General features: G+C 49.9%; 7 protein-coding genes across 15 annotated transcripts; 2 read left to right on the top strand and 5 right to left on the bottom strand.

The window, feature by feature from the left end:
• The first annotated feature begins 16,145 nt into the window (after nucleotides 1-16,145).
• On the top strand, nucleotides 16,146-25,557 carry PICK1 (protein interacting with PRKCA 1). 3 transcript variants are annotated; one of them, XM_039725467.1, is made up of 13 exons: nucleotides 16,146-16,200; nucleotides 16,877-16,968; nucleotides 17,520-17,631; nucleotides 18,063-18,191; nucleotides 18,311-18,377; nucleotides 19,637-19,726; nucleotides 20,147-20,200; nucleotides 20,299-20,361; nucleotides 20,727-20,860; nucleotides 21,624-21,716; nucleotides 22,566-22,616; nucleotides 23,866-24,010; nucleotides 24,270-25,557. In XM_039725467.1, the coding sequence occupies exons 2-13, from the start codon at nucleotides 16,928-16,930 to the stop codon at nucleotides 24,512-24,514; spliced, it is 1,224 nt and encodes a 407-aa protein (XP_039581401.1). In that variant the 5' UTR covers nucleotides 16,146-16,200; nucleotides 16,877-16,927; the 3' UTR covers nucleotides 24,515-25,557. The 3 variants fall into 3 exon arrangements, with proteins under 3 accessions (XP_039581401.1, XP_039581403.1, XP_039581402.1); XM_039725469.1 differs by lacking the exon at nucleotides 16,146-16,200 and adding an exon at nucleotides 16,277-16,493; XM_039725468.1 differs by lacking the exon at nucleotides 16,146-16,200 and having other exon boundaries at nucleotides 16,277-16,968.
• A 1,672-nt stretch (nucleotides 25,558-27,229) lies between these two features.
• On the bottom strand, nucleotides 27,230-35,346 carry SLC16A8 (solute carrier family 16 member 8). The gene is made up of 5 exons (XM_039725459.1): nucleotides 35,287-35,346; nucleotides 32,694-32,993; nucleotides 32,074-32,217; nucleotides 30,623-31,486; nucleotides 27,230-28,510 (listed from the first exon to the last, which is right to left on the bottom strand). Exons 2-5 carry the CDS (start codon nucleotides 32,920-32,922, stop codon nucleotides 28,119-28,121), a joined length of 1,629 nt encoding a protein of 542 aa, XP_039581393.1. The 5' UTR covers nucleotides 32,923-32,993; nucleotides 35,287-35,346; the 3' UTR covers nucleotides 27,230-28,118.
• Nucleotides 35,347-37,528: 2,182 nt separating this feature from the next.
• On the bottom strand, nucleotides 37,529-49,221 carry BAIAP2L2 (BAR/IMD domain containing adaptor protein 2 like 2). Its single transcript, XM_039725425.1, has 14 exons — nucleotides 49,037-49,221; nucleotides 47,956-48,031; nucleotides 47,589-47,675; nucleotides 46,364-46,425; nucleotides 46,004-46,075; nucleotides 45,276-45,392; nucleotides 44,746-44,892; nucleotides 44,139-44,291; nucleotides 43,564-43,705; nucleotides 42,555-42,780; nucleotides 41,575-41,646; nucleotides 40,980-41,160; nucleotides 39,116-39,156; nucleotides 37,529-38,291 (listed from the first exon to the last, which is right to left on the bottom strand). The coding sequence occupies exons 1-14, from the start codon at nucleotides 49,073-49,075 to the stop codon at nucleotides 38,216-38,218; spliced, it is 1,491 nt and encodes a 496-aa protein (XP_039581359.1). The 5' UTR covers nucleotides 49,076-49,221; the 3' UTR covers nucleotides 37,529-38,215.
• A 1,712-nt stretch (nucleotides 49,222-50,933) lies between these two features.
• Nucleotides 50,934-65,971, bottom strand: PLA2G6 (phospholipase A2 group VI). 2 transcript variants are annotated; one of them, XM_039725410.1, is made up of 16 exons: nucleotides 65,628-65,971; nucleotides 64,917-65,132; nucleotides 63,484-63,664; nucleotides 62,314-62,501; nucleotides 61,074-61,170; nucleotides 59,972-60,154; nucleotides 59,679-59,787; nucleotides 58,974-59,126; nucleotides 57,382-57,472; nucleotides 56,481-56,644; nucleotides 55,843-55,993; nucleotides 55,536-55,672; nucleotides 54,782-54,936; nucleotides 53,867-54,034; nucleotides 52,691-52,764; nucleotides 50,934-51,944 (listed from the first exon to the last, which is right to left on the bottom strand). In XM_039725410.1, the coding sequence occupies exons 1-16, from the start codon at nucleotides 65,834-65,836 to the stop codon at nucleotides 51,803-51,805; spliced, it is 2,418 nt and encodes an 805-aa protein (XP_039581344.1). In that variant the 5' UTR covers nucleotides 65,837-65,971; the 3' UTR covers nucleotides 50,934-51,802. The 2 variants fall into 2 exon arrangements, with proteins under 2 accessions (XP_039581344.1, XP_039581345.1); XM_039725411.1 differs by lacking the exon at nucleotides 58,974-59,126 and having other exon boundaries at nucleotides 65,628-65,970.
• A 463-nt stretch (nucleotides 65,972-66,434) lies between these two features.
• Nucleotides 66,435-69,796, top strand: MAFF (MAF bZIP transcription factor F). Of its 2 annotated transcripts, none has more exons than XM_039725415.1 (3): nucleotides 66,435-66,538; nucleotides 67,651-67,704; nucleotides 67,791-69,796. In XM_039725415.1, exons 2-3 carry the CDS (start codon nucleotides 67,669-67,671, stop codon nucleotides 68,202-68,204), a joined length of 450 nt encoding a protein of 149 aa, XP_039581349.1. In that variant the 5' UTR covers nucleotides 66,435-66,538; nucleotides 67,651-67,668; the 3' UTR covers nucleotides 68,205-69,796. The 2 variants fall into 2 exon arrangements, with proteins under 2 accessions (XP_039581349.1, XP_039581350.1); XM_039725416.1 differs by having other exon boundaries at nucleotides 66,438-66,538; nucleotides 67,648-67,704.
• Nucleotides 69,797-70,741: 945 nt separating this feature from the next.
• Nucleotides 70,742-98,818, bottom strand: TMEM184B (transmembrane protein 184B). 3 transcript variants are annotated; one of them, XM_039725412.1, is made up of 10 exons: nucleotides 94,601-98,813; nucleotides 88,132-88,392; nucleotides 85,704-85,869; nucleotides 82,409-82,499; nucleotides 81,793-81,868; nucleotides 78,578-78,669; nucleotides 78,121-78,290; nucleotides 75,996-76,190; nucleotides 75,091-75,114; nucleotides 70,742-74,052 (listed from the first exon to the last, which is right to left on the bottom strand). In XM_039725412.1, exons 1-10 carry the CDS (start codon nucleotides 94,628-94,630, stop codon nucleotides 73,811-73,813), a joined length of 1,347 nt encoding a protein of 448 aa, XP_039581346.1. In that variant the 5' UTR covers nucleotides 94,631-98,813; the 3' UTR covers nucleotides 70,742-73,810. The 3 variants fall into 3 exon arrangements, with proteins under 3 accessions (XP_039581346.1, XP_039581347.1, XP_039581348.1); XM_039725413.1 differs by lacking the exon at nucleotides 75,091-75,114 and having other exon boundaries at nucleotides 94,601-98,818; XM_039725414.1 differs by lacking the exon at nucleotides 94,601-98,813 and having other exon boundaries at nucleotides 88,132-89,265.
• A 3,985-nt stretch (nucleotides 98,819-102,803) lies between these two features.
• On the bottom strand, nucleotides 102,804-126,660 carry CSNK1E (casein kinase 1 epsilon). 3 transcript variants are annotated; one of them, XM_039725420.1, is made up of 11 exons: nucleotides 126,404-126,660; nucleotides 122,019-122,106; nucleotides 115,611-115,721; nucleotides 115,296-115,444; nucleotides 114,369-114,597; nucleotides 107,987-108,157; nucleotides 106,331-106,479; nucleotides 105,629-105,821; nucleotides 105,385-105,524; nucleotides 104,927-104,992; nucleotides 102,804-104,232 (listed from the first exon to the last, which is right to left on the bottom strand). In XM_039725420.1, exons 2-10 carry the CDS (start codon nucleotides 122,092-122,094, stop codon nucleotides 104,960-104,962), a joined length of 1,251 nt encoding a protein of 416 aa, XP_039581354.1. In that variant the 5' UTR covers nucleotides 122,095-122,106; nucleotides 126,404-126,660; the 3' UTR covers nucleotides 102,804-104,232; nucleotides 104,927-104,959. The 3 variants fall into 3 exon arrangements, with proteins under 3 accessions (XP_039581354.1, XP_039581355.1, XP_039581353.1); XM_039725421.1 differs by having other exon boundaries at nucleotides 102,804-104,209; XM_039725419.1 differs by lacking the exon at nucleotides 102,804-104,232 and adding an exon at nucleotides 104,332-104,393.
• Nucleotides 126,661-133,334: the final 6,674 nt, after the last annotated feature.

Below are 133,334 nucleotides of genomic sequence, written 5' to 3'. Positions count from 1 at the left end.
ACGGAGTTGACATTGTTCCCACCATCACTAAAGTGCAACAAATCCCTCTATTGTGTTCCTGGTTTATCTGGTTCCTCTTGTTTATTAGCAGAGGTTGTTTGGCGCTGGCTCCAGCCCTGGGCGGGTGGAAAGAGTGTTGGCACGCACCAGAGAAGGGGAGGGAGGGAGTGGGGGGGATCGGGACTGGAGGACGAGAGCAGTTCATCAATGGCTGTATTGTCCCATCTTTTTTGTTGCTCCTGTAATGATATGTTCGAAAAAAGGGGATTAAAAAAAAAAAAAAGGCGGGGGTGGGGGGAGACGAGAGAGGGAGAGAAAGACAAACTGCACAGAAGGACTCGATAAGAATGGCCGGTCTGGGCCCACAGCGGATGCTGTTGCAGCTGGGGAGGATGGGTCGGGACAGAGCCGCGACGGGGCTGCTCTGTGCCTTTATGCTGCTTATTCAGGTCGGGAGTCGTGAGCCCCAGTGGCTCAGGCTGGACCCACCCGTGCCAACTCTATTCATGGCCAGCCGGGCCCACGTGCGCATGGCAGGGAGGCCGGGGCAGCGGGACTGAGGAGCTGGGGCTGGCGAGGAAGGGGGAGGAAGGCTAATCCTCACGTCCCTCGAGACTGAACCTGTCTTTGTACAGAAGAGGCAGTTGTGGGGCATAGCATCTGCTGAAAACACTGTCAGTGTCCTTCGTCCTGGTTGTTGTCCCCCAACATACCCACCTATTATAAGAAGTAGTAGGGCCACTTTCCAAATTAGCAGGGATTTTCTTGCACCCAAACTTTGCTTATGCTTGCATTTTATCCCTGGAGGTGCCTATGGGCACATGCCCATGAAGAGCTCCACGGGTTTTCATGGAGATCAGTGGGACAGTGCTCCCAGAGATTGATAAAAAATGGTAACACTTTGGTTGCCACTTTGCCAGCAGAGTAAACCTGCCACAGGCACAGGGGCTTTGCTTGCCATTGCTCTGCCTGTTGCTACCAGTGCAGCTGAAGGGATGCAAACATCCCTAAGAGGAGCACATCCCTCGGTAAAGAGCCTCATCGAGATCAAACTGAAATTTATCAATAGAAGAGTGAAATCCTGTCCGGGATGCATAAGGGGATTTTTTTTGTTCATTTCAGGCCACTACTGGCTGGTTTTATCCCAACCACACTGTCTGTTTCTGCTCCAGTGACTCCACCACTTCAGAGGTGGGTCAGGTAGGGCCATGTTGATCTGAACATGCATAAGAGCTCTGTGGTGATTTTTAATTTTTATTTCAAAAGGCATAACTCAGAGATTGAAACATTATTCTGAACATTAAATAGCAAGTTTTATTTCATTGTTTTAGGGTCTTGTGACTGACCTCTCATCTTTCAGCCTGGGTCAAGTTTTAAATGCAAAATGCTGGCTTGAAACAAAATGTCAGAAATTCACTTTGAAAATGTCCATTCACAGCATTTTGGCATTTAGAAAAGAATAATTCAGGAAGACTGTCTTGAAATGAAATGTTTTGATATTTTAAAAATCCATCTCCCACACTCACTTTCCACTCAAAAGGGCTTGTTGAATTATGTCTGAATTTGCAACTTCATTCCCTTGAAGTCCCATTTCTTAGCAAATTATTTACCAATAAATGCTTCCCTGGTACCAGTCATTCCCACCCAATGATGCCACATCCTTGCCGTAGCTGGGAGGTCTCAGGGTCTCCACAAAGTGGTGGAGCGTGCTTGGATTCCTGGTTTCCCTGAGTCCCACCTTGGCACAGTGATCTCAGAACTCACAGAAGGCCTGCCATCAGTCCATGAAGCCCAGCACTGGCTCCACTGTTGCTTTGTGGCCTTAAAAATGCAGGTTAAGTTAATGGAACGTGGTCACAGAAGTTTGTGTGGTGGCAGCTCAGGGTGCTTCTGGAGGGACATACGAGGAGTGGCAGGGGTGTGAAGGTCTGAGACGAGAGAACAGAGGACAGATCCCCCTCATCACAGGGATATGTGTCAGTGCATGCAGAAGAACCTCTTTCACCTGAGTGGAAAATGAAGTGTGTCAAAGCCAAGAAGGATTGCTGACTTGATTAAAATTAACATTTTTCATCCTCCCTTCTATGTAAACATAAAATGAGAGAGTGAATTGGCCATAAAGAAATGTGCAAAGTAGTGATGACAGAATTATACTAGTTGCCAGCAGCTTCCCAACCCTTCATTTAAAGAGTGGTTCAGCTCCCCAGCCCCTCCTCTGCTCATCACACCTCTTCAAGAAAAGTTTGATGAGCTTCTCCACTACAGGAAATTCTCACACTGGATTCCCTCAGTCAGATCCTGCTCTGTATCCAGCAGTTACTTCCATACCCAGTGTTAACTAAAGCATCTTCATAAAACCTCTGAAAAGAAAAAATGAATAGGCAAAATTCAAAGCAGAATAGGCAATTGTCCAAGCAACTGGACCAGAGGGAACAGCAGAAACTGATGCACAGGAAGTTCCACCTGAATGTGAGGAAGAATTTCTTTACTGTGCAGGTCACCATGCACTGGAACTGGCTGCCAAGGGAGCCTGTGGAGTTTCCTCACATGCCAGAACTGTCTGGACACAATCCTGTGCCATGTGCTCTGGGATGAGCTTGCATGAGCAGGGAGGTTGTGCAGATGACCCAACCTAACCCATTCTGTGATTCTGTGAATAATTCTCAGCACAGCTGATACTACCTCTTGTTCAGATAAATCATCCAGGTCCACTTGTCCTTCCTGTCTTCCAGTCCAGTGAGAGGGGACTTTGCAGGACTTCTGGATTACAAACTCGAAGAGTTACAGGGTTTTCCTTGAAAACATTTGGTCACATGATGAGTGTTACAGCAACCTGGAAATAGTTTTCCTGGACCAACTTGAACTGGTGGCAACATCAATCCTATACCTGAGCTGGACAGTCATGGGAATGTATTGAAACCAAATCCCACGTGACATTCTCATATCTCTCTTTTCTCATGGACAGTCTAAGCTTGGCTTAACCTCAGGCTACGTCCCAGTCTCACCAGCCCTCACAGCAGGTGCCACTGGTGACTTTGAAGAAGTTAGTGACTGCCCAAAATAGGACATGACACATGGCAGAAAGGACAGAGCACTGGGACCTGGATTTATGCAGGCAAGTGCACCCCTGAGTGTCCTCAAAGGCAAAGCCTGCCTAAGCTGCTTCCTCTGCAGGCAGGATCACTCTGCAGATATCCCCAGGAGCATTCAGTCAGCAGTGGTGAGGACAAGGCAGGTTACCTCAAGGCTGTACCTGCGAAATGCTGCAGTTTGCACCACCTCTCTTTCCACATCAGCAGGTAATGGAAAATAAAATAAATGCATGCACGTGAAAACAATGTCTTATCCCAGACCATGTGGAAGACACTCCCTGGACTCTGAGGTCTCAGCTGTGCTCAGGGTAGGCCTGACTAGTTTCAGTGGCATCCCTTGGGACAGGGACAAGACTGTGGCACTCACCATGAACTTCACAGTCCAAGCCATTGTCAAGAATCTTATCACTGGGTTTTGCTTCCCAAACTCCAGGGAAATTCAAGGAATCACTTTTCCGCCAGCAATGGTCTGTGAGTTTTTAAATGAGTATCAGCTTTAAGCTGGAAATTCTTAAGAAGCCCAGATCAATTTCCTAATCAAGAGGTATATTTGGGAAGTTTTAAACCTGAGTGCCACCTCTTGGGAAGAGTACAGGCTGTGCTCCTCAAGACAGTGGAACCCTGTGCACTGTGCTCAGGGGCAGGAGAGCAGTCACAGCCCCGGCACGCGTGGCACGGTGACTAGAGGAGCATGGCACTGCTGGCGGAGCAGCCCGGCCCAGATGGCCCAGCTGAACCTGCGGGCTGGCAGGACTCCCCGGCACCGCTCCCACGCTGTCCCCAGCACAGCTGCCTGCTCCCCTCTTCTCCCTGCCCCCCAGGAGACATCGTGGTCCCCTGACCACCAACGTGGCCCCTCTCTCAAGAGTCCCCTGGCTCACTGGTCAGCTCTGTTTGAATGGTGGCATGAGAATTTCTCCCTCGTTCGCACAATCATCTTGCCTTGCCCCCCTCCCTCCCCTGCCCCCAGCCATCAATATCCTCCTTCCCTGCCTCCCTCCTCCTTCCCCGCCGCCTCCCCCTTCTCTCCCTGGAACTTCCCTGCAGCTGCAGAGCTGGCCAGACAATCGGGTGTTTTAGAGAAATACATTTTTGGGCTAATTTGCCATGCATAAGTGTTTCTCTTACCCTTTAAAGGCAGGGAACAAAGAGCACATTCTCTGGGAGCTCTGCCCTGTTGTGAGCAGCCCTGCAGCTGTACAGCACTGTGCTACCCTCCTCTCTCCTGCTCCACTCCCTGCTAGCTGTGTAAGGAGATGGGGCTCTGCTTCTCCCCGGGACCACAACATCTCCTGCCCATCACTACACGGTTCTTTCTGCCTTTTTTTTGTTTTTGTTTTGTTTTGTTATGTTTTTTAAAGCAGAGTCAGAACAAGTGCAGAGGGAAAGGATTTGGCAGCACTGTGAGCTAGACTAACTTGCCAGATTCTGCAGGTAGAATCTTTCATGTTGAGACATAATTTATTTGGAAGCAGTCTTAATTTTCCTTTATTTGGGGTTTAATTCTATACTGAAATATTTTATTCCCTTGATAGGTAACACTGTGACAATGTCTTACACATGCTATATTAGACTGGATGAAATTTTGGTCTATCAAGGAAACCTAGTCAAAATATAAATCCTGTGAGAGGTTTTCAGGTCCTGTTTTCTCACTTCAAACACTAGTTGCCAACCCTGCCCATCCCTGGGTCTGTTTATGGTCAGGTTAAGTGGACTTTGAGCAATGTGATCTAGTGAGTGGCACCCCTGCCTATGGCAGGGGAGGTCAAACTAAATGATCTTTAATGTCTCTTCCTGACCACACCATTCTATGATTCCATGATTCTATGATTCCTGCCTAGGGAATTTCTCATACAGGATGATTTTCCTTTTTAGGGCTAGTAATTAGGAGATTTGGCCTGGTGGATCAAACTGGGAAGAAGATGCAGATGTTCTGCTATGGATCCCTCATAGGTTGTGGAGAAGGAGATAGCCTGGAGCAGCTGGACACCGAGGAACTAAAGATTTTTGTCAGCTTTTTGGGAATCCCATTTTAGCACTTGCTGAATAATCTTTTTCCTATCCATAGAAAGCTGGTCCAGCAAACAGCTTGCCAATTGGTAATAAGGTTCTGGTATAAGATAAACAGGGCTTTTAAATCAGGCATAGTGAAATTACTCACACCAGTTCAGCAGCACTGCATCAAGGCAAATTCTTTCCATCAAGCCCACTCCCATCTGCTGTAAATATTAACTCAGTCCAAACCAGTCCCATTTTCAGATCCAAATTCAACAAAACCTAGAGAAGAGAAGAGAAGAGAAGAGAAGAGAAGAGAGGCTAAGAGTGCAGCCAGCAGAGGTGCACAGGGAGGAACATATAATGCAAGAAAAGGTACAGGTCTTGCCAACTGTGGACTCAGATCCTGAACTTCTAAGCTAGGAAAAATCATCTTAGAGGAAATGATATCTAGAGGAACATGGTAGAAGAAGGTGTAATCAACAACACCCAAGTGCCAGGGCAATGGGACAGGCTGAGCCTCACCTGGCACAGCCCAATAAATCCCTCAGTTCCTTCCTGTCCCTGAGTTATTTGCACTCAGCAAGGTTGGTTGGCATATGCACCTAAGACCTCAGTTACAATAGCAGGTCCTGAGTGGAGCCAAGGCTCAAAGACCTGCATTAATTGACAATGTAGTAGCATTTTTTGTTCACAGAACACCACCTACTCTTAGCTCAGCTGATGTCTCAATGTTCTGAAACTTCTGCTTTGCTGTGCCATTGTGAATGAGTTAGTTGGATGAGGCAGCAGTGGAGAACTTCAAGGTTTTTTTGTTTAAAAACTCCAGAACTCTCTCTTCTGACCTTACAAGTAACTCCAGTAAGTGCCCACCAAGTATTAAAACCGTCCTGCCAAGAAAAAGACAGTTTCTGCCAGACTCTCCTGCAATAGTGAAAATCCCATTGAGCAATGGCTGTAATCATATTTAACATCCCCTCTGGGTAAATGTCCTTCAATCCCTTTAGGAGACTGAGTTTTCAAGCTCCCCTGGTGGGCTTGCAGGGGACATCACACAGCACAGGCGGTCTGAGTAGCACACGTAGGCTGAACGCCAGCACCAAGCGCCAACACGTGTACCCCAAAGCCCTGGGTGAGGTTAGTGGGAGCAACATCTAACTCCAGCTTTTGATGTTAGCATCTCAGCAAGACAGAGAGAGACAGAGAGAAGGAAAGGGAGCAAGAAGGTTAGGGAGTGGGGGAGGGCTGGGAGCCTGCAGACTTTGGTGCCACATGATCTTCCTGGTTTCCAAACTGCTGCTCCAACAGACGTGCACGAGCCCCATGTGATGGCTTATTTACGAAAGCACAGTTGTAATGCTGCTTGCATCTCATACCCGCCTGGCAGCCCACCTGACCACGGGCTCCAGGGGCACTGCATCCTCCCCTCCGCACCATCAGGCCAGGGGGATGGGTGGCCCATGATGGGAGGACACTGCTGCTGAGCTGGTGAGACGATGAAGCAGAGAGGAGAAATGTCTTTCCACTGCTCTTTGCAGCCCTTTGCCTGGCACTGTGTCAGGAGGATCCAGAGGCAGGTTGCTGTCCCTCCTGCACTTTTATGAGGGGAGGAAGCTTTCTCTGAGATCTATCTCACTTCTTTAGGGCACCCAGAAGGAAGCTCACAGTTAAACTCATACAGCATATGCTGATATTCCATGTTTATCTTCAAATAGGTCCAGATTCTCTTTCCTTGAGTGGACCTTTTTCTGGTACCATCAGCCTAGAGTCTTCTTTTGCCCAAAGATCCATTCAATTAAAGAGGAAAATTCCTTATAAATAATGTGGAGGAGGCTAAGGGAGAGAATGATGACAATGAATAAAAAATGGTTGTTTCTTTGGAAATTGATGATTTGGCATACTTTCAGTTTTACAGAGAACCCCTACCTCCAGTAAAATTGTTCTTCTCAGTCAAAGAGAGGACCAAAACATGAGCAAGAGATACACAATGTGTGAGGAGAGGGTTTTTGAAGGCCAGCAATAGAACCTGAATTCACAGAGGCTGTGATGGGACAAGATTATGCTGTAGTAAGCCGTATATTTTAGGGGTGGTGTTTTCCTTACTCCATAGCATCCCTAGGAAAAACATTGATCAAAAAGTCATCATCTCATATGCTGCAAAAACCCCTCTGGTGATCTGCTCCCAAACCAAAGGTCCAGTGAAGAAAGGATATCTGGCATTTTAAAACTTCAGTATGGCCAAACCACCCAACACCATCCCTAGCTCCTCTTCCCAGACAACCAATCGTGTTTTTAAGTTGCCCAAGAGTCAAGACTGCTGCCTCTCCACACAGATCATATCTCCCGCGGCCATGCCTCTTTCCTTCACACTCAGTAAATCACCTCCATGAAGGGTTAATTCAACCAGGGCCTTTTACTCCAAGTTGTTTTCCAAGTAGCTGAGAGAATAGGTCTCTTGTTACAAACATGGCTTCTGGGCATTTGGTGATGCTTTCCCTTTTCTCTCTCTCTGTACCACAAAAGAATCTTTTGTTCTCGTCTCTCTGTCTCATTTACTCTCCCCCACCCTGCTCTCGCCTCTTCCCTCCATTGGCTGCCAAGTGACTAAGGAATGGCAAAAAATGACCATAGCTTGGTCATGGCAAATATTTCTTCACCTATTATCTGATAGAGACCTTGAGCATCTATGTGAAGGCCCCTCTGCTTCCACTGGGCTTCTCTTAGAGATGGGGAAGAATGAGTCAGACACAACGGGGCAGGATATAATTTGAATCAGCCCAACATGCTAATGGAAATATCTTGCAAATTGACTCATGGTGCCTGTTTCAGGAAAATCAAATGATAGGGACCCAGAACTGACAGAAGTCAAGTGGCAGCTGCAATGGGTCTAAATTTTTATGGGAACTTGGCATTTATTAAAAAACACATGGGAGGACAAAAAAAAGTCTCTTTCTTGCCTCCACGTTTACTGATTCAGTTGGTTGTAAGCTGGAGCTGACACTCTCTGTTGGATGGGTTGTAGTGTCACATAGTTTCCCTGCACGCTTGCTGTAAATCTTCTTGTGCATGATCTCTCACCACAGAAAAGTTGTGGCAAATCCCCATGAACATCACGTCTTCCCACACCCCATTGAAATGATACTTCAGGCATTCCCACAGGCATCCTTCCAGCTATAGTCTCCTTGCACATACTGCTTCACTGAGTCACCTTACACGTACACAGAGCTGTAAAAGATCACATGATACCAAAGTCACTGCAACTTCTACAGTGACCTTTCTTCAACAGAAACAATTCCTTAACCAAATTCCCACCTCCCTTCCTTTCATAGCATTTGGGTATATACTTCACTGATACTGTGTTCTGCAACAAAGTAAAATTCTTCATTCTCACCTGATGCAAATCTTTCTGCCTTTCTGCTCACCTTCTTCTCTACTGACCCTCTTCACTCCTGTGACCACCCTTTGTCTCCTGAGTCGATCTCAGCCCTTGTCATGTGTTTGATGAACACGGCATATGCTGCCTGCATCCATCTGCCAAGCTTTCTGCACTCTTCTCCCATTTATTGCCTTCGCTACTTTGGAAACAATCATTAAATTCCAGCCTTAGCCACATCCCGCACACACACATACAAAGCTGTGGATGCAAGGCGTTGTGCAGAGGATTTTTACTCCTGTAGAGAAGGGGAATGGACTACAGATAAAAGGGCCATTATATTCCCATATTAGAAGGACTTCTTGTCTGGTGGATTTTAACCAAGCTGGTTAAAACATCATGAAAACGATGCACTGACCAACTCTTTATATTCGTACAGCTCTGCCCACAATAAGGATTTTTGCTTAGTCAACCATACTGTTTAAAATCAGCATGCAGGGCAGCTTTCACTGGAAAGCCTCAAACTCTCTCAATATGTAACAACAAAGGAATACATAATAATCCTTTTTCCTGCCTCCTGGCTCGATAGCATCTAAAAGAATCCCAGCAAAGACACAGAGATCCTTCCTGCAACCTCAGCTGTGCTCCGCCGCTCCCACAGTAGCTCTGTCGTACAGGGTGCTCACTTGCTGATCATCTCCATCACTAAAGACAACCAAAGCACCCCAAGATGAAGAATTTTGCCCTTGTCAAAAAAAACCCAAAAAAACCCAAGTCCCTGCAAGATCCAGAAACTTGTTAATTCAAATGTTGTGCATCTAACGCTGCAAATTTAAACCTCCCCACCAAGCAGTGCTCCTGCTGCAACGGAGCAATGTGTTGCTGGATACTCTTGGAATTGGTCACTAAACAATGGTGAAACTTTAAGGAAAAGGCTTTGCTTCTCCCTGCTTCAACTCTCCTTCACATGGTGGGATGCCACACTCCTGATGTGAAGACTCTAATCAAAGGCATTACAGTGTCTAGAGAGCCCCATCAGGGTCATCTTTGCACCTTGTGGAGACCAAGAGGTCAGCTGTTGGAGCCCCTTGGGAAAAAAGAATCTACCACCATGTCTTTCAGAAATGAGAAGCCCAAGGATGGATTATGGATTCTTACTTAGATAATTTTGGATGAATCAAGAAGAGAGGAGGGATAGCTGGATGTCTAAATAAAGCCAGTGAGATCACATGTTCCGCCTTTTTATCTGCTTTTCTCTTTCTGCTTTTGGACAACAAAGCTTCCTTTGATACAGAAGAAGAGGGGGTAGGGACAGTGGGGAGAGGGGGTGCCAGAGTCACCCCAATGGCCCCCGGTCACTTATCCACGCTCCTTAATGTGATGTTCCCACTGAGAGCGACAGAAAAAAACAGTGATCTCATGATTCCAGAAACGATCAACGCAAACAACCCTGGGAGATCAGGGGTGAAGGGGACAGGAAAAAGGGATAAAGGATGAGTGAGGAAAAGCAAGAATGGGAGAGGAAAGGGTAGGAATGACAGGGAGAATGAACATGGGAAGCAGGACCTTGGGGGACCACTGTGTATGGAGGTAGAAACTGAAGGTTAGACTCCAAAAGAAGGTGTGTGGTAGGGATTGTAGAGAAGAAAGAGGAGTCTTGAGGCCAAAGGTAACAGGACTGGTGGAAGAAGATAGTGTGTGAGGTGTGACACTGTATGGCAGGACTTGAGGGCAGGGGCAGGGATATGAGTTGACTTGAGTTGTCTAAATGTGGGAAAAGGGGGGCTGGGCTCAGAGACAGCATGGTGGGATGAGGAACAAGGGCTTGATATGAGGATGAGAAGGAAAGGAGGCAGAATTGCCTATGGGATTAGGAGCAGAAGAGCTAAGACTTGCTGAAACTTGCTGCTTCTGCATATTGCTACACAGAACCAGGTCACCAAATCTGTCAGGAGAATAAAACTGGTCTCTCTCAGTCCAGACCCAACAGATGCCAGACAGGTTTATTACCTGAGGCATTCAGCCACGTCCAAAGGAGGCAGCCTGGTTTGTACTTTTGTTGGGCTGATCTCACTGAAGGAAAACTTCACTCCAGCACAGAGGAGCACTATCTGTGTATTACACCTCACCTACCAGCAGCCATTTCATTCAGCCTTCTTCCTTTCCTTTCCTCATGTGCTTTCATTAGTCTTTCCCTTCTCCCCTCCCTCCATCCTTCCTTGCCACCTTGCCACAGGGAGACAAGAGATCACCACAGCTGGCAGGAGACATCCCTTCTTCTCCATCTCCCCAGGGGACCTGCCACCTCAGCAGCAACTTGTCCCTAGCCAGCAAAGCAGCCACGGCACAGCAGGAGACTGTTTAGCCCACAGGACTCCTGATGGATCTGGACAAATAGTGGGATGAAAGACCGAGGAAACAACTAAAAGAAAAAGTGTCTTTCACAACGAGCTGCCATCTCCATGTCTCACAGATCTCCCCAGCACTGGCCTGTCCCAGGAGCTCATCACATTTCCCCCCTCCTCTGTCTGCTCTGTGGCAGCTAATCAGTGACCCACTGACAGTCTCTGTCCATCACTCGTCTCTGCACGCAATGGGGTAATTAAACCCTGACCCTGGGCTCCTTTTATCCATTTCCTCTGCACAGTCACTCCCCGAAATGGCAGAGGGGAGGGCCTGCTGTGGAGGCTCCTGCCCCAGTCTCCAGCTCTAATGAAGATGTGAAGCACAGAGGAAGGACTCGTTGGGAAAAGAAAGATGCTGAGGGGGCAGCCAAAGAGGTATTGAGTGGTACAAGGCTTGCTTCATGATTGTGCTGAGCTCTGCTGACCCACCTCCACCAGGCAAGGCTTTTTAAACTTTCAATTCTTTATCATCATGCCCACAGGTTGTCCAGCATCCTTCTCCTGTCCAAGCACACCTACAGAAAACCTACCACTCCTCTGCATGTCTTCAGGGCAGTGCCAAATGTGGTGTCCAGCTCAGATCTACCAGAAAAAAAACCCAACAAACTTTCCACAAGTCTCAATAAATCCAGCCCTAGGCTTGCACACCCACAAGACCAATGCAAACTTTCTGCCCTCCCTGGTGTGAACCCATTGCCTCCACTTGGACTAAGCCAAATGCCTCAGGCCTGACACAGGACTTTCCTCATTAAGTACCTGTAGAAGGGCAGAGGGAGGTCTCAGTGATGGGGTGAATCCCATGGAGCACAGTGGATGGACACAGGAGCTGGCTGGGACAAGGTGATGTTGCTCTTGTTTGCACAGAAGGCAACGGAGGATACACCCAGTGATAGACAGGAGTCACAAAATGCCAGGAAGTCCTTTTTTTTAACTTTATTTCTCTTTCTGCTTTCTGGCACTCTGCAAAATTTATGACACAGATTGATAAACAGCCAGAAATGATCCCAAGCAATCCAGACTCTGCTTCCTCCTCCTTACCCTGAGTGGGGAAGCTGCCTCCCTCCCACGCATGAGCAAGAAGGGCTGGGGCCACCCGGGGAAGGGCATGACGGGTAAAGCAGTGCCCCCAAACAATTAAGCACTGTCCCAGGCACTGCACACCCTTGTCCTGGGAACAAAAGAGTCACACACAAGAGACCTGACTGTGAAGCCTCCATCCGCTTTCATCACTGACCCCCAGGGCAGTCAGGGCACAAGGTCAGCCCACTTAAACTCCCAACTCGGCCAGAAATAGAGCTGGGAAGTGGGCAAGGGTGGCCAACTGCAGGGGTCCCCAAGCATTTGAGGGGTTCTTTGACTGAGCCATTTCATTTCATCAAAGACACATTTTTTTTCGGGAAGGAAAATGGAGAGCAGTGGGTGTGAAAGGAGTAAGGGGGAGGCAGGGTGTTCACCATGAGTTATGACCACTCTCAACAACAGTCTTTTACATTGCAGAGGTGAGGAGAGGATGGGGTAATTGGGCATGTTAGACCCATGCATAATGAGGGCAAGTCTCTGCCTGTTTCCCACCCCTCACTCTACTACTGCTCATGAGATGTGGTCCCCATATGCCCTGTTGCTATCCCGCTGTGGAGCTCAACATCCCATGGGCTCATCCCAAGGACCACAAGCCTTGATAGCACCCTGCCAGACCAGTAGTCCCCCTGGACTGTGCAAAAGAGTGTAGTCATGCCATGGATTGGAAAGGCTAAAAGTTGCCTTACAAATAAAAAATGATCAGCCAAGCCATAGCTCACACTTTCCACCTGCAGGGTCTCAGAAAACCCATTAGACTTTAGGTTGCCTTTAGGGTTTTTCAGGTTGCAAGTACGGATTTTGGGAGTAATGCTTTCACAGAGGTAACATCTGCACCAGATGCCCCTGAGACCTATCTCCTTGTCTGGGAGAAGAAATCTGTGGGGACAAAGTCCAGGGGCACTGAAACATGTTTGGTGCACGTGGAAATACAACACATCTACTACAGAGCATTGCCTATTTCCCCCAACTTCCCTCTGGATAAACCTTGGAGAATCCTAAATGCAGGAAATTTCAGAGGAAGGACAGTGAAAACACCCAGTGAAAGCAGTCCCCTATTCCACCCCAACAGGGCCGTGTCCCACTGCCCCATGCAGAGGCTGCTGCAGGTGTTGGCAGCACCCAGCAGGAGTGGGGTAGGGATAGGGCAGGCAGGCTGTGCAGTGATGGGCAGGGAATACACTGCCCACACTTACTCACTGAAAGTTCCCCCAAAAACAGACAACATGGCAATGAAGGAGGATGTTAGTGCAGAGTTAGTCGTGTTGACACTGAAAACAGTAGCAGAAAAGCAGCCAGAAACATGAGATTCAGCACAGCCCCAGTACACAGAAATACATCTGAGTGCCAAGAAGCTAACCAGTCATGCAACGTGTGATCTGCTAGCAGACTCCTTATTACACGTGATGAAAGACAGGTAGAAGGGAGTTTCGACTCTTAGAGTCAAACTTTTCATGGATTGTGTACTTGGGGACAGAAAAATCCCTGTATGTGCAAACTAAGCCCTCTTGATTAAAGCCATATTGGTAGACCGTAAGCAATGTGCCCAATTTTCAAGAGAAAGCTGCATTTCAAAATTTTCATAAAATTAATCAGACCTATTCCTGAAAAGAAACCGCTTCCTGGGATTTTTTTAAATTCTGGCTAACCTTACAGTTTGGATTTTAGGTAACCATTTTCATCAGCAATTCATTACTTCTCCCCTTGGGAGGAGGCGATCAGGCAATGGTTTTCTACTACTACTGAAACAGACATGGCTTTAGGGCACATGCAGATTCATTCTCCATCTCACCCAGAGAGAATCCAATCAATCTTGGGCACTTTGGGGCAGCTGTGCACAAAGGGCAGGGTCAGCCAGCACACGTGTACAAAGGCGATGCTTCGGGGATGTACTGAAGGACATGCACAACGTGCACACTTCACTGGAGCAGCACAAAACAAGGCTCATCACACCTACAGGTTTTGGCCTTGTCAGTGTCAGCAGGTCTAGTTTTCCACCTCAGGCGAGTGCTGATTACTGTCTTCCTTTTGAATGGCAGGAGCTGCCAGCAAAGGAAACATTCACTGCTTGTTCAGCTCCTTGCAGCTCTAGTAGCAGAAGTGGGCAGCAGGAGAAATGAGGTCCTGCAACTTCTTTTAGCCAGTCTGCTACCCAGCCAGCGCCCAGGGGGCTCTGAGCAATCCCTTTGGGCGCAAGGAAATTATTCACGTTATACAGGTGTTCTCCTGTGTGTGTGGAAAACCTCTGCTGTAGAATAGGAGAAATATGCCACCTTCACAAGCCCTGAATTCGGGCCGGCTCCTGCAGCAGCAGTTCCGGGCACTGACCACACGGCGACACTCCGACACTGGAAACGGAGCCCGGCGGGGGAGACCCTGCAAAGCCCCGGGGACAGAGCGGGGACAGCGCAGGGACAGTGCGGGGACAGAGCCGGACACACCCGCACCGCCGCACGGAGCAGTCCCGCCGGCAAAGCCCCGGGGACAGAGCGGGACACACGGCCCGGCCCTGCAAAGCCCCGGGGACAGAGCGGGACACACGGCCCGGCCCTGCAAAGCCCCGGGGACAGAGCGGGACACACGGCCCGGCCCTGCAAAGCCCCGGGGACAGAGCGGGACACACGGACGCCGCCGCACGGAGCAGTCCCGCCGGGCGAGGGGCGGACAGCGGGCTCGAGTTCTGCCTGTGTGACATTTGTTTAGCCAGCTCTCTGTTTTAGCAGCCAGCTTTGGGGAGGGTTCTGCGGGGTGAACCCTTTGCTTGTGCTGCAGGGTCTCTCTCAGGACATGACAGAATCTGCCCAGCTAAATTGTCACTGTCTCTAGGGATGGATATTGCACCACTTCTCTGGGCTGAAGAAACAGTGCTTACCCACCCTGAGTGTGATTTTATTCCTCGTGTTGCACTGTAATTCCATCCTGCAACTCGCAACCCCTTCCTCTTGTCTTTAGCTGTGCAAAAAACCCTCAGAAGAGTTTGGGTCCATCTTCTCAGTATCACCTGCAGCCACAGCCAAGTGCTGGTGCACTGCCAAGCCCAGCAAGATCTTCGTGCAGAGACCAGGGTGTGGCTCATCAATTCTGGAGCTTCACTGATGTAAAACTCCAGTCAGCGGCCAGGGTCGGGATGTCAGTCTTTTCTTCACAGAGCTCCCACCTGAAGGACTGCATTTCTCATTCAGCTTCCCCTCATAAATAAATCACATCTTAGACCCGGGACTATAAAATGATTATTAACAACACACTCTTTCCCCTGGTAGCCCAGCCAGTGTTTTGAAGTATGCAGGCAGGAGGCTCACGGGGCCGCATACTGCAAACACTGCCCACCCTGTCAGCCAGCAGGAGAGGTCATGGCCATGGCCAGCCCTGGTTCCTAGTCACGGAGGAGTTTCCAGCTCAAAGAGTACAATGCTGGGGTTGTGGGCCTTTTTCGATCTGTGTCAGAAAGTGGGGTTTGGAAGCCTGGTAGTTCTTCAGAAGCCAGGAGCAGCTGGAAAAGATGACACACAAAGCAACAAGGCGACCACATTTCTCTAGGAAATCAAAGTCTTCTCCCAGTGATGGTGCTGTCATGATGGAGGCAGGAAAACCTTTTGAACAGCCAGCCACTGCCCCTACACACATTGCAGAGCAAAAGAATGTGTAGAAGCCTGGCGATCCTGCCGCACACACGGCAGTGCAGTGGCTTTGCACACAGCTGTGCTGAGCGGTGTCCACATCTGCTGGCATCCGATGGTTCCTCACGTCACTGCTGACTGTAATTGTGCCAAGCAATTTCACAGAATCACCAAATCAGTGAGGTTGGGGAAGCGCTCTGAGACCATGGAGTGCCACCTGAGGCCGAACTGCCCCGTGTCCGCCAGCCCATGGCGCTGAGTGCCGCTCCCAGCCTTGCCTTAAACACCCCCGGCACAGTGACCCTACCGCCTCCCTGGGCAGCCCGTTCCCGTGGCTGATCCCTTTCTGTGAAACAATTCCTGCTGATGTCCAGCCTGAACCCCCCTGTGCAGCCTGTGACTACGTCCTCTCGTTGCCTGGGACAAGAGGCCGATCCCCAGGTGGCTACAGCCGCCTTTCAGGGGGTTGGAGAGAGCGATCAGGGCATTTCGCGTCCCCCATTGCCCCGGCCTGACCAGGCCCCGCTCGGTCCCCATGGCAACGCGGCGGGCGCGGGGGGCGGGGCTCGGCCGGGCGCTTCCGGGCGGCGCCGGCCGTGACGTGGCCGGCGGGGGCTGACGGCGCCGCGCGGCCGCTTCCGGTGAGCCTGGGGGCCCCTCAGGGACGCCCCCCCGCGGCTGCCCCGGGACGGTCCCTGGGGCCGGGGCTGGGAATGGGAATGGGGCTGGGAATGGGGCTGGGAATGGGAATGGGAATGGGGCTGCCCGGCCGGGCACTGCCTGCAGCCCCTGCTCGCCACTGCCCTCAGTCCCTGCCCGCAGCCCCCCTGCCCTCAGCCCCAGCTGCCCTCCTGTTAAATGGAAAGGGGCTTTGTGCGTGGGGAAACGATGAGGCGCTCGGTGGAAAGCCGGCCTGCCGAGACAGGCGGGGAAGGTCAGAAAGTGACGTGACTTGCTGTGAAGTCAGGAGATAGCGGTGTGATGGATGCCGGGGATAAAGCTGGGTGCCTTTAGCGGCCGTGGGGAGAAGCAGCTTCGGGAAGGGGCCGCGTTTTGTTCGGTGCTTTGGAAGCGCTGCACGTGTGTCAGGCCTGGGTTTGGAACGTGCAGCATCCAAACTCGAGGGCTTCATCCTGTCGCATGCACAGCAGAGAACCAGGGACACTTGACTCGTTTTTGATCTTCTGATACAAGAGCAGAGACCACAATGCGGCATTCCAGAACAAAAAGGAGATTGATAAGGGTGACAGGCTGGTTCTCTGTTTTTTCCTATTGCAATAATGCATTTATTTGGTTTGTTCTGTTCTTTCTTCCCAGGGAGTTTGGAATAAGCAGCTTCAGACAAACAGACTCCACTGAACCAAAACAATGTTTGCAGATTTGGACTATGATATTGAGGAAGATAAGCTGTGAGTATTTCACTTATCTTTTCCTGGTGTTTCTTGCAATAGAAGTAGGCTTTGCAGCTAAGGCCTAATGAGAATTGATAAACTTACCTGTGTGTGACACTGTGTGCTGAACATCAGCCTTCCTGTTCAGTGTGATTTCTTGCTCCATCTGGAAAGCGGGCATAAGGCATCACTGTGCTGGTGAGCAAAGGAGAACATTTGTGTTGCTCTGCAGTGGCTGCCCTGCATTTATCACAGAGCACTTGATTTGCATCACATTTATGCTGTGCAAGTTGTCCTCCCACTCCAGCACTGAGTGCAGGTGAAACACTAAAGCATGATAGTGTTTCCTCAGTGCCTAGCCATGGACGAGGGTGTCTCTAATCCTTGCATGCAATCCCAAGAAAAAAGATAGCACTGAAGGTCTCCCTGCTGGCCCATGCTGCCAGGCTCTGTGGCAGAGGTGAGGGCATGAATTCAGATGTGCAGTGCCCATGATCTGACTCAGGTACCGGAGTTGTTTCATATGCAGGCAGCTCTGCCTACGTTCAGTTATTCCTTTCTCTTTGTAGGGGCATCCCCACTGTACCTGGGACAGTGACCCTGAAGAAGGACTCTCAGAACCTGATTGGGATCAGCATTGGAGGAGGAGCACAGTATTGCCCCTGTCTCTACATCGTCCAGGTGGGCACCTAGGGAGGAAAAATAAGCCATCTTTTTAGAACAGGGTTGGCCTGAGAGATGGGAAGTGTGGAAAGAGAGCCCTATGCTCTTTGTTTTTCTCGAAGTGGGAGATAACATCTCAATTTTCAGTGAAAAGATTTCCTTAGTAGGTGTGGAAAAATTAAATTAAGACTACTAGAATTATCCTTCTCCTTGGAGAGCATGTTAGAATTCACAGGGGAACAGTGTGACACTCCCAACACCAGGAAATCCTGTGCTCAAGGAGGCACATCCTAGGGGCAAGAACTGCCGGAGGGAACAACATGATCAGCCCACCTGTTGGTTTGGAAAGGGGGAAAACTGCAGCTCCACGGTGGACAAAGCAGGAGTGGGTTCAGCAGGAGGAAGGCAGCTGTTTGGCTGTCCCTTCTCCTGCCTGTGCTCTGCCTTAGGTGTTTGACAACACTCCAGCAGCCTTGGACGGCACCGTCGCGGCCGGGGACGAAATCACCGGAGTCAACGGGAAATCCGTCAAAGGGAAGACCAAAGTGGAGGTGGCCAAGATGATACAGATGGTAAAGGTGAGAGGTAGGAGGGGGCCACTGGAGCTTCTGGGTCGTAGCTGGCAGCTTACTGTCCTTGGGTAAAGGGAGCGCTGCTGCCTGCTCCCAGCACAGCTTGGGGTTTGCTCTCTCTGCAGGGAGAAGTGACAATACACTACAACAAGCTCCAGGCTGACCCGAAGCAGGGCAAGTCTCTGGATATTGGTAAGACTGGTTTCTTTCTCCCTAGAGTGTTAAAATGATGCAGAAGGGTGAAAGATTGGTGCCAGCTAAAACCAAATCTGTTTCCTTTCTTGCTCTTAACTCAGTCATAGTCAAATGGATACTGTCAAAGAGAGTTACAGATTAAAAAAAAATTCCTTCCCTGACATTTTGAAATAGGCTTGAAAGTTAAATCAAGATTTAATTGTTGTTGTGGGTGGCTTGTTTTTCTGTGCTGTGTTTAGCATGGATGATGAATCTCAACTGCATAATAATTAATTTATTTTTAATTCATGTAAGTTAGGCTGACCTGTTCTGAGATATACACAGAAATGTGTCAGTTGAAAGGCACTGGTGGTGATTTCTAACCATGGAGAACAGTGATGAAATAACTATCTACACGGAGTTTTGTACAAACACAAATTTTATGGGAGACAGGAGAGCTTTTATTGCTGAAACAAAGTGTCTGGTTTTGAACTAAGCCTACACAGCTGTCTCCTTTATATGGTCTGCCTTTCTCACTTTCAGCAAAATGTATCCATTCTCTTTGCTCTCATTTATTTTCCTGGTGATTATGGTGCTAATAAATTGACAGGAGTTCTGGAAAATCGTGAATAGCGAGATGGATTTCTGGGAAAAGAGGTGTGATGAGAACATGGTATTTTCCAGAACACTATGGCTTCAGCTGAGTTCTTGGGATCTGCAGGCAAGGCTGTAAATAAAGGTGACTGAGTCATCTGGTTCCAAGAAGGGCATAGATGTCTCTAGTAATTTGTGGGGTTTGACCACCAAAGGCAGAAATTCCATCAAGAGGTTACAAAAGGGTTTAACTAGGATTCAAAAGGGAAAAGTAAGGAAAGAGACAACACTGAGCATTAAGTCCTGATTGTCTCTCAGCCTCATTACTTCAGCTGAAGTAATACAGCAGATAGCATAAGCAAAGTTTAGTTCCAAATATCAAGATAAGTGCTTTGCTTATAGCAAAGTGATTGATTGGGACAATCTTCCAAAAGAATCGCTGGAGCACTGTTGATTGAAATGTTTAGGATGTGAGAGCAGAGCAGATGGGCAAGTTAGAAAACGTGGTATGCATGGCTGGACCAGAGTGCCCTTTTCTACAGTATTCTTTCTTCTTGCTGCCTCAACACTGAGTTAAATGCAGTTTATCCAGTGCCTGGAAAACCAGTGAGAAGTGCTGGTGAGCTTTTCATGCACACGGAAGTGACCCTGATGCTGGTTTGTTACTTTGTTTTGGCCTTCAGTCTTGAAGAAGGTGAAGCACCGGCTGGTAGAGAACATGAGCTCGGGGACAGCAGATGCCCTGGGGTTAAGCCGAGCCATCCTTTGCAATGGTAGGTGTTGTCCAGGAGGACATCTTCCTAATGGAATGCTTTCTCTCCCGTATTTGCCTGCTTTTTATTGTTCCTTGCATGGTCCACATTCTTTTCTTCTGCTCTGCCTTGCTGTTGTGATTGTCTCTGCCCTTCCTGAGTGATACAGCCTGTCCTTGTGGCCACTTAAATGTTATCTCAGGTCAGATTAATTTAAAGCAGGGAGCAGCTTAGTGAATGCCAATAGATGATGCCCCACACTATAAAATAAGTTTGCATCGTTTTAAAAGCTTCCCACGTTGTATCACAGGACAAGCATTAAGGGATGAGGGAAACTTGAACCAAATAAATGAAACTGGTATTTTTCCACCTAGTCAGGTCTTCACCATGTCCTGAATGTGACTCTTATAATTCTGTACTCTGATTCTTGTTTCTGTTTAGATGGACTAGTGAAGAGGTTAGAGGAGCTGGAGAGGACTGCAGAGTTATACAAAGGTAAACTGCTATTCCATCAGACAGCAGATTGGAGAGAAGGATGCCTCCATTTTGTTTCAGTGAAGTGACTTAAATGTTTTTTCTGGCTTCCATCACAGGCTTGACAGAGCACACCAAGAGTCTTCTCAGGGCTTTCTTTGAGCTATCTCAGACACACAGAGGTAAAGAATCTTGAACAAAGGGAGCACAGATCTTTGACCTTCAGTTTCAGGAGTTTTTGTCAGATGTGTGATTCCCTCACTCAAAGAAAGCTAGGAGTTGCAGAAATGAGCTGTGAAGGACTGCTCTCCTGTATTACCAGTCATGGTGCTAACACAGGCCCTGTCCTTCACATAAGACATTGTGGAAATGCCCTGCCAAACTCTGGTCTTTAGGGAATATGTAGCTCACCTTTACTATTTTCCACAGGTAGCATCATCCCACAGTTAATTGTAAGGTTGTGGGAGGGACTTCTAATACTGGAGACAAGATTTTTCTCAGGGTTCACCTCTTTATTCATCTGTCTGTATTTATTCTGCTCATGCAGCATTTGGAGATGTTTTCTCTGTCATTGGTGTACGGGAACCACAACCAGCTGCCAGCGAAGCCTTTGTGAAATTTGCTGATGCCCATCGCAACATTGAGAAGTTTGGAATTCACCTTCTGAAAACAATTAAGCCGGTAAAGAATTTAACCATAGGAGTAAAGGGTTTGGAGAAGAGGGCAATCTAGAAATACAGAAGCCTGTCTTTAAAGGTGTGGTCTTAAAAGTTCATTCATTGAAGGAAGAAGGATCCTTGTCTGCTTTCCTTCAGGGAATTGTCTTCATAATGTAAAGAACCTGAGAGGTAACATAATGAATATATCAATCTTGTTCCTTTGACTTCTGCATATGGGTATATTCCTCTCCTTTTGGGGATGAGGGAGTAGTCTCACTGACCAGTGTAGTACCTTATTGGTATCCATAACTGCATTGTGTCACTAAAAGAATTCAGACAAGCAACCCAGGAACAATGTAAGAATTTCAATCAATATATTTGAGTGAGAGTCTCCAGGGGATCTCTGCACTTAGTTTAGCAAAGAGAGAATTTCAGTGTTGATTTGGGCACCACTTTCAGTGCTGTGTTGGATGGACGATGCTGGCTCATGAAACTTTGAATCAGGGAGGGCTGTTTCCAGGACTAGCTGAAAATAACACAAGTCAGAAGCAGATGAATCCAGGCTAGGAGTGAGGCAGGCATTTCTAGCACTGGAACCACTTGCCAGTGACAGTAAAGGAGGCTCTAACCATTCTGAGCCATGACCAAACATTTTCTTTCTAATATGCTGGAGTTCAAAGAAGAGTTTTGAAGCAGCCTCATGACCTGTGCTAGGTAAAAGGTTGCACTTGAATTGTGGTCATGCTTTTTAGTCTTAATTCAGCAAGTGGGTGTTTCCTTTGCAGATGCTCACTGACTTGAATACCTATCTGAATAAAGCCATTCCTGACACGAGGCTGACTATCAAAAAATACCTGGATGTCAAGTTTGAATATTTGGTGAGCTGCTTGGTTTTATTGTTGGTTTGGTTTTTTTTCCTAAGTGCTGGTTGAAATTAAGTTTCATAGAATCATCCTGGAAATCACATCTAACCTATATGATCACATATCCATCCTTCCATAATCCATGAGAAAATGCCCTGTTTTTTCTAGTTCTTTGTTTACTGCCAGATTACTCAGGTCAGACACCTGTTTTTAGCTTAACACTTCTCACTGGTAAGAAAGATCTTACAGTACCCACGTGACTTATTTTCTACATAGTCACAATTATTTCCTAATTTATTTCTAAAGAGTTCCTCTGCAACTTAGGCTCTTGAACTCCTCTAAAAACTCTCCAATCCATATTTTTCAGGTAATTTTGGCCACACTTTCTTGAGTCAAAGTAAACAACTGTCAAGTCATATTTGCTCTACTTTAGACCTTGCCCTTTTTTTTTTGTCCTTCATTCCACTCATCCCTTGTTTTCTACCCAAAAAGGGTAAGGTTGCTCAGTGCACCTGTAATTGAAGGAATCTATTTGCTTTTACCTGTTGAGAGAAGTAGTTGGAGCTGCAGCCCTAAGGCAAGGGAATATGGCAGGATATCTTCCTACATCAATCATTCCTGCAATTAATATTTTTGTTTCCCTTCTTATTTATTCCCATCTCTTTCCCATACTTTTCTTTTATTGTCTTTTCCCAAAGAGTAAATCAACACTGCATTTTTCCCACTGTGCTTTCTTCAGTCTGTTCCCTGAAGAAAGACTTGGAATGGTGCAACCTCATGGGTATGGGTGATAATGAAGTTGTTTCTAATTTTTAATAGTTCCTCCCTGTTTTTCTTTTTTTTTAAATCTTTAATTCTGCAAAGTCTTACTGCCTGAAAGTTAAAGAGATGGATGATGAAGAGTACAGCTGCATTGTGAGTATCATACAATTGCAAAAGCACTCCTGTGTCTGTCAGCACCTAAACTAGTGAATGCATCTTAAGGAATTACATACATTTATTCTTAATGTATTAGGAATAGAGGATCCTTAAATGCTACCTGGGAAGCACTGCAGCTTGTTTGCTCAGTGGTTGCCTTTCTCAGTGTTTAAGTACTATTAGGTTATGTAAGGAGGATTAAGGTGTTATCTTCACAGATTCCATTTGTGTGTAGTGTACAGCTTATCATTAATTCTGGACTTGTTTCTTAGAAATGGAGATTTAGCTTCTCTGTAGCAAAATGCATGTGAAGCTGCATTTATAAGTGAAGGAAATTGATTAAAGGATATCTCTTAACAATAGGGGATTTATAGTTTAGAGTTTTAGGACTTTAATTCTTACCAGCTCTGTTTAAAATAGCTAAAGGTATCCCGTAAATTCCAGTTTCCCTGCATAAAATAACATCTTTTTTTATCCTCAGTATCAACCTCAGAGCAGGCATTTCATTTCTTGGAATGCCTAGTTTCCAAGTGCCAGGAAGGAATGAAACTCCTAACACAATTTTTCATTATATGTTTCCTTCTAAATGGGAAGGAGAGAATCCCATTCTTTCCCAGCAGAGTGACACCTTTGGGTTTTGGCACGTGCAGTGTGTGCTGGGGAGCCATAGTATGTCTCATGGATTTTTCTGTGTGTTGTGTTTACAGGGGCAAGGGAAGGATGCTTCATTGCTGACAGAGCTAACCCCTTCCCAGACTTTTGCAGGACAATGTATAGGTCCCTCCCTGTTGGTTTCCATCATTGTGTCTGGGTGGTTGTAGATCAGAGGGTTCCCTGTGTAGATATGTAATTCATTATGCAATCCATACAGGGAAAACCTTACAGAGGAGGGCAGAATTTTTATGTGCTTGATATAAACTCATTTTTAATGCCTGACTTACTAGTTCAGGTAAGAATCTGTGCCACCTCTCCATGCTGGGCTGAAAGGTGCCTGTCCTTTTGTATTTTCTTAGTAGTGATGCTTTTCTTTACCATGCTTGGTGTGTGTTTGGCCTTCAAAGTGGCCCCACTGCTGCCAGTTTTTGACACGGCTCAGTGTTCCTCCGGGTTCCTGCTTCCTGACAGCAGTTCCCGTGTGCCTGAGAGGTCTGTGATAACCCAAGGTCATTGTGAGTCCACACTGGTAGGCAGACTTGGGTGCAAGCACTGCTGTGGGATCTCTAAAATGGGGCTGTGTTTTTGGCAGGCTCTGGGTGAGCCTCTCTACCGGGTCAGCACGGGGAACTACGAGTACCGCCTCATCCTGCGCTGCCGGCAGGAGGCTCGCACGCGCTTTGCCAAGATGAGGAAGGACGTGCTGGAGAAAATAGAGCTCCTGGACCAGAAACATGGTGAGTGCCACTGCTGAGTTCAGCAGACATGACTTTGGCCTTGTGTTCTTCCTTTGTCTCAGCTCAGAAGACAGCTCCGTTCTTCTTTACTGAAGAACTCCTTTGTGGCTGTGCCCGAGACATCAGCCCTGAGGGGCCAAAAGGGATTAATGTGTAGGAGATGGTATCTAACACTGGTAAGGGAGGCTTGGTCACAGCCTTCACACTGTTTGGGAAGGAAATTTTTACGCTTTTTCCCCCCAACATGTCTCCACTGCAGTGCAGGACATCGTGTTCCAGCTCCAGCGTTTTGTGTCCACGATGTCCAAGTACTACGACGACTGCTACGCCGTGCTCCGCGACGCCGATGTCTTCCCCATCGAGGTGGACCTCGCCCGCACCACTCTCAGCTATGGGCAGAAGGACACCTACACTGATGGGGCGGAAGAAGAAGAAGGAGAAAGCGAGAGAGAGGGTAGCGGGAGGGAGGATGCAAATGGAGAGAAGCTCATTGATGATGCCTGAGTGTGTCAGCATGGCCAGAGGGAGGACTTTGCAGACTTCTGAAAACATGTATTTCACGTGGCCATTCATCCTCTGCGATGTCTCTGTGTGTCCAGCCTGGGATTCCTCCTCTGCTTTGGGTGGGGTAGCTGGTTGGATTGGGACCAGCCTCTGCTTTCCTCTCTTTTCCTTTGCTTGTTTGCCTGGATAATTGTTTTTTGCCCCTGGAGATTTCTGCTGCCCAACCTGGGTACTGAGCTGTGGGGAGGAAAAGCCACTCCTACACTGCCATGTGTCCCTGTGAGCAGGACTCTGCTGAGCACGTGTGCTCCTCTCTGTTATATGGAAGCTGGTTAAGGGTTTGGAGGTGATTACAAATGGTGAGAGCAGCCCCCTTCTATCCTCCCCTTGTGCTGTGGGGAAGTGTTAGCATCACTGCTTGCTGTCTTCAAGCTCCTTCTGAGCTTTCCACTATCCACCTTAGGACTGTGATGGAAATACCCTATCTTTAAAATAGAAAGGAGACACAAGCCCTTGTGGAGAGAGGAAGAGGCTTTGGGATTTTTTTAGTATAAAGAATGACTAGTGTGCTCTCCTCTCTGCACAGCTATTTTGTGCTGCCTCTGGGCCAGCCAGCAGCAGTAGCTATCCTCCCATTCCCTAGCACAAGGGAAGGGGGAAAAGGAAAGCTGAGGTAAGTGAGAGTGCTTATTTCCTCCTTCCTTTTATCTTCTCCTCCCTCCATCTCTGTGGGCCAATCCCAGATGCAGATGGCACTTTTATCTGTTAGTGGGCAGCATAACTGCCAGGAGTGGTGGTGTTCTTGGGCCAGGGTTTTTTACTTCTCTGTCATTACATTCTGGTGGTCGTGGGAGAAGTTATTTAAGTGCATTAATTTATGATCAAGAATTTTTTTTATTTATGTTTCTCTTTGATTGTTTTTGGAGCTTCTTCATCTCTGTGGGTGCCTGGAGAAAAGCCATCCATGGTCAAGCTGCTCTGGAGAATTTAAACAGACTGGTGTAGTGACTATTGTCTGTAATAAAGAAATATGTGACATTTCATTTCATGTCCTTCATGCCTTTCTATGAGAGGTTTGTTTGCTTATCTTCCATTGGTTTTAATCTTAATCTATAACCTTGGGAAGATGGGTGTCACGTGCTGGCCATTTTTGTCTTCTCCTACTGGTGCATAATCTCTACACCAACCTGTGGTGGTCAGTACAGCACAGATTTCCAGAGAGTTACAGATGCTGTAGCAGGGCCAGTCCTCCAGCAATACCAGCTTCTCTGCATTTTGGCTTCCCAGGGGAACTCCAGCCTTGTGTGGTGCCTCAGTCCTGCCAAGGTGGCATCTCTGTCCCTCTCCAGGGCCAGCTTCCCCACGCAGCTCAGCTGTTGCATCACAAGCTTCAGCTGATGCTTAAGTCCCTGATCCTCTTTCAGAGTTGTTTGTTGGCCAAAACACGAAGCAGTTGAAGGGAACTGAAAATGCTTCAGCAGTCTGCCTGAAAGCCATTGAAACCGTAAAGCGTAAAGCAGCATAGCTGGGTTTTTCAGGAAGAGGTCTGGGAATCTTGCAGCACTGTCTGTAAGTGAGATCTCGTACCCTGAGGGCTTTTATTTGCTTTTGTGAAAATAATTTAAGAGCGGGAGGCTTAGTGGGAAATGTTGGCTTGTGACAAGGAAACAGAGGGGACCTTGTTCTAGTGACCGGCCTGGCTGACAAGGGCAGTTGTTTTCATGCTGTGGACCTTGGACCTCTGGGAAGTTGTGAGCTCTTTCTTGTAGGGCATACTAGTGAATAAGGGAAACCCAGCCTGGGGTTACTGGGGAAAGAGCTGCAGAGCAGCTTGGTCGAGCAGAAACAGCGATCTTTCCTTGTTGGGAAGGAAAACAAGCTTTGAGGGCACTGCATGAATGCCTGCAGGGCCCCAGCACCCTTGCTGCTGCTCTCATTCTCCCAGAGCTTTGCATCTGGGGTTTGGTATGGGGTTTAGTCTTGCTTGGGATATTTCTAAGGGAGTTTGAGTAGGAAAATGCCCGAAGTCACCACTATGACTAGCTCAATATCAGATCTAACAGTGGTGTTAGCTACGGTGGGACAGAGTACAGCCTCGTGGGGTTTACCTTCTCCCCTCCAATTTCCAGTTCTTCTGTCTCTTCTTAAACTGATACTCTTCAACAGCTTCATTTCGCTCATCATTTACTGGTGGTTTTTGTTTGGGAGCACCTAGAATGAAACCCTTTCCTACATGTCCCCACTCCCCTGCTGTGTTTAAATGGCTTTATGGATCCTGCCAACTACCCATTAATTTGTAGTCAGTCTGGTCTGGAATGAAACACAACTTTTGGTGGCCCAACAAGCTGCCTTCCCTGTAGCCCTCTGCTTAGTTTTTGATCCCTTGTTATAGTCACAGGTTCCCCCAGGGTCTCTCTGAGGTGAAGCAGTTCGGGAAACCGGAAGAAAGAGCTTTGGCCAGGGGTGTTTATAAAAGATCCTGTCCTAAAGCAGATTACAAGTGGTTTAAGCATGCCAGGGAAGGTTGTCCTCTCTGAATCTAGAAATCCACCACTGCAGCAGGGGGTGAGGGGGTCATGCCTGCTTTACCACGTGCTCCAACACCCTCGTTAGCGGCACCGGGGACTGGGGCTTGTCCTTCTGCCTTACCTTTGATTCCTTTATGTAAGGAGGTTTTCTCTATTTAAGAGGAAAACACAGGCACATCTGGTGCCATTCCTGCTCAGTGGATAATCACTTGGGGCACGGTTATTTACCTGTCTTGACACCCCTGCCCCCACAGGGGCCAAGTTGCTCCCTTCACACGTCAACGGGACTCACTTGAGCCTAGATAAAGCTGGCTTGGTGCTATTCCTGTCAGCAAGGCTCCGTGCTGCGGCTGCACACCTAATGGCATTAGCCTTTCTTAGGTGCCTTCTTCTTGTACCTCAGCAGCAGCCTCTAAGGCAGCGCTTCGCCACCTGGGGAAGCAGCATCAGGTGTCACTGCCCCAGCTTTCCTGCCCACTAAAGAAGTGCCAGGCAGAGGTGGCTGGAGCTGGTGGCCTCCTGGTTCGGCAGTGCCCGAGGGAGGTGTTGCAGAGAGCCTGGTGTCTGCTCCCATGGAGGTTGGCAGCTGTGAGTTACACCACCTCCTAAACGTGCTGCCAGTGAGACTGACACTATCCAGACCGTGGAAGTGGGGTGAAGAAAACACTGACACCAGAACAGAGCGTATCAGATCTGATTACAAAGAGTCTCTAATTGTTTGTGTTCTGTATTGTGACCATGCAGAAGGAAAAGGAGAGTCCTTGGCAGCCTCTTCTGAAGACTTTCTCCAGGGCTGGTTTGAAAGTGAGGAAAGAAGATTATTATTATTTTTCTTTTTGGTGTTTGGGCTGCTCTGAGCCTGCGTTGTACCAGCATGGGTGCAGGATGCAAGCAGACGTATCACTGGGTAGGTTGTGGACATATGTACATAAGGACCAGCTATTCTTGCACCTCTCCCACTTATTTCTTACATCTGCCCTTGTCCCAGCTTTCTGCTCCCTGCATCCCGCCTACCCTCCCATGCTGAGGTGCTTGCAAACAAGGCCAGTTTTATACATCCCTGTTCTCTGCCCTGGCTAAAAGCTGTCCCTCTCCACCCTCTGGTCAGCGTTGCAGCCGTCCCGGGCCAGCACCTCCCCATCCCCGGCGGGACAGCCGCCTCCCTCCCCTCTCTGCTCCTCTGCCACATGGTTGGCCTCCTCGCTGGCCACCACCACGGCGTTGTCGGTGCTGTGGGCCGGCTGGTGGTTGTTGCTGCTGTGCTCCTCGGCTTCCTGCACGTCGGACTCCGCTTCCTCGGTGTCGCTGCCCGCTCCCGCAGAGGGGTTGTTCTCGGGGGGAGGCTCCTTCTTCCCTCGGTTCAGGCAGCAGTAGCTGGCCACACCCAGGAAGAGGGCAGAGAGCACGACCTCTGAGCCCGCCAGGTAGAAGATCACCTCATAGTTCTTGAGAGCATCGACCAGGCGGCCTGGTGGTTGGAGAAGAAATGAGATGGTTGGAGAAGACATGAGATGGTTAAATTCAGCCTATGCACTCCTGCATCGACAGCCCAGTGCAGGTGGGCAACACCTGCATTTGGCTGAGGACCCATTCCTCAAGGGAGCAGCGAGAAGCCTGAATACCTAAAAATCCCCCTGGGAAAGAGCCACACTGTACTTCTGGGGAAAGTACGGTAACAGTGCATGGTTGGTGTTTTCCCTTCTTTGGACAATCTTAAATAATTGTGACACCCTCATGTTAGGGTTCCACTCCATTGGTGGGCCATCTTCTACTTGCCAAGGTGGGAAAAGCCGCTCATGATTTGGGTTGGCCAGTCTCAGAAAATAAAGTTTGGGAGGCATTGCTATATCCTAAGCTATTATGTCAGGAAAACATTCTGAAGGGAAGAACAAATTTCTCTTTGGCAGAAGAATCCCTCTGGTTGGCCCGCACCTGGTGAGTTCTGTGCCAGAGATATTCTTAATCTGTTTTCTGAATCCACTGGGGCTGGCAATGGTGGAAGAGTTCCCAGTCCTTGGTGCTGGGGAGCAGGAACAGCTGCCTTGCTGCAGTCAGGATGCAGCCGTGGAACCGCGCTCTTCATCCCAGTCTTGCGTGCTCCCAAAGGCACATGTGACCCCCAGTCCCTGCTGTGCTGCAGAAACCAGCCCCAGGACACGCTGAGGTGCCTCCCAGAGCAGTCATGGGACGAATTCCTGGGCAGGTGAATGTGGCCCTGTTCAGCCAAGCCGGATGGCGGGCGAGGAGCCTGCGTGCCCCAGCGCGCGTGCGTGTGCGTGTGTGTGTGTGCAGCTTATCCTGTGCCAAACCCCTCGGCCCCACGGAGCGGGAAGCAGCTCAGGAGGATTACACCAAACAAAGCCACTTTGTTCAACCCCCTTCTCCCAGCCGAGCACTGTTCTCCCCGAGCCGTCGGGATTGTCAGAGCGCTCGAGCTTCCTGCACCAGGGGGGTCCTACAGCCCCCAGCGCGACCTGGCTGCCCCCAGCACGGGTCTTCGGTGGCCCTGCACTGCCTGTGTGCCACTGTCTGTGCACACAGCACCAAGGCACAGCTGAACTGAGGCAGGAGGGCTGTGGCATTCCCTTCTTAGCCTCCCACTGGTGAGCCTTGCTCCTTAGGCAAGGTGCTGTTAAATCCCCCTCTCCCCCAGTGATCTCTCTGCAGCTGCCTCCAGACACGTATTTCTTGACCCTCCCTGGCCTGGGACTGCTGACTGCCCCACAGCTTGTAAAGTGAGATATGAATTATTGTTAGCATTTAAGAGGGTCCTCTCTTGGCTGCCAAATTTTACTTGAGAACTGGTTGGAGTTGCTGAGGGCGGGTTTTACTCATAACTGGTGGTTTGTGCTGAAGAAAAGACCATTCACACAGAGGTCTTCAATGATGGGCTTTAGCCTAATGTGTTACAGCTGAAGGAAGGGACTGCAAGAAACAACAGAGTGGTTCCTGCCTGGGGATTTTCCATAGTCATGCCCCTGACTCTTCCTTGCAAATCAGGATACTACACTTTGTTTGGAAATATGCCTTGGGCATGATTTGGCTTTCTCACATGTGATCAGACACTTAACATTAATCTACACCAACCTCCATTCAACAGCCTGTTTTGATGGGCTGCTTGCGGGGCATGGGCCTTACCAGGAGCTGTGACCTAGACTAGACTGGCTGAAAAGCTGTGAGTGTCTTAATCCTCTTAGAAAAATTACCAGCAAATGCCTCAGGGGACTGTGCAAACTGTTTTGACTTGACTGACAGCAAAACACCTGTGCCTTGGAATTGGGATCAGAGCAAATTGAGATCACTATTCACAGTGCCAATCAAAAGGCCATGGACACCAAGGAGAATTTGAGAGACGCTTGCTTTGTCCTAATGAAGACTCTCAAAGGTTTGTCTGCAGCATGTGCCTGACCTTAACATGATTCTATGCAACATTCGTGGTGAAGACAGAGATCAGCTCTCAGCTTCTAGAGCAAATTTAAAGTTGAGAAATGGGGTCTTTCTTCAAGTGCATTGTCCATGCCTGGTACCTGCAATATGGAGCAGTGGCAGCCAAAAGAATGACCTGCAGCAAGACACCTACCTGCCGAGGGTGGGCCGATGAGCACGGCGAAAGCCTCGATGAGGAGGACCAGCCCGATGGCGCTGGAGAACTTCTGGGAGCCAACGATGGCCATCAGCACCTCGAACTGCAGTGCCCCAACCATGCCGTAGGAGATGCCGAAGAAGACGCAGAAGATGACCAGCCCCGTGTAGTTGCTCGCCCTGGCACTGCAGATGTCTGTCAGGCCGTTGAAGAGCATGGAGAAGCTGAACAGATATGCCACGTGAGGGCGGACCCACTTCAGCCCTGCCACCATGCCACAGGCTGGGCGGGCAAAGATGTCTATGAAGCCGATGATGGAGAGCAAGAACGCGGCCTCTGTGTCCGGCACGCCTGTGTCCTTGGCATAGTTGACCAGCAATATGGGGGGCACGAAGAGACCCAGGACCAGGATGAACTTTGAAATGGTATAAATGATAAACCCTCGGTTGGAGAAGATGCTAAAATCCAGAAGCTTCTTTCCTTTCTTAGGCTTCTTCTTGGCTTTCTTGCCTTTCTTGGTTCCATCAGTGGTGCTGATTCCCTCCTCTGACTTCCCTCCTATGGGCAGCATCTCCTTGGCTTCATATTTGTCCTGAGCTTTGCCCATCTTCCTCTTCATGCCCATATCCAGGGGTCTCATGACTGCCCCACAAGTGCAGCAGTTAAGCAGAAGGCCCCCCATGATAAGGAACCCTCCTCGCCAGCCAAACTTCTCCAGCAGCACTTGCCCCAGTGGAGAGAGGGAGGAGAGGAAGACAGGGCTCCCAGCAGCAGCCAGTCCATTGGCGAGAGGCCGACGCTTGTCAAAGTAGGTGCCCAGCATGATCAGTGAGGGCTGGAAGTTCAATGCCATACCCAGACCTATATGGAAGTGAGAGCCACGAGGGAGACACGGAGTGCAAGAGAATGAGATGTGTTTTGCAACAAGCTGAAAATTCCCCTCAGACTATCCTAGTCCTGAAGTCCCATGATGGGCTGAATGTATTCCTCACAAGGCTCTGTGCCTTCATGTAGGTGGATTGCCCCTGCAGAGGATGGGCTAAACCAGCCTGTCCACCCGAAATGGGTTTGATCAGGTAATTGTGCTCATACTTAGGCAGGACCTGAGCCTTACACAGGAATTCTGCCTCTTTCCCCTGCTGCTATGTACTGATGCCACCTACCACAGTCACCACCATCACTGAGCACCCTTAGGTTTCTTCTGTCTCTCAGCCACAGGTCCTGGCTGTTTAGATCCACCAGATGCATCCTGTTTAGATCCAGCAGATGCATCCCTCACAGGTGCAACATTCAGGACTAGATGCCTCCCATAGTGTGTGCAAATAGGCGAGGGAGACCTGATACTGGACATGGCAGGGAAAGGGAAATACGCCACGGGAAAATATGACATAGTCTTGGCTCTTCCCCTGGTAAGCCTGTGTTGCCCCCCCAAATCCCAGGGCTCTCACCTGTCAGCACACCAGCTGTCAGATAAAGCTCAATGATATTGGTGGTAAAAGATGCCAGGATCATCCCAGCAGAAGCTAGCAGCCCGCCAATGAGCATCACAGGCCGGCAGCCAAACTGGTTCACCATGATGCTGCATACTGGTCCTAGGAGGAAGCAGAGGAGACAGAGTAGGTGACCAGGAGGAGACGGGACAACTGGGAAGGGGCAGGCAGGCCAAGCAGGGCTCTCAGGGAACATGAAGCTGTGATGATGGAGCTCATTGCTTGGCTGCTTAATTGCACCTCTGTTGGGTCTGGCCAAGGGAGAGAGGCTGGTGGTGTGGAGGCTTCTGTCCTGCCCTGCCTTTGAACCCTATTCCCTGGCACTTGGTGTGGCAGGAACAGCACTTCAGCAGTGGGAGCAAACCCTGTATCAGTTGTCTGGGATGGAGGTGGGGTGACTCCTGCTGGGGCAGAGGAAACAGGGATATGAGATGCAGCACACTTCCAGAAGAGAAGTGGTAGGACAATTGTATTCTGCATCGTGGTTCATGGCCAGGAGAGTCCATGGGGACATGGCCTGGGCATGGCAGAGTGGGAAAGCTGTGAGGTGAGGAGGGGGAAGTGTGTCCAATCATCACCTGTCCCATAGAGCATGGCCAGCATGATGGAAGAGATCCAGGCTGTGTCACTGTAGCCCACGTGGAAATCTTTCATCAGCTCCTTGAAGTAGACACTGACGGCTTTTGGGAAGGCATAGGAGAAGCCAGTGATGACAAAGCAGCCAAGGAGCACGATCCAGCCCCAGCCACCATCCGGGGGCTTCACAGGAGCCGGGAGTTGCCCTTCTTCTGGGTCAGGTCTCCCCATCTTCTAACCTAGGAATGGAAAGACAGGCCAGGAGGAAGTAGGGCAACAGAGAGAGAGAAAGTCCGCTGGTGCTGCAAGAAGAGAAGAGCAGAGCAGCAAACATTTACTACAAGGTTTCTCTCCATGCCCACCATGGCCCATCAGGGGCCACAGCTACTCTTTGTACCCTGATCCTGCCAGGTGAGGTGAGATTGCTTTGGGGTGTGAGGTCATGCCTCAGCTGGGCAGAGGTGGGAAGCTCCCCCTGAGAGGGGGCAGCCCAGAGCTCCATAAACCCTGGCCAAACACAGCTAAAGGTTGTCACAGCTCCCAGCTGAGCCTGGGGTGCTGCATCTGATGCAGCATCAGGATCTGCAGCACCACCCTTGCTTCATATCCAGCCTTGCCTACAGATGGGGGGAGGCAAAGATCAGCAATGTGAACTCTTTTTGCTTCTTAAAATCTGCCTTTGAGCCTCTCCCATGCTGGTCTGCTCCAGTGGGGAGTCCTCCAGGACCTGCCCTGCCACAGAAACCTCCAGCAGTGAGGCAAGGAGAGCCATTGAGCCTCTGTTCTTTCTTCTGGGAGACCCAGTGCATGGCACTCTCCTTCTCCCTCCCCTCCCTGCCATCAGGGGCCAGATTTCCGAAATAGGTGAAGGGGGAGAGCACAAAAAAACAGTGGTTATTTGCATGCCAGAGAGATTAGGGCTCTGTACGACACGGAGGGGCCGGAACAAAGCCTAAGTGGGGAGAAGGAGGGAATTAAAGGGGATGTCTTGTGAGTTGCTCTCAGGGCTCTTAAGCTGCCCAGGAATTTTGTTCCAGCTGACTGCTATGGGTATGTTTTTCATTTCTCCCTTAGGTACCAGGTTTCTGCCCCTCCCAGCACCCTTGGCCACAGTTTCTTTTCAGCCAGGATTATTTCCACACCTGCATGCAAAGCCATCGCTGGACTTACACTACAGATGCTCCCAAGTAGATTAGACAGGCATTCTCCATGCCTGAGCTGGGCTTTCTTGGGTCTGGTTTGTCTCCTGTCGCTGTCCTGTGGCAGCACACTCCTAACAAGGATTCTCTCTCCTGCCCAGCTCTCTTGGCTGAAGGACTGCAAGATGGCAGCAGCGTCCTCATCTCTTGGCACCAGCAGTTGTGGGAAATGCCAGGGGTCACAAATGGACTAGAGAGTGCTGAGGGGACAGGGACTGTCTTATGGATGTGACAGACATTGCTAGAACCTGAGAGCTTTGGATCTGGGTGCATTTCTCAAGGAAGGCCCTGTTCTTGGTGTCCTCCAGCAAAGGGGCTGAGTTGAGCTGATTCCCATGGCTGCTGTTGCTCTGAGTCTCAGAGGAGTGCAAGTCCTTTGGACAGAAGTGTGGATGGCACAGGCTGGGGCAGACCCCAGGCAGAGGGCCCTTACTTGGCAAGAGTGGCCTTACCCCACAGCCACACTCAGCTGTACCCCTCCTTCCCCTCTCAGGGAGCCTTTGCTCCCAAAAACAGAGTACAGCAGCACTCAGATGTCTGCCACCCATGGGTCCCCGCAGCAAACTTCCCCAAATTTTCAGGATGCCCTGAGCCGCAAAAAAAGGGAGCTGAATCTGGTTCTGAGCATGGACTGGAGCAGCTCTTCTGGATGGCTCTTTCCTAGCAGCTCTTGGGGTGAACCACTGGGGCCAGCACAGGGACGGAGACATGGACTGAAAACAGGGAGCTATAAAAATATTTTTAGGGCAAGGAATCCCTACAGGAAGAAGAGAATAATGATGCACTCTCCAGCTACCCATACCTCCTCCATCTCACCCTCACTGGGGTTTTCTGGATCACTGGCGCCCTGACAGCCAGACTGAATAGCCTCGCTCAGGCTCTGCCATTTTGCCCACTGCTCCTGTCCCAGCTCCAGCTGACTGACAAGCTGGACCCAGCTGTACAAAAGGCGACTGCTGCCAAAGCACAGTGATTTCTCAATCAGAGCTGGTGCTCCACCACTGCACCCTCTGCTGCACTTGGCTACTTCAAGTAAGAGCTGCCACCAAACACAGCCTGAGACTTTTTATCCAAGCCCTTCTCCCAGCCTTGCTTTTCTTGAGCTCATCATGCACTGCAAATTAAATGAATCAATCAAACCATTGCAATCCATCCTTCCCTCAACCCTGCTGCTCCCTGCCAGTATCCTACCAAGAAAATATTTGTCTGTCTGTGAGAGAGATTTGTCTCTGTCTTCAGAGATTTTGTCGTGCCGCCTGTCAGTGATGAGCCCATGGCATCTGATTTTGAAGAGTGCATTAGACAAATACCTGTGAGTACTTGTTTGAGTTTGGAGCTGGAGGGCACCTCTGCAGGAGCCACAGAGCTGTATAGCAAAGCATGAAAGCACTTTTACCTGCCTGCAGCCAGATGTTGGCTGAAAACGATGGGGTGCACCAGAGGAGCTCGCCTGTGGAGATGCCTCCAAGGCCAATATGCCACAGCACAGCTCTGCTGGAGATTTATCCCAGCTGTGAGCCAGTTCAGAGCTGCCTCGTTCCCAACACCATGACACTCATGCTTGTCTGCAGTCACACCCCACACCCTGCTCCTGCCTTTGCATGCTCTACAGCTCACTGTCATTTTGTCCCCAGTTAAGCAGCTTTATTCACGGGTAAAAGCACCGTGTGTGAGCTCACATGCACCTGAAAGCTCAGCAGCATGGGCACCTGCCCTTCCCTGTGCATCACAGGAAGGTGGGCCAGAGCAGGCACTGCTGCAGCACTTGCTGCAGGTGGCTGCAAGAAGAATTGTGCCTACAGCAGGAGGCTCAAGCCAGGCTGGAAGGGTGAAGACCACAGCAGGTTCAGCTGTGGCTGCCAGTCCCTGGACACAGCCAGAGCACAGTGCAGCCAGTGCTGGATAATGCCCAGAAAATCCCCACTGTGCTGGACAAGCTGCACCCAGGAGGATCCACATAAATGCTCATGGAGTCGCTAACTCCATGCAGTACAGATGGGGCAGGGAGTCTCTTTATTGACTGCAAGGCCCACGATTCATGCCACAGCCTCTCCAACCCACAGACACCCCCCTGGGAAAGCATTTGTTAGAGAATTAAATGAATGAGCTGTCCCTAGCGGCTGCTGGGGCGAGGGTGCCAGCATCCCTCCACAGCACTGACCTGTGCAATGCAGCGATGACCTCCCAGCACAAGCTGAGCCTCCAAGGGTTGAGCAGATCCCTCAGCAGCGCTTCCTTCTCCCACTGGCCGGCACTTCCCTGCTCTGGATGAGGGTGCCTGGTTAGATGGTCCTGCTGGATCTTTTCTCCATGGTGGGCACAGGACAATGCCTGCAGGGATCTAGCACCGTCGAGCAGTCTTGTGCTCCGCTCCTTCCTTCAGAGCAGCTACGTCCTCACAAGACAGCTAATCCCCCTCTCTGCTTGCTTCCCTCCAGTTCCAGCGATGCCCAGCAAAGCTGTCTGTGGCAGATCTGGGGGGACACCCTGTGAGGGGCACTCCCTTGCCTCCTGTGGGTGCAAGCAGTGTCCCACGGCACCCCCAGTGTGGATGTGGGTCAGGAGCTGCTTAAGGTTTCAGGTCGGCAGAGACCAGCGGGTGCTGAGCGGGCAGAAAGCACTTCTCCACTTTTAAGAGGCTTTTCCAGCCAATGGGGACGAGGTGGCTGCCTGCCACAGCCCGAATCCCCCGGTAATCCTGCTGCCCAGGGGCTCCTTGCGTTTTCCCCAGCAGAGCAGGGCAGGGCAGGCTGGCAGGGATAGGTTCAGTCGGAGGGACAAGGACAGGAAGAAGCAGGGTGAGGGTGAGGGGTGTTGGGTGCTGGGAAGGGAGGCAGTGGAGGAGGAGACCATGTGCCCATGCTTCAGTAAAGGGAAAAAATAGGTAAAGCAGCTACTTTTGAAGCATCCTCAGCTGCCAGCCACGATGGAGAAAGCGGTGGTGTGGTTTTGCAGGGCATGTGCCCAGCAGAGAAGTGAAACAAGGTGGAGCAGCCAAGGAATCGCTGCCAGTCCTGGCTCAAACTGCCAGGTCCTGCCCACCCTGGGCAGCTCAGTAACCCCCCCTCAAAACCAACCTCCCCCGTGGGTGACTCACAGGAGGAGTCTGGCAGGCGCTGGGGACCAGCCAGCCTCTGGCCACACATGGAGGGACCCCTTCACTTCCAGGGAGGGGCTGGGGCTGAGCCCAGGTGGGGTTTTGGGGAGGAAAAGGCCTGGGCTGTAAAGCCATGAAGCCCCTCAGCAGCTGGGGGCAGCGGGGGCTTGGCCACACTCACAGCCAGGGTTTAATGGCTATTAATAAGGCTAATCAGCTAAGCCCTGGCCATCGCTAGCGCTCCATCCCTCGCTCACGCTGCCGCTCCCGTGAGGCTCCCCCAGCACACGCCGGGTATTCCCAGATTGGTGAGGCCCCCACAGGCCCTAGGGAGTGTTTTCCCCCTGCACTGAGCAGCCCTGGGTGCCCAGGGGACATGTTCCAGCAGTGGGTCAGGAGAAGGGGGCCACAGGACAGACAGGGGAACTCAGGGGGACAGCCAACAATGGGCAGTGCAGCCTGTCCTCCTCCCCTGCATCTTGTGACTGAGCTGATGTCCCAGCCACTGAAATGGACACAGAAGATGCATTCTCCATTTTATTTTAAAAAACCCCCATCTATTTTCCACAGGACAATACATGAAGGAACAGGGCAGTGGTGCTGGACACTGTCACCTGCCCCTGCCTTGCCCTAGCACTGCCTAGCAAGGCAAGGGGCTGCACCTGGGGTGAGAAGAGGCAGATGCTGCTACAAATGGACACAGTTGTCAAAGAGGCCAAGACCAGACCCTGGCAGCTGGACCACATCACTGGAAGCCTTCTTGTAGCCTTTTCTTCTGGGGTTCGTTCTTCTGGTGGCAAAGGAACGGTTTGGTGACAGTCCTTCTCTGCCCACAGCAGGGATGGCAAAGCTGCACCTTCAGCATCCCAACAGCACCACCCTGGATACAGATGATCTTAGCCAGCCCTACCTGCAGCTCCAGCACCATCCCCTCTCCCAGGGCACCAGCACCAGTAACTCCAGACTGCTCCCTCCCAGTCAAGTACAGTAACACCCCAAGGGGAGGAAAGCAGGGATCAATCCAGAAGGGGCAGCAGAGATCTGCTTCTGGCCACAGCACACCAGGCACCCAGCTGAGACAGGTCCCATTGTCCCAGAGGTACGGGAGGGGAAAAGAGAGTTCACTCCTTGAGTGGTAGCACTAGGTTGCTGCCCAGCTGGAGGTCACAGCACTATCACTTCTCCTCCTCCTTCTGTGCTGAAATTGTCCTCTGCCCACAGCCCTGCTTCACCGGATGATGGGTGCCGAGCGGTCGTTGGTGACTGTGGGGCGCAGCTTGACTGTGGCAAAGGGGTTGGTACCCCTGGAATGGGAAAGGAAACAGGCAACCATCAGAAAGTCTGCCAGTGCCATGCAGGGATGTCTGTGACCAAGAAAAGGCTACTTAGTCCTGCTGCAGTCGCTTCCATGCCAAGGAGGAGAGTGTGGTAAAGCTCATTCCTGAGTGTGTTTTCTCCATCCTTAACACACCCTGCTGCACATTCCCATGTGGTTCCCCTTGGGCTCTCCTGAGGATTCCTCACCCTCCTTCTTCCAAAGGATGAGGAAGGGACACTAGCCCATGGCTGTCCCTCATGACAGCACTCTACACTCACAGAGTGTACACCAACCCTCCAAGCAAGGAGTCGGGGAGCGGAAAAAGGCCACGGCACCACCCCAGAAACACGGAGACACCAACCCAGCTGCAGGGGGCACAAAACCAGGAACTTATGGAAGTCTCATCCCCACAGACCTGACTCATCAGAACTCAAAGCCACGTCCTTTTATGCCTCAGCCCTTTCCAAGCAGGCAGAGATGCACAGTCGTGTAGCTCCACACTCAGGCTGCGAGCTGCTATTGTGACCCTTCCCAGATGGATGGGAAGGAGCAGGCTGGTCTGGACATGTGTTCAGGGTGCTCAGGTCCTGCCTCAGTTTATCTGAGTCAGGACAGGACCTTCCCAGTCAGCAGAGGCCAGAATGGACCACCTCTGCCTCCTGTCCTGGAAGGTAGGCTGTGCATTGCTTTTCCCCAGACACTCCCTTGTTCCTCCCACATTGATAATCCAAAAGGTTAAATAATAATAGCATTGTAATAATACTCCCCTCTGTCAGATTATTCCAGACTGAAGTTCCACATCTTACTCACCGTGGGAAGAGCTCAGGGGGCTGGTCAAATACTCCTGATTTCTGCAGTGAAAAGAAAAGCAGCAGTGACAAATCTGGAGTAGGGAATGTAGAGAGAAGAGTGGGGCAGGAGACACTGCACACATGGAGGAAGATTTCACAGAACACTTAGGTGAGTTAGGAGCCCAAGTCCTCTTAACAGGGCTCTGACTCCTTATTCAATCAAGCTTTTCAAAAGTCCACAAATTCCCCACTGCAGATAATACCCTGAATTTTGTTGTGGGGGGTTGTCTCTATGCCACAGGTTCCTTACTCCCCTAGGACATCTTACTTTGTTTTGGGGAAGAAAGGAGATGACTCAGATCCCCAAATGCCATATCTGAAGAGCACGGCACACAGTGACAGTCTGAGCTACATTTCACCCTCCAGCACAGCCAGAGATGCCCCCTCATGCTGCCCACACACCCTGGCAAAAAGTCTGCTGTCCATGCCCTCACATGATTCCTGCATCCACGGGGAGCTCCAGAGCTGTACCTACCTACCCTGCTCCACATATTGCTTAAAAGTGGACAAACCTGATGGACAAAGTTGGACCTAGGCCCTGTGGCCCTTATTCTTGGCCAGCAGATAGTGAAGGATGAGTGACAACTGACCTGCTAAAGTATTCTGGTGACAGACAAGAAAGTCACACGTGGCTATCTGGTATCCAGCTGGGAAGTCACACCCATTTGTTTGTGGCTCAGCTGGGGGATGTCTTGGGCATACACTTAAAGCAAGGCTGAGTCTTTCCAAATTAGTCTTTCCCTCCTTTATAATGAGGTTCCACACTCTGCCATGCTGTTCCAAATGCTGCACACAATTAATGACTCAATCCCAGGTATATCCCTACACCCTAGCCCTAGGGCAGGACAAAAACCCTGTGACCCAGAGGGACAGAAAGGCTGCAGAAGCTGTTCCCCTGTGTTTCACAGCCTGAAGCTATCTGAAACCACAGAGCAGGACATAAAGGGAAAAAAAAGACTAATCAAATGTTGCAGTTTTCAGTTCTTTGAAACATTAAATTGCTTGCAACCTTGCGCTGGCCTGGAGCCAGTTACTGTGGAAAAGGTTTTCCAGCCCTCTGTGAGACTGAGCAAGTAATGCCACATGGGCAGCACTGTTCTTTCCTCCCCCAGGTCCTCACCTTTAACTTGGTTCTCCCCAGTCAATTCCCTACTGCTGGAAGCAATGCTAAGTGGAGGACTTCCTTCTCAGTGTGCCATCCATAGGCCATGAGTTGGACACAACTCGTTCTAAGGCTCCTCAGTATAGCTGTGCCCTCAGCCTTTGCTCCCAGCTTTTCCCTGCCCCAGCTGTGAGTTTAAGCCAACCCTCATCTGGATTTGAAAGAGGAGCCCTATGAAACTCCTCTCCATTCTCTGAAGGGAGAAGAAGGATGGCATCTCTGTTAGCTGGTCACCCACTCCCAGACCAGCCTGGTCACCCCATGGTCCTACTATTAGCAGAAAGAAGTGCTGCCCTGGAGCCACCAGAAATCAGGCTGGGAGGTCATGGAGAAAAGGACTGAACTGAAGGGTCCCTGGTGAGCAAAAAGAGAGATGAGAAGGGCAGGGGTAGAAAAGCAGTCCCTTGGGGGAGCAAAGCCAAGCACTGAGGATCTGCACACAACAGGAGGACTGGAAGGGGTCATCAGACAAGGTGGCATGTGAACAGACCGGGTGGGAAACACTGGTGCTAACAAGACTCAGGGAAGCAGCAGGTTCCTTCACCAGCATCAGAAAGGTGATTGTCTCTACTGGCCAAAGCAGAAAAGGTGTGCCCTGGAGGATGAAAGTCAGATGGGGCCCAGTGCACAGCCACCCGCCAGCCACTGCTCCTGCACTCACCTTGGAGCCAGAACTGACCGGGGGGACCGCGCCACTCTGGTGAGTGCTGGCCCCCACGGGGAGGGGAGGCGGGTTGGGCAGGCTGGGCTGGGCAGCAGCAGGCCAGTAAGTGCTGGAGGACGGCGTGCTGGGGCGGTCCAGGATGTCATCCATACTGTGACTGCTGCGCAGCGGGAAGGACCTGAGCGGGAGGACAGGACAGTGAGGTGGGAGTAAAGAGCAAGGACCAGGGAGCAGCACAGGCGCTAGCACAACTTGGGATGTCTCTGGAGGAAATACACGTGTCTTGGACTGGCCCAGTTGCAGGAACCTTTGAGATGACATTGCAGAGGTTATGCCTGGGGAAGCGCTAGCACAACTTGGGATGTCTCTGGAGGAAATACACGTGTCTTGGACGTGTTGCAGGAACTTTTGAGATGACATTGCACAGGTTATGCCTGGGAAACCTGCGAGATCCCAGGGCACAGTGAGGCTCTTGGCAGGTTCTCCAGCATGGGAGCCCTGCTGCTCTCCATGGGGCACACTCTGAGCAGTTACCCCACTGGCATTTGTGGTGTTCCAGGAGCTCCTGTCCGGCCAATTGCCATCCTGTTACCTGGTGTCTGGCTCCTCCATCTCCCTCGTATTCTCCAAAGGCTTGACATAAGCTTCAGGGAACCAGCCACACCTAGGGCACAGGAACAGAACCAAATGAGGTTCAGGCAACCATGGTTTGTGGTTCTTCAGATCCAGTTGCCAAACACTTCTGATCTACACCCATCTCACTCATCAATCTAGCCACGTTTGCCTCTACCATGTGTGACAGGGCTCCAGCACTTCTTTCACCCATAGATGGGGCACAGGGGTTATCGTGAGACAGACCTTGAGCTTGGAGCAGGACTTGCTTATCTCAGGAGCCGTGCAAAACCTGTGCTCCTGGGAGTAATGCTGGTGCAATCCAGCAAGAGACACTCCAGCCAACCACAATCTCAAGGAAGCTGTGGAAAACTCCTCCAGGGATTTCACAGCAGCTCCATTCCAGAAACAGCCACCCAAAGAAAGGCACTGCTTTTGTTCATCTCACATCTGTGAGCACTCCTGCAGACCACATGCTCTGTGGAGCAGGGCAGGCTTTACACACAGATGGCAGTGCCACAGGGGGTAATTCAGTAAGTGCTGGGTGCAGCAGTTTCCATGCCCTGCCTGTGCTGGAGGCTGTGGCAGCAGCTGCAGCGTGAGCTAAGGAATGCCAGGCCTCTCAGGTAACTCCAGCAGTGCATGGCCCTGCGCTGGATCCCATGACAGGAGCCACTCAGTCATGCAAGCCAGGAGGGGGTCACGGCATCCCTGGCTCTTCCACCCAAAGCCCCTGGAGGTTTCCCAGGCAGCCCACCCACGTCAGCCCTGGCACACTGCATCTTCTTGGCACCAGAGCCCCCATCACTGAAGACACAGCGCTGTCCCACTGAGTGGTGGGTGGGACGCCGTGCCAGGCCACACCAGGAGGCAGGCGGGTGATAATTCTGGGCACAACCCTTCCAGCTCCAGACTCCACAAGCCTGCCTGTGTCCCATTTTCAGCGGCAGGGTCACGTACGTGGATGAGCCCTCCAGCTTGCCATAGAGCCAGCCGTTCTGTGCCTCGGGCATCAGCACCGTGATGACATCCCCGGGCTCAAAGCGCAGCAGGGTCCGGTTGGCACCCGTCGTGTGGGGCACAATGGCCTGAACCCTGGACGTGCCACTCCTCTTCCTGCCCTCGCTGCCGCTGCTGGCCTCGCCAAAGGAACCCGAGCGGGACGCACGGCCCGGAGGGAGCAAACCTGTGGGGAGCCATCCCAAGGGTCAGGCTGGAGGCTGGCACCCTCCTGCAAGACCCTGCTGCCTCAAAGGGACCAGCGCTTCCCAGTCAAGCAATTTCTCTAGGGGAGGAGCAGATGGCCTTTCAGGGAGAGGGCAAAACATAGCATGGGAAAAGCAGGGTAAGCACCTGCAGGAGACAATCAACTGAAGCCAAATCCATTTGTTTTGCACTGTGTCCTCTCTGGCCAAATGCCTGGAGCATAAGCACTGCATGCTCTGGCTGATGCCCTCCCTGCCTGACAGTCCTCTTGCTGACCTGCTAGAGCTGCTGATTGTTTGGGTAATTTCTGACTCTCCCTGTCCTTTTTTTACATCTTGTAAAAACTTTGAGCTGAAATTTCTCAGGAAGGAAAAGCAGGTGTGGCATGGGTTGAGTGGCTGGGTTTCATAGGGCAAGCTAATATTTAATCTGGTAGTATGAGAGAAGGTGCTTTACTAAAATGGGAATTCTAGCAAGAACCAGTTCTTGTAGTTCACAGAGCCTTGAAAATTGTATATTCATAGGTTCCCCACCTCACTCAGCCTGGCCTTGCCCTGGATGGACTCTGCCCTGAAGGCTGAGCTCATTTTCTACTTCAGCCTTGCCCTCTACAGCTCCCATAGGTGCTGTCCTCTCACCATGCCCAGGAATGTGGCTGAGGTCTGGTTGTCTGCTAGAGTGGTGGTCCCTTCCCAAACCCAGCCCTCTTCCCAGAGTCCAACCCCTGTGTCCCCACAGCCCTGCTGCCAGGAGCAGGTCATACTGGCTGCTGATGGTGTCCTCCGCAGTGGCCGCCGGGGAGACTCTGGCTGAGGAGACATTCTCATTTCTGGAGGGTCCGGAGAGAAGATGCTGGATCTACTCCCAGTCACAGAGGAAGCAAATTCCCCAAGGGGTCTCTGGGGCTGTTGGAAAGAAAGGGGGTTGAACACACATCCACGAAGGCTGTGTTAGGCAGGAGATGCTCTGAGACTCTTATAAAGCCAAACTCAGCACACTCCTTCATTGCAGCTCACACACAGGCTACTCTTCCTCTTGGCCAGGAAAGGCCACTGGAGCTGGACAAGGCAGCAAGCACCATGGCTAGCCAAGGACTGGCCTTGCCCTGCAGCCTCACCACCAAAGAACCATTAAATATTTTGGGTTGGAAGGGACCTTTAAAGGCAATCTAGTCCAACCACCTGAAGTGAGCAAGGATGTCTTCAATCAGATCAGGTTGCCCACAGCTCAGTTCAGCCTGACCTGGAATGTTTCCAGAGACAGGGCATCTACCACCTCTCTGGGCAACCTGTTCCAATGTCTCACCAAACAAGGCTAAGCTGCCTGTGGGCTCCTCACCATCTCGAGGTGGGTGGGTGTGAGGCGTCCTGAGGGATAGCCCTGGCCGTGGGAGGCAGAGAGCAGCCCCTGTGAGTGGCTGTTGGAGGGGTTACGGCTGGCTTCCAGCTGCTCCTTCCACCGTGGTGCCTTGCTCTGGATCATGCCCCGAGCCTGGGAGGAAACAGAGAAGAGGGGGTGATGGACAGAGCAGACCAGCTACAGAAAAAGCCTAGGCTTACATGAGCATTAGAGACCGGGTCCTGCCACAATTAGGCTTGTGGGCATGGCAAAACAGCTCCCTGTAGGAATTTCCAGGATGGCACCCTCCAGCAGAGTTCCCCTGGTCCCAATGACCCTGTTATAAACACCTACAGCATCCTTCCCTCCTCCATCACTCACACACCAAACTAACCCCATGCCAGCACCACCCTCAGCCCCAGACATGTTCTCCCAACCTAGTACAGCCAGCCTGAACCTCACAGCAAGAAACAAAATAGTTTCCTGCCCCAGTCCGTGCAGAGGTGCATCCTCCACCTAAGGGATGGCTCAGCCCTGCCTGCATGCCCCCCCTCCAGCCCTGCTGGCTGCTCCCCCAGCTGTGCTGCCCAGCAGGGCAGGGCTGTACCCTGCTGTAAAACTGGAGGAGGGTGTTGTAGAGCATCTGGTGCTTCTCAGCCAGGAAGCGGTAGCGGCGCTTCTCCTCCAGCTCAGCCTCCCTCTGGCTCTCCGAGACGAACGCCTGCATCTCCGAGCGCAGCCGCATCACGTTCTCCTGTGCCACAGGGAAAAAAGGGAGGAAGGATCGCTGAAAATCCAGCAGAGTGGGCTCAAGGGAAGGGTTGGAAGGGGTCATCAAGTCTATCAGCTTCCCAGTCCTCTTGCAGTGCTGGAGCAGCAGACAGGAGCTAGAGCAGAGTGCCAGGGATTAAGTCCTTGCTTCCTGAGGCTTCCTAAATGAGGAAAGGGCTTGGCAGGACTGAGTACCACAGGTCAGTAGCACCCTGTAGAACAGGAGTTTCCTACTTTCCAGATAAGCCTGCTGCCTTTTGAACGTCGGGGCAACCCCTTGGCTAAGGCTGCTGAGAAATCAGCCCTGGTTCCTGAAAAATCATCCAGTTCTTATTACCAACTGCCCTTCTGGCAATCACTGCTTACCTTCATCTCCCGGGCGTTTTTGTCACGAGCCCTCTCCATTCTCCACAGCTCTGCCATGCACTTATCCAGGTTGGTGGCTCTTCGCTGGTACTCCAGCTCATACTGCTTCTGGCTCTCCTGCCAGGGAGAAAAGAGGCTCAGCCAGGAGCCAGAGACCCAGCCACACCGTGAGGCAGCAAGGGTCCTGCTCTGACTCTGGGTGCTTGGGCATCGGAGCCCACCTGCGACCAGGCTTCACCTGGACCTCTTACAAAATGCCTTTCTTTTAATTTTAAATGGCCCAAGAGTGCTGATGAACCTCAAGATCTCAGGAGCAAGGACTGGCACCCAGCTGCCCAGCCCTGGAACCCAAGGCCTCTGTCTTCTCTGTGACACTGCCCACCAGCATGGCCAGCTGGGCCACGGCAGCACAGGAGCCACAGACAAGCAGAGCCTGGGATCTGGGGAAGCTGGGAACTCTGCTTCTGGAATGCTGAGTCTCTCAGCCCCGCTGAAGCATTTGGCAAGTCCCACTGCACAAAGAACAGCCACCTGCCCTCTTTTAGCTCTCCATCATCAGTGGAACAAGGGGAGTTTGTTCCATGATGGGAGAAGGTAAGACCCCCTATCTCCTGCTGACAAGAAACACAGAAACACCTCAAGTGTTCAAGTGCTGAAGCAAAAACCCTGGGGTGAAGGGGAGAGACAAACAAGGGGAGCTGAGGAGGAGAAGGGAGTTCATCACTTACACTGATAAACTGCACATCCATTTTGCTGTTCTTCTCCATGTGCTGCAGCAGGTCCACGTGGAAGGTCTGAGCCTGAAAGAGGTGAAAGAGCCATCACCCTTATCCCTTCACCATATGGGATGTTGCATGCACTGTGATAAGGGGTGGCTCATAAAACCTGCAGAGCCAGTGACTGGCAGCCAGGCTCTGGGCATGCCAGCCCTGCACCCTTCCTGCACCACGTGCAGCAGGGAGGCAGGCACCTGCCTGCAGGCATGTGTGAGGGCAGCTGATGGGCTGCATGTGGTAAATGCTGATAAGCTGCATTTGAGGAAATCACTTCATTCTCCACCTCCGCCAGCCCTTGGGAAAGCCACTCACCACAACTTCCAAATCAGAGCTCAGCAGTCTCTGCGTGTCAGACATCTGCATCAGAATTTCACCTTAGGGGGAAAAGATGGGAGAAGGTGAAAAAGTCCTGTGGCCATTTTCTCATGTGCCCAAGGAGGCAGACCAGCAGCGTGCAGCTCAGGCTGGTGAGCTTTCACACAGCTGTGAAAGTCCAAGAGATACCATAAAGCACTGCTCTCTGCACCCTGGTAGCCTTCCCTCCTTCCTTCCTTCCTTCCCTCCCAGGCACTGCCAATGCAGGGTTCCCCCAGCCCATGTGATGGCTGGAGCAGTGCTCTGCTACAGCCCCAGGTGTCAGAGGCAGGAGCAGTGCTCTGCTACAGCCCCAGGTGTCAGAGGCAGGAGCAGTGCTCTGCTACAGCCCCAGGTGTCAGAGGCAGCCTCGCCCCTGCCATGGGTGCTGGGTGCTGGGTCTCTGCTCTGCCACAGCCCCTCCAGGCCCCATTTCTAACCCCAATGGCACCCCAGCTGTGCTGCACATTTCTGTCCTATGGAAGGCAGCTCCAGCACCTTCCAATGCTGTGCATGGTCCCTCTTCACCAGTGCTGGCCTTGTGGAACCAGGAAAGGGAGAGAGTGATGACAGGGAGCAGAGGAGCCAGCTGGGAGGTGCAGATGACAAGAAGAGTCTGCAAAAGGGGCACATCTGCTGGAAGCTTTTTGCTAAAATGTTTAGCAGTGGACCAGTTCCCTGACCACGTTTTCAGCAGTCACCACCAGGCTGCAGAGTCATTTACACTGCTGGGTGTGAGTCCCTCAGCCCCAAGCTGCCATTCCAGCCAGCTGCAGGCTCAGGAGGACAAAACCCCATCAGTTGTTGTCAGTGCTTGCTCCCTGGCTTTTTCCTCACACCCTTGAGGAAGAGAAAAATGCTTCCTCTGTGATGAAAATTTCATCTCTGGGGCAGAATGCCTCAACAGGGACTGTGAGAGGTCCATCACTGGAGGTCCATCACAGGAGCTGAGCTCACTCACTGATCTCAGAGAGATACAGCGCTGGGACTGTGACAAATATTCAAGGCCACACAATAAATGCGACTGTCACCACCTGGACAGGGCCTGGCACAGAGAGACACCATTTAGAGGAGCTGTCTTTCTCGCCCCAGTACCTGGAAGTAGAACAACTAAGGGAGAAGGTCAAAACAAGGTAACTGTGGCTCACCACAGGAGAGAAGATGATGTGCAGGAGAGCCTTACCCAGCATGTGTGAGGTGGAACTCTGCAGTGCTTGCTCCCCAATCTTCTCAATTGCCTTAAAATACACTTCAGCTGCTTTGGATAGTGCTGTGGGGAGAGGAGAGGGGTGGTAAGGGTCCAGCCTGCCTTCTCACCACCACCAGCTCCAGCAAGCAGCACACAGAACTGCCACCTCCTGGCACTTGGCCTGTAGGCACCCCATCTGTCCCCATCAGCAGTGGGTCCTGGAGCTGAAGAGTGCTCAAGAGCAGCTCAGGACAGGTCAGAGGTGGCAGAGCAGCAGCCTTGTCCTGGGTGAGGGGATGGGGGTGCCCAGGCTGGAGGCAGCAGGGTGGTCTGGAGCCCTGGCTGGTGGGACCCCACTCACCGTGGAAGGCACGCAGGTAGTTGTTGCCCAGGTACACCAGGTTCTCCAGCGCAGGGTTGAACTGCTCCAGGATGCTCTGTGGCCAGGCACAAGCACATTAATGCCATCCTTCCCCATGCCCAGGGACCTCAGCGGGTCAAGACCCCCGTGCTGTGGTTTGGCTGGGTGAGAGCCCCCTCTGGAGCACTGGAACTGAGACAATGTACAGCCAGCTCCCTGCATCGGGGCTGGCCAGCAGCTTCAGCTGCCCTCAGCCCTCCCACCCCGCCAGGAGAGGGGCCATGCAGAGGGCAGGGTGGCCCACTGCAGAGCCATGTGGTTGTCTAAATGAAGATGGCTTTCTCCCAAGGGCCCACACCCACTGCAGGCAGGGGAGGAACTGCAAGGGGATCTGAGCAGCCTTTTCCCTCACCCCACAGCCAGCCAGAGGGCCACTGCTTGTTATCCAGGCATGAACACCACCCTTTCCTGGCCAGGATGTGGTGTACTGCCAGACTCAGCAGCTTAGTAAGAGAAGGGATGGACAACCAGCTTCTCTGCTTTTATTTGCATTTATCTAAGGTGTCCATTGACTACAGAGAAGACCAAGACCGGAATAAGCAATTCTCCACTTCTGTCAGCCCTCCCCCCTTGGTTCAGGACTGGTGTGTGGGGGGAAGCATTTATGAGATCAGACTCTTTCAAGGGAGGGGCAAAACGGCCGATCAAGCTTCTTCCTGCCAGCAACCAAGGTGTGCCACCCTCCATGCTCCATGTCCAAACCAACCTGCCTGCCCTGTTCCTTCCTGAATCTGCCCTTATGGACCACACCACCCTCTCCTCTGGCTCCCAAATACAGCCCAGAGCCCACAGGAGCTGCTGCAGTTCAGCCTGTGAATGGATTCAGCCCTCAGCTGTCCAGCAAGGGAGCCTTTGGCAGAAAACACTCATAGGAGCTGCTGCAGTTCAGCCTGTGAATGGATTCAGCCCTCAGCTGTCCAGTTTTTTGGCAGAAAACACTCACCTTTGGCAAAAACCACTCATCTCGCACCCACACGTCCCCTATACACAGTCAGGAGCAGCCTTTGATGCCAACACTCACCTTATAGATGGAGATGGTGGATCTGTAGGACAGATCCATCTCTGGAGCCTATTCACTCTCCCACAGAGAAGCAAGGAGCAAAGGGGAGTACAAGGAGCTATTCTGGCCTGAAGGACTCTGCTTCTGCCCAGCCAGCTGGATGGAAAGAGCCTGTCACCAGCAAGGAAGGACAGCAGGAAGACAGAGATGCGGTACAAAGGGAGCACTGATGGAGTTTAATAATTCACCAGCCGAGAGGCTGGAACTTGATCTCTGGAAGTAACCAGACTCTGGGGGGGAGAGAGGAATCCTGCGACAGCCAGCAAGGACATGTGACCGCCGCTTTGCATTATTGATTGCCAGCTCGGTACCCGGCCCCGCCTGTCCTGACACCTGCGGCGCCGGCCACCTGCCCGAGCCACCGCCTCACGGCTCTGTCCCCACACCGCCTCACGGCTCTGTCCCCAGCACTGCCTCACGGCTCTGTCCCCACACTGCCACATGGCTCTGTCCCCAGCACTGCCTCACGGCTCTGTCCCCACACTGCCACATGGCTCTCTGTCCCCAGCACTGCCTCACGGCTCTGTCCCCAGCACTGCCTCACGGCTCGCTGTCCCCACACTGCCTCAGCTCTGTCCCCACACTGCCTCATGGCCCTGTCCCCACACTGCCACATGGCTCTGTCCCCACACTGCCTCACGGCTCTGTCCCCAGCACTGCCTCACGGCTCGCTGTCCCCACACTGCCTCACGGCTCTGTCCCCACACTGCCTCACGGCTCTGTCCCCACACTGCCTCACGGCTCTGTCCCCACACTGCCTCATGGCTCCCTGTCCCCAGCACTGCCACGGCTCCCACCAGGCTCACTCAGCCTCTGTGCTGAGCAACGAGGCGTCCCCAGGGCTCTCTCACATGGGCACCTCACAAGCCAGGAGAGCCCTGGCAGCAAAGAGCAGCAGGCAGGGGGGAACACAAGGAAAGCTCTACACGAATTTCAGGCCTCCCGTGCCCCTATTCCCCCACCCCAGGCTTCAGCCCTCTGGCTCTTAGCCTCCCTCCCACCCTCAGTGAAACTCTCTCAACAGCAGGAACAGGTTTATGTCTGAACCCTCTCCCAGGTTTCACCTCTGGTGAGCCGGGAGCAGCACTGCCATTGTGATTTCTTCTGGGTACATGCCTGGGAAGAGATGGATCAAGCAAAACCTAGTGTTCTATTTTTTTAGGCCTGGACAGCTCCAAGAGGATCCTCATATTGCAGTCGGTCCAAAGCCTTTCCACTCTGGCTGCAGCTGCTGTGGGGTAACCAGCCACTCATACCCCATGTGCTCCCAGGGCTGGCTCAGGGACAGCTCATTCACCTCTACAGCCCATACAGAGGGTTTAAATCCTGTGTCTCAGGGAACCCTTTCTCTGATTTTCTACCTGTGAGAAATTCAGTCTGCAAGCCTAGAACCCCTTCTGAACTCCTAGGATAGAAGACAAGACCACCATGGACTGAATGACATTGGAACCAAATGCAAATCCCTCTTTATTTTAGGACATGTCAGTTTCTCACAAGAAACAAGCAGCAGCAGTCCATTCACTCAAAAGAAAACATTAAAAATTCAGTTTTTCTGGTTACTCCTCAAAACACCTCCAAATAGATACATAAATTATTTATAAATATGCAAAAATTACTGCAGAAACAACAACTGGTGTAGCAATCACAGTAGAACTTCCAGTCGTAATAAAAAAGTAAATCCAAATTGTCACAGGGTTGGCTTCTTTGGTGGGAACCAATCTCAGACCATTTCAGTTTCATGTTAAGAATAAAGAGAAATGATATCTCTACAAAGCCAAGGCTCTTATCCCTTCCACTGAGCTGCTGTAAAGACACACATCTTTCACGTCTCAGCCCCCGAGCAAAGTGTAACAAAGTAAATCCAAATTGTCACAGGGTTGGCTTCTTTGGTGGGAACTGATCTCAGAGCATTTCAGTTTCGTGTTAAGAATAAAGAGAAATTATACCTCTACAAAGCCAAGGCTCATATCCCTTCCACTGAGCTTGCTGTAAAGACACACTTTCACATCTCAGCTCCCGAGCAAAGTGTAATGCAGCAAATCAGTGGCACAACAGTCCTGGCTGGGGGAGGCTGCTCCCTCTCCAGGCAGTGTTGCCAGCCCATCTCAGAGGGAAAAGGAGAAGTTGTTGCAGAAGACAACTGTCTCAGGAAAGGCTTGCCCTTCTCCAAGGCCAGTTGCAACTTTCTGCGTTGCATCTACTGCAAAAAGTTGCAGCATTTCTGCTCCCCTTCAAACTGGGGGTGTGGAGAAAAAAATAATCTGTTTTCCCCATACTATACACTCTGAAATACCTTGGGCCCAGTAGGCCAAGCAATCCCTGAAGCTTTACCAGGCCTAGGCCATTCTGTGACATAGGAAGGTGCACGTGCTTTGTCAGTGGAGGTACTGCACAGACAGGAGACATTCCAGCTGCTACAGCTCAAGATAAGTTGGTGAGGGCTCTGAATTCTGGGTCAGAGAGCAGGGCAGCAAAACCAAGCACAGCAGCAGAGATGGGGTTACAGCACAAAGATAACTGTCAGCATTTCACAGCTATCATACACGTCATACATTCTGTGTCTGGGAATACATGTGTATGTGCACTGTTGTCTATTCAATATTAATTCCTCTCAATTATTACATGTCTGTCCCCCACCTCGACACCTTGGCTCAAGAGCAAATCTGAGCGATTTCAGTGTCTGCTGCTCCTTGCCTTCAGAATGCAGAGCGGGAGCCTGCAGCTCAGTCAGGGGCAGAGATGCTGCACCAGCTGCTCCAGCTGCTCCCGCTGCTGGTAGATGTAGAGCTGGGTGTCCCAGAGAGCGTTCACCAGCACGGCGTCGTTCACCTCGTCCAGCATCACCTCCGTGTGCAGCTGCGGGCTGAGCCTGCAGGCAGAGAGCGTCACCAGTGGGACAGACACAGAGGGGACCCGGCAGAGAGCGTCACCAGTGGGACAGACACAGAGGGGACCCGGCAGAGAGCGTCACCAGTGGGACAGACACGGAGGGGACCCGGCAGAGAGCGTCACCAGTGGGACAGACACGGAGGGACCCGGGCAGAGAGTTTGTCACCAGTGGGACAGACATGGAGGGGACCCGGCAGAGAGCGTCACCAGTGGGACAGACACGGAGGGGACCCGGCAGAGAGCGTCACCAGCCGGGACAGACACGGAGGGACCCGGGCAGAGAGTTTGTCACCAGTGGGACAGACACGGAGGGTCATGAGCCTGCCAAGCAGGACACTCCCACCAAGGGGCTCCACCGCGCTCACTGGCTCTGGGTCTGTCAGCTTGCAGAGCAGAGACCTTCCCCCTCCTTCAAGGCCCGGCCACACTCCAGGCTGAGCCACAGTGAGGGACAAGTGTGAAACAGGCTGTGCAGGGTGGAACGGGACAGGATGCACATCCCAAAGGGCTGTACAGGACAACACCTCCCAAAGCTCCCTTCAGCAGCCCAGAGCAGGCGTGCTGGGTGCCTCGGCTGCTGTGGAGGGCCAGGGCACGCTCCAGCCTGTCCCTGAGGCATGCGCAGGGGGCAGGTCTGGGCAGGGGATGCCATTTGGGATGACGCACGCCACAGCCAGGGCTGAAGCCAGAGGAATAAAAATAGGTGTGTGGAAAGGAAGCTCCTACCGGAAATAGGGGACGTCTGTCATCTCACACCAGGCCCTGGCACGATCCACAGCTGGGCCATCTGCGTCAGTGCACTGCAGGAGAAACAGCCCCGCAGTTACAGCCTGCCTGCTCGTCCCCTGCCTGCCACAGGCTTCCCTGGCACCAAGTCCAACTGCACAAGCTCCAGAGGGAAAATAAAAACCAGGAGCAAGGGCATCCTGGATGGCGCTGCTCGCCACCAAGAGCTGGGTGGCTTTTCTTTTTCTTTATTCTTGGACAGCGCTCCTGATCCTTGGGACTCAAGAATTGCACCCTACAGACCCTTCAGACATCACAGCACAGAGTGGATTGCCTCATGGAAACTCCCAGGATGATCAGAATGACAGCCTCCTTGGGATTTCATCTCTATCCATTCTGTCCAAGCCCTGTACAGCAGTGATTACTTCAGGCCTACTGGGCTATCCTGGGACAGCTTCCCTGGGAGCCCTGAGATAAAAGACAGAAGCAAAAGGACTCTGGGCATTTTCTCACTTCAGGAAGCTAAAAAGGAGCCAAAGCAACAGCATTAAAATCATAGTCAGAACTTCAGTTCTGATCTTTCTGGCTTTCACCAATTTAGTGTTTTCATGAACAACATGTAATGATCATCTTCCACAAGCACACAAGTGCATATGCCAACCACACACTCCTAACCACAGCTCTCAACTATTGTTTTTAATTAATGACTCTCTCACTTCTCCAGTATTTACTAATTTCCTCAGAGAGAAAAACAAAACTTTTCTAAAGAAAAATGAATCGCTGTTTTCTGAGGCATGATTGATTTTTTTTTCCCCCCAGGCTGCTCAGATGATAAACAATGCTTCCTGGAAAGATACCGAGTTTCACAAACTCACACCTGCAAATGTTCCTAAGAGTCACTGACCACCATCCTGTCCTTAGCTCCTTTCAGCTGCAAGAATACCCCCTGAGGATGAGTGTCCCTTTGGAGCACTCAAAACCCCAAAGAATCAAGACAGGCCTTCAGGCCTGCAGTGCTGCTGCGATTCTCAAGTTACCCACCACATCCATGGTCAGAGCAGTTCCAAGGAAATAGAATTTACTTCTAAAAGGGGGAAGCTGGAAACCAGAAACCTTTTCTCCCTCCCTGCAAGCAACCCCCGGGGTCTTTTGCCATCCCCTCCTCCCAGTACTCACACAATCCACCACCATCTTGCCAAGCTCCCTGGCCCCGAAGACGGTCTTGGCCAATTCCCAAGGGTTTGAGGGGCGGAAAACATCCACAGAGCTCACTGGGACCTGCGGAGGCTTCCCCGTTCCCAGGGAAACCACCAACCCCAATTTTCTCACTTCCTGCTTCCGACCCTGAGGACAAACAAAAGACCTGTTTGCAATGACCAGCAATGAAAGTGAAGCATGTCTTTCACAGCAGCTTCCCGGGGAAGCTCTGAAAGCCAAGGCAGAAGGCTCAGCAGCCTTTTCTTCCCCCATCCTCCCCCTAAGTATGGCCTGGTGAGACAGCTGTAACCCACAGGACTTCAACAGTTGCACTGCTCTGTCCCTTCTTCCCTGACCACACCCAAACCCAGGGGACCACCCTGGAGATGAGTCCTAGGACCAGAGGACCATGAAGCAGTCCAACTCATCAGTTATTCTGGCAACACATCTCCCCTTTCAGCTACAGAGAGCAATAGCTGCCACCGGTTATTTAACTTTTTGAAGAACTTGCCACACTACAGAAGGCATTCACTCTTCAGCCTTGCAGACTACCTTACCCTTGTCTTCTCCATTTATTTTTGGGCAGCAAAAGCCCCTGCAGAGCCATGTCTAGGGCCACATACAACCATCAACTCAATCATTCTGGTTCAAAGAAGCAAGGAGAGGCTGATGAGAATGCCTTCCCCATCTCACATCCTTGTTAGAAGTGGTATCTCACCTCCCAGCCACTATTCCCAACACACATCCCCCTCTGTACACTCCCTTTTAGGGTGCTGCACTGCTAATTTGTTTATCCACTAAGATGCATCCACTCTCACACCCATTTCTTCTTCAAGAGAGGCTCAGTGGGGCCAAATCCCTTCAGTTACCAGTCAAGGCTAGGATTTCCCTCACCTTTTTGATCAGTGTCTTGTTGTACTCGTGGATCTCTGCCATGGCATCGAGGGTGGGGTTGTTGGCCAGCAGCCCTCCATCCAGGAAACGGCCAATGGGCCGGAAATAAGTGGGAGCTGCACCGCTGCAGCGGGCAGCGCGCCACACGAGCTGCTCTGCAAGGCACAGAGAGCAAAAGGTCTCTTACAGCAACTCTGCTGCGCACAAAAAGCTGCCCAGCTCCACCAACACAAATCAGGATGGCTTGCAGTCCCAGGAAACCCTGCCCTACACGGTTGTGCCTCTTTCTACCAACAGCAGGGCTTCTGCTTGGATGCACAGGATGACTCTGTGGGGCTTTAAAAGATGTTATCAGCACTTCCTACATATCCTGGGTAACATTCACTCTCTATCCATTTTCTTGCTGCTATTTTGATAGTGAACCACTTATGTGTGCCAGACCAGGCTGCACACTTCAGTTACATGGCTTCTCCATGTTTTTCTGTGGAAGCCCGGGGAAAGATGCTGACTGTATGCAGGACTCCTCCAGCAGACTCCTTTCCTCATGAACCTCACTAGCCAGGCCCTGTTCCCGGTACAAGAGAAGCCAAGGGAGGAGGAGAGAGGAGAAATGGGAACCATCACTAGGACCTAACTACAAGCCAAGACCAGGGATGAGCCACTGCTGATTTTCAGGGAGGAAGAGCATGAAATCTGTCTCTGAGGGATGAAACCTCCCCAACCAGCCAGGTGGATTGTGTGTACCATCATTTACCTTCTGGCTGAGTGAGTGGCTGGAAAGATGCACTTGTCTTGTATTCAGTGGAGCGTTTTGTCTCTGGTACAGGGTAATTCCGGAAAAGGTGGAGCTCAGCTGGCTGTCGGTCACACAGTGTCCCTGTCACCATAACCCTGGAGAAGCAGACATGATAAGAGTAAAATGAAAAAAAGAATACTTATGGTTTCAACAGTCTGCACATCACACCCCTCCAGATCTGCTCTAAGGCTGAGCATCTCTGCTGACACAGGCGTAGAGCACGTGTGAGACAGCACCAACCAGCACAGGCCAAGGCAGGACTTACTTGGGTTTTCGGACATCTGTCATTTTGGTGTTTTCCCCAAATTCCTTCTTCAAGAACTCATCCAGGGGCTCTGACTCGTAGGGCCGAGAGCCCCGGAACACCATGTCCTTCATGCGGAAGTACAGGCAGCGCATGTAGTCCATGGACTTCCCTGAGATGGGCAACAGTGTTGGCAGGAGCAGGCAGGGGGAGAAAGGCAGGCAGAACAAACAGCACATCAGAGCAAGGATTTCTCAGGACAAGTGGGAGATGGGAGGCATCACTCCCAATCCAATCCCCTTCCCAAGCTGCCTGTCATCTGCTTGGTTCTCAGCAGCACGATTTGGAAGGATTACAGAGGAAAAGCAAGCACAGAGTAGCTTCCTGTTACCAATCACCTTGCTCTAAGGCCTCTGTGGAGAGCACAGGAAATACAGAACATTGAACTCTGCCACCACGCACTCCCCAAAACCCAGAAATCTGCTCAAAGCCAGCTGACATGAGAAGCAAGCACAAAGCCAGGTCGAGGCTTTCCTTCATCAAGGAACATCCCTTCCGAAAAGATCTGTCAGGACTCAGAGAGGCAGCTCCCACCATACATCTGCTCCCCCAGGAGGAACACTCAGACCACAGTGAGAAGGGATCCAGTATGTCCTCACCATGTACAATAGCCAAGGCCAAGATCCCTCCAGTGCTGGTCCCCGCAATCCAGTCAAAAATCTCACGAATGGGACGGCCTGCGGCCTTTTCAATAGCCAGGAGGAGCTGGATGAGCACAAGGCCACGGATACCCCCTCCATCCAAGCACAGGAGCCGGTCCTGACTGCAGAGAGACAGACACAGATGACTGGGAGCTGTGGGACAGACTATGAATCACAGAACACTCTGTGGGAACATGGCCCTGGGGACGGGAAGCTATGCTAGCAAGTAGATTGCTGCAGACAGTGTAACTGGTGAATAAATCAATCCAGCAGTGCCTTCTCAGGTGCAAATAAGACACATCCAATAAGCCTTGTCAAAGTTGGTGCAACATCCTTTGCTCTTGCATAGCCACCTCTAACCTTTACACCAGAAAGAGTCACCAGCCAAAAACACACCCAAGTCCCTTACTACACAGTAATGGGTATTGTGTCATAAAGAAAAAAAGCAGACAGAGCTAAATCCTGCCAGCAGCACTTCAGTGCCAACTCCTCCTCCACTCCCCACAAGAAGAGCTGCAGGCACTGCCAAGACAGTGCAGAGGAGCTGAGTGAACATCAGGGCAGTGTGCAGAGATGGGGAAATCACAAAGGCAAAACAATGCTAGTGCCCAGTAGCACAGGGGAGGGACAAAGCAGGGTTTCACCTCCTGAGCTCAGGCTCCACTGCAGCTCCAGACAGGGGTCATTTATGGAAACAAGAGATTTCGCAAAAGATACTGGAAAAACTGCAATGTTGATGGACATGGAATAATGTCAGTTCTGAAAATGCCATTCCCATGGGTGTGGGAGGGGAGAATTCACACACAGATTTCACCTCCAAGCTGCACAGGAGCCTGGACAGAAGCTGTTCCTCACTTACTTTCTTCTAGCCTCACTGGGCATGTCCACAACATCTGGTGCCTTCAACAACTGTCCGAGCGTTGTGGAAATATAGAGAAGGTCCTTGTACCCTAGAGGGCCATGAACACGCAAATGGGAAAAAATAAATTAGAGATCACCAATGTGGTAAATGATTTCCACCATACACAAAGAGAGAATATCCAACTCCCTTCCCCATCGAATAAAGGTCCCTGCAGGAGACACCAGCCATCTTAACCACAGCCAACAGGTACCCCCCAAATTTAAATCCACACCAAAGGACAGCAACACCACCCTTTAGAGCAGGCAGCTGTAGATGCACTGGAAAAGACAGGGTTTGGAGAAGCAGATGATGTGCACAGTGGATGAGAGAAGGCAGAGCCCAGCAGCGTGCCCACTATGCAGTTTACTGCAAGCTGTTAAGATAAAACCTAAATCTACTCCTCAAAGTAACCTAGGCAGGAGAGCTGTGGGGACAGGGTGACTTGTCATTACCCCTCAGGTGACGTTCACCCAGGCCACCCTGGGTGCAGGGCACCAATCCAAGCTAGGTGAGAAGCCAGCCTGTGAAACCAAAAGAAGAAAGAACGGGGGAGAGAAGTTACATACTCCTGCCAGCACCCAGGCCAGAAAGTGGCTGTGGATGACAATAAATTGTGGTGAGGAGTTTCTACAAGGGCAGAGTCCACGATAAAAAAGGGTTTTGCTCTGTCACTGCATCAGAGCTGGAATTGGGTATGGGTTGCTTTCACTGGGCTGTGGTGAGAAGGAAGTCCTGGTGTCAACAGCCACTGAGATTTGTAGAGACACAGACACATTCCAGGATTGTCCTCTGGCCCCACAGGAGAGCCTTTGCAAAGAAAACCTCCAACCTGAGATGGAGGTGGTCCACAAGCAGATGTTAGCCACTTGCATGCTCTTCTCATGACCCTCCAAGTCAACTCCTTTGCTGCCTAGTCTACAACCCCTCTTGTTGCCTCCTCCTGAGCTCTGGAGCTCCCTGAAGGCAGAAAGGTCTATTCTGTGTGGTGGGCTATGTGCTTATTCTGGGCAGCATAGACCACAAGATTCAATACAATCATATGTCCCATACCATGCTTTCCCTATGCATAACAAACCCTATGATCAGGTTGCTTATCCTCAGGCTTCCCTCTTTCCCTCTCCCAGCTGCTGGCCTCCAGGATCTGAGTAAGTGACACTTCTAAATCCCCTTGTGCCCAGCACAGCACTGGGAGGTCCTCAAGGCAGACCAGCAAGCACCTTCCCTTCCCTGACCCAGCGGACAAAGTACCTGCAGGCTAAGTGCCCCCTCTTCCAGACATGTGAGGGAATCAGCCTTTCTTTTTACAGAGCTACATTGTGTCAGGTCTATAAAACAAATGTTTTGAGTACAAGAGTTCAGAATACACACAGAGGAAAAGTAGAGAAAAGAGATAGGATCTGCAACAGGTGAATGAGGACAGTCACCACAGAACCACCAGGGAGTGAGAGCTTTGACAGTTCCCAGAGCACAGCCCATCTGAAGAAGAGGTCTGAGACAGCACTGTGAAGCAAGAAGGGAGAAGAGCGAGGCAGGGCCAGGGAAGGCTTTACCTAAGCTGTTGAGGTTGCTCCGCGAGGAAGGTTGGCCTTCCAGGAAGGAGGCAGCAGATGGTGCCAGGCTTGGGGAGTCAGGGTTGGGTGGTGGGTGGCAGCGTTCGGTGCCTACAGTTTGCAGCAGGTCTAAGAGCACTTTCCGGTTCGCACCTTCGGTGACGGAGGGGGAGTTACACATCAGAAACAGAACCAGTGCATGTGCACACCACAGGGGAACGTGCTCTGCCTAATTCACAGCAGGCCTGACCCTCACAAAGCCTCTGGGGTGACCTGGGGAAGGGCAAAACACGTCCCAGGTGTTTCTCCCCAAATGCAAGGCAGCAGGATTTGTGCACAGCAGGAATATCCACTGGGTGTGTGCCACACACTTCTTTGGCCCTGAAAACCTGCTCATGTCTGCCTGTGCCCGGGCAGTTCAGCAGTGCCTGACATGGTGGCCTGAAAGGGGGGAGTGCATGCCAGCTTTTCCTCTTGCATCTCTGTGCCACAGAAGAGAAATTCATCAAGGGCTATTAATACAAAGCATGCGCTGCTAGCAAAATAGGTGCTTACTATGTGAGCAACTAGAAGCTGGGAAAGCATGTTGGAGAAGCATCACCCACACACAGCGTGTTTTCACCTCTCCCCAAGACATGGTTTTGGCCACCAAGGGGAGACAGGATGCTGGGCTCACCCTGTAAGGCTGCTGACATGCTCCCTCACCTTTGCTGCTCCTGGCTGCCAACAGCCCTGGTGTCTCCCCAAAATCATTGGGGATCTCAACATCTCCTCCGAAGACAATGATTGCTTTGATCATATCCAGGTGGTCATGCTAGGGCATAACAGAAAGCTCGGTCAAGAGCTGCTAGATGATTTCTCATCCCTTCCCTTCTCATTAGCCAAAGCACCCCCAAGGGAACACCACATGAAACACCCAGAATTTCAAAGGACTCTGTCGCTATCTCAACCCTTCCAGAAAACCATCCCTCCTTGCGGCAGGCTCTGCAGGAGCTCACCTTCATGGCGAGGTGCAGCGGCGTGTTGCCGTCGCGGCCGCGGGCGTTGGTGCGGGCGCCGTGCGTCAGCAGCACCATGGCGCAGTCCAGGCGGCCCCGCTGCACCGCGATGTGCAGGGCCATGTCGGCTGTGCGGCTGCTCGCGTTCACCTCCGAGCCGTACTCCAGCAGCAGCCGCGCCATCTGCCACCAGGCAACGAGACACAGGGCAGGAAGAGACAGCAGAGTGAGGACAACCAGCTGGGCACTCAAACCACCTCACGGCAAACCAAGCAGGGGAACAGGAGGGAGTCTCAGCCTGGATACAGTTGGCTGGCAGATGCCAGCTGAATTTTGTTCCATGCACTGGGGTTTCTCTGTCTTTTACCACAGAACTAGTTGGTGGCTGCACAATCTGGCTGGAGCTTCTGGATCCTTTGGGACTGATATACAACTATAATGAATGGCTGAGATCAATGAAAAAAAAACAAACAGTTTCTACTCAGGCCAGGATCCTTGCAGACTGAAAGGAAAAATTTTGCATTCTGACCTTCTCTTTATAAGCCAAGCAAATTCAAGTCTGCTCTGAAACGCCACAGGACATTTGTGAGAGGAACAGGATATTGCAGGAGGGAAAGAGCCCTTCTGCAGCAATGACCTCTGCCTGCAACAAGCATCATTCAGGTGCTCCAGCATGGCATATCACCATCCTGCCCAGCTCTGGCAGGAGATGGACTTTCCTCCATGCACCACCACTCTGTGCCTACCTCACACTTCCCTTGCAGTTTCTAAGGCATGGATCTGTTTGCTCCCAGGAAACTGGCAGGTAATGAGAAGAGAGCTCCCTCCAGGGGCAACTATGCTTCAGGGACAGTGCTGCAATTTCTTCAACAAAAGGGAAAAGGGACAAGCTGGCAGCTTCACAGCCATGGATGAAATACTAGGGATGAGCCCACCAGTTTATTCCACTGCAAGGCTCCACTGCTCTATTCCCTGTGGCAAACAGCACCAACTGGCACAGGGCTCTGACACTCCCCGGGCTCTGCATATGCACTCAGACAGAAGGAATGAACTGGGTGCTGGCTAGCAGCACAGGCCCTCCCCATGGATTGGCTCTATTTACCTCTGCCTTCTTTGCCCAGTGCAGTGGGGTGGCATCATAGCGTGGGTCCCTGGAGCAAACCTGGCTGGCATCTGCCTCGAGAATGGCCTGGGCACACCTGGGAAACACAGTGAGATGGCAGGATGGGTGGCTGCTGTCTTGACTCAAGACCTTCACTCACATCACCACCTGCCTTCTGCCCAGAGGAAAACAAGGAAACCCTGCAGCAGCATCTCTGCAACATCTGCGAGCTCCTCAGCTGCACTTTTGTTTTGCTCTTCACAGAAAGTGTGGGCACAACAGGAAGCATACAAGCCAAGTGGTGTTGGGAGCAGGAGAATCTCTCCAATTACAATCTGGGTGCTTCTCCAATTGAGGAATATGGCATTTCTGGAAACGCTCCAAACCTGAGAAGCAAAATTCTTCTCCTCTCTTCCCATGGAAACAAGGGGATAGAACTATAATAAATACTTGCTGAAATTAAGAATCTGTGTACTTCCCTATCAGTGAAAAACCACACCTGTTCAGAAGAGACCAATATCTGGTACCTAGAAAACAGGGTAGGTAGACTTAAGAAATTTGGTTAGCTTTTCCACCACTGCCAAAAAAACCCTGTAAAGAGATGGAGCCCCAGTGCAACCTCAGTGACCCATGCCCATTCTGGGCTCGTGAATGTGTGTCTAATGTCAGGAAGTACTTTTCAAAATGCTTAAAAATCAGCTACCAGCAGCTAGTGCTGCCTTGAAAGCCCTGCCTGGAAAGCTTGGACACTCTTTGAGTATTAAGTATTAAAAAGCATATACAAATGGAATTGAATTTCTCCAAAGAAAATAAGGAATAAATATTGTGCTTCTTTTGATTCCGTTCCAGAGTGTGTTATTAAGAGTCAAGAGTATCTCTGGCCTACGGGAGATAAGAAAAACTAAGCTTTGAAATGAAAGCTTATTAGGATCAGAGCACTCAGAGGTACAGCAATTAATACTGTCTAAGCATCAGCCAACCATATTCCTACAGCTCCTTCTGAGAAAAAGCATTTCACAAACATGTATTTTTTAATCTTTCTCTGGATGTCTGATACTGAATAAGGTATTAATTCCAGGACAAAAAGGTTTTATTCTGAAAGCATTTCTTTCTTTCCCACACCAGCACTTCCCTGTTTTTTTTTCCCAATGACTACACACGAGACCTATCCTACTGAGCCCAGCCCAGGCCAATGCTGAGCAAGTCGACAAGTCCCCAGGCTGCAGGGGACACCACCTACCCCTTGTGGGAGAACTTGAGTGCTGTGTGGATGGGGTAGCCCAGCGTGCCCACGACGCTGCAGCTGGCGCGGCACTTGAGCAGGGAGCGCACCATGTCCTCCTTGCCCAGCTGGCACGCGAGGTGCAGAGCTGTCAGCCCCTCATGGCTCACGTGGTCCAAGCCACTGGTTGGGGCTCTGCCCAGGAGCTGGAAGGAGGAGACAGGAAATAAATAGACAGACAAACATGGAAGAGCACTGAAGTGGGAATTCCGAAGTGGGAATTCTGTTTCTTTGATTTAGCAAGGAATCAATACAGAAAACAAGCAAACATGAGACAGATCAAACAAGCCAAGTTGATGCCACCAGAGAAATAAAGAAGAGGATATCTTTTTAATACAAGGTTCCTAACTGCTCACTCCAAAGCATGGCAAGCCCTGATCCTCATCCTATCTCATCATGCATTAGGAAACTCCAACACAGACTGATAGGCAGACAGAGAGCTGTCACAACAGGTATTGGGCAAACGTGGGGCTTGCAGCTGTGGGGAAGACTCGGTCTCAGGCTCACACCAAGTCTTGGGGAGCTGACTGACCTTAGGAACCATGTGTAAGGCCACCCACACCTTACAAACCCCGTCACTCTGCCCAGCACTTCTCAGCAATCAACACCTACAACTTCAGACTGCCTCTGCCTCGAGGCTCCGATCACTGTCCCCCGTGCGAGGCCACTCAGCTCAAAGAGCAGGTCCTGCAGCCCAGGAGAGCCCAGGGCAGCTCCAAACTGTCCTTCAGTCTGTGGGCAGCCCACGATCCCCCATGGCAGCCTCAGTACACGCTTCCCTACAGGAGCACTCTGCCCAAAACCAAACACCCTGCTCACAGGAGAGAGGAAACAGCCACAGACCAGAGGAAGAGCAGGATGAAGGCCTGATGCAAATAGCAGTGAAGGATTCTTTCTGAGGAAACTTGCTTAACGTCCTTGTTTGAGTGCTGGGTGGAATCTGCACTCTGAATATGGGAAACAGCACCACTAAAGGGGACATAAGGGGCTGAAACCAGGCTCAAGCAATAACTCAACAGAGGGACCTGACTTTCTCTTCCCCTGTCTGCAGCTGTTTTGTCCTCTCTACCACAGCACAGGGAAGACCCGTTCTAGCCCCACTTTCTCCCCGAGCAAAGCCGCTCCCACCTCAATGATCTGGGGGTTGTTTCCCCGCACAGCGTAGTGGAACGCAGTCTCCCCGCTGCTGTCGGTGATGTCGACGCGCGCGTGGCACTCCAGCAGCTCCAGCAGGCACTCCATGTCCCCCTTGCGGCACGCCAGGTGCAGCGGGGTGCAGCCGTCCTCGCTGGCCGTGCTGTTCACACAGCTGCAAGACAGGACTCGGTGTCACACCGGGAATGGCCACGGCACGAGGAGGGCTGCAGCTGCTCCGGGAGGGACACAGAGGTACACTCCACAGCTGTCCCGTCTGCTGGGAACCGTGAGGTTCGGGAAAGCCCAGCCTCTTGCCAGGGAAGAAGCACAGGGAAGGGACATCAAGCAGGCCTGTCCTGGACTCTCTCCCTGACACGCTGCTCCCTTTCCTGCCCTCCGTATGGGATCAGCTCCCTCTGCCCAAAGGAAGGCAGAGACAGGTTAGTCAGCAGCCTGGCGATGGTGCTGCTGTCTGCCCTCCAGTCCCCTAACTCCTCACCAGCCTGCCCTATCACCAGTAAACCTGTGCTGGTTTTGGCTCGGGCAGAGTTAACTTTCTTCACAGAGGCTGGTGTGGGCTGTGTTTTGGATTTGTGCTAAACACAAATTGATAATACAGAGATGTTTTTGTTATTGCTAAGCAGGGTTTACACAGAACCAAGACCTTTTCTGCTTTTCATACTGATCCACTGGTAACGAAACTGGAGGTGCAGGCGGGGCTGGGAGGAAACACAGCTGGAACAAGTGACCCCAACTGACCAAAGGGATTTTCCAGACCATATGACACCATGCTTAGTATATAAAGTGTGGGAAGAAGGAGGAAGGTGGGGGACATTTGGAGTGATGGTGTTTGTCCTCCCAAGTCACCATGATGTATGATGGGGCCCTGGAGGTGGCTGAACACCTGCTTGCCTATGGGAAGCAGTGATTCAATTCCTTGTTTCACTTTGCTTGTGTACATGGCTTTTGCTTTCCCTTTCTTTATCTCAACCCAGGTTTTCTATCTTTTGCCCTTTCAATTCTCTCCCCACTCGCTCTGGTGGGAGAATAAGGAATGGCTGCGTGGGGCTTGCCTGCTGGCTGGGGTTAAATCACAGCAACACTTCCCCATGAAAAAACAACAAGTTCTTGTGGTCAAAACTGGTCTCTTTCCAGACAGTCCTACCATACCTGTGCTCTCAGTGCTTAGAGAGTGAGCAAAAACCTACTCCAAAAATCTGCTCCACAAGGGTTGCAATATCCTAACCAGCATCTCCAGCAGGACACCTCAATCCTTCACTTCAAACACCGGAGCTGCAGGCTCTGCAGCAGCAGGCTGAAACCCACCAACCAGCTTCCACAGCAAAGCAGGGATACTGAAATACAGCCCAGCCCTCCCCAGCTCCTTGAGAGCACAGACCCCCGGGAGCCAGCCCGCTCCTTGCCTCAGGACGTGGTTGTGCCGGAAGCTCTCGCGGCGGCCGAACTCCACGGCCAGGTGTGCCGGGGACCAGCCGGGGTAGCTGCGGATGCAGTCGCTGAGCTGCTGCAGCTCCTCCAGGGACAGGGGCTGGCCCGAGCTCTCGTAGAAAGGGCGCAGCTGCCGGGCATATTGCTCAAAGCACAGCAGGGCGTCCGCTTCGCTGTCCAGCTGGAAGAGCCTGGAGGAAAGGCAGGCACAGGGTTATCCTGCTCGAAGGGATGGCCCCAATCCCGCGTATCTGAGGAAAACAGCTCTTTTCCAAACGGCAGCGCTGGGAGCTTTCCTCTTCTTCTTCAACTAGTGTCACCCTTGTTCCAAGGGAAGCAGGGAGACTACTTCACTGGGAGAGAGCATCCCTCTTCCCAAACAATGCTAGGTTTTGCTCAGAAGCATCCTCTGGATGCTGAACCACCAAAAGGAACGAGCAGAAACGCATGCGGACCTAGGGATGCCCTGACCTGTATCACCTGCCTGCAGTCGCGATGTTCGGATCTCCTCCCGATTCCACGAGCTGTTCTGCGGCAGCTCCTCCAGCAGCACACGCGCGGGCCTCCCAGCCCTCCCAGCCGCCTGCTCCAGCACACCACCCCACCCCACCCCACGCGCGGCCACCCGCAGCTCGGGGTCTCTGGTCTGCCGTGCCAGCAGGGACGGCCGAAGGTCAGTCACTCACCGGAACGCGACCTGCGGGCTCTGCGGGTTCACCAGCACGCAGTCCCAGGAGCGAGAGAGGCTGTTGTGGTAGAGGGCCACCCTGCCCTCCTCCCGCACGCAGCTGTGCCCGGCGTACTCGGCGGCCGCCACCTCCCGCACGCGGTACGGGTTCGCGAATATCTGCGAGACGCTGCTGAAGGTGTCCAGCAGCCGCCCAAAAAACTGCATCTTCCCGGAGCCCCAGGGGCTTCTCCCGAGGGAAGGGCGGCCGCGGGCCCTTCCCCGCACGGGGGTGGCACGGGGGTGGCACGGGGCCCGGGAACGGGCCGGGCACGGGCCGGGCTGGCTGAGGGGACGGCGCCGGGCAAAGCACCACGGGCCCCCAGCGGCCCCCGCGCCCCGCCCCGCCCCCGGCACGGGCCAATCAGCGGCGCCGCTTCCGGGGCGGGGCCATGGGGCGGGACTAAAGCCGCACCCGCCGCCGGCCGGGGAGGAGGGCGGAAGGCGCCATCTTTGCGGGGGGCGGGGCGACGGGCGGGGCCGCCCTCCTTAAAGCGGTAGCGGCCCATTCCGGTGGGGCGTTCTGCTCCCGGCGGGGCCGGTCACCGGAGGTGCGCCACCCCCGAATCCGAGCTCCGGCCAGCGCTGCTGGAGCGCGGCCGCGTTCACAGCGCGGCGTGCGGTGCGCGCCGGCAGCGCGCGGAGCGTGCGGGCACCGCGGGGCGCTTTGAGGGCAGCGGGCGCTTTAAGGGCAGCGGCCGCCCCGCGCGGCGGCGGCGGCGGGGGGGGCGTGGCGAGGGTGACGTCACCGCATGACTGTGTTTTTATGAATGAAAAGAATCCGCGGGTGAGTAATCGCGGGAGCGAGGGTGGAGGCGCCGCCGACGCCCCGAGCCGGCAGCGGCCCCGCGGGAGCAGCGCAGCCGCCAGGTGAGCCCCGGCCGGCGGCCCCTCCGCTCCCGCCTCGGCCTCGCCCCTCGGGGCCGCGGGGAGCGGGGGGCGGCGGGGTCCGGCACCGGCGGGAGGCCTCTCTGCCGCCGCCGAAGGCGGGGATCGGGATCGGGACTAGGGCTGGGGGAACGGGACGAGGGCTGGGGGAACGGGACGAGGGGGGCGGCCGGCCAGCCGCGCTCGGCGCCGTCGGGTCTTGCTTTCCAATTCCCGGCCACCGCCCTGGAGGGAGCCGCCGCCGCTCCTCCGGCTCCGGCGGCGGAGCCCCGGCCCGGATTGCATCAGCTTCCAGCCGGCCCGGCTCCACCTTTCCCGCCGCCCCCCTCCAGCCCCTCGCTCCTCTCGGGGCGCTCTCGGCCCCGTCCCGGCCCCCCTCGTCCCTCCGAGGGCTCTCCTGGCGAGGCCGGCGTTCCCCGAGGTGGGCAGAGGCTGCTGGGCTGCACTCCGGTGTCCCGGCCCCCTCCGAGCCCTCCGAGCCCCGGGCCGGGCGGTCGGCGAGGGGCGGGCACGGCTTCCGTGACTTTCACCCCTGCGCTGCTGAATCACGGGGCGGCCGCTCCACCCGCCTGCGCTTCGTGCCCGCGACCCCTCGGCCGCCCCCGGAGCCCCGGGACACGCGAGCCCGGCGCCGGGACCCGCGGTGCTCTCGCCGGCCGGTGGGGCGGCTCCTCCCCGCGGGTCCCGGCTCGGAGGCTCCGCCACGGTGTCACTCGGTGGGGCTGCTGCTTTTACTTTCCCTCCAGCCCCGGGCGGATCTCGCCTGTGTTTCCTCCCCGCGGGGAAGGCTTGGCTTCCCAGCCGGCGGCTGGGGCATTTTGGGTCCCCTGGGCAGAGCAGCATCCCAAGCCTCTCGTGATGGGATGAAGGAGGGCGGGAGGTCCATCCCTGCCCCATTATGATTATTGCTTGCAGTCATCATTGCTATTAATATTATTACTATGTACTTTTCAAGAGGAGTGGGATGAGTCATGCGGCCCGGGGTGGGGGGGATGTGGGCAGTGGGCAGGGGACCAGCAGGGCCGGTGTCCTCTCTGCTGAGGTGAGGGACACGGGGCTGGCAGTAACCGGCTTTTCTCCTGGCTGCTCAGCAGGGCCGGAGCGAGGAAAGGATGGCAGCAGACGGGCTCTCCAGCAAGGCTTTGAAGGTGAGCACCAGTGAGAACGGGGGCTTGGCAGTCGGGGGCTGGTTTTGGGGGTCCCAGGCAAGCACCCCTCTCTCTCTCTGTGGCAGGTGAAGCGGGAGCTGGGGGAGAACACTCCGCTGCTGTCGGATGAGGAGCTGATGGGGCTGTCGGTGCGGGAGCTCAACCACCACCTGCGGGGCCTCTCCAAGGAGGAGGTGGCGAGGCTGAAGCAGCGCCGCCGGACGCTGAAGAACCGGGGTTACGCTGCCAGCTGCCGAGTGAAGCGCGTCTGCCAGAAGGAAGAGCTGCAGAAGCAGAAGATGGAGCTGGAGTGGGAGGTGGACAAGCTGGCCCGGGAGAACGCTGCCATGCGCCTGGAGCTCGACACCCTCCGTGGCAAGTACGAGGCCCTGCAGGGCTTCGCCCGCACCGTGGCCACTCACGGGCCCCCCGCCAAGGTGGCGACGGCCAGCGTCATCACCATCGTCAAGTCCGGCAGCAACCAGGCCGCCTACTCCTAGTGCTGGCCTCCGTCCCCCGGCTGGACACGGTCTGCCCCGGGGTGCCTTCCCCGTGAATTGCCTCCCAGCCCTTCCCCAACCTCCTCCCTGTCAGGACCTGTGCCCAAAATCCCCTTTCTCCCATTCCTTGACCTCCAGCTCCCCCAGGCAGGGAGGGCTGCTGCTATGTGGGTGCTTGGATGGAGGACAGGACCTCACTGGTGGCCCCCATAGCCCCCTCCCCTCTTGGGTGTGCAGACAGGAGAGAGTGAACCCACACAGTGGGGAAGCATCCCACAGCTCCAAGCTGGTAGGAAAATGCCAGGTGCCTCTTTTTTGTGAAAGGGCATGGGAGAGCTATATGTGGGCCAGGCAGTCCCAGGAGCATGTGCCCGAGAGGGAAAAAAGGAGAGAGAGGTTTTGCAGTGTAGGGGAAGAAGGCATGAGAGAAGGGTGTTGGCATTGGGCAGACAACCTGGACCACAGCTGGAGCAGGAGGGGAGGTGGCAGCATGTCTGAAATCTCTGGGGATGCAGATGGCAAGGGAAGGTGAGCAGGTCAGAGGGGGAGAGGAAGTGGCTGCATGTTAGTGCCTGGTAAGGGTGAATGGAATGGGAAAGCACTGTGGCAGCTTGTGGTGCTGGGGAACCCCAGAGGTGACAGTGATTGGGCAGGGGGGAGCTGGGAGACGTGAGTGGGTCAGCCCAGGCTGCTGTCCACTAAGGGAGAAGCAGTGGTGCTGTTTGATCTTTCTCTGTCATGCACATCCTTCACGCCCCTTCCTGCTGATGGGACACTCAGCCTGGCCGGGTGTCTGAAGTGCAGCAGCACCGGCAGGAAGGAAGCAGAGGCAGCTGGAGCAGAGATAAACACTGTTTTGCTCAGCACAGGCCAGCTTGTATGGCCCCACCAAGCCCTCCCTGGTGCCCCACCACCTACAAAGCCCACGGAAAGGTGCTCCCGGCCTTTAGAGTCAGAGATGTGGAGGCAGAGAGAGGGGTGGAGGTGCAGGAGGTGGGAAGTAGGGGCAGAGATCATCCCTGCTCCTTGGAGCTGCCTGGCAGGCAGATAGGCTCCTCCCTTTGGTTTTCCTCCAGCTTGGACACCGGTGTGGGACAACCGGCTCTTGAGCAGGCTGAAAGGCTGGAGAAGAGCTGGGTTGGCTAAATGCAGGCAGCACAGGGGAGGGAGCAGGAGGCAGGTCCGTCCCGGGATCTGCTGCTGTAATGATTCCCCCGCCCCTCCGTTCTGCCCCTGCCCGGGTTTTGCCACGCCAGCCGCCCTCGGCTGCAGCCTCCATTCTTCCCTCTAGAGGTGCCTGCCACTCCTGGATGGGCCACTGTGGTTGGCATCCCCCACCCCGACTCCTCTTGGGTTTATTTATTGCACGAACATAAGTTATTTTCACGTCCTCTTTGCCATTCCGCCTCTCGGCACAGCCAGGATGTTGGTACAGAGACGTACTTTATATTTTATATATGCAAATCACATTTTATCTTATACTTATATAGAGCAAAAAAAAACTTATTTATTTTCTGACTTACAGTATGTGTCTTACCTGACTCCTCTGTATTTTGTAGACTTTACAAATAAAGCAAGTTCTTTTTTTTTTTTTCCACAGTGGGAGTGTGTTTGGTCATTCTTGAACTTGGGACAGAGCCATGTCTGAAACCAGGTTTTCTGTCTCCCTCGGGTTTTGCTGCAGGACATGCTCAAGAATGTGCCCAAAAAAGATGGGATGGGGGATAGCTCATGGCTTTTTAGGACAAAATGAGATTTATAGGCTCCGAGAGAAAAGGGCTAAAAAAGCACGTGTAATGCTGAATACCACCCCACAAAGCACTCGCTTTCAGGAGCAGTGCAGCTGTGCTGAATCAGCTTTTCCTGGGAAGATAATGCTTTTCACTACAAAAATTCCCTTCAGGCTGTCCTTGGACCAGGTGCAGGGCATCTGTGCCCAAAAACTTGTCTGTTGAGTGACCTTATCACCTTCCCTGGGAACAGCAAGGAAAAAAGCAGTGAGCTGTCCACTCATGGGCAGGAGATGGGGAAGAAGTGTGGAAGGCACCTTAGCAGGAGATGAAGTCAGACCTCCTCCCAGTGTGGAAAAGCCACCCTTCCTCAGAACTGAGCTGGAAGTGGTGAGCATGTTCCACATTCCCAGCTGGGCCAGGTCCCAGCAGGCTGCAGCACTCAGGATGGTTTGGAGGTTTGACATTCCCATTCCCTCCGCCACTGCAAATGGCCCCAGCCCCAAACGCTGCTCATGGAAGAAAATCCCAAAGCCGTTGGTTGCTGGGGCCTCCTCCCTCCCATCAGCGTTTCAGTGAGCACCTAAGCAAGGATTCATCTCTACTCCAGGTTTTTGACTCATGGGTTTTACTCCTGCCTTGGCCAGCAGTGCTGTCTCAGCCCAGGGTGCTTCTCTATCAGCTCCTACACCTGGAGCTTCCCTTCTGAGAAGAGCACAAGAGATTCTGACCACCAAGCCTCAGTCCACGCAAGGAGGAAACACTCAGAGAAGTCACCCAGACAGCACCACACAGAGGCAGCTTAAGTACAATCTATATTATCTCTATATTTTTATTTGTCATCATATTTGCTCATTTCTGCGGAGTATAACGTCACAAAGACCAAAATAGAGAGCGGCTTGTCGCTGAGCTCACATCAGTTAAACACAATAGGTACAAAACTAGGTGACTCTGTCTTATTTATCATACTTTTTTTTTCAGTCATTTATATACAAAGAACTACTCTATATGGAAAAATAATAAACAAATCCCATGGGTATGTTACATAGTAAACAAAAAAGGAAGGAAGGAAGGAGAGCGGAAGCAGGTGAGGGAGAGCAGCTCCAAGGGTCTGCTCCTGGAACTGGCACATTTCCTGGGTCCTGGGCTACCTTGAGCAGACCAACAAGACCATGGATGCCTTGGCCTTTTTGGTCTCAAGCTCTGGATCTCATATTTGTTCCTCCAACACAAAGTGGCTTCAGAGCCAGTGCTTGCTCTGGCACTTGCCGGACACAAGGAAGAGCAGGAAGCTCAGTGATGGATGATTTTGTGTGGTGTTAAAAAACATATATATATATTTATAAAATTATAAAGTAGGGCTGGTGAGTACTAGCTCACCAGGCTCCTCTGAAGGCAGCTGGTTCAAAAGAATTATACTTGAAACCATTACACACAGGATGCTTTAAGAATATCCAGAACCTCTGCACAGTGCATATATATATATACACACACACATACACATATATATATATGTATGTATGCAGGAGACATTTCAAAATAAGTTCTAAGACATGTTTCTCTAAGCCTGGACCACCTCCATGCTCAATGGGGCAATCACACAGATTCCAGCCACCCAAATGCAACAAAGATTGGGGGCAGTCACCAAGTGATACTGGGACATCAAGGCCTGCAAATGCAAAAAAAGGGGAGTATGGGATCATGTCTCATGTCCCACTTTCCTAAGTGAGAGAGAGTAACATCAGTATCTCACATTAAAGGAATATTAATCAAAACCATAGAAAACAGAAGCAAAGTCTGTTCAACCTTCAGCCCTGCTTTCCAGCAGCTTATGCATGAGGAAATTTTACACCAAGCCCACACAAAGCCTGGCAGAATGTGTTTGCATGTCTAATGAAGCAGTCACAAACTTAGGAAAATTAATAACCAACAGCATGGCATTGCAGGATGTGTGTGAATGGGGAAATCCAGCAGAGAGAAGCTGCTGGATCCACTGACCCTCCCTCCAGCTCCCTCAACAGTACTGCTGCTCTCACCTGCTTCGCTATCTCCCAGAAACATCAGTACAGGAGGAGGCACTATCCTTAAGCTTTTCCCTATCTAATGCTCACAGCAGAGAGCAAACCTGCCTCTCTTCAAGCCTTTTTGCCCAACTTGGGCAGAGGTGCTGAATAAATGAGGTGCTCTTCACTCACTGTTGCTTCTGAGACACTCAATGAACAAGCAAATGGATCAAGAAACAAATGGAAAGGTAAACTCCAGGTGGCAAACCAGACTCCAGTTCTCCTGGCAGGACAGCAAGGAGCAATCCAGAATCACCCAGGTCTGCTCTTGACAGGGGAGGCATAAAGCAGGAGAGGAACAGAGAAACTACAGCTGAACACAGCAGCTTGCTCCAGTCTCTCAATTTTGTTTCCTGCTTGCAGGTAGGAGCATCTGAGCTGTAGCACTTGAGTGTGCTGCCTACTTTTCTCCTAGAAAATTTTAAGCAAGCAAGAGGCATTTCATGGTCCCTGGATAGATCTACAGAGGGATCACTTTTGTTTTGGCTCCACTAAGTACTCATGGGTTCATCCAAAACCCAACAGAAGCAAGGGGATGCTTCTCCCACTTTCATGGACGCTGGTTCCACCCTTTATAGCACTGCAGGTACAGCAGAGCCTGTGAAATGTGCAGCAGCAGCAGCAGCAATTGCTGCCTGAGAAAATAAAAGAGACAAATTTGACCAGCCAGGTCATGTCAGGTTTCAAGTCTGCTCCAGTCTGCCCCAGAATAGCTACAGAGATAAAAAACAAAGGAGTGTGCAACGTTCCTTCCTGAATATTCCAGCCTAAGGGTAAAACTCCTGTAGCTCAGAGGAAGTCAGTGATGATGAGCATGGGAAGAGCTACCTGTGAGAGACCAGGACCTGCTCTGGCACCTACCTCTTACAGGGGCAGATGTGATGATGGGGGACAGGAAACAAGAAGAAAGACTGATTTTGTGTTTACATATCTTCCCTTCCCAAAGAGGGGTGAAGGGGCCAGAGCTCTACAAACTTTCACCATCTACCATAGCCAGTCCTCAGTCTTGTTAGCAGGAGAAAGATGCTCCAGGGAGGCTTCCTGCCACAGGAACGCCAGGGAGATGGGAAGCTTGGACACCTGGTGATTAAAAAACTCCACCCTTGTGAAAATATAATTCTGTCCCCACTGAGCTTCAACAAGCTTTTATAGCAACTTGAGATGCAGGGAGCCCAGGAACACACAGCTCTGTCCTTTTCCCCTTTCTTCGCTCCCTCAATGACTCCAGGACCCACAACCAGGTGCTCAGGAGGGTAGGGACAGATGTTCCTTACTTAGCACTCAGGGCAATGGCTATTTAGAAAGACCAGTCTCTGGTGTGGTCCTCAGGAATGCTTATGGCTGCATCCCCATCCTATTTCCCAAGGATCACAGAGATGTTAGTACCAGGGAGCTGGAGAGAAAACTGTGCCTAAATAAACCATTCAGGAAAAGAAATAGAAAGCAGTCAGGTTGTCCTGTTAGAAAAAAATCAAGAACATTTTTGGCTACAACTCTAGGCTCCAGTCAGTCACACTCCACACCAAGCTGGGCAGGTGTGGGAAGCCAGAGCCCCAAACCCTGGAGCTTTGCTTGAATCAATTCAGTTTGATTGCTGCCATAAGGAATGGGCTCGAGCATGGAGTCCTGGCCATTCTGCCACCTCCACATTGCTCATTGTGTCCGTACCCACAAAAGCTAATGGGAAGTGCTCACTTCTGCAATCTTTACTCTCTAGGAAGTGATATGACTTGTGTATTTCTGCATTAATAAATTATTAAAAAAACAAAAAAAAAAGAAGGAACACGACAGCCTGTGCTGGCAGTTTCCCCTCCTAGAATTCATCATCAGAGCTCAGCAAGAGGGTCTTCTCGTTGTCACGGGCCCCGGAGCAGCTGTGGGAGCGCGAGATCACGTGGCTGCCGTTGCGCCAGGGCGGCCCGTGCTCCAGCGTCGACTGCTGCGTGTACTGCTGGTAGGCTGGAGAGAAGTTGTGGATCGCATCTTGGACAATGTCATGGGGATTCATGGTCTCCTTGAGGCTGCTGGAGATGCTCTTCATGGGAGCACAGCGACCTGTTTGGGTAAGGCAGGAAGGGACAAGTAAAGAACACTGCTGCCTGCCCCACAGCCCTTAACAGCAAGGTAAGGCGAACAGGGAACATGCAGTCCTAGATCCTGCACAAGGTGGGTTACAGACTTCCTTAAGCAACTGCTGAGGAAATGCCACACAAATAGTGTTCAGTTTTACCAGTGGTGCTTCTAAACCCAGACACTGTGAGCCAAGTGAATCCACCACAGCACCAAATGGGGGACATATCATGAGAACGGATACACCCACAGAGACATCCTCCACTACACACTATTGGTGCTGGCCTAGGTGTGCAATGAATACAGTCAGGTGCTCCTCTAAACACTTTCAGAAGACAAAAACTAAGTAAATTCTAAAATATAGGAGAAATGGCATTTGCCATTCCACTCACTGGAAATTAAGACTGCAAGGTGGTATCAAAATGCCCATGGGAAAGAGATCATATGAGTAAAAAGCAGCACAAAGTAAGGAAAGGAGGGAAACAGGCAGTACTAGAGGCAGAACTACCCCATGTGTCATGGTGATACCATGAAGAAAGCAGCAGATGGAGAATGTACCACCCCAGTGCTAAGCACAGAGGGAAGTGGTGTCTCCTAGGAGCTGCCATGTCTCATGGCCTCTAGGTTCCATTTCCAGTGTGGGCTTCTGGGGATGAGCTTCTGCTCAGTTCTGGGGATGAGCCCCCTAGAGAACCAAAGTATGCTGATCATCTGTGGCAATCATAAAAGTGAAGGGAGGCTGGGGTGAGAGCAGCTCCTTTGAGAGCCACACAACTCTTTGGAGAGAGATTCCCAGAGCTCTGACACAAATGCTCTAAAGCTATGCATTAATGCCCACACAGCTCTTTTACTACTTGTAATCCAGACAACCCTAAAGCAGCTGTGTGAGGCACTGGAGTCACAGACTTGCAAGGAAAGGGGAACAAGGGGCAGGGCAGGTTGTAGGCAGGCTGGGAATCAGGAGAGAACAGTATCCCAGCTAAAAACTGACTGAGACAAACACACAAAGCATGCTGCACCTACCGTATGGCCCATATGATGGAACAGCTGCATCAGGGACCAGTGGCCAAAGCAAGGGAGAGATAAAAGGAAGAGGAGAGAAAGACAGAGACAGAGAAAGAGGAAATAACAAGAACTGAACAAGGCCCACCACAGAAACATTCCCCACTGTACTGACCAGTAGTTTACCCTTTCATCACCCATAGATCTCATCTCCCCCCACTGCACCCACTGTTCTTCCAAAACCTCTGGGGCTGGCTGGGATGGAAGGGTCACCTACACTGACACTGCCCAAGGGTTGTTGTGTTCCAGCACCTCAGCACAGATTTCCCCCAGAAGGAAGGAATCCCTTTATTTGGAAACCACTGCATAGACTAGGCACAAAACCCCCTTTTCCCAGAGATAACATCCATCTTCCTCTTCCCCAGAATAAGAATCTTCCTTATAGCAGCCCAGCCCTCACAAAGTCATTACAGGAAGATCCTCCTCCTCCGTGACAAACATATTGCCAAAGCACAGCCTCATCTTCCCAAGCCAGATTCAAAACAGAGCCTGTTTTAGGCCCTGTCCCTGCTGCCTTCAGTCTGTTGCACAATCTGGAGCAATGGAGTTCCCCTTTGGGGAGACAGGAAGAAGGACAAACCCATTCTACCGAAACAATGCAACATCTTACAGCCCTCAGGTCTGCAACAAGTTGTCGTGGGTGGCATACTGGGGAACTGAAAAGGGAACAGTGCAATTCAGGCAAGGTTTCTGCCCTGGAGAGCTGTTGCACAATAAATCTGTTCAGACACCACACAGGAGGGGATGTGGCGTTTTCCAAGATATCAGGTTGGGAGTCATATCAATGTGCTGGCTGCCTGAGGGACCAGTCTCCACCCAGTCTCACTACCAAAGAGAAAAGCCATATGCACTGGCATGCTTCCTACCTTGGGCATCAATTCTCTTGTCCACATACACCTTGTATGTGAAGGCGTGGCGCAGGGCAATGGCTGCAAAGAACATCTCCACACAAATGATGAAGTCTTGATAGCCAGCAGCCACTGTGCCTTCACCCACAGACACATTAGCAGAGTGGATTTTGGGGATGGCACCACACTTTTCCAAGATGGCCAACAGCATCCCTAAACAAAGTAATAAGTTCATGTAAATGTGCAGAAAACATGGTCTCACAGTAACTGCAAAGAATGGAAATAGCTGTTTGTGCTCTATGTCCTAGACACAAGCCCACTCACCACAGGAGCTACAAACAGAGTGGGCTACAAACACACACCCATGGTCACTTGTACAACAGAGAAAGGAAGAATAAAATCAGACAAATACATTTAGGCAAAGAATGTTCAAACACTGATCCTCTTCTATCCTCAACTGACACACTAACAGCTGTAGGACTTGATTAAGTCTAAAAGGGTAAGAGGAGTCAGATATTTCTGTAAGCAATCCTGTGATCTCAGTGTTGTCCCAAAATAGGTTCTTTCACACAGTGTGCAAGAGGCCAATTCACACAAAGAGTCAAGGTATTTGGCTTATTTACAGTTCTGCATAGAAAGGGGTGCTGGCTGGCAAATCCACAGAGCCAGCATGATGACTACCAAAGCTTTTTCCTATTTATACATTTTACCAAACAAAGCCACTTATGTTCCTTGGCTAAAAATTACCTAATTCTCTTTTTAATTAGTATTCTGTCTTCTATTGGTTAACGAACCTCTCCCTGCTCATGCTAATTAGTCTGCATGCTCAGTCTCACTCGGTGGATTCTTGGGTCAGTGGCCATGATCTCCCCTGCCAGAATTACCTTTTCCTCCACTGCAGCTGATCCAGCACAGTTGCTGAGCTGCCTTTATTCGTTTCTTCCTTACCTTGGGGGCTCTGCCAAATGTCTTTGTGGCTTGTAAATTCTGTATTTTTCGTGTCCACTATCTGTGGCACATCCACCTTCCCAAGCTTTGGTAACCTCCCCTGAGCTCACTGAAAAATGTTGATCCCTAAACCCTAACAAGGCAGTTCTACTGTCAAATAATTTGTCTTTCTAACACCTGAACATCACTCAGAGCTTGTCTGTTAGCTCCTGTTTCACAGATTAAACCTCTTTTCTTGTTGATCAGAGTTGAAAGCATACAAAGATCAAACACCAAACAACATCCTCTCTTAAGAAAATTTTGACATATTCCACATTTTGCACATCAGCTTTTGCACTAGCTAGAACAAAAACTGAAGTAACAGAACTTTTCATATAAGCACATTAGTGGTTTTGACACACCACTGTAAGAAAGAGGTTTCTCCCTGTCCACAGCTCAGTGGCTGAAGAATTTCAGAGAAGACAAAGTGTGTGACCAGATGCCTCAAGATGATAAACCAGACAGCTTATTAGTTTGTCTGTAAACAGGGAGGATGGGCTATACTGACAGCCTGAATTCCACCTAAGTTCCTACTCAATTAGTCTTTGAAGTGCAACTCAGTAAACCTAAGTAGGGCATTGAACAGGGAAATGCTTAGAGCCAATTAGTCAGAAGCACTAAGCTTAGGTGGAATTTCAACTTTCCGACTGTGCCTCTGCTTCATGTGTATGAATTCTGAGTGTCTTCCTCCCAGCAGAGTTCTGTGGCAGTACACACTGCATCCACCCAGCTTGCTCCTTCACATACACCACAGACATACCACTAAAATTTTATTTATAGAGCACTAAAAAAAGCACTAAAACTTTTTAGATGTGTCACTTTAATCAATAAAATGGCAGCATGCAGACAAAATGTTGGCAGCTTGTGCTTTATGATTATTTCAGGAATGCAGAGAACTCTTCACCCTATCAGCTGATTTTGCCAAATACATGTTCTTGTGCACACACACAGGGATAATGATTCAGAAGCATATAAACAAAAATTAAACCGAGCAAAACAGCTTTCCCAGAGAAAAACAATGAATGACTATAAACCAAATGGAATACAGAATGACATTTTGTCTATTAATCAACATCTGCTCTATCAACTCTTGTGTCTGAGCCCCTGCTCAAAGAGAGCTCTTTGTGCCTATCAAGGGAAGGGAACAGTAGCTCACCTTGCCAGAAGGACAGGAAGATGACAGACTTCACCATGAAGAACTTGAGGACTGGGCTATAGGGACTGAGCAGCTCACGTGTGGCGAAGTAGAAAAGGAAGAGGGCATACAGTGCCAGGCTGACAGAGATGTTGTAGATGATCGTCACATAGAGGTAGCCACTGGTTACACTGAAAAGAGAAGATACATATGAATGCCTGAAACTTCAGCGTGTTTGCCCCTTGCCACTGCCAATGGAAAGTTCCAGGAGTCCATTTCCTTCCTGCCTCCCTGTCCCATTCCCACCCTCAAACCAAGGTAAAATAAACATGAAACTAAAAGATGGCTACCTCTGCCTTCTTTTCTCATGCACATCAACCTGTGTACTCCCATCTTTTCCCAGCACACACACAGACAATAAGCAAAGCCAGGCAGAGAAAGGGCAGCCAAATCTTGCATGCTAAATGAATAAACTTACTCAAAGTCACCATCCTGGTACTTGCCGAAGGCCTGAAGGATGACTGTGCTGATGGCCATGAGGGGCTTCACCACACAGAACTGCAGGGTAGCCTACAGGAATGAGAGGGAAGGAATGAGAAGGCAGGTGCTGCCAGAGGACAAGCTGCCAACAGCATCACAATGGAGTGTCCACTGGGACCACTCAGCAAGGCAACACAATCCAGCCCCAACAAGATGTCTGATCCTGCCACTTCCTAATTTATTGTGCTTGGGGACTGCAGCACCCACAAGGAGATGAAGGAGTTTCAGAAGATGTACATGTGCTATCTACTTGTCCAGAATGGGAAGAAAAACCTCTCTGTAGGGTTGTTCCTAGAAGCTGCTCAGCCCCACTCTTCCAGAGCTACTTTTCAAGGGCTGTGCTGCAGCACATTTATGCACTTAACAGTATGAAAACTGAAAAATCTCACACTGTGCTATGGCAGACACAGCAAGTTTAAGAGAGACATACTGGGGAAGGAAAGCAAACCCCAGTCCATAGCTGTCACAAAGTTAGCAAAAAGTCCCCTGGATTAGAGGGGAACCCCACTGCTGGAGGAGGAAGAACTTTTGACAACCAACACAATATTCAGGCATTTTGTAAACACAGCAATGTGTGTTGCCACACACAAGTTAAGAGCTATTCTGTTGTCATCCACATGACCTTTACTGAATCTCCCCAAAGATTCCGTGGCACTTGGGATCAGTTCTATCCATTCTGCCCATATAAACTACTGCTCCTATTGGGACTGAGTGTTGTCTCAAAGCCACCGCATTCCTCAACTTTCTGCAGATGTTGAACTTCAAAGTCCTAGAAAAAGGAAACACTTATGGTCCTAAAAATGTCTCCCTGAAGAGATGTGACGTGTGTCTCCCTGAAGAGGCTGGAAGAGCCTGGGTAGGTGCTGACCCATGTGCATGTGGGGAGGGCTATGTATGGAAAGAAGGTAAAACCAAACAGTAATAATTGCTTTGGATACGATGCAATTTGTTAGTGGTCATAAGACTTCAAGGAGATTAAAAACCCCAGCACATGCCAGTTAGTGAGTCACTTTAAATATGTGAACTGGAAAAGGTCAAGCTAATTGGTAAACAACTCCATCCTCTGAGCTTCCCCTCCTTCCGATCTGGGGACATTTTAACCATTTCCCTGCAATCCAAACCACCACGTACTATTTTTGGCTGCTTCCCTAGAAGCTGCTGCAGCATATGGGAAGCACATGGATGGTGTGTGACCCATGTGTGAGGGTCATCAGACAGAGGCCCAGCAAAGAATCTTGATCAAGACATCTTTAAGGAAAAGAGCTGTTTATATTTCACACCACAGACAGCAGCACACCACCACACTGCTGGAGGTCCACAGGCAACACAGGCAGACTGACAGACCACCTGCCTGAGAAAACTTGGGGGAGAACAGTGTGAAGGTGGTAAGAAAAACATTTTATAACACACAGGTTCCTTCAGGATGAAAGGGACCAGAAAGAGCAGAAAATGGGCAGGTGGTGATGGGAGGTAACAGAAGTGCTGGAGATACTAAGAACAGGGCTAAAAAGGGCAAAGTGCTCCTTTCAGCACACTCCTCTTCCTGATCATCATCATGGTGGATACTGCACAGGTCAGCACTGGAATTTGTTCTGTTGCCCTTTTGCACCAGCCTTCCCAGGAATTTACCTTGAAAGGTCTTCCCCAAAAATCCTGAAACTCTAGAAGTACCAGAAAGTGACTCTCGGCATCAACAATTTCTCATCAAGACAATAATTAAGTTCAAGCCAAGAAGGACGGAACTATTTAAGCATCTCTTTGCAATACACCTCCCTCACAACCTCCACAGCAGACTTAGCAGTTAGGAAAGAGTAGGCATGAACAGAAAAATTGCTGCCAGATATCAGCAAAAGGAAAGTAAAATATCTACCAAAAAATGAGCTGGAATTTGTGGAGGCCAGCAGAAAAAACACACCTTCCCCACACCCCAAGGTGTGCTTCTAGTCTTCACTGTTGTGAACAAACTTTCCAAACACAGACATGTGCAACCCAGGTGGTGACAACTGCAAGAGGCTGTGGGACATGAGAAGCAAGAAGTCTAAGGGAAATTATTTCACCAGCATTCATTCACTTTCATGGGTGCTACATCTGCTTACAATATACTTAAAAGGTAAAAAATAACATTAGGAGAAATAAGAATAGGTAATGCAGTGAATCAACCAAAGGGTGCCCAGATGAAACCCACGAGAAACAGCTGAAACAACATATTGGGTTCAGACTAGAAAAGAAAAGTATGAGGCAAGAAAACAGAAAAGCTGTAAGGACGAAATATGGGGCAGACAAATAGAAAAGACGTGGTCCTTTGAAAATGGCCACTTGGGCAGCACAGCTTAACACTGGATATGACCATGAGGCTGCACTGTACTTTTAATGTTCCTGCATATTGCTAAAACACACAAGATGGGCCATGATGTTCAGGAGAAGGCAGGGCAGATATCTAGACCTGCTAACTGAAATTACAATGACCTGTGAGCCCTTTCAAAGAACCAGACCTGCTTCACACTGGCTCCATAGAAACCTCCCGTGTCCACTTCAGCAAGTGAGCAAAGCCTTGAAATTCACCTGCTGTTTCATGGCAGGCAGAGGTGGCTGACCTGCAGTGAGCAGACAAGGGCTGCACAGAGGTTTAGGCCTCCCCCATTCAGCTGCCCTCAACATGCCCAGTTCAGCACAGACAGACACACATGGTGAGCAATACTCGGTTCCTCCTACAAACCAATGTGTCATGCTTAACCTCCACCCCTCCTCAGCTCCAAACCACAGCAGCAGCACTGGGAATTCAGGAGGCTCTTACACAACTGTGGGGTGTCTGCGACACAACACAGACAGCAATTTCTTGGAGCTGGGACCTCTGTAATCCAGAAAGGAAAAGAGTTTCTTCCTAGGATTAACAACAGTTCCAGGAGATAACTCGTGTCTTAAATAAGGCCTTCCTGATGTGGGGTTGAGAAGAATATGTTAAAATCATTCTTAGCATATTTTAATCATTCTTAACACCAAACCAGCCCTGCAACAGCTTCTCTTCTCAGCAGTCTGCAGGCCTCTCAAAATACTATTAGGGCCTCCCCCTGCAAAGATCTCAGAAATTCAGCAGCAAAAAGCACCATTGCCACCCCCACACCCTTAATTTCTGCAGAATGTCCCAGCCCATACCTGTTTGCAGAATCTCAGGAATCCAATTGAATATGTCTTTCCCCACAGGCAGCAAGTCCCATACACACAGCTGGACCTGAAAGAACCAACACAAGATGACAGAGTTCACAAGCAAAATTTGGGCAAGAGTGCAAGATTCCTACTCTCTTCATCTTCCTCTCTGTAGCAAAGTTGCAGGACTGGTGCTTTCTCCAACAGTGACTGCAGTTATGGCCATGCCCTCTTCTAGAGATGTGTCTAAAACAACATCCTGACTATACACTGCAATTTTTTTTCCAGTCACTGAATAGCATGGGGAGAAATATAGATCCTAGAGGAGACACACACAATCAACTGAAGACAGAAAAGATTTAAAGGAAGAGAAGGGAATAAGACAATAAACAAATAAAGAGGCAGGTGTCCAGAAAAACTGTGAATCAGTCCAGCTTGCCTAAGAGGATGTGATCAGCCTGATCTGTCTCAGAGCAAGGTACTGGTAAATCATCATCATCATTCACACTGCCCAGCTCCAGCAGACATTTGCCACCTGACACAGTTTTTTAGGACAGGGATAGAGAAATAGTAGATGGGCAAAGAAGGAGGACAGCGTCATGCTGTAAGCACAATAAATACTCACTCAATTGGTTTCCCTCTGATCTCAGACATGATGGAGCTCTCCCCTCCCAAGTACTCATAGCAGAGGCTGAGAAAGTTGTATATTACAAAGGCTGCAAAGACATCAATCACAGTAAAATGACAACCAACTTCAAAACAGGTGCAAGGACCAAAAGTACAAGCAATAGACCAAACATTAGCAGGGACTGCTTATGCAGCACCTTTCTCTTCAAAGCACTCCAGATTTTCACTGCATTTATCATCCTACCTCAGCACTCACAAGACTATCTGAATGGGACTTTGGCCAAGGTCCCAGGCCAGTTCCATGACTCATGCCAAAAGGGTCACAAAACCATTTAAAACTGTGGTCAGTCTCTGTTTTATGTGGCATCTGTAAGATGCCATTCTTTACAGGGCTCCTGTGCATTATTCCAGGACATTACACTAGTACTAAATAATCTGGAAAAGGTATCTCTGATTCATCAGCCATTTGTTATCTCCTGTATTTAACCTTTTAGCTGATGAACAAAGTTTGTCTGTGCCAGGTAACCAGACTATAGACATAAGAGTTGGAGAAACAGAGAGTTTATAACAATCAGTGAAACTCTGTTTTCATGTCCTGTGGGGACTTTTGCAAAACAGACTCTGTGCTTCATGCTCTCAAAAAGATGAAATTTCTTATGTGTTGAATAAACTCCTTAGGCCACCTCTTTTCCACCTTCCCCAGAAACCTGTTACAGACTGACCACTAACACTCTGCCCCATTTCAGTTCCCCATAACTACAGATGTATCTCCTTTTCATGGGATCCAAACTCACCTAAATGTGCATGAAGTGAGCTTGTATACACCCTGTCTGCCACTCTCTTGACTTGTTATAATTCCTGTTGGACCCTCGAAGTTGTGAGATTTTTTAGGGCATGGACTGTACTTCTGCATTTGACATAGACAGCCCTGGGGCAAAATGACAGACCAGATGACCCTTCTTTGTGTCTGGGCATTCCCTGGAATGACAACACCCAAATCCTTCTTTTTGCCCCAAATAACTGGGATAGAAACAGTAATCTCAAGAAACTTTAAAATAAGAACAGAAACTTAATAATGTACAACACTGAGAAGCTGATCTCCTCAAGCAGCCAGTTATTAGACCTGAGGTCAATTTTTCCACATGAATGATCTTCCAAAGTCAGACAAATTCTTCTATAAACATCTAAACTATGCCCTGGCAAAGAGATACCCCACAGTCCCCAAAACACTTACAGTCTCAAAACACTGTGCTTATGGCTTGTAGACGTGTCTAGCTGGCAAGACTGCTATGGCATATAAAAGCCAGTGGTATACATGCTTCTATGTATGTAATTGGGATATTGTTATTCTATCTGTAATCCTTATTATTGAACAAAGTTTACACAGTAATAACTTTGCCAAAGCTTTAATTAGGACAGAAAACACCAACCACAGAAAACTTATTCAAATAACTGTGGTAACCCCTTTTGCCTTCAATTTTCCTGCAACTTAGCTGACAGGACCCAGAGGAAGAAAAGCTGAGCTTTTCCTATTGTCCTCCAGTGACCCCTGCCCTCTGATGTGGTCATTACAATACCAGCTGCCCATTCCCCAAGCACCAGGGAAAAGATGACATCAGAGGAAGAAAACAAAACAAAACAAAAGGGAGAAATATCTGCCCATTCACCCCCAAAAGAAGTGCTAGCTAGCAAAGCTCATCACACCAGCAAAGAACTCTTCTCCCATTCTCATCCACATCCATCAGATGGTATTCATGATATCAGCATCAAAAAAAACCCCAAAGAAACCCTACTTGTGTCAGTGTTTCTGACACCCTGGTTGGTACAGAAGCAGTGACATGAAAGAGTAAAACCAGAACAGACTCCTCCTAATATACACTACAAAATACAGTCCACAAACGGCTTAAGACAGCTTTCAAAATTTATTAGTAGGGTCTTCCTTCAGTCCCCAATAGCCCACTTTGCAATGTAAAACCTTTCAAAAAATAAAGAAGGTGGATGGCAAGAGACAAAAAGGCTGTTTTGAAGCAATCCCCAGAAAAAGTGAGGGAGAGAACCTGCTTTCCAAAGGTGTCTTCACCTCCACTTGTAGTTTTCTCACACAAGCCAACATGCAGATGTGAACACTGGAGCACAGGCAGCCTCCTGAGCAGATGCTCAAATGCTTGCAGACTCCCAGAGCAAGAGGGGCAGAGGGATAGAGGCTGTTGCTAGGAGAGCAGCAGGCTTCCTGCTAGACCTATACACACGCACAGGGCGGGGAAAGGAAAATCCCAGGCCCCAAACAAAGATGCTTTCTTGCATCGTGTGCGTGCATTTGCCATCTGCTGCTGCATCCAGAGCATTGTTGTGGATGTGAAGGAAGGCCTGCTGCTCTCTTCAGCTGATTGACTTGCTCACATGGCCAGGGGCAACTCTCCGCAATGCAGATCTCACCAAAACAACTGCACCAATGATTTAGGATTTAATGAGGGTATGGTGAGAAATTGTTCTCAAAAAGACACTGCTAGAGTGCAGTATCTTCTGCTGAGTGGGTAGAGGATTCTTACAGGATGAGACCAGGAGGGAAGTTACAAGAGCATTTACAGGAAAGTAGCCATTTTCCTCACATACAGTGCTAGTGGTATTACATCACTACAGCAGATAACCAAAACCAAGCAGGTGCTCATCCTGAACATGGAACCCTCTCTTCTACAGGACTCCAAAGCACTTTACACCTCACCAGCCCCAGCATGTGGCCGCTGTGCTACCCTGTGCAAGCACACAAGTGGCCACAGGATGGGACCAGAAGAATACACTGCTAACAAGCTGCACCAGGAACACAGGACAAAGCAGTGTCTGGCTGCTAAGTGCTGTTAGAAGAGACAGGAGCTAAGCAACACCTCACTTCCTAACACCCAGCTACCATCAGAATTTTTGGCTTCACCAAAAGCTTTTACGTTCCTGAAGGAGAGGACCCCAGAAAACCATAAACTTAAGATTCTACAGAACCCTGGAGGGAAGGCTTACGCTCAGAGGCCAGTGAGGGAGAGGGTCAAATTGGACAGGGCTTTGAGCAATCTGATCTAGTGAAAGATGTCCCAACCCATGGGAGGGGTGCTGCACGAGATGATCTTCAAAGGTCCACCCTGAGACAAACCATCCTACCATTCTATGATTTTCAGTCACTAAGCAGCAATGCTCATCCCGTTAGGCACACCATTCAGTAGGTGACAGCGATGCTCTCCCCAGAAATGCTGTTCTCTCAGGGCAGAGACTTCCCACCCCCCATTTTCTGTCTGACCCCTCCTTACCTTCATAGCAGTCCCGCACTGTGCCAAAGTAAACATAGTACTGGTCATTGGTGAAGAACAGGAGACTGAGCCAGGAGTCAAAGGCATAAATGGGCACAATGAAGAGGATGCGAACGATGTAGCGCTGCTCGTTGGGGCAGCTGTAGCAGCGGAGGTGCATGTAGATCTGAGACAGAGAGGGGAGACCAGGATCAGCAGCATATGGAGCACAGAGGGCAAAGTACAGCTGGAGAGTCAACTGGGCCAGGAGAAACAAACTCAGTAATCACCTCTCGACTGCCTCCAGCAGCCTCAAGGTGATGAACATAAAAGAAAAGGTAAATCGCTGTTATCATATGGCACTGATAGAGCAACCCTTGGTTTGCAGACAGGGGGAAGGAGAGGGAAGAGAAAACGGAGGCATTTCTAATCTAGTTTCTTATAGGGAACTGAATTATTTTTACATCACCTTGCCCACATTCTTTTTGTTCATACCTTTTTTCCAGTCATCAGTTCTACATTCCTGCTATCCTCTTTCAAGTACCTAAGATTCATAACACTGTTTTTCTCTGAAAAGGGAAGGTGTGCACACTTAAGCTCATGCTCGTTGTGAACACTCACTCTTTTGGCTCTTTTGGACGCTTTTGAGACTTTCACCTGAAACAACCTAAGAGAGCCCTTCACAGCACATCCCAAAGCTGATAAGCCATGGCCCATCTGCTCAAAAGGTGTTATTCTGCCCATGGGTGACAGCACAGCCACAAAGGGCCAGCCACCAAGGGAGCACTGAGCTCATGCAGTGTGCTCAAAGGAACCACACAGTTTGTTCTGTCTGACTGCACACATGCCAATCCCTCTAAGTCACTGGCTGGGGGGAGCACAGCATCCCCACCCTTCCCACTCCCACCACTCACAGTTCCTTAGCCATAGTTAAATCCCACACCTATGATGCTTTTTTACTGAATGCCCACCTCCCCAAAAAGGTATTGACCACAAGCACACCCTGAAGATGAGCACAACCCCTGCAATGCCCTAATAACACAGGCAGAGCCTCAGCACGATTTGTGGGTACGCTCTCTTGACCACGGAGTCAGGAGAGGCAGGGTTTCTGTACAGCAATTCTCACTGAGCTGCTGTCCCAGCTGCTGGAATTAGTAACAGCCAGCTGATTACAAATGTGCCTCACCAGAGACTGATTCTGCTGCCTGAAGAGGTACAAGCATTTGTTTGAAGCTTCACCCTGCATTTTGGGGTGCTGTGAGGACTCTCCAGAGACTGAAAAAATATACGCTCTCATCTTTCCACTGTAAGGGAGAGGGGCTTGTGCCTCCCCAGCGGTCTGTTGCTTGTTTCTCCCTGGTCAAAACCGACTGAAGGGCTCAAAAATACTTCTGTTTCCTCTTCTTAACCCATGAGGAGCTCACAAAAAGCTCATTTCCTGAGGAGAACAGGTTGAAAATAAGCTAACAAACCTCAGAGATATTTTTGCCTTGCGACAATCCCAGTGACACATCTCATCCAGCACAGAGACAGCTGACACCAGAGTTCAGATGACTCCAAGCTTTGCCCTTGGGATGTCAGAAGAGCCCAGTGATCCGTGTGCCTAGGAGAGCACAGGAACTGCTGCCGTGCAAGAGGACAACAGCGTGTTTCAATCAACAGTGTCTCTGTCTCTCACTGACCTCCATGGGTTTCTTCAGAGAAGGCCATTAATGCCTCACTGTGCAATGTTATACTGCAGAGGAAAATTTCTTCCTACCCTCAGCAGGTGATCAATTTGACAGGAGGATCCATGGCACTTGTAATTGTTACCCAAGCTGGTGAAACTGCAGGTGCTGCTCTTATTCATCTGTGACTAATCCATTTTTTACCTTCACTAGCCCCTGTACTCCATCAATAGGCTGTACTTTTCTACATTCTAGTCATCACTCTGGAATCCACAATCCAACAGGTATAAAAACATGGGTTGATAAATAACAGGGCTTGTGTTTCCCCACTGTATTTTTCAGTTCACATGACAACTGCATGAAAGAGAGGTACAGAACAGGATGCAGGGTTTGACTTATTCAGGCTCCCAGGACACCTGCCCCAGAGAGAGAGGAGGGGGAAAAATTAAAATGAAACATTTCCTGCTACTCCTTTCCGCAGCAGAGTTCAGCCTGTGGAATTCACTGGCAAAGGAGATCAAAGGAAGAATGTCAAACAACAGGTGACTAGAATCTTTCAGCCAACAGCTGACACAATAAAAAAAAAGACAATATTCAGCTAAAGAACTGTGAAAGGATGACCTGAGATAACACACCTTTCTGCAAACCTCCGAAGGATGGCCAAATGTTTTACACCTGCTAGTTTTAAAGAGTGTGCTTCCTCTCCATTCACACTATGGAAATGGTCTGTTCTTCATGTGGGGAGAAGGAAAGGATGAGAAGTACAAGTGACAGGGCTTTACCTGATGGCAGGTGATGAGCAAAGCTGTCCATACAAAGAAACCTGAGATAGCCTGAGCAGCAGTGGTCATGAGGAATATTGGCTGCTCCACAGCCGTGGGGCTGCCATCCTCTGGCATCCAGGAGAAGTTAGGAGCCACAGCTGGAGTGGTGGCAGTTGACCCCAATCTGGGGGCTGCAGTGACATCAGTCATCATAATCATGGTGCCTTTTGGTGTGAGGTTCCAGTTGGGATTGCTAAAGAGCTGCCCACGAGCCAAGACCTGTCAGGGAAGAGAACCACAAAGCAATTGAACCCGGCTGAAAGGAGTCAGGAATGTAACAGAACTTTGCATCCCTCACATGCCTTCCACCAGGCTGCTCACATGCTTTGTGAACAGGACCTGGGTAAGTGTGCCACTGCCACCCTTCGTGACATAACAGATCACATGGTACTCAGGAACTCTGACAGCCCCCCAGAGATCATGAAATCTGGCCACTGTCATCATCACCACCCTTCTGCAATAAAAATATATAAGATAAATACAGAGATCACAGACTCACAGAATGGTTTGGGTTGGAAAGGATCTTAAAGATCATCATTTAGTTCCAAGCCCTGTGCTATAGGCCAGGGACTCCTTCCACCAGACCAGGCTGCTCAGAGCTCCAACAAACCTGTCCCTGAACACTTTGGAGGGTGGAGCATCCCTAAGTCCTCTGGGCAACCTGTGCCATTATCTCACCTCTCTCACAGCAAAGAATTTCTTCCCAATATCTAATTTAGCCTACTCTTAGTTCAAAGCCATTTCCTTTAGTCCTATAACTACAAACCCTGTAAAAAGATCAGAAGGAGTATCTAAACCATCCCTACAGGAAGATGAGGCACACTTAAGTTAGCATCTCTATTTTCTGTAAGAGTATAGGCTATTCTGCTGCGTCCTACTGTCATGGTTAGCCTGCTAAGCAGCAACAAGAACATGTGCCACAGTGTCCCTGTGCAGGAAGGGGGCAGGGGGAAGAATATTCTAATTCCTCCAGCAAGCAATGCCCACCTCTCCTACAGCCATGCTGAAAACCACACTCAGACTAAAGCATTCTCATTGAAGGATATGCACCGAAAGCTCTTCTCACTTTGAGAGTGTGAACAGCATGAAAATCATGCTTTTACCAAAATTTGTACGGCATGGTACATTTAGCCAGCCTGTTATTAATGTTACTAACTTTAGGTTGCTTTCTACCTGATGTGAATTTAACCTGATTGGCTTTTAAAAGCCAGCTGACACATAAAAACACATACAGAACACAAGAATATGCAAGATTTCAAAACAGGATAACCCTTGGCCATTTCCTGGCTAAAAAGCCATCTTCTTTCAATGGAACAAATTCTTCAAGGTCTAAGATCTAAAGTAGCTATTATTTTCAATTTGGTCATAAGCAGGCTCTAGTGTGACCTCTGGATTGTAGGAAGATAATCCACTTAAACCAAGATCACAAGCAGGCAGCCATTGGTTCTATCCATCAGAAGAGCTGCTTCTGATGTGCCTATCAAAGGGAACAGCATAATATTGCCTCCTTCTGATAACCTCCTAATATTTTTTCAGAAGAGCACTTCTATAAAAGCTCAAGTCATTGCTCCTACACAGGCCTGTATGATCAGTGGATGGAAAGGGCTTTGGAAAGGCCAATGATCCATTGCCAGAGTTTACAGCTGCACCAGGGAAGGACACATCTGTCATCTACTGACAGGTTGTTACAGAACACAAAAGAGAATGTATGTTCACAGAGGAACTGCCCCAGCCCTGCTCCACCTGAAGCCACAGCACAAACTAGGGAACAGGTACTCAGTAAAAGCAGCAAGTCCTTTCCACATGCACACCAAGGACAAAAATGGCCCCTTTAGCACAGGCTTTTCCAAAACACACACTCGTATCAATGGTGTGCAGCAGTCTGATGTTACCTTATGGCACACTCCACCTCCTTTCTGCTTTCTTCCGGGGGGGAAAAAGAAAAGTCCTGGGAAATACCCAGATTTGTTTAAGCATGTCTTACTATAGGTGGAGCTGCACAAGTACTGTGCTTTAATTTACAAACTAATCTTCAAACTTTTTTTTTTGTTCGTTCCAATGGATCCCTGCTCTGAGTTACAGTTTTCCATAACTGCATGTACAGTGGGATAATTCCTCTCCAGTCCTGATCAGTACATGAAATGTAACTTAAGTTTTGAGCTTCTAAGCATACACACAAACACACACACATTTCATCATCTGTACTATATCTAAATATTTGCAGACACTGAGGATGGGTGGAGATGTCACAAGTTCGCAAGGCTTTTACTGCTTTTAAAAGAAAGGGATTTCTACCCAAGTAACTTCTGAAGCAACTGAATATGCACAGTGCTGAGAGTGCTTCCAAAAAGCTCAAGAAGAGCACATCTACAATGAAATCAGAGCAGATGCACCTGTGGTTAACCTAGCTCTAAATAAAGTCCTGCCAGCTGCAGTCCTGCACATCCCAGCACACTTTGGGAGCTATGCAAGACAGGAAACTGCTAAGCCCTTCCAAAAGTTCATGGGGGAGAGGATCCGTACAGCAGACCACAGGTGCCAGCAGAAACAGGACCTGGACCTCCACACTCCAGCTAATCAAACCACACCAGTAGCAGAGACCCAAATGCAGCAGCAGTACCATCAAGAGAACTGAGGATCTGAAAAGGAATTCTTCTGTTTCTCTGTACTCATTTAAAAACAAGTGAAAACAGCAAAAAGTGATCAACAAGCATTTTGTCATGACAAGGGTTATGTACTCATAAGCAAGGTCAGTCATAAATTGAAGTTGTGTATGTAATCTTAACACTGCCCCCTTGTGATTACACATCAACAGCCATTAATTACAGGATTGTGCATCATTCTTCACCTAATCCCCTTCAATTCACATAGTCATTGAAATTAATAACTTTTTCCACCATTGTGTTCTGAAAGAAAATACACAAACTCTCTTACAAAACAGGATTTACATCTACCCAAACCCCAAACTACCTGACCCATGAGCACTCAGGGCTGCCCTGGAGGACAGCATTTTATTTCCTTGACACCTTTTACTGGTTCTGTCCATCAGTTTGCAGTTCATTCTCCTTGCTAGTGAAACATGAAGGAATGCTGTACTCCAAAATCCACAAAAATAACATAAGCCTTCCGAATTATCCCTTCTAATCTCCTCAAGTCCCACACATCACAGCCACAGTGACAGGTATAAGTAGTGCACAAAGCTGTTATGAAATTCTACTGTATGCAAGAAGCTGAGGCTGTAAGAACAATTCCAGTCTGTACTTAAGAAAAAGGTAACAGCACGGATGACTGGAGCCGTAACCAGGAGAGTGGATTTCAGCTCATTCACTACCACCAGCTCAGTCTGCTAGCCTCTCTTCTGCCTTTTTAAAAAGAGCATTGTGAGGGTGGGCTGTGGCAACTTGTCTCAATAGGCCTTGCTTCTGAGATGTCTCTTCCCTGACAGGACACAAGCCCAGAAAAGCCCAGAAAAGGCAGTGCCTGGGAACATGTCACAACAAAAATATTGTCTTGATAAGCTACACATGCAGTACCTTGGTATCAGCAACTTCCCTCTTACACTGTGAATATGTTTGACCCTTATTTCTTGGACACCCACCTCCATCTCAGCCCAAGCCAGCACCACAACACACCTTCCTGCCTGGTGTCATGCCTGGGTAAAAAGGTACTTTCCAAGAGCCATACAGCTATTCCCCATTCACCTCCATCACCTCCTGGCTGTGATCTCTTTGCTGGTGCTCTCCCAGCTGGCTGTATTTCTCTGTTGTTTCTTGTGCATTTTAAGCTCCCTGGGACAACCATCTTTTTGTTCTCTGTCCATACAGTTCCCAGCACTGCAAGGTACCAAACCACGAGGAAAGCGCTTGACATTACCATATGTCAAATTAGGGGCATTTGGAAACCCAAATTACCAATGCAATACAAACCAATCTAATGCAAAATACATTTTGAAGCATTTCTTACTCTTCTGCCATATCCTGTTTTCTCTTCCCACCTGTTTCATCATTGCTTTCAGTTCAAGGAATAGTAAAGTTCCTTGTACACTTATTGTCCCTCTCTGGAGAGCTCTCCTAAACATATCAAAGGAAAATACTTCAACACTTCTAAATTTCACTCTCAAAGCTTTCCCCACCTCCAAGTGACTACCTTGCTCCCCCCGGAGGTAACCTGCAACATAACAGAAACCCAGGAATAGCACCAAACTTTGGAAACTGGAAAAAAGCACACATAAAAGTACATCTACATAAACACACAGCACTTTTGGACGCAGGTGAGGTGTATTCCAGGATGGCCACAAGAAATTTGGATCAGAGCTAGTATGATTCTTCTACATGGGTTACAGGTGTTTCTGGCAGTGCTGAGGTCTATACACAACCACCTCCCAACGTGGAAGGCAGGGATCACACCCCCATCCCCTGCAAGCTGTCACCCGTTCCTGCCCAGATGTCATCACAAGTTATGTATGTTAGAGCAAGACAAGGCCTTGTGCTGGCAGGGCATTAGCTTAAACACCAAAGAAGTACCAAGGCCTTGTGCTGGCAGGGCATTAGCTTAAACAATGCCCTGCCAGCACAAGGGAAGTATCTCTTACACAAGAAGTATCTCTTACACTTATCTAACACATCTTCTGAAAACACTTTAGGAGTACTGGGGGAACTCTCAATGCAAGGAAGGGAAAAGAAAACAAAATAAAGCCTGTGCTATTTCTATCAAGGTAACTATCCTGATAAAAACCCAGAGATGAAGAACACTGTTACAAATATTCTTGATAGAGAAGAAGCTGCAAATGGCATGGGGACCAGTTCTCTTAATGACACCACACAGATGTAAAGTAGCAGGGATGTGTCCACGTGGCCTGCATCCACAGAAAAAACAGCACACTAATTCTCCTTCAGGAGTAGATTGCCAGTCCCGTATCTTTTGGAAACAGAGATCTCCTGTCTCCAACATTAACATGGCAGCTTCTTGTGCTGAAAATAAACTCCAAACAGAAAACAGACAGGATGTGGCAAAAGTGAAAACAAAAAACTTCATTTTTGGCTTGCATAAGAGCATGGAAAATGTTACCACTGAGGAGGAGCTATTTCTACATAAACAAATATAAATACGAAAACCTCATTTCTGGCACAACAAAAGTGGTGTAAGAGGAGGGAAGAAAGGTTCAGGCGTGGTCCTTCAGTTCCAGGGGCACATCTGAATATTCAACCACAATGTAGTAAAGGAGGAGGTGTTTGCCTGCTCTGAGCAAGACCTACCCCCCAGTGCCAATAGGAAAAGAGCCCCAAACAGCAGGACTCGGAAGCTGTTCTCTCCCATCTGCAAACACAATCTGTGTTTTTAAAATAGATCATCTCATCCAAGGCTGAAAGTATTTAATTTCCAAACTGCTGAGTGAGCAAAGAATGATACCCAAAGCTATCCCATGAAAGAGCCTTAACAGCTAAGCCTCCTTCTGCTGTACAAGACACAAACCTAAAAAACACACGCAACCTGCCCGCAAGGTTCTCCTGGAGAGCTGAGACAAGACAATGTTCTTCCTTAAAACCTGCTCCACACTTACATTGCTTTAAATATCCACCATACTGAACTTTGTTAAAATACCACAAAAACATTTTCCATTCCCCTCAAATTCTTACTTCTTCAAGAGTTTCTCCATTAAATTATCTTTATTCTGGATCCAAAAAGGCCAGCAGAAAAGTGCCATGTAGTAGATAAAATCAGAGCCTGAACTTTCTGCATTTATTAGGACACAAGCAAGAGCTCTATATTAGTGAAAGCAGCAGCTAAATGTTTTTTGACAATGTTCCCTAGACTTATAAGGAATACAAAATCACAGGACAAAATGGTTCAATGTTTATTTTAGACCATCTTAATTATAACAATGCCTGAAATTGCCGACCAAGACCAGCTCTTTTTATTATGCTATATAAATATAATAAATAATTAATCTATGATGTTTTCAACACCCAAAGGAATAGCATCACCAGCTGAAATGGCAAAAGAGATGAAAAGGAGCAGGTAGATAGGACAAAACAACACTACACAGTAAGAGAGTCACTGGCACAGCTGAAATCAGTGATAGCAATCCAAGAAAAATCAAATGCTTTTACATTTATTACTTCTTAAATTGCTTTTGCTCTCTGGGGTGGCATCTAGTTTACTTAGCTATGAGACATGAAAAGGTCCCAACAGTGCATTTTTAAGCTCTCCAGCAGCACTCCCAAAACAATCGGAGTTAAGTATGTGACCTGGCACGCAATTTTAACTAGTACAATTTATTTACATTTTACTGCTCATGCTGGGCAAAGCTTTCTTAACTTCAAGGTGGTAAAAGTCACCCCACAACACACACCTGACACACAGGCACACATGGGTAACTCTGAACACACATGAGCAATGCTTGCTCAGTCACAAGACAGGCACTCACCAGACTCACAAACACACGCAGTGCTTGCATCTGCAGCTGCTGCACCCCCTGTCAGCTTAACGTGCTTGTCTGCACAAGTGCAGATCCAATGCAGCTCTCCTCAGTGTTATTTCTTTAGAGGAGTGAGCAGTCTGAAGAGACGCCAGTCACAATTTCACAGCTGTCAGTACAGTCAGTGAAACAAGGGGAAAGTGTCACTGGGACAGGAGACCAGCAGGGCCAGCAGCAAGAGTGGAGCAGGGAGCCATCAGCTCAGAAGAAGAAGGCAGAGGAGTCAGGCACCTAAGGCAGACCAAACCACATGGCAAGGTCCACACCCACTAAGCCATACTCAAGAGATGATCCCATGCCCACATACACATAAGACCGCACTGTACACACAAACAATTTAACCTTCAACAAGGTCACACCCCTATGCTTCTCATTTTAGGGAAATTAAAATCTGAGAATACCACAAAAATCTTCTGCACTTGCAGCTCACACAGCCCCCACCCATGTTCCTAGCCTATAGTGCCTATAGCCATCCTAAGAGAAGCTTCCCCTCCCCACGCACCCATTAAAAAACTCAGAATCAACAACAAAACCCTTTTACCCTGAGCCATGCACTCTTCTTTCCAGAGTTTTTTTCTGCTCTATTAATTTCTGTTGTCTCACTGTATTTGCACAGCCCTCCTCCCCCCATCCTCCTCTTTTTTTTTTTTTTTTTTGTGGACTGACCCACATTGTGATAGGTCAATATCTAACATCCAGTCCCTTTTTTGGAAGGAGACAGGAAAAAGAGAGGAAGGGGGAGAGAGAGGAGGAGAAGGGATGTTCCCCAACCTTCTCTCCTTCGAGAACAGGATCAAACACATTTGGGCCATGCACTGCATCCCTTTCCCATACTCCCAACGGCCCAACTCCACACAAACCAAGCAATCCCTCTGCTCCCAGGGGAGAAACACAAAAAGAGTGCAAAGATATTCTGCACCTGGCAGAGGGGAAAGAGGCAAGAAATAAAAGGATGTGTTGTAAACAGTTGTGTCCCACATGAAAGAGGATGTTTGTATTTCATTTTCCAAACTCTCAAGAACAAAGTCAAATCAGAACTCATTCCACCACCACTTTTATTCATTTTTTCTTACCTCTGAGTGCTAAGACAGGGTAGATAGCAGTTTTAAAGTTACCACAGGGTATACAGTTTCTTTAAGAGGAATCAGAACTCAAACTCTACAGCAGCATGGAAAAAGTATTGAACTTGTGGCAGTCACACACAAGGAAATTTTTCTAATACATTAGAGTATACTTTTCCACTCAGAACATGACACATAGAATCTATTAGATCAGATCCACGCTTCAATTTAGCAAGTAAATGAGCTGAAAGAACCCATACATCCTACCACAGGTTTAGGCAACTGTGCATATGAGGGCACTGGCACATCTGACTTCCCCAGCAATCCTTTGATGCAGACATGTAGCAGTGATGAACACTATAGGAGTAAAATCAGTGATTCTCAACAAAGCATGCAAGGCCACACTCACTATAAAGCCATTTTGTTATTGGTGCAGTAACAACTGATTGGCTGTTGCTCTTTTTTTTTTTTTTTTTCCTCTAAACCTCTGGACATAGGACACAAACATCCTTCCTAATTTCCCAAAACCATGAACTTCTAAATTCATTGCTCCTATCTAACATTAGCCCCTCCACACTTCTCTCCTGCCCTGCTACTCCATCAAGAAAAATACAAATACTACAGAGGCAAAGTTCTGCAAGCTGAATTAGGACCTTTGTATTCCTGGACTCATGGGAGTCTCTTTATACCAAAAGCCATCAGCAGCAATGCATCTTTTCTATACAGAAAAAAATCACACCAAGCATCAACCTGAGCGGTTAAAATGCTTAAAAAAAGGACAAAGCTTCAACTCAATGTTTCCAGACACTGACATTAAATTATGCAGTTGCATGAAGTCACTTGAAAAGGAATTTGTACTAATGACATTTGGCTTAAGACTCTTGCAAATTCAGTGCCATTGCAGTCATGGGGAGGGGGAAAAGGAAGTCTGTAAGTCAGGAGAGTTTGGAGGAGGAGAGAAGTCACCCCCAACTACAAATAGCTTCACCCACCACTAATCAGTGGTCCACAGCACAACCGGCAAGGAAGAGACAAGATAGGGTGAGCCAGGAAGAGAAATTCACTCACTTCTGACCTGCCTCTTGAGGTGACTGACTTGTCTCTGTTCATTTCAAGTAACCTGGGCAGAGACACAGCTGCATTACTGCTGCTGAGGCTGTATCTGTGTTGCAGATGACCAGGCAGCTGCAGGCTCCCAAGCAATCAGCTCAGCAGCCTCCAACAGCATCCATGTCATGTTCTGCAGCCTGAGGAGGGAACACTGGGTCGGCAAGGTCAGCTTTTAAGGTATTATTTTATCTCATCTCCTTCTTGAAGCCTCACTGCTGCACTGTGTAACATGTTGCAGTCATTTTCTTTGCTGAATCAGAGGGATTTTTTTTTACTAGGGAGTTGATTGGGGGCCACATGTACAAAATACCCAGGCAGAGATGGACGCTCTGGGGCTAGACACAAAAAATGTGAGGCCATGACACCAACCCTCTCTGCTCTTGGTCACTCTTCATTACACAACATCCTCAAATAGCTGATCCTTTCAGTATCATCAGACTCCCAGGCACTGGGACTGTAAGACAATAACAGCAACATTCCCATCCTTTCAATACAGACAAATATCCAGGTACTGTATGGGTTAACACTGCAGGTAGAATGTCAGTTATTTCCCTTTTCAGGTTCCTGTGTGAATTATTCCCCTCCAGGGTGCTATAAAGACCTGGTCAAACCCAGATACAGCACAGTTCCTGAGCAGCTTGCCTATACCCTGTATTCTCCCTGGACACAGCTTGCTCTGTTGCCTTCCCAGACATTTTACCTACACCATCAGAAACAAAAAACCCATGGAGGTTGACCTGATTTTTGAAGAGAGAGAACCTGGCTATGAGCAAGTACTCCAGCCCCTGCCTCTTAGGAGAGAGAGACTGAGGTGAGACTCCTGGAGGGGCGTTGCAACTCACAGCTTTAGCTGGCAGAATTTCACTCCCAAAACTTTCCTGGGGAATTGCTGCTCTGAAAACAAGTCCAGTTGCTCTCCCCAAAAGTAGTCCATGTAGGGAAAACAAACAAACAAACAAAACAGAAAAAAACAGGGGAGGGGAAAAAGAAGAAAAAAAACCCCAAATCCCTTACTATAAGGGTGTTTTCAGTTCAAGCAGTGTAATATTTCACAGTTGTTTTAGCTAAGAGTTTCAATCCATCTTATCACAGTGTCAAACTGCTTTCAGAGTCCCAGGCATTCTGGCAGGATGTGATGTCTTGACAGGAAACCGCTCTTCCACCACAAGAAAGCAAACCCCAATGAGTCTGGGAAGAAGTGAGAACTGCACACAACAGACACAGTGCTCCAAGCAAGCCAGCACACCAAACTCCAACCCAGTGCTATTCTCTACAGCACCTCAAATTTCCAGGGCCTTGACAAGCACAATCAACCACAAACTCTGAAGCAGAGAGGAGCTTCTGCCCCCAGCCAGGGCCATGCAATAACACTCAGCTGCTTTGTTACATGGGCAGCCAGCAGCAGGCATGTACTAGAAAACTCGACTGTACAAAGGTTAAATTGCAATTTCTCTCTGAGGCTGTGCTATCCTTTTCATATAGTAGACAGGCCAACCATACATTCACTGCTGCTTTCCTTGGTTTCCTCAATTTCAGGCTGAAAACACTAAGAAAACGAGTCATAGCAATGGCACTTCAGAATCAGCAAGTCTGATTTGAAACTTCATGTTTTACTTCAAACTTCATTCAATACAGCACTGGGCTCTTGAAGCAGCTAGGATCAAATAACAAACATCTCCTGAGGAATTCACTGCTTCCACCAGACACTGCTGCAAGAGCTCAAAGATATCCTTAGAGCTGCTGGAAAATGAAACAGGCACTTCTGCTAGAAGGAGCAGGTAACAATTTATCTCCCTCAATGTAAACACAAGCCAATTAAAAACGAAACCAAAACAGGAAGGGAGAAGGAATGAAGGGTAAGTTGCTCACATGGAAATTAAAAGGTTGTCATCTTACACCAAAACATGATTATTAGATGCTTTAGTTAATGCAGCAGTAGAACTGGGTAGGAAAAGGGACTACCTTTTTTGAGGGGAAAGAGGTGTTTTAAAAGCTATTTTGTGCTAGGAAAAAACCCACCCACCCTTCCTTTATCCATGAGAAGAAAAGAATCCTAACCCCACAATTGCAAAAGCTCACCTCCCAGCCTGCTACCAGCAAACAGGCAAAGAAGCTGACAGAGAACAAGGCAGATTTCTGCTGGATTCTGTCAAACGATTAGAGACCAGACAGCTCAGAATGCTTTTGTTATTCCAAACCAGCCAGTCACACTGAACTCCACTTTCTGACCAGTTTATCTAAGAACCTTCCCCTTCTGACTGCCACGTGTCCTTCAGACAAACTGAAGTCCAAAAGGTGCCCAGTGGCTGGGAGTGGCTGGCTCATCCCCTTGCTCCATTCTAAGAACCTTCCCCTTCTGACTGCCACGTGTCCCAAGGAGACAGACAAACTGAAGTCCAAAAGGTGGCTGGGAGTGGTTCATCCCCTTGCTCCACGTCTCCAAACACAACACAAACAGTTCAGTGCTCTGAACTGATTGTAGAGACCTGAGTGGATCACAGAGAGAAACATCTGCCCACAGCACCGAGCTGGGCAGAAACGCTGACTTCACTAGAGAGCTTCCCAATCGTTTTGCAGCAGGACAAATCACTCCTGCTCCAGACGCAGAGGCACCCACCTGCTGCTTCCTTGGCACCCACGGTTTACAGCACAACTGCAATAATGACGGTATTAAGGACCTAAAAACCTGCTCCCCTAGACCAGAGCAGCTTTGAAGCCAATTTTCTTTGGGACAATGGTGAAAAGAAAGCCTGAAGTTGGCCTTTCTGGGATACCTCCACCATAAGAAAAGCTCTCCCAAAACCCCTATTGTTTAGTACTTAGTCCACCATAAGAAAAGCTCTCCCAAAACCCCTATTGTGTAGTACTTAGCCAACATCCTAAAAAGTGTAAGAGTTTATTTTTTTGCCAACAGTATCACACAACCCCCTATTGTTTAGTACTTAGCCAACATCCTAAAAAGCGTAAGAGTTTGGGGTTTTTTTGCCAACAGTATCACACAAATACAAACCTTTGGTATTAGAAACCTGAATAACATCAACATTTCTAGAGAAAACTATGTTCCTTTTTAGGGCAGGTGCTAAGCTCTTAGACCAAAGGGTAACATCCAGCAGCACAAGTTCAAAGGCACAATTAACTACTGTATTAAAAGAGCCAAGTCTTTGTTAGTGGGATGTATGCTCTATTACATTTTCATTGATTGCTTTCTTTTTTTTGCAGGATAGGAAAGACATTTCTATTCACCCTATTAGCCTTTGCTCTATTATTGATCAATGTCTTCTATTTTTATCTTTAACACAGGTAAACAGTCTTCTCTCCAGGGAAACCTGTCTTTATGTCTTCAATAATTACTCCTGTTCAAGCTCCTTACATGTCAAGAATAATTTCAAACTTTCTGTATGCAGGAGCCATCTTCACTATTTCCTCTAGATTTCCCACTCCTCCTCCTCTGCTCACTCTTGACAGCTTCAGAGTGTTCCAGGCAGCTTTCACAGTGCTGTCCCTGGAATCACTCTAGTCCCTTTCCACAATTCACCAGAACTCAGTCACGCACACGTTCTTCCAAAGCCCTCCTTCCACTACACACTGCAGCTGCCACGGCTGAATTTAGCCCTTACAGAGCAGTTGAGATTTCGAGACACCACGAGCATCCGAACAAGACCCACCACAACTCACCTACGGTGCAAGAGAGCACAGGCACAGCGTCAGCCTCCTCACACACCTGCCACACCACACACGCACGAGGCGTCTGTCAGTCCATCCCGTCCGCAGCAAAGCAAACCCAGCAAGCGCAAACCCGCTACCCACGTTACTGCAGTCTACCGAGCTGCCAGCCCAGCCAGGACAGACAGACACAGTGACACCCACCCAACGGCACCGAGGAGCGTGACAGCAGCGGGGAGCGGGGGCTGTGCTGGGGCGGTGCACGCACAGGAGAGCGGAGCGGCTGCAGCACGGGCAGGCTGCGGGGAGGCAGCGAGGCAGAGCGAGGAGCTGGGTGGGCTGCAGCGGAGCGGGGGCGAGCTGGCGGGGGCTGCACGGGGAGGCTCGGGGTGGGCGCTGTACGGAGGCCGTGCGGGAGGAATGGGGGAGCCCTGAGGAGAAGGGGCGCCCACCGCGGGGGGGACGGGGCGGAGGGCTGCGTGGGGCCGGGGGGAGCCGCGCGGGGAACGGCAGAAGGAGCTGCGGGCGAGCGGGAGCAGCGGCCACAGCGGCCGGCGCGGGGCGCAAGGCGAGTTCGTGGGCACCTCAACGAGCCACCCCCGCGCGGCCCCGCGGAGGCCTCAGGAGCCCATGGCGACGCCGGGCCCGGCCCGGCCCTCCCTCCGCGCCTGCGCACAGCACCGGCCGCTGCCAGCCAGGGAGGGGAGCAGGGTGACGTCACCGCTCGGCTCTTAAAGGGGCAGCGCCGCCGGGCGCGGGGGACGCGGCGCCTTTCCGCAGCGCCGGGAAGGGGCCGCGCTTCCCGGGGCCGGGCACACGGGCGGGCCGGCGGCTCTCCTCGCCAGCCCGGCCACAGGCAGCACCGGCCTCAGGAGGAGCCGCCCCAGGCTGATTTCCATCCGGCCTCAGCGCCCCAAACCCCGCGTGAAAGAAACGCGGAGAGGTGTTGGAAAGCAAAGCCGTGCCTCTACTCAAGTCTGAACAAGGCACTCTGAGTCTAAAAAAAAAAACCAAACCAAAAAACCAGAAGCACAAAAGCCGAAGGAAGAAAGAAAGCAAACGCACCACACCCTAGAACGTTTAATAGCACTGTGTTAGCAAAAGGAGGCAACGTCCTGCCCGCGATAGGGTTGATGATTTTCTCCTTTTCTCCCGCTGCATTGGAAGGGCCCTTGCCCATCTTGAAACAGAGATGGAGCTGCTACCACAGGTGCCCCGAAATGGCAGCGCGTTCCCGTTCTGTCCCAGGGCAGAACTCCTGCCCCACACACCCCCAGAGCTCCTGGAGCCTGCCAGAGCACGGCTCTGCTGCCTCCACCACGCTGCCGGGAGGGCAGTGTAGCCCTACACACAGGAAACCTTTCTCACAGAAAACAGGATTTACAATGGAAAAAGTCCAGTTTCACACGCAAAATGGAGGCAGGGGAAATGCAGGATAGAGGTAACCACAGAATACCCCATAGCCCTGGGCAGTTCCCATTCCCCTTCCTCTTCCCATCCCTCCTACACTCATCCCTGGAGCTGGAAGACCCATGCAGCAGGGAAACAAAGGAACAGCTCTTCCCGGCCAGCTGGCAGAGAACAGGCTTGGAAAGAACTTGCAAAGTCACCAAGATCCATAATTTATTCCCAGCAGGTGTTTCTGAAAATAAGTTTCAAGGGTTTGACAGAGCCCGGAAGAAACAGGCCTCTCATCGGAATAATGCAGGGATGTGTAACTATAGGAGCAGCAATTTAGAAATAAATCAGTATTAAAATTCAGTATTTTACTGCCAGACTGGTCAGACAACCAAAGGAGGAGAAACCCAAACAAACCACACCACCAAAAGCAGACACCAAAGCAGCAGGTGCCACTCCACAGAGCGTTCAGTCTGTCTGCATCAGGAACCGTGCTGTTGTCAAGTGCTCTGCACCCCTCTCCTTCAGGACTTGAGCTTGAAGAAAACAAAAATCACAAAATCCAGGGTCCACCTCTGTCAAAGCCAGCACACACCCAAAGCCAGCAGCATGGAAAAGCCCATCCCTTTCTCCTCAAGGCCAGACACACGGGATGCCAGAGGCTCAGATCCAGGAACCGAGAGATCCTGAATCAGATTTCACGTAACTCTCGCCTGTTCCAAGGCTGCAACTGCAGAGATCAGCTCAGGTTTATTTTTAGGCGCTCCAGTCCTGTGCCCTTTTTTTCCAGTAATTCTGATCAAACTTGTTCCTGGAATTCAGAAACAGGTTCAGCTGCAAGACCATGCCTCCTGTGTGTAAGATGTGACTCCCAGCAAAGATGCCAGGGCCATTAAAGGAAGAAATGACAGATGCTGGCATCACTTTATCATTTTCTACTTTATTACTTCAAATTAACAACCACGATAAAGCTCAAAAAAGTCCAATATTTACACAGGAAAAAAGTACAAAATCCCCCCCAAAGTTCTTCAGGTTTTTTTTTGTTTTTTTAAATTACAAAGTAATAAAAAGTTTTGCTCTTTAATTAAAAAAAAGAGAGAGACAGTAAGAGGGGTAAATAAATTAGGAAAAAAACAGGGAGGAAAAATAAAGTGTTAAATAGAAAGGGTAAAAACAAACAAAACAAAGACTAACCCCACCCTCCCCGCCCTGCCAACAACCCATCGGCTCCACACTACAGTGACAGTGTGTCTGCTACAGGCCATAGGTCGCAGTGGTGATCATTGTGTTTCAAAGCCCCAAGTGCCACAAAGCAGCTTGAGTATTCCTAAATTATATTAAAAAACAACTAAAGTGGGGGGGGGAAAAGGGGGGGGAGACGGGTGGGAGAGGGCAGGAGGGGATTGTGCATGTATTGGTGGATCTTACTTGGGGTTGCATGAGGAGAGAGCAAGAACCATCGCTCTGAAAGAACTCCAAACTCCAGTTTCTGTGCGCCCCTCTCTTCTCCTCAAGTCCCACACTCTCTCCGCAGGAATTAAAACAAGTTTTAATTAAAAAATAAAAATAGAAAAACACGCACAGCCAGACGAAAAAAAAAAGACCCCACTGCAGGGATGAGAAGTATATTTCTCCCTGTATGTCAGCTCCAACAATCCCATCCTCTGTGGGACCAGGTGCCTCTCCAAAGAGATCCCTCGGTGTGTGAGGACCACTTGGATCAGGGAAGGCTGGCACTTCTCCCAACAGCCAAAAAAGAAACCGCGGAGAAGCCACCCAAGGAAAGGAAGCCCGAGTCAATGATTAGGCTGTTGCCACAATTCCCCCTCACAGCTTAAAATGTGTTTAATGCTTGAGAAAATAAATTCTGTTATAATAATAAAAATCAGACTTCTACCATCAAGTGTGGCTGGAATCTGATTCCCTCCTGGCCCACAAGGCTCCTGAAAAGAACAAAACAAAAAAGACCAAAAAAATACCTCACCCACCCACCACCAACCCCTGCCCTCAGAAAAAACGGAGAGCAAAGTTTAAATTTATACGGCTAGAAACCATATGATTCAAAAACAATATTTAAAAGAAAAATTAAAGCAGGAGAGGATAGCCAAGAAGAAGGAAGAAGGAAAAAGAGAGAAATCAAAAGCAGGAGCAGAGAGTCAGGAGAGGGAACTGAGGGTGGCCGTGGGGGCAGCGAGAGGGGCTGGGGAGCAGCGCAGGTGTTGCCACACGGCTCCCACGTCGTCGACAGCTCCTCGGAGGCGCTCACGCCAGGGACAGGTGGCCCTCTGGAAACGGCTCACACCAGCGCAGGGGCACAGCTCGACTCCTCATCGTTGGCAAAAAGAAATTCTGTTGGGTTTTTTTTTTGTTTGTTTTTTTTTTGTCTTTTCTCTTTTAAGGTTTTTGTTTGTTTTTTTTTTGTTTGGTTTTTTTTTTGTCTTTTCTTTTTTAAGGTTTTTGTTTGTTTTTTAGGTTTTTTTGTTTTGTAAAAGAAAAATACAGTGAAGACACTAAAAAGAGAATTTAAAAGAGAGAAAAAGGCAAGAGATGTTAGGAGTAAAGGCTCTTTCCAGCACTTCCATTGCCAGCTGGAGTGTAACAAATCAATTCAGCCATTTCTTCTACACTCCTGCCTCCCCTCAGAGTTACCTTGCCCAGCTACTGTCATTTCCTCTACAAGAGGCACTCAGTAGCTGTACAAAGTCTTGCATACTTGATTACCTGCTCAGCACCCTCCACCCCAACACTGTCACACTGCCAGAAAAGCATTCATGAGGAATTAACAAAATGGCTCCCCAGCTCAGCACCTTCTCCACCCTTCCAATCCTCTTAGAGAACTGGAAGCTACCTTTACAACCAAGACAATCTGTTCTCTCAAAGTTTTGGCAGCCAACCTTATTCTTCCCTCTGAAGCCAAAAGACATCTCAAAGTAAGGTGAAAGGAAAGGAAATATACCAATCCCCCACAACAACATAAAGTCTTAAGGCTTTTTTTCCCAGCATTTCCCTCCTCAGGGGTTCCCAGGCATGAGTACAGGCTCACCTAAGCAAACACTGGTCCAGTGGCAATTGCTCCTCACTTCCCAAGGTGATCAAATGGCACACTTGTCTACAAAAGAAAAGGAAGTGTTTTGCTAAGGGCCGGAGAGGAAAAAGAAAAGCAAAAAAGGCACCAAAACAGAGAGACTGCATGTTTCTCTCAGAAACCAACCTCACTCTTAAGAGTTTACTGCTGTGCTTTTCCAAACCTCTGTGGTCTAGAAGACAGCACAATGACGGCTTACTCTGAGCAAAGCAGAGAGCTAAAATGGCAGTACTCAGCATGGCCTCCAGAAAATACATAACAGAAGAGCAAGGGTGTAACTTGGTACCACTCCCCTCACCACACCAGAAGCTTGCAGCTCATGTCAGCTCCAGCAAGTCAGGCAAAAACTACTTTGGGGCCTGTAGAGTTTCTGGGACATCCAAGCCAAGGCCAGGAACACTGCAGCAGGAACTCACCTGTGATGCTGAAATCCGTGACACTTCTTGCCGCCCTGTGAGGTCAGATGAGGAGACGTTGGCAGGAGCTCCTCGGTGTAACCTCATGCTGACCTTCCGCTCCCTGTCCACTCTTGAGATTGCTCTGGGGGACGTGTTGCCTGTTGGGGCAGAGAAATGTCGAGACAAGAATATCAGTCAATAGCTTTGGTTGCCAGCCAACAACAGGCGTGGCGCCCGCCGGCGGCTCTCCCACCCGCCTCACCGGACTGCTGGATTCGGGAGGTGGGCGTGGAGGCCATGGGCTCGGTGACATTGCGAAGACGGTTGGCAGTGGCTCCGGCGGGCGGGCCGGGGGGCAGAGCTCGCGTGGCTGACCCTCGGAGTTGCCCCATCCTCTCCTCCCGCTCGTGCTCTCGCCGCTCCCGATCCATATCCTCAGGGTTCCGGGCTGCTCCCTGAGTAGAGAAACCCCCACGCCACACACAGCTGTCAGCCAGGAGAGACCGCAGCAGCCCCGGACAGAAAACACGTGGTGCTCCATCATGCCAAGGAAGTGGAGCTCCATCCCCAAAACTCCCCCCACCACCTTCCACTGCCCCAAGAAAGGACCTCATTCTATTCCAAAATGAAACAGATAAGAAAGCATATGAACTACAGCTGTTATTGCAATCCACATCTGTGTCCCAGCTCCAAACAGAGCTCTCTCCTGAAAAATTATCTCTACCCACCTCTAGCTATAGATCTACTGACACAAGTGCTCCATCAGACACACTGACTAATACAACAGTAACTATACCCCCAGTTTGTTATGCACGAAACTCTGCCTCTTTTTCACTCTACCTGGTCCCTTTGCTCAGGCTGTTCACCAGGGCTAAGCACAGACAGCAGGCAGATTCCAACCTTCCTCCCCCATCTCCATGATACAAACCAACCCTGGTCCAGCCCTTTTGCCAAACACACTCACAAATTTAAGCATGTTCCAGTCAAAGACGTAGTCATAGGAGAAGCCTTGGCGGTGGAAGAGGTTGCGGAAGAGTTGCCGCAGGTACGAGTAGTCAGGTTTATCATCAAACCTCAGTGAACGGCAGAAGTTGAGGTATGTCGAGAACTCAGCTGCAGAGAGCAGAGAACAGCTGATGCCTGTGGTTTGCCATCCAACCTCCCTGCTCCCACCATGGAGCCGCTGCAGCCTTTTGACAGTGGCATGCTGGACTAGGACAGCACAAACACAGAGCTGTGCAACACAGACTGAGCCTGCTGGTGGCAGTGCTTTGGGCACCAAAAGGACCCCAACTCTCTTTTTACCAGAGAAAATGTTATGCATCTTTTTCTGTCAGCTTCTCCAAGCAACATCTAGCAAGTCACAGTGCCCGCTGAAGGACAGTAGGAATGCAGACCTAAAAAAGAGCTGGAGACGAGTTTTGGGAAGTTCAACTCGGAACAGAAGTCCTCCTAGCTCAGTAGCCTGCTGTACACAGTGGTCAGAAGTATATGAGACGAGAAAGGGTGGGGAAGACATGTCTGACACTTCCTCTAACATTAGCCCAGCACCTACTTTCAGTTCCAGGAACCTCCTGATCTGGATGTAGTTCCTAACTATTTAGTAATCCACACAGGATCTCTCTTCCACGTACTTGTCCCGTCTCTCCTCGAACTCCTGTAAGATTTAAGTATCCACAACATCTTCTGGGAAGGAGTTCCACAGATCTCCACACTGGCTGTGTGAAGAACCACATCCTTTTGTTTTGAAGCTGGCAGAAACCAGCATTTTTTCTCTTCAGTATAAGAACTGGGGCCACCAAATAATCAGTTCCCATCCAAACTTCTGTAGGCATAGCCAGAGAGTAGACTTCTATCATCTCCTTATCCACCTCTTTTTCCAGCAGACTCATTACTTGGGCAGAAATCCACTCACCTCTGGTCACGCTTTTGGCCCTTTCCTCAGTGATACCATATCCTTTGTGAAACTGTGGGATGGACCAGACTTGCACAGTGCATGCAAGGTGGCCATGGGTGTATACACACTGTCCACTGTTTGGGATTCTTTCCTAGTGATTCCTAACACTCCCTTTCCCCAGCAGGCACCAAGCACAAATCTGATGTTTTCACAGAACCATCGACTGTAACTCCAACAGCTCATTGGTGAGTGGCACTGGTCAGCCAGAGCCTACTGTTGTGCACATGACCTGAGCTCCAATACTTCTCTCTGTTCTCACATACATTACTCCACGTTTACCTACAAAGAACTGCATTTGCCACTTTATGGCTGGGTAATTCCTGGAACTCCTCATTAATCAGTAAAATTTCAGCATCATCAGCATAGCTTCTCAGCTCAATGCCCACCCCCCTTTAAAATGCTCACTGGGTCCTGAAGACCTCCCCTCTCAGCACTCTCATGCCCTTACTCATGTCAGGTTTGACTGTCTACAAAAACATGTTTCCCACTTCTGAACCCAAACTGTACCACAACTGCTCTGTTATCCTTCTCATCACCCGTGTCAGCAGCACATCCTGCTCGGGTTACTGGGCACTGCCCTTTAGGAACCAGGATTCCAGGGGGTTTCAGCAGGTGAACAAGCCAAGCAGCAGACAAGACAGCCATCAAGATGAGAGCACTTACAAGGGTACCCTTTGCAGAGCACCTCGATGGGTGTTGACATCTTTTTCTCGCTGATCCTCTCGTACTTTTGGCGCTTGGTGGCAGCCTTGAGGCCCTGCCAGGGCAGCGAGCCCAGGTTGAAATACATGAGCACATAACCCAGGCTCTCCAGGTCATCACGGCGACTTTGTTCTGTGAGAAGTTACAAAGGGGCAAGGAGTGAGCAGCAAGCAAACCTGCTTTGGCAATCACATAGCTTTGGAGGTGAACACTGCATGGAACAACCAACCCTCTCACTTTTCTGGTAGATTCCTATAGATAGTCAAACTTGTAGAAGACATTCCATAGCAAATTCCTGTGATGATGGTCATACTACAAGAGTTAAGGTGTTCCTCTCCCCATACAGCCCAACCCATTTCATAACTAATGACTCTGACTACCTCCTCATTTGGACAAGCCTTAATACACACAAGAATTTCACATCTCAAGAACTGCTGCACCAACCCTGCCTACTTTGCTCTTCCCAGTCTCAGAGGAAGGGCACCTACACTTCTCCACCCAAGATGATTCTTCAGTCCAGGGATTAGTCATGACAGAGGTAGTCACAGACAGACAAAGCTAACAGAGGTAAGTCCAACACAGCCCTTTCAAACACATCTTCTAACTAAACTGCTGATAGTTTTTAAGCAGGGCAGAAACAAGGAACTAGGGACCCCTTCTTGTAGTAAACAACTTTGTTGATAGTAGAAGCCTAACGTGTAATGTGCAAAGATGTCTTTCCAGCTTGGTCACATTTTTTAAGCTGTGAAGGAAAGGGGCATACTTTGAAGACAAAATTCCCCTCCAAATGAGGAATGACTGGCATCACTAACAACTCTACTTGGACCAAGGGTTACCCTTAAGATGCCATTGGAAGGACCCATCTTTAGATGTTTACTTATAAAATAAAAGAAACTGGCTCACAAAAACCCCCCCGACATTTTGCATTGACTTTGTTCTCTGGAATAGCCAAGCCACTTTAAAGTTTCAAGCTAACTCAAGAACAATTTGATGCAGAATCTCAACAACTGCAAATATTGCCTGGTTAACTCCTCCCAACTCCTCCAACACTGCTTGCAAATTCATCTATAAATCTTGCCAAGATTGTCTTGTTCTTGCTTCCCTCCCAAATAAAATAAACACTTTGGAGAAAGTACTTTACATCTCCAGAAGAACAACTGACACAGATAACAAGCAAGCAAAATATGGCTTAAGGGAGAGCACAGGGATAGAGGAAAGACTAACAAGCTCCATCTATTAGATTAATTTACTATAGCACATTTTGCTGGATTCAGTGCCACATTCTGGAAAATGCTGCAGATAATATACTAGTCTGTGAGTGTCAGTATCAGATATATGCCTGCCCTATTCAAAGGCCAGTAGATCACTACAGCTACTCCTTTCCTCTGTTAGCTGAGCTGAATCAGGACAAAAGAGGAGCTGTAGCAGGTCACAGATACACATATCCTCATGTAACAAGACCAGATGTGGGTCACAAGGCTCCTTCTTCCTTGCGAATCTCTCTCACAACCTCCTAGTTGTTTTGAGAACAGAGGGCTTGGCAAGTTAAAAAAGTTGAGGGGGAAAAAAAAGTACTGTGGTTGCAGAAGGATAGGAGGGTCTCATCACTCCATAACTGATAGGAGAGATCATTTGGGTCAAAGCACATGAAACACCACAAAAATGCCACATTTCAGGATGGTAGAGGAGAAAACAGCCCTGCAGATTTCCAGAACATCTTTGAGCATGCAGAAATTACAGCATTTTTTGACCTCACTAACTTACTGTCTCAAGTTGCCCACTTTAAAGGGGCTAATACTTCCTAATCTTATCAGGCTACTGCCAAAGATAATTACATGACTGTCTGGAGATACTTAGATGCTATGACAGAAAGAAACCCAGTTTTGCATTTAGCCTAAGGTTGGGATACGTGTACTGTCAGAGGGCTGCGATTACTCACCATGCATATCAAATAAACAAAACTAAACAATATTGGCTAATGACCTACATCCTCAGACAGGAGGCATGTGGAAATGGAGTCAGAACACACACCCAGGGCTTGAAAGCACAGGACACAAGGATAACCTCAGTCCTGCAGTCTTGCCAGCCCTTGACTTATCCATGCTGTAGCTTTAACACCTCTAGCTGCGGCTTCTTGACTAGAGCGTGGTGGTTCCCCTCAGAGGAGTAGGGAAAGGCAGGGCAGGAACCAGAGAAACCTACTAAACAAGCAAATCAGCTTTTCAGGAATAAATCAGGATGTCGCCTCCAAAATCCTGATTGAACTCCAAACTGCTTAGGGCAGGCTGAATAACACACCTCCACTTGTGTGAAGCACAGCACTTTTGAGCACAGCCACCAATGCCATTCAGAATGGGATACATTCTGCAAACAGATCATGGTCCTAGCACTTTAGGGAAGGCCAGAATTAGAGACTTGAGATTAAGGAGCCTGAAGTCAGTGGGGGATGCTATGAGCCCTCACTGAAGGCAATGAGAGGTTAAAAACCAAATTGGGAAGCTACCTAGTATCCATTACGTGCGTGCAAACACACGTTAACTGTGTCTTAACACAGCAATGTGATCAAGGAAAAACAATTGCAAGCACAGCACCCAATTATTAAAATGCTGAACTATAAATGTTTGACAGCCCTGCACTCCTGGTGTTTAGCACCTCACATATACGTGGTCACCTTAGCCCACTCAAACAACTTCAGTGAGACTCACACCTGCGATGAGCCTGAAGCACCAACATCAGGGGTCACAGTTGAGCACCTAGCTCAAAACATTGTAGCAGTCTGTTTCCTGTAACCCTAGTATGAGATCCTGAACTAAACCTTGGAGGAGGGTAAAGGACAACAGTTCCTACATCCTGTTTCTTTGTTTCATCTTCAGCTACTGTTATGCATCTTCCAATATTTAATTACTTTTTTTACAGAGTCAGGATACTAAATAACATTAAAGAGTAAAGAGCTAGAAATAAAACTTTATCTCTACACACCAAGGAAACATTATTTAGTGTTACTACTTTCCACTTTTAGAAACCTGACAATCAGTGACTAACACTCACAGCAACCCTGGGCTGCAGGAAACAAGTAAGATCTCACTCTCGAGTTTGAAAAGATAAAGAAAAATACAAGTGACGTGAATGCATCTGCTGAGCAAGTCAGTCCAGAAGCAGGATTATAGTCATGACCTGTGATACCACACCATACTTCCTCTCTCCATTTCATCTCAGCTCTCCTACAATGGGGTTTTTTTTTGAAAGCAAATTTTATGAAAAAACGTCTTTTCCCTAAGACACTCCCTCCTTCCCAAAAGCCCTTCCAATAGAAAACACAAGGCTGCCTTCCCACACACCCCAACATGACCTCCCAAACCCAACCCACTCTGCAAGCAGTCTCCTGCCAGTTCCCTCCTACCCCCAGCGAGGTTCCCAGCCAGCCCACACCTCCACTCCCTTCCCAAAGCAGGGTCCTCAGAAGCCAAGTCAGGGGTGAGTGGCAGGACAGGACAAGACATGCTTGGGTAAAGACTGAGGACTGGCTGCCTTGGACACAAAGCTTGTGACAAAACATGTTTCTTTACAGCCTAAACTGTCTCCTGATCCCCCATCCAAAGAGTGTTTTCCTCCACTCTGATCCTACCGAAGTGATGCTGCTGCCATGAAGAACTCCATAGAAATCAGCTGTCTTCCCCAGAGCCAGCCCAGCTGCAGCCAGGCTTAACCAAGCAATGTTTTCCTGATTACATACTCAGATCTGATCTTGCACATACTGGACTAGAGTTCCCCTTTCTCTCCCCACTGCATGGCAACAAGCCTTTAAAAACACACAAGAATCTGGAATGGGTGACAGAGGGCAGGATGAGCAGGAGGACTTGTGATCTGCACAGCCTACACCAATGCCATCTAGGACATTCATTTGGGAAGGCACTGCCCCCCCACCCCTTCTGTCACCCAGACAGAGACCATCAAGCTTCTTCCAAGACTGTCTCATGGGCACCCCGGGCATCTATTTCAGACGTTACAGGCTACAGTGGGTGCAAGGGACTCTCATCCCTAGAGCATGTGAAAATTGACTGGAATGCGTGAACTGAAGCCTGCACAGTCCAATGACTCCCCAAACAGCAAGTCTCCAGCTGTGGAACCCTCCCCAATTTTGCCTCCTACTTTTTTCCCCAGTCACTGGGAAAAGAATGTGTTTCCTCCAGACATCGGAATGCCCAACCCTTAGCTTGCAAATTCAAATAAAGGCATTTATTCATTTGCTATTCCTGTCACACAAATACCCCGGCACCTGGTTCCTTCCCTCTCCCTAGACCACATTAACGTAACATTAAGACAGAGAATTTAGTCTCTGAAAAGTCAAAAAAAACCAGTGATGGTTCCCATGGCAATGCTGCTAACTCACAAATATCTCTGTCATATACCCTGTGGCAAGGTCTTGAGAAACAGGAACTCCAGCTGAAACCCAAACACCCCCACCCCCTTTCCTCCAGGCAAGTCATGTAACCTTTATGCCGTTCAGGGCAACTATGGGCAACGTGGAGATAATACACCCGAGACTTGTTGCGCAGAGCAACTCACACCCAGACTCTCCCCAATCAAAGGGCACGGAGAGCGGCGGCTGCACTCAGACCCATGGCATATGCAATTTGCCCTTGGATTACTGTTTAGACACTGTTTGCTCATCCTGACACACAAGCCAAGCACCAGTAGTAAAGGGCTAAGTTGGGGTGGAATGAATAATGAAGTTGTTCAAAAGCCACAAGCAGACATTTAGCCTCTCGTGATCAGTTCAGGCAGAGCAGGCGCACACAAAAGAATTGACAGACATGGTAGTGAGAATTATTTCGTGCATGTCTCCCTGTAGCAGTTACCATGGCTGTAGAAATCTTGACTGAGAATTCAATGGAGAGTCAGTTATATATATGCAGGTCAAGCCAAAATACAGAAGGCCGACTCAGAAAGCTCTACAAGAACTATTTTTATAACATGGAAGAGGTCAGGAGATTACAGCCCACTCTCCACACACAACACTCCCCATTTTGATATAAATAAAGCATTCTCCATCTCAAGTTATATAGTAATAAGCAAGGAAGACAGTGGGAAAAACTGTTTTCTGCAGGCTAATATTGGCTTCAGATATCTGAGAAATATCTGCAAGAGGGGAGAATGCAGGAAGAATGGGGACATGAAGTCCTGTGAAAGCTGTTAGTTTAAAAAGTTTGAGTGCCTTGCTCTGATTTTCAAATTCCCAGGTTAGGTTATACACTTGAGAAGAAGGGCCTCCCAGAGATATAAACAATCTGCAAGCACAGCAGATACTTCCCTGGGTCCAACAGGCAAGACAGCTTCAGTGTTTCTGCTCCTTAAGAGATGTCAGTCAATATCAGAACCTGGAGCAGCCTACTCCAAATGGACCCTACAGTAACTAAGGAAGCCTCACACTGTGAACAAAGTTTAGCTCACATTTAGGAGAGAAAGGAGGTCAAATGCTTTTGGGCAGAGAACAGAAGAGAAAACTGCAAGAGGTTTTCAACTATGTTCCTCACAGCCACCAGGGGCTGACTCCCAGGACAAGAGTTTGGGTGACTTCAGGAGGTTTAAGCGTGGTGGGTACCAACCTGCACAAGTTTTTTACAAAACCCGGGATGATGGTCATCACCAGTGTAAGACCTGGCTGAGCACTCAGCACTCTTTTCCTGCCTAGTTTCATCCCTTCAGTACTAACCACACACATTAAGGGCAGAGCCCTACTTCCCTGAACTGGCCTCACTGGGTTAGTGCAGTTCACAGACACATCTGTATTTTTAAGGCCGTGACAGCCTCCTCAGTCACAGAACAGGGGTGTCCAGGCAGCTGGAAGCCTCCCCTCATGTCACTTCTTGCACATTTTCCAGCACATCCCCATCCTCAGTGGCTGGTAACACTATACTGCAGCGGGCCTCTATCTTCCAGCTCTGACAGCTACAGAATAATCACTGATGAAGGCACTCAGGAGTCAAAAAGACAGGTTTCAACTGCACATATTCCTAAAGGCTCAGTGCTTGTGAATGTCTCCTGTACACATCTAATCAGCCTGCAAAAATTGTGCAAAGGCAGATCTAGCAGGAGCAGAGTCAGGGAGGTCACAGCCTTGATGCTCAACAGGGCCCCTGCACTGAGCAGTGCACACACAGAGATCAGGAGACGATTTCTGTCTTCAGGAGCTCCGAGTACCACCACAGCAGCACAAGTAACACAGGTGAGCATTTAAGTTATTTGCTCACCATCTCAAGGCAAAAAACCCAACCCCTTCCTTCTGGGGACATACAAGCTCCCCTGGAAAGCCCCACTGAGAGGCAGCAGCAAGCAGGCTCACCAATTCCCAGGTGGGTGTTGATAGAGGCGTAACGGGCTGTGCCAGTCAGATTCTTGTTTTCCCGGTAAGGGATGTGCTGGTGGGTCCGGGCGTCTCGGTACTTCTTGGCCAAACCAAAATCAATGATGTATACTAGGTTGCCCTTTTTGCCAAGGCCCATAAGGAAGTTGTCTGGCTTCACATCCCGATGGATGAAGTTCTTGGAATGAATGTACTCAATACGACTGATCTGGAGGAGGGATAGATAGATAAATAAATAAATAAATAGTGAGACAAGCAAGAAATAAACTTATTTTAACTGCATCTGTTAAAAATAGTGCCCTGTCCAAGATACTGGCCCTTCAGAGCAAGAAAAGGACACTTTGCATTGAGTATCAGTGATGACAGCCAACGAAATGACACCCTCTGGACTGCAGGATCTGGAGATGGACTTTAACCCTGCACACCAGCCCAGTCCTCATTCTGGGAAGGCCACCATTAACATCACAAGGAAAGATGGGAAGCAAGTCTATAAGGACTAAAATTTTGAGCTTCAGCATTGACAGCTGCCAGCTTTTGAACTTAGCTGGGCCAGGAAAGGAATGGGTCTGTCCAGAAGAGCTAATGGCATGAACAGTGAACCCAGGGCATGAGCAGTGGAATTAACATAGGTGCCAATAATTCATCAGGCAGGCAAAGGTATCTATGTGTGCACCACTAACATGAGGCAAGCAGCAGGCAAAGGAAAGAGGGATGGAAATAAGGAAATGCCACCAGTGCCTAGGTTCCAGGCCCCCAACTTCATCAAGAAATAGAAAGCTGGCAGCCACTTGTGCTAAGAAAGCCTCAGATACAGCAGTTCTCAAGCAGAGGGAATGGGAGAGGAATGTGTGGGGGGAAAAGGCATGGAAAAGGAGAGTAGGCACAAATGCTTCAGAGGAAACTTACCATCTGGTCTGCCAGCAGCAGAACTGTCTTGAGACTAAATTTGCGGGAACAGAAGTTGAAGAGATCTTCCAGGCTGGGCCCCAAGAGTTCCATCACCATCACATTGTAGTCCCCCTCTGCTCCACACCACTTAATGGAGGGGATACCCACTGGGGAAAGAAAAAGATTAAGCCCAGGGAACAGAGAGAATAGATGTCAAATCCCCTGCTGGGAAGATCATGTGTAACACCAAATCATTTTTTTTCTAAAGCCTTCCAGAATAATTTCCCCTTCCCCAACCACTCCCCCGGCCCCATCCTTTCCTTCCCATCTCACCTCCTCCCTGCATCATCTTGTAGAACTTGCTTTCAATGTGGAGCTGGGGATGCTTGGTTTTGACACATTCCAGTTTGATGGCCACCTCTTCACCAGTTGCAATATTGGCTCCTGCATAGGAATGAGAGTGAAATGAAGATTGCACAAGCTTCTACTGAAGTTAAACACTTCTAACAAGGTCTGTAAAGATGCCAAGACCTTAAGATTTGCCCTGAAATTTATTCTCTATGACAGAAATGAGATTCAGCCACTTCAATTTCATACAGTTTCCAGCACTACCATTTGTAAATGTAAGCCCAGAGAGAGGCACATTAATAGGAAAACTTGGTCTGATCCTGAAGTTAGTTTAGAACAACAATCCTACACATGAACTGCCTTGTTATCTCAAAAAGTGACAGACTTTGGAAGGTCAATCTACACATACCAACACTACCTAAACCGAGTAGAAGTTGTAGCTTCCTCTGATCTTAAACCTAGCCCCTGAACCCAAGCAGCCCTCAGGCAGTGATACGGAGTATCTCTTCCCCAGAAAAATTACTGGTTACCTCAGTTAGATAATTTCAACACAGCCAATTAGTTCAGGAGGAGACATTACCGACATGCCAGCTCTCTCTGTTTTCTCCACAGTACTAACCTGCTCAAAACAGACAATTTCTAAATCCCCAGCTTCTGCCTGTCCTGAGGGTTTTAATAATACCTTTATCTTTTGCCAACACGGAAACATTTGTTATATCACAAATTAGAAGCATGAAGAAATAAGCAGAATCCAGCCCTGAATTAAGCTGCCTGGACACCTTTGTTGATGATATTGCTAGATACTTTGCAATGACACTAAACCACCACCCCACACGCTTCTCTCTAACAACAACTGAGCTGCCAGCTGCAAAAGCCAGCACTCTGGTCCCAAAGTGCACTGTCAAAGAAGGAACAGGCTGCTCCTTTTCTTGTACTAGCTGAAAGGATTCCAGATGTTTCACATCATCCTAAAATGGAAAGAAGGAATATCTGTACACGGGTCACGGGAATGACACTCAAGACTTGCTTTTCTCCTCCCCCGCCATGCCTGCTTCACACACTCTGACAAGCCCTTCCCTATATCTGGAACTATCAGAAATTGCCCTTAAACACAAATCAGAGAGCAACCCTGATCACAAGCAGCTTATGAACACTGTCATAAAATAAACTACTCCAGAACATGCATGCCAAACATGAGCTGGAGTCAAAGGTGATGTTGTGCAGCTATCCCATAGCTAGTTTTGGTAGGTCTGGCTAATTTGTTCCTCCTGAACTCTGTGATAAGACTTTAAGAGTCCACAAGGACAAGCTGCAGATAAATCTCTTCATTTATCCTCTTTCACACACCTCCTCCACAGCCAGGGACCAAAGAAAAGAAGGAAAAGGAAATGTTCACACAACTGGATTGCTTCTCCCCATGGATTCAAAAGAGATCCATCTCCAGCTGAAGAGTTCTGGCTTGTACACAAAGTTAGCCAAGAGCTGCCTGCTAGCAAAAACACATGATCTAGATGCTGCAGTGCTGGGTTGAGACAGTCAAGCTGCTAGGAATTTGTAAGAGAGCAACAAAAACGATCGGGGCCTAGAGGGATTGATTTACTAAGGAAGATTAAAAGAGCTAAATATGTAACATAGACAAGAGATACAACTAAGAAGGGTGGGGAGGAAGAATGGGACATGACAACAGTCTACAAATATTTGAAGGCTGTAAACACTAAGGAGGGAGAGGAATTATTTAGGGTGCTCTATGGGAGGGGAAGGAGGAGCAATGGGATTAATTTAATACAGATTTTAGCGAAGGATCCAGGAGAAGGGAAAGGGGGAAAGCCATCCTGAGAGATAGAAACATTTGTCCAATGCTTACTTTTGAAAAGATGCTGGTATTTTCCACTTAAAAAACGGCAGCCTGAAAAACAAGTTTGTACATTCCCTTCACTCTACCAGAGGACCCTTCTTAAAAGCACCAGGTGGTGCAAGGAGAAGAGTAAGAAAAGGGACTAGAATCCTTCCACTTTTTGAATTAGTGTTCAACCACCAGCCCTCATTCAGCATGGAAACACCCAGAACATCCAAAAAACATATGAGCATTTCCTTCCCTTGTCTCTTCCCCTGCCTTTGTGAAAACTTCTCTAAATCCTCTAAAGCAGCTCCCTTGTCTGCTCCCCAGGGAGAACTTTTCCCTCTCCCAAGACATTTTCTGATACACAAGCAATGATGAGTCTCTGACTTTTTGCAGCATTAGCATTTTGAATGAACCTGATTCCCAGAACATGAACGATGGAAACACGAATGAGTTTTCATCCCCACATTACGCTGGGTGTTCAGAAACATGGAGATACATCCATGACTGGGCTGCCTGCAGGCAGGGAGTGGTATCTGTGGGCACATAAAGCTGGAAAAGGGAAAGCAGGGGCAGGCATCAAGAAGACTCAGATTTCTCAAAATGTGATTATGCAATTCAAATGCTCAGATGGCCTTCAGCCCCACACTCTTCATAGCCCAAACACAGGTGTTACTTAGAGAAGAAACAACCCTGTGGCCTAGAAGAGCACAAGTAGAGGATGGTTTGGGTTGGAAGGGACCTTAAAGATCACCTAGTTCCAACACCCCTGCCATGAGGGACACCTTTCACTAGACCAGGTTGCTGAGAGCCCCATCCACCCTGGCCTTGAACACTTCTAGGGATGGGGCATCCACAACTTCGCTGGGGTACCTTTTCCAGTCTCTCACCACTCTCATAGAAAAGAATTTCTTCTTAATATCTCATCTAAACCTTCTTCAGTTTAAATTCATTTCCCCTGTCCTATCACTATGTGCCCTTGCAAAAAGTCTCTCCCAGTCTTTCTTGTAGGCTTCCTTCAGGGAAGGAAGGCTGGAACTAGGTCACCCCAAAGCCTTCTCTTCTCCAAGGCTGAATAATCTCAATTCTCTCAGACTTTCCTCATAACAGAGGTGCTTCATCCCTCTAATCATTATTGTGGTCCTTCTCTGGACCAATCTGACCTATTTTTTGCTCAGGGGGTCACTGTCTGAACTCTTTAGGCTTGTTCCCTCTCCAAATCTCCCCATGTCTACAAGTTGCTCCCTGTACTATTTCTTGTCTAGAGATCCACCTAGATCAAGACCACCACAAGCAAGGAGAGAATTTAAGGGCAGGAGTCTTTCTGATCCTTTGTTCCATGCTTCGACCACCATCTTTTTTAAAGCTACAAGTACAAAAGCAACAGTTCTGTGCTCTCTTTACAGACTGGAAAGCACCGTGTTTCAGACAAACACAGCAGAGTCTGCTAGCTTCAGCCACTCGAGAGACTGAATGTAGGATGGGGGATAATTCCTAACATCCTCCCCCAGTCTCGCTCCGCTGTGGGGGCTGCACGAATTCAACTCATTCATCACAAGCTCTTTGAAACGGGGCCCCGGGGACAGAGGATGTCACCGGCTGAACAGGATCTTTTCAGAGTGGAATCCTGACTGCATGTCTGATACAATAAACACCGCCCTCCCTGAGCATCGGGGGCAACAGGCAGAGGCCCCGCACTCCCCACCGCCTGTGCCCCTCTCCACAGCCTGCCGAGGGAAGAATGGAGGGCTGGGAACAGATGGATGAAGGCAGATAGGGCGAGAGAGAGTTAACAAGCCAGGAAACAAAGGGAAGGCACTCCCCTCCCAGCAAGGGAGGAGCCTGCCACCAGGAACTGTCCCCAGCCAGCTCAGGTCCCAGCATGCTTTGTCTGCCCAGCTCCTCTCCACCACCAGTGTGCATCCCGGCCAAACGATTCCTACATGTCCAGCAACCCTGCCCTGCCTCTTGGCCAGCACCTCTGACAAAGCACCTCCCTCTCCAGTGGCCTAAAGATCTCGGCAATTCCTCTGCAAACTGGGTTTTGCTCTTCTGAACAAGCATTTCTAGAGGCAAATGGGCTAGCCAAGGCCCACGGGCAGCCTGATCTCATTTCCCATCCTCCCAAACCAATGGGGGGAGAATACTCCACCTAGCACACCTACCCCTCAAAGTAGGGCATGGAAGGAATGTGCTTCAAGACCCAGCTGAGGATTAACACAGTCCATCTTTTGTGTCCATCCATGCAAAAATCCAAATTTCCTTCTGACAGACAGAAAACCTAAAACAAACCCCAAGGAGGACAGCACGCAGCACCCACTGGTTACAGAGCAGGTGAAGGTAGAACACCCTGAAGGAGAAAAGCTGAGGATATACAGCCCCTACTAACCCTCAGAGGCACACAAGCCCTGCTCTGTGTCCACACCATTATCAAAGGAGAGAACTGTGGGGTGGACCTGGTGCAGGAGAGAAGGCCTCGTGAGTGAGTCCTTCTGTCTGCAGAGCAGGCTGTGGGAGCACAGCATGAGCACAAGCGTCCTCCAGACGCAGCTCCACAGACTATGCCCAATCCCTCCAGGCTGGGGAGTCACCCAGGCTCCATGAAGTCTCGCTATCACTGCTTCAAAACATGCTGGCTTGCACCTCAAGGAACATCACAAGGGCTTTGATACTGCATTCAAGTAACTTGGTTGAATCCTGCTGTGCTCACCACACTGGGGCACTGGGCTTCCTCTGTTTCGTGACAGGCAAGGCAGGCACAACCCCTCAACAGGGGCTATTTTTCATACCTGATTTGCACAGGTGGATGACCTGCTACATGGTACAGAGCAATTCAGGATCAGGCCTTTCATTCAGTACCTCCTTTCTCTCCCCACATGTACCCCAGATGTTTAGCAAGACCCTGACAATTTACACTGTCCTAGAGAGGGTCTGGAATGCTTCAAGCCCCAGCATAGGTGGAAAATGCTGTGTCCAAGTGATCACCCCTGAATCCCAGCACCTGAGAATTAAAAGCACTGTCACCCAAGGCACTAACTGGTTGCAGGGCCACAGAGGAGCAGCACACAGGAACAGGCTGCAGTAAAGGCAGCACACAGTGGAACTGGGATCCCAGATCCATTATTCATCATCTTTGTTCATGTTCTGGATAAAGGTGGCAACAAAGCCTGTTACTGATGATTCCCACAGGACACTTAATCAAGAGGGGCTGCCAACACCAATCAAGAGAGAATAATAAAGCAAGAGGGAACTGGAGATAAAAACCAGAGGTTGAAAATAGATGGTGATTTACAGTCACAGGAAAATGTAATCTGAACTAGAGGTATTCAATGAAAGGGATTTGGGGAGGGATGGGAAGATGCTGGAGATCCTAGAAGAGCTCTCCTACGATACAGCTGACAGTGCATTAAGGCCAATTCTGTAACCTGATAGCGCTGGTGATGGGGAAAGCCAAGGAGACCCAAAGCGGCCTATGCAGAGGCATCACATTACAGATCACTCGAGGGTAGTCCTCCACTGCCAGGCACTGGAAATGCCACACCTCAAAAGCAGTGCTGGCTCCAAGCTGCTCAGCAGATGAAAAAACTAGGAAAAATTGAAGGACCAGCAAAAGTGAGGAGCGAGGATGTGCTGGGAAACAAAATACAACTCAACTGAACAAATTAACAGTCAAGGAGCACACGATGACCACCTGCAAGTACCCAAAGGGTGCAGACACCAAAGCAGAGGGCAGCCCTTCTGCTGGCCCACAGGATCACAGCAGAACAGGTAGTGGTGTGAACCAGAGACAGGTAATGCCAGCCCTCATGGAGGGATCGAGCAGGCTGCTGGGTAGTCTCGCCACTCTGGCCCCACATGGTTTGAGCCAATAAAAACACGAGCAGGCAAGCATCAGGGAACATATCTACACATCAGCACACTGGCTTGGAAGAACTTCTACCCAGGTCACCGCTGTGGTAACAGGAAAGCCAGCACCTCATGGGCTTTGTCCACTGAGCTTCCATCTCAGGTCATTCCAGACATTAACTCTAAATCCCATTACAGATCTAACAGATCTGAGCCCCAGGACTTCAACCAGACCAGGTTCTCTGACCTGTTTTACACCTCCTACTCTTACAGGTCCTGGACACCTCTTCCACTACCAGTCTACCCAAAACTGTATTCCCTCTATCTTTGAAGGAATAGCTATGTCCTCCCTTTCCACCACACGCTCTGTGAACAGAGTTTAAACCCACACACACCCAAGCTCAAGAAAGGGAAGTGAGAATGCTGGAACAGGGTGTATGACAAATATGCCCCAAACAGTCCAAATCTAAATCAGTCTGATCAGCCACCACTGGGTCTTCAGTACATGGTAAGGCAAAGCTGAGCTCATCCCCCTTTCTTCACCATGAGAAGGCCAGCAGCCACTAGCAGTATTCCATTAGTTTTTTTCTCTTCTCCACCCCTTCCAACCTTACATGGTGCCCACAAATACCAACAGGCAAGAAAAACAACCCCAAAACAATTATGCAATTGAGAAAACCAACCTTGAGACAGACTCTCACACTCACCTAGGTAAATGTCTCCAAACGAACCACTGCCAATCTTTCGGCCCAGCCGGTATTTGTTTCCCACTCGAAGCTCCATGGTTCAGTCGTGCTAAGAAAAGAGGCACAGAAAGAGCAGTGTCAGAGCACAAACAGGAAGTGAATCATGTCAGACTGCAGAAGAGACCTCCCCACTTTACCCAGGCTGAGCAGTTTTAAATCTTTAAATACTTCACTTTTCACATGGCTTCTACGAACCACTGCCAATCTTTCGGCCCAGCCGGTATTTGTTTCCCACTCGAAGCTCCATGGTTCAGTCGTGCTAAGAAAAGAGGCACAGAAAGAGCAGTGTCAGAGCACAAACAGGAAGTGAATCATGTCAGACTGCAGAAGAGACCTCCCCACTTCACCCAGAGGCTGAGCAGTTTTAAATCTTTAAATACTTCACTTTTCACATGGCTTTTACATCTCCCGATCTCCTGATCTTCCAGGGACAACATGAGCAAGAAACACTGCAGGAACAGAACACTCTCAAGCATGCTTTTCCCATGTTCCCACTATTAGAATGAAGCATGACTGAACCTCTTCCCCACCTTTTTGCTCAGAAACTAGGAAGGGGTTCAGGAAACCCCTTCTAAGAAGGTTTCAGTGCATGATCACACCACACTACTATAAAGAGGTACTGCTTCTTGTACCTTACAGTACCTGGCACTGGGACAGAAGGACCTTGTGAGACACCAGAAGGGTCAGGTATAATAAACCCTGTGAGAAGCTTCCCTCTGACCCAGCCCTACTCCAACACCTCGGCGGTGGTGGTGAAGCACAGGACCCAAGGGCTGTGAGGGACAGACAGACTGCCAGGAACAAGCAACTCCATCTCTGCTAGGCAGGGGCCAGCACAGGGGACAGGGAGGAGACATGTGGCTGAACTGAACCCTGCCAGGCTAAGAACTGAACCCTGGCTAGGAACACCACTTGCTCATCTCCACATGCTTTGGCTGATGGGATCACCACCTCCTTTGGTCTACCTGAGCCTCTCCAACTCTTCTGCCTACCTAAGTGTGCCAGCTGTTTGTTTTTAGCAGCTCAGGCCTTTCCTCATCCCTACCTGAGATGATTAGCTAACCCTTTGACCTGATACACCCCACCAACATGCCCAGGGTCAGCCTACTCACCTTCCACAGAAAACCAACTAGGTGGAAGGACCACAGCCCCAGTTTTGTTCTCTCTGCCAACCTCAACTTCTGCTGCAAAAACCTTGGCCAAACACAGCTCCAGCAGTTCCCATCTTAACAGCCCCCATTTCCTTGCCTCTTCTACAGCCACCAACTTATTCTAGGAACCACATCTCTTCCTGACACAGACAATGTGTCTCCTTTTAGAGGGATTTGCCACAGTCCTAATTTATGCAATGCCACATTATTAGCGTACCAAATGCAGACACAGAGCCTGTTGGGGACAGGAAAGGTGAGGAATGATTCATGTTTTCACAAGTGGGAGCGAGGAACTTTCCCTTGCTGGAGCTTGGTGGGAAGGAAGCATCATTGAAGGAAAGAAGGGAGAAATGGCCTTGTGAGGCAGAAGTACAAAAAAATAATCCCAGCCACAGGATTCTGGGCATACTATAAACCCAGAGCTGCTTCTCCTGCCCCAGGAGATGGGATTACAGAAAGAAGAATGGACGGGCTGCGGAGATGTACAGGGAAATAATCCTATCAAGGCATTCAGGGGACATTGTGAACCCTGAAAGCAGAGCTCCAGTCACCAGAAACCACACACAAAACACTCAGAGGTGGACTCCCCTCACCTAGCATTTGCTTATGCATGTGGGTTTCTGTGCATCTGAAGTCTACAAAACCCTGTGGCTATTTCTGACTTTCTTACTACCAGGAATGCAGGCAGAGCCTTGGGAACTGAAACAGGAGGCAGGCGTACCTGGGTGAGGGCACAGCAAACAGACATGATTTTTATCCGCTGCCTGCTGTTCTGTATAACCACATTAACATACATCTGACTTGCTTACACTCCTACTCCAATAAACGATCAAAGGTCTGTGTCCCCAGGAACCCGTCACACCACTGTCAAGAAGACAGCTCTCAATCCTCCTTCCTCCATGGAGTATTTAGCCAGGCCTGGGAACCCCAAACACTTCCACTGGAGTCCAACTCCCAGCTGGGCCGAGCACATGGCAGAGACTGGGCAAAAGGTCCCGGTGGGGCCTGCGCCGCACTGGGATGCAGCAGGGACTGCTCTGCAACACCACCGTCCCAATCCTAAATTCGGACCCACCCTTCTGGGACAGGCAGGAGCCAGGTTAAGAAGGGTTTCTCACAGCAGCCCTTGTAGCTGATTAAGCAACAGGCTCCAAAGGGGAATCTAAAAAATGCTCTGGGGCGCGGGGGTGGAAGCGGGAAGCAGGATAATGGAGTAAAAAAAAATCATGGTCTCGCACAGCTGTCATTTTGCCTTATCTCCCCCCCAACACACATACATACACAAGTGTGAGTAGAAAACCTGGGCTGAGCACAGCCAGACAGCAAGAGCCTGGATTCCTGGTAAGAGGGCAGGACACACACATCCCACCCCCTCAACAACTGCTCCAGGAGTTCAAACATCTATCCATCCCATTTGCTTCTACTTCACACACATACCCCCACCACCATCTACAGCTTCCGCCCTTTATCTTCTGATCTTCAGGTCTACTGTTACAAGAAAGAAAATTGCACCCACAAAATATATATTCTTATATGTGAAATTTGTACCACCCCTCTATGTATTATTTATACATGTAGAATTCAAAAAGCCATCCCTCCTTCTCACCCCCCATCTACAGCCTTAACCCCCCAGCCCTGCCACCCTTCCTGCACTCCACAGCCAAGGCAGCATTCCCATGGGCTGCAGGGCAATCATTTAGTTAAACCATTTAGTTTTCCATAAGGGATTAACACACATACAACCTCAGAGCGAGAGTGTGCTCTGCATGAGCGTTTGCATACGTGAACATCCAACACTACACAGCCTCAAAAAAATAATAATACTATCCAGCCACCAGCGCTGCTTCCCCACACACACCATTTTGCACCAGCCCCTTTTATATAATATAAAATACCCACGTACAGGCACAAAGGCCATTATATAAACACACGATAAGAGTTGATATCACATTGCTGTGCCAGCAACGATGGCTACCAACGATGCGGGGACCATCTGGGGAGAGGCTGGGGGGACACGACCATCAAGAGGGGCTGGGAGACAGGAGGGACACCTCTGTCCCACCCGAGGGGGTCGGGAATGAGAAGATGCCCTGTCTAGCAAAAGCCATACAAAACCAAACCCACGGCTGCATAATGGAGGCTGCCGATCCCAGCACTGCTCCGGCTTTCAGTGGAAGTGTAGGGAGTGGGGGCTACCATTACCAGAGACCATTAAGGCTTTACACGGCTTTTTTTTTTCTTTTTTTTTTTTTTTTGGGAGGGGGATGTTTGAAGGGGAAAAAGGATAGGCTGGGAAAACAGTAATTTGAACTGGCTTAAAAATGTGAAGGAAAAAAGAAAAAATACATTTTGATTGAAATGCAAAACACCAATCCCCTCCAGACCCTCAGACACTTACAGAAAGGAGACCAGCAAATAAGATGGGGGGAGAAAAGAAACCCCAAGCACAGCGCATTGGAACTACATTTGAGGAAGAAATAGCCACAACAGGAAAACAGAAAAAGGGGGGCACACACAAAAAAATATAATAATAAATGTGTCCCTTACACCCCCACCCCCTACAGGCAAACACTACGCGAAGACAGCCGTACCCGGGCTGTTATTTTTCCGGGTAGGTAACAAAAAGCTGCCACCCCCGGGAACGGCGCTGAACTTCTCCTCGTCCCCGCACTCGCACCCGGCCTCGGCCATCGACCCCCGCCCCTACCGCCCCCCGCAAGAGGAAGCATTGACCCCACAGTCCCCCAAGCGCAGACACCCCTTCTCCCCCCGAAAGCGGCGATGAGGGGGGCCGGGGAGGGAGACCAGGAGCATCAGTGCACGGAAGGAGTGGGGGGCTCAATCCCCCGGGGGGGCGGCCCCCCGCCGGGACCCCCGCAGACCCCCGCCGAGAACACACGGCACCCCCCTCCCCGCCCGGCCCCGCCGGCGGCCAGGCAGGGCCCCGCCAGGCGGAGAAAGGAGAGAAGGGGGGACCCCCCCCCAAAAATCTGCCGGTGGCGGAGGGGGCGACCCCCTCCCCGCGCCCCCACAAAGGGGCTTTTGTCCCCCGCGCCCCCCCGGCCCGGCGCATCGCGCCCTGCCCTCCCCTCCCCCGCCCCCTCCCCCTCCCTCCGCGCACACAAAGAGCCGGAGGGGCCGCCTTTCCCCCGGGGTTTGCGCCCCAAGATGAGGGCGGGCGCCCCCCATACCCACCCTGACGGGAAGGGGGCCGTGTGGGGATGCTGCTCCGCCGGCTGTCAGGGGGCCAGGCGGCCGCGGCGGGGAGGATGACGGAGGATTGGGGAGGGCTGGTGGCGGCCGTGCCCGGCGCGTCCCTCCTTCGCTCGGCTCGGCGCGGCGCGGCGCTGCCTGCCGCCTCCCGCCCGCTCGCCGTCCTCTCCAGCCGGCGTGTGCTCGGCACAGCCCGGCGCTCACCCAGTTTCCATTGAGCTCCGGAGCCAAACCCACTGATGTCACCCAACGCAGCCCCGGCCCTCCTCCTCCTCCGCCTCCTCCTCCGCCCGCCGTTAAAGGCGCAACCGCCGCCGCTCCCGACGCCTTCCCAGCCGCCGTCCCTCAGCTCCGGCGAGCGGGGCAGGCACACACGGGCTCGGTTTGGGGGGGCCGCGACCCCCCTAAAGGTTTCTCCTCAGAGTGGAGCGCAGCCCCCGGCATGGGGGTGATCGAGCGAGGCTGCTGGGTCCCGTGGCGCTGGCAGCCGATGTCAAGCGGGGCCCATCAGCAAGGCCCCACAGTGTTCAGGGCTCATCAGCCCAGGCCCCTCAGGAGTGGGGCTGCCCCTCGCGTGAAGCACCTGCAAACGCACACAAATAAGGAAGCACGCACCCTAATGTAGACAGACAGACAGCTCCATGAGGTGTTCACCAACAGACGGGTGCAAAGCTGGGGCTAATCCTGGGGTGTTTGTAGGCCAGGTGGGCACAGCAAGTCCCAGACACCTCCGAAAGCCAGCTGGGCCAGGGGGAGCAGCCAGGATGTATCAGATCTATTTGGGGGTACAGGAGCAGAGCCCAGGCTGGGGAATTATTTGGGGGCTTCTGGTGGATGGGGGCTGGATGTGGTGCTGTTGAGAGCTCTGGGAGCAGGGCTGCAGGAAGGGCTGGAGGCCAGTGTATGTGAGCTGGAAGGGACAGAGGGTCCTGTGGAGCAAGAGCCAGATGCTGCCCAGCTTTGGAGGCACTGGGATGCTTTACCAGGGTCTGGGAGCTGCTCTGGCACAGGCATCCCAAAGCCAAGAACCCCAGTTCCTGCAGCCAGAGATAAATATGCTGGGGAAGAGGTTAGGAGCCTCCATACCAGAAGAGCCCTTAGGTGCTTCTAAGCCAGGCCCCTTAGGTCAGCTTCCAAATACACGATGTAAGCACAGGCTGTCGGCACCAAGAGGCCCAAGCTGCGGCCGTGCTGGCACAGTGTGCTGCAGAGAGCAGTCATTGCTCCAAGTTGTACCAAGATGGGGGGCTGCAGCCTTCTGAATGCCACTGCCAGCCAGTGCCTGCACTGACTTGACAGTCCACTGAGACCTGGGGAATTGTTCCTCTTTCATAAAAGCCTTTGGGAACCAGCACTGCTTCCCTCTCCCACTGCTGGGCCTACTTTATTGCAGAACTTTGCCTGAACTTGGAGAATTTAAAATTTAATTGAGTTTTTCGTAGTAATGACATTTCCTTATACATGCTCCATTGAGCCTCTGTTTTTTCACAGCTTATGTAACAGTGAGCAGATGGGAAGGCAGGTAATAGTATGCAGCCACTGCTGGATCCAGCCGAGGGTTGCTCTCTTGTTTTCCTTCCCTGGGTGGGTGTTCATCAGCAGAGAAGGGATTTGCCAAAGCCCAGCATCGCTCGTGACTTTGCTGCAAGTGGCAGGCTGACACAGGCACTGAGAGATGGGCTCTGGTACCGAGCTGGGGAGGGTGGATCTGAATCAGCATCCAGGAGAAGCAGCTCTCAGCATGCCTCGTGGGAGCAGAGTTTGGGGTGACACTGCTCAGCCGGCAGGTGCAAGGTCCGGGAGGACAGTGGCCATACCAACTCTCCCCCTGTTGCTGACTGAGGCGGTGGGAGGGAATTTGAAGAAATCCCCAACCTAGATGCAGCCCTTGGGGATGGAATTGGAGTGTGTACGGACACTTCAGCTACCTTTATTTTAATCATTGACAGCTTAAAATAAGAACTCTTTAATTAGAAACATTCCCTTAATTGAATTGTAATCAAGCTTTTAGTGCTGGCTAGCCATGTGATCTATTAACACCCACCTCTCTCCAAGCATTGCCTAGTTACACCTCTACTTATGGAGTAATTTTTATTAGGGAGCCTGGGCCAGGGGCTGCTGATTTTGCTATGCATGTAGCAGCCAGCACTGCAGGGACCCTGTCTCCATCAGGGATGTCATTGCTCCAGCAGTGCAACAGGTAACTTCTGCCCCAGTGTCTGAAAAAGGAAGTTGTTACATATGATACAAACAGCAGGATCCCAACTAGAGAGAGGCCAGCCAGGGCTGGGTTGAGGAGGTAATAAATTTGAGGGACAAGCAGAATCCATGATCACAAACTCTGCTGGGCCATCTCCTTTCCTGCCAGTGATCAAAGTGGTGGGTGGCTGCAGTACCTTTTTTCCTCTGTGCACCTCTCCAAAGAGGAAACCCCCCTCAGGTTAGCATTGTATTGGGCACCAACCAAGGTACACTAAGACTCTGTTCAGACAACAGCACCTGGAAGGCTGTCTAACCTCCCAGAGCCAGCGGTGAGACACAGCTCACACATTCAAAACAACATGCCCAGATGAGGCTCAGGAGGCCTCACCTGGTCCTGTCTGCCTGGTTTGCCTGGAAGGGATCTTTGGGTGCAAGAGCGTGGAAGGGAGCCCAAGACCCTCAGCTCAGCAACCGGGGCCCTGCACCTGGGACACCTCGTGTCTACCTTTCACAGGATTTGGACGTGGTCAAGGCACCCCTAGGTGCTACAGGGAGTGCTGCTGCTGAAGGCAGGCAAGCAGAAGATGGGCTACTAAGATTTGGCTGCTTTGTCACATGCAAAGGTCCTTGGGCTGTCCCCAGTGCCCTCATTGCAACTCTGTAGAGGGAACCCACAGGAACATATCTTGAACAGAATCTTGTGGGCTGGTGTATCCAAGGGGGCTACACTGGGCACCCAGCCAGTCCAGCCTCTCCACTGCCCATGATGTTATTCCTCAGGTAGGAAAGGAAAGAAGGCCTAGAGCTGTGCTGTTTATTCACAGTGTCACGGCTGGGTGGGTGGCCTTCCAGAGTCACAGTGTATGATATTCATAGCACCTAGTAAAACTCACGGGAAAGCTGAGCTCCAGTGACCCAGCAGACCTCAGAGAACTGCCAGGTCGTATTTGGCAGCTCTGCCTGATCAACAAAGAGCAGAATCCCATTTCACCCACTCTCTGGAGAAGGACAAACTGCTTTGAAGACCAAGGTCAGCTTGCCACAGAGACACTTGTGTGTGCTAGGGATGTGTGAGCAATCAGGGAAAGAACAGAGGAAACTTTGACACTGTGCTGAGGTTCCACTTCTCCAAGGCCAGTGAAAGTAAGAGACGAGAAGCGAGAACAAACACATTGCCACCTGCAATTCAAGAGCAAAGGTACCTGATGAGGAAGGTACCTGTGGCGTGACACGTCCAACAGGGCTGCCAGAGTTCTTCAAAGCATTGACTCACAGCTCGTTCAGAACGTGCAGGCCCCACTCCAAAAACAGTGATCGATGTTCATAGGGTCTTTCTCATACAACATACTCCTAGTTTCTCAGTACTTTACAAATAATAATAGATTTGCCTTTTCAATACTCATACTGAGCAATACAGCAGCATTTTAGAGAAGATCCAGCATTCCTGGAGGGAAGGTCAAATGCAGCCTGCAAGGTGGGGATGCTGATCTGAGCACTTTACCAGAGCGCTCTGCAGTTTAAAGCGTTTTCTGGAGCCAGGTGCATGTCCCCCTTCACATGCAGCAGGGAGCAATAAATACTCCTGCAAATGAGACATCAGGATCCTAGGATAGCGCAAGGCTAAAAACAAAGCAAAATGCCAAAATAAATAAAACATAGCTAATAGCTACCTCTGAAAAGATTGCTGTGAGTGACTAGCTCAGCATCAGGTAGGAAATCCGCAGCAAGGGCAAGGATCCAGGCCAGCACACAACTGCCTCAGCAATGAGTCATTCTTTTCTCTTCACACTTTTGGGGGGAAAAAAAAAACCAAAATAAAACAACACAAGAACAGAAAGAAGAGATGATGCTGAATCCCTGCAAAGAGCCTTCTTCCTGACACAGCCCAGACTCATCCAGAACACCATCTACCTGTGTGCTGCAGGTGTCCTGTGGAAAATAAATCTGTAGCCACATAATTAAAGACTTGACCGTAATTCATATGCACGAGGACATTGAAGGGCAGCTGTACAGCCAGCCTTGGTGCTGACATTTCTCAGTGATGAGAAATGTGTATTCTGATATAACAGCAAGCAGCAATTGCCTGTTGTCCTCAACAGGAGCAGGAGTAGCAAGAGTTGACATGGGCTGTCGGGTGGCATTTGGGGTAACACTGCAGGAACAATAAGAGTTGTGAGGAAGACTTGGGAAAATACCCTTATTTGGATGCTGGAGAAGTCTTCAGTCCCAGAAACACAAGCTGATATGGCTGTAACATGGCAGTAGCCCCTTTCCCAAACCACCACTTCCCTGCAGCTCATGGTCTCATCTGCCTCCCAGTTCCATTTTCTGTTCCCCAGATTTTTGGTTCTCTCCCTGGTGTTTCATTCCTTCTGTATTCAAATCAGGGACTTTTATCCACCAGAAGGCAAAAGAGAGGTGGCTAGAAGCACAGGGCAGAGGAAAGCATTGGGAGATGCAAACATTGCATGACGCATAACAGCAGCTCTGGAAGGGAGAGCCCTCCCAGCTTCCCCCTGCAGTGCTCCACCCTGGGAAAGCCCATATGCTGTCATGACACCTCAGAAACCAAAAGGGTTGGGCAGGTTAGCAAAGCTTGACGAGTTTGTAGCTGTGAAGCTGTGACAAGTCTTCTTTCTGTGTTTAACAAAACCATGTAATTTGTCCGTGCTGGTGGGAGAGAACAGTAATGTTTCACGGAGTTGGCAAAACACAGCCTCCATGACACAAAAACTGATGTCCTGCCCTAGGCCAAACCCTTGCTTGAAAGCCCAGAAGTTTCACAGTTTTGTCCCCTGGGCTATATATATACATAGTCTAGCCCAGAAAAAACAGTGGTGGGTCTACATTTTCAAAAAGAACTAAATAAATGTGCCCAATTCCAGCTGAGACAATCACTTTATATGGAAAATTTCTGCTCCAGTGGTGAAACTTTGACAAAGTTATAAGCAAGTGAAAACAGGGTCTTGAGAGGGGAAGTGTTGGCAACCTTAATAATAGGAGCTGTTCCTGGCCACACCTATAATTAAGTGTATTTATTGCTTTTTTCCATAAAGCCTTGCCTTTTTTATCCTCATGGTATTCCCAGCCTCTGTCAGTTTGCAACTGGCTCTCTTTATTACACCCTCCTGCTGGCTTGCTTTTGTGAAAAGAAAAAAAAAAAAGGTGGAACTAATGGGGAAAAGAAACTAACAAACAGGAATATTTAGGTGCACTCTCAGAGCTGTGTCAGGCCAGGGCAGATGTATCAGAGAACCACAAGACAGGGCCAAGGTTCCTTGGGAGGAGCTGCACTCAGGGCTGAATCAGCAGGATCTTACTTGAAGACGTGTAACCTCATCCTGCTCTCCTGCATGCTGAGTACTCTCTGGGCACCAAGGCAGTGGGGTGCCTACAGCGTGGTGGGAGAACCTGGGCAAGATGAAGGGCTACAGGGGAGGCACTCTCTGCCTGAACAACACAATCGCCTTCTTTGAGAAAAGACTGGTCTTATGGATGAGGAGAGAGTAGTGGAAATAATTTATTTGCAATCTAGCCAGGCTTTCAACACCGTCTCCCAATGTTCTGATATCCAAGTAAAGATGGTGGTGTCTCAATTGGTGGACAGGCAGATGGACACAAAAAACGTGTGTCTAGTCAGGCACAGGGAGCAGTTAATTGCAAATGGGTTGTCCTCTACCTGGAGGCTGGTACCAAGTGTGATGCCTCAGAGGGCTGTCCTGGGACCTCTCCTGTTTAACATGGTTATTGATGACCTGGAAAAGGGGATGGGCTGCACTTCAGGCAACACTTATTTGGAGGGGAAACAAGTCAACATCCCTGAGGGGACGTCAGAGGGACGTGAGCAGGCTGGAGGGATGGGCCTGCAGGAACACCGGGAGTTCAGCAAGGGCAGATGAGCAGCCTTGAACCTGGCAAAGAAGAGGCTCTGGCAATGATGTGGGCTGGGGACCTGATAGATGCACAACAGCTGTGTGGGAAAGGACTTTTGAGTTGTGGTAAAATACAGAGCCAGGCTCTTCACAGTGGTGCTTGGTGGGAGGATGAGAGACAAGGAACATAAGTTTAAAGAAGAGAGGTCCAGCTTGAATACAAAGAAGACCTTTCTGTCCTCAAAGGCAGTCAAGTGTGGGAAAAAGTTGCCCAGAGAAGCTGTACAGTCTCCATCCTAGTAGTTTATAAGATCAAATAAAACTCCAAGCAACCTTATTTGACCTCTTTTCTGACCCTGCTTTGAGCAGGAAGTCAGACTAGAGCAGTCCTGGGGTCTCTTTCAAACCAAATTATCCTTCAATGCTCGGATACCCAGGGTCCCGTTTGTGTGTAGCGTGTGTCTGGCGAGTGCCAGGTGTGTCTGTGCTACACACACGTGTGTCCATGGCAGCTGCAAGCCTGAATCCCGTGTGAAGGGTGCAGCTCAAGGCAGACAAGGTATCCCACAGATGTGATGGACAGTGGGTGAGGAGCACAGCGTGCCTGGGGAGCAGTAGCTCCCAACACCTGTGACAGCTGTGCCAGTTTTGTGCACCCCGGGGAGCTCGCTGAGCATCACAGGAGCAAAGCGAGCTGGCGAGCAGCCTGTGGTGTCCCTGAGGTGGGACTGTGTGTGTGTGTGTGTGCCAGGGGGGTGAACACATAGCCGTGAAATGGTGAAATGTGTGTGCAGCACAGGCAGCAGGCGCTGCGGGCAGCGGGAGCGGGCTCTGCGTGG

The sequence above is a fragment of the Passer montanus genome, unplaced genomic scaffold, assembly GCF_014805655.1.
Source record: "Passer montanus isolate IOZ18808 unplaced genomic scaffold, ASM1480565v1 scaffold55, whole genome shotgun sequence".
Lineage (NCBI taxonomy): Eukaryota > Metazoa > Chordata > Aves > Passeriformes > Passeridae > Passer > Passer montanus.
Note: the sequence above shows the minus strand (reverse complement) of the source record. Positions and strands in the feature narration are given on the sequence as shown.

What these genes read in the sequence shown, in the direction of transcription:
- PICK1 (XM_039725467.1), top strand. Translation starts at nt 16,928, where the DNA reads ATGTTTGCAGATTTGGACTATGATATTGAGGAAGATAAGCT. An exon ending in GGGCAAGTCTCTGGATATTG is followed by an intron (nt 18,378 to 19,636) that starts GTAAGACTGGTT and finishes TTTGGCCTTCAG; the next exon opens with TCTTGAAGAAGGTGAAGCAC. An exon ending in CCGAGCCATCCTTTGCAATG is followed by an intron (nt 19,727 to 20,146) that starts GTAGGTGTTGTC and finishes GTTTCTGTTTAG; the next exon opens with ATGGACTAGTGAAGAGGTTA.
- SLC16A8 (XM_039725459.1), bottom strand. Translation starts at nt 32,922, where the DNA reads ATGGGGAGACCTGACCCAGAAGAAGGGCAACTCCCGGCTCCTGTGAAG. An exon ending in GGCCATGCTCTATGGGACAG is followed by an intron (nt 32,218 to 32,693) that starts GTGATGATTGGA and finishes GCTTCCTCCTAG; the next exon opens with GACCAGTATGCAGCATCATG. An exon ending in GACAGCTGGTGTGCTGACAG is followed by an intron (nt 31,487 to 32,073) that starts GTGAGAGCCCTG and finishes ACTTCCATATAG; the next exon opens with GTCTGGGTATGGCATTGAAC.
- BAIAP2L2 (XM_039725425.1), bottom strand. Translation starts at nt 49,075, where the DNA reads ATGGATCTGTCCTACAGATCCACCATCTCCATCTATAAG. An exon ending in GCTCTGATTTGGAAGTTGTG is followed by an intron (nt 46,076 to 46,363) that starts GTGAGTGGCTTT and finishes CACCTCTTTCAG; the next exon opens with GCTCAGACCTTCCACGTGGA. An exon ending in CACCCACCCACCTCGAGATG is followed by an intron (nt 43,706 to 44,138) that starts GTGAGGAGCCCA and finishes TCTTTCCAACAG; the next exon opens with CCCCAGAGACCCCTTGGGGA.
- PLA2G6 (XM_039725410.1), bottom strand. Translation starts at nt 65,836, where the DNA reads ATGCAGTTTTTTGGGCGGCTGCTGGACACCTTCAGCAGCGTCTCGCAG. An exon ending in ACAACCCCCAGATCATTGAG is followed by an intron (nt 62,502 to 63,483) that starts GTGGGAGCGGCT and finishes TCCTCCTTCCAG; the next exon opens with CTCCTGGGCAGAGCCCCAAC. An exon ending in GCCACTCACTCAGCCAGAAG is followed by an intron (nt 54,937 to 55,535) that starts GTAAATGATGGT and finishes TGTGCCTTGCAG; the next exon opens with AGCAGCTCGTGTGGCGCGCT.
- MAFF (XM_039725415.1), top strand. Translation starts at nt 67,669, where the DNA reads ATGGCAGCAGACGGGCTCTCCAGCAAGGCTTTGAAG. An exon ending in TCTCCAGCAAGGCTTTGAAG is followed by an intron (nt 67,705 to 67,790) that starts GTGAGCACCAGT and finishes TCTCTGTGGCAG; the next exon opens with GTGAAGCGGGAGCTGGGGGA.
- TMEM184B (XM_039725412.1), bottom strand. Translation starts at nt 94,630, where the DNA reads ATGCAAGCACTGCGTGTGTTTGTGAGTCTG. An exon ending in TGCGTGTGTTTGTGAGTCTG is followed by an intron (nt 88,393 to 94,600) that starts GTGAGTGCCTGT and finishes CTTCCCTGACAG; the next exon opens with GTCTTGGCTCGTGGGCAGCT. An exon ending in TCCTGAGATTCTGCAAACAG is followed by an intron (nt 78,670 to 81,792) that starts GTATGGGCTGGG and finishes TCATTCCTGTAG; the next exon opens with GCTACCCTGCAGTTCTGTGT.
- CSNK1E (XM_039725420.1), bottom strand. Translation starts at nt 122,094, where the DNA reads ATGGAGCTTCGAGTGGGAAACAAATACCGGCTGGGCCGAAAGATTGGC. An exon ending in TGCTGCTGGCAGACCAGATG is followed by an intron (nt 114,598 to 115,295) that starts GTAAGTTTCCTC and finishes TCCCTCCTCCAG; the next exon opens with ATCAGTCGTATTGAGTACAT. An exon ending in CTCCCGAATCCAGCAGTCCG is followed by an intron (nt 105,525 to 105,628) that starts GTGAGGCGGGTG and finishes CTGCCCCAACAG; the next exon opens with GCAACACGTCCCCCAGAGCA.